This window comes from Mesoplodon bidens, assembly GCF_964165515.1.
Source record: "Mesoplodon bidens genome assembly, chromosome: 4".
Lineage (NCBI taxonomy): Eukaryota > Metazoa > Chordata > Mammalia > Artiodactyla > Ziphiidae > Mesoplodon > Mesoplodon bidens.
In genome coordinates this window covers 98,985,509-99,129,687 of record NC_138160.1, presented here as the reverse complement: position 1 = coordinate 99,129,687, position 144,179 = coordinate 98,985,509, and positions in this window count along the sequence as shown.

Genomic DNA, 144,179 nt, shown 5'->3' with positions numbered 1-144,179 from the left:
CAATTTACATCAGATTTATATTGGAAAATGTAACGAGTTCATATTGAAAGAAAGGCTTTGCTCAGAAAAACCCTGAATTATGGGGAGAGAAGACCCAGTTTGGGCTGAATTTTGAGGAACTATTTGGGGGAGGGCTGAAGAGTAAGATTAGGAGCGTGGTGCAAGTGCCATGCTGTACTGAGGGCTACCTATTACAAATAGATGGGTGAAGAGGGCTTTATACTCTTGAGTATAATGTAGAGTGATCACTTTGGCATTTTTCAAGAGACTGTATTAGTGATTTAGATTGCCTTTCAGTTTTTGTTTGTTTGTTTGTTTTTGTGGTATGCGGGCCTCTCACTGTTGTGGCCTCTCCTGTTGCAGAGCACAGGCTCCGGACACGCAGGCTCAGCGGCCATGGCTCACAGGCCCAGCCGCTCCGTGGCATGTGGGATCTCCCCAGACCGGGGCACGAACCCGTGTCCCCTGCATCGGCAGGCGGACTCTTAACCACTGCTCCACCAGGGAAGCCCCTGCCTTTCAGTTTTTTATGGATTTCAAATTCAATGTCTTTTTCTGAATGTGATACCATGCTGGACCTGGTTGAGAAGGAACCCATCTTTATTCTGGATTCATCCTCTTTTTCTAAGTATTATTAATAAGAGTGGCTCAACTTTTATGTGAACTGAACTGAAATTTTCATGGTTGGGGAGAAGCAATCAGATATAAAACTATCAGAACTTTGAGTGAGAGATATTTGTAGTTAGCTGGATCTTTCTCTCATACCTATAGCAGAGGCTCCCTGGGAACACCCCTCACCCTACAATATGTCTGAACTTCTTGAGATGGAGAAGAAGATGATAAGGAAGGCATGGGATATTTGACTTTCATTGGAATAAAACACACTATCCCAAACCTAATTAATGAGAACCTCTTTGTAATTAAACCATTCTGTAAATTGTGTTTAAAGTCTGTTTTGTTGTATTCAAAATAGGTTTAGAGGTATTCATTGTGAAAAAGATTTGACAATTCTAAGAATAGACTCCCGAGAAACAGCTTCTCTTAGTAGAATAAACTTACTTAAAATGGAAGGCTCTTGAGGGTAGAGTTAGTTATTTTTAACACAGAGCTTAGTAAAAAAGTCTTACCACCCTGATAAGCTTCAGAAGAGGTACTGCTTGACTGTGTATTTGTCAAGTGGATCAGGGTAAACTTGGTTCTCTTCTGGGGAAAAATTAATCATAAGGATGCTAGATTCTTTGCCCTAGTCTTCCTTTTTGTTTCAGGCATTGGTTTAGGTTGGAGGAAGATTCATTTCTAATCCCAAAGAGAATCCACAAAAACACTTTGGAAGTCAGGAAAGAGAAGGATTAAATTAGAATACATTGGAAGGCAGAGGTGACAGGCTTTCCTCTAATTTTTCAGGGATAGCACAAAAGAATCATGCATTTCGGGGCTTCACTGCTAGTCCAGTGGTTAAGAATCCGCTTTCCAATGCAGGGGACGCAGGTTTGATCCCTGGTCACGGAACTAAGATCCCACATACCATGGGACAACTAAGCCTGTGCGCTTTAGAGCCTTCATGCTGCAGCTACTGAACCCATGCCCTCTGGAGCCCGTGCACCATGCCACAACTAGAGAGAAGCCCACGTGCCGCAAGGAAGAGTCTGGAAGAGCCCGCATGACACAACAAAAGATCCCGCATGACAACGAATATCCTGCATGCCGCAACTAAGACCGGAAGCAGCCAAAAAAAGAAAAAAAAAAAGAATCATGCGTTTCTTTTAACAAATAGATAGAATGTTAAAATCAAAGGCAGTGGGGACATATGTATGTGTATAACTGATTCACTTTGTTATAAAGCAGAAACTGACACACCATTGTAAAGCAATTATACTCTAATAAAGATGTTTAAAAAAATCAAAGACAGTTCCAGAATTTTAGAACTGGAATGGACTTTAGAATTTATCTTGTCTGTTCTTTCATGTTTCTGAGGAGGAGGTTGAAAAGCGCAGAAAAGTGTTAAATTTCCTTGAGGTCACACAGGTTGAATTTTGCCACTGGTCCATTAGATCTTCTACTGTGCTAAGATCTATGTGCTGAGAAGCCATACTGGAATTTAGTGTTGTCTTCTTTATATGAAAGTCAGAGCTGCTGAAACAGGAGTAGAAGAGCCACTCAGAGCAATGCATATGATCTAGAAGATTTCACTTTAAGAAAAGGCCTAAGTATGTTTGCTACCCAAGATTGGGCAGGAGAGACTGACAATGAGGAGAAACAGAGTTAGGGTTGTGCCTCAATATAATACCTCTCTGTAACTTACTGAAGCTTGTGGCCCTGTGTTAATTTATCTCTTATGAAGAGTAGTTTACAAATCAAGATTTTAAAATACAGTGCTTGACTGAATTGTCTGTTTTTAGTTTGGGTCTTGGCTCATCATGTTTAAACTTGAAGATAATGGAATTTCATAATTGTGTTGCCTACAAGGTTTTTGTTGTTTTCCTAATGGGTGAAGTTGGCTGTTGCTTATATATAAGAGGGCTCCTTGTCTAAGATAGTTTACCAACTGGTCCATCACTAGTGTTTGAATGCTGCCACTAGGGAGCCATTCCTCTGACTTAAGCTTTTCTTCATCTGGCTTTTTTTTTTTTTTAATTTATATATCCCTGGAAAAGTGGGTGTGAAGAAACAATTTTCCCTTAATTGACAGTTTGCCCTGAATTCTGATGATTGGAATAATGATTTTCAGGCATTGCAAGACCCTGAATCATTAGTTTTATTCTCTCTACTCCTGTTACTAAAACAGGTTCTAGTTCTTAAATTGGATAGTGGGCTTGTGTATGTCCTTTGTATTATTATGCTTCATGTGTATTCCTTTGTATACATTGAATATTACATAATAAAATATTTAAAAATTAAGTTATTGCATGCAACAGAAACTTGAGAATAGGGGGTCATTTAAAATTTTCATGTATGTCAGTATTTTAAACAAAGCACTTAAAATGTCTTGACCAAGAGTATATCATATTTTGAAAACCAACATCTGAACAGGAAGCATTTTTTAATTCTTTTTATTTTCAACTGATGATTCTTATTAGGGTCTAATCTAGCTAGACACTGCGTTGTATGACTTAGATAAAAGAGTCACATTTGTTCTGAGTACTTATGAAATGCTCCATGCAGATTTCAGACTGGATATATGACTGCTATTGGCTCCACATCCAAACTTAAAGTTGTAGAATTTTCGAAACATGGGAGATCTAATTCAGAGGAGTAAAACTGATCGTTCGTTTTGGAAAAACTTTGGACAACATTCAGTTAGATGTGTAATCCTGGGTTTTAGTGTGGTAGGAAATGGGGAATGGGAGGAGGCCTTTCTTGCTCTGAGTTGTTGAGACTGTGGATACGCAATGCCAGCTAAAGCCAGCTACGTCAGAAGGAATGACGTGCAGTTCTGCTTTTCTTCCATCTATTTTGAACAGATAACCCAGGGGTTGAGTGTTGTCTATTGTATTAGTCAGGGTTCTCCAGAGAAACAACAATCAAAGATACACACACACATGTGTATGTGTGTGCGTGTGTGTGTGTGTGTGTAGATAGATAGAGAGATTTATTATGAGGAGTTGACTCACGTGATTAACGGAGGCTGAGAAGTCCCAGGATCCACCATCCGCAAAGGGGAAACCTATGAGAAAGTTGGTCATGTAATTCAGTCTGAGTTTGAAGGCCTGAGAACCAGAGGAGCCAATGGTGTAAATCTCAGTCCAGCAGAAGGAGAAGATGAGATGAGATGTCCCAGCTTAAGCAGTGAGGCAGGAAAAAAAGAAACAAACTCCTCTTTCTTCTGCCTTTTGTTCTATTGAGGCCCTCAGTGGATTGGATGATGCCCAGTCACACTGGAGAGGGCCATCTACTTTATTGAGTCCACCAAGTCAAAAGCTAGTTTCACCCAGAAACATTCTCATAGACACACCCAGAAATAATATTTAATCTGGGCACCTGGTGGCCAGTGAGGTTGACACATAAAATTAACCATTACACTTGTGTTATGACTACAAACCTTCCCTTGGGTTCTTCTGTACCTGTTATGTGCTTTCCTGTCAAGAAACTGAAATGAACCTGGCATGAGTGCAAGGCAGCATATAAAACGGTCCACTAATATTCTTCTACAGGAGTGAAGCATTTTTACATCCTGATGAAATGTATTGTCATGCTTCATTTTATTGGATCCCCTATCAACCCCAGTAGTTACAGGGCTCAATTTTTCTTATTCTCATTTTATGGGTGATTAAACTGAGGTCTAGAGAGGTGAAGTGACTTGCCCAAGATCACTTGGCTAGTAAGTGGCAGAGCTGGATCTAGATTATGGCTTAAGATTATAGATCAAGTCTTCTGATTTTTAATATTGCTTTCTCTTCTTGATAAGAAAGCATGCTGTTGCCAAGTTGACCACTTCGTGTGTTCAAGTAACTCTGTATTCTGATTTCAACTTCTAAAAGAAAGCAAGGAAAGGAAGAAATGCCACCTGAACCTGATGTTTCTCTGGACTAAGATGTTCCACATTGGTATAGTAAGTGACAATTTAAATTTTTAGAATTTCTATAAGTGCCTAATATAGAACCATGGAGAATTTAGTTTATGGGAGAAGGTAGTCTGCTTGTTCTCTGTGTTACTACTCTGCAGGGCCACTTAAAGTGGGTTTGGGCCCCAGTGGAAAAAATTGGGCATCTCTCAGTAAGGGGGAGACATGTATTGAAATGAAACTAGTCGATCAAGACCACCTTACTGGGTTTTTGGTTCACCCCAAAAGTGTGGGTTTATATTGATATACCACATCAACAAGAAAGTATTATCAACAAGGCCTGATAATTTGTACCTGCTTATTCTCTGCCCTGATATTTTGTTAGGTGGGTTTCTATAATTTGGTCTTCTCTAGGGGCTAGCTTACCTCTTGTTCCAGGGACCGTGGATGCTGGGTGTGTTTGTGTATCCTGAAAGATCCAGACATTACTGTGGGTTCTTCCTGCAGCTCTGCTTTTATTTGAAGCTGTTGTTGGTATTACAGCACTTCCTAGATCCCTGATCCACCCCATGATTTAACCCCAGAACCTCTTGTTCTTTGTGGCTGCCTGTTAGGCTGGACTGGCAGTGCCTTTTGTTTCCAAGTAGACGGCAGCTGTACTGCACTGTAGCCTCATGTTTCCCTGTGTCTGGTCACCAGCTTGTGGTCCCCTATGACAGCTCTCCAAAGAGCAGCTGCTCAGGTCAGATGTTAGCAAGGTCAATAAAAATAATATCAAGGCTTCCCTGGTGGCACAGTGGCTGAGAGTCCGCCTACCGATGCAGGGGACACGGGTTCATGCCCCGGCCCGGGAAGATCCCACATGCCGCGGAGCGGCTAGGCCCGTGAGCCATGGCCGCTGAGCCTGCGCGTCTGGAGCCTGTGCTCCGCAACGGGAGAGACCACAATAGTGAGAGGCCCACGTACCGCAAAAAAAACCCAAGAAAAATGAAACATTTAAAAGGGTCATTGAACTTCCCCAAATGAAACTGTTATGTAATCACAGATTCTTGTTTTATTGCACTCATTGGGCTGGAAATGATAAATGTATGCACATAAAATTAAAACCATAGACAAGCTGGGAACTTTGAATAGAGCCTCTTCCTCCTTCTTCCATTTTTAGGGTGAAAGGCTGCTTCCCCAAGCACCCACTTTGGGAGACTCAGTTTTGAAACTTATGGTTATCTTTATTGTCCTCCCAAAGGTACAAACAAGGTGACCAGAGTCAGATACTGACAGGGGACAGCCGACTACACACACGAGTGGGGTCACCTGGGTGGGGACCCTCTGTGAACTGCAGAATGCTTCCACTCCCAAAGCAGGCAGAGGTTGCTCCATTCCAGAAGATGGCTGTTAGTAATCCAGGCCCTGTGTTGCCATATCTTCTGATTTCAACTCAAATCAGAAATCTGGGTTTTAAATCTTGGTAACTAATTCAAGTTAAAACAACAACATCAATGGCACTGAAGGGCAGGCCAATGAGAACACATCTGTGGGCCAATGTCGCTGGTGTGCTGTCCCTGGATTTTGCTTTTCTTCAGACTGTAGCCCAAGAAATGCCCTTAATAGCTTTCTATTTTTCCTTCTCATGTGGCTACACAATGGTTGTTGATTTAAAGTGCAGCAGGAAAAAAAATTTAATGAAGCGCTAATAATTGAAATAACTATGGGTCAGAAAAAAGAAAAGTGCAGCTGATAATGTACAAGTGCTCTGTACAGCATTCTGGCCCTTTCCAGTTTATGCTTGTCTCTTCCCTGCCTCTGTGTGTATAGGCTACTTTTACATTTTTTGCTCTTTCCTGTTTCACTCCTGCTCTACCCAGATACCTCTCTCTGCAGGGTCACTCCTGAAAGTTCCCAAGCCTCAACCTGGCTGCTGGTTATCTTCGCATTGCCTGAGCGGCTAGAATTTTTCATCTGAGTCAGCTATCCTCCCCCTCTAGAACGCAGTCTCTAACTGTTCCAGAACTCAACACACTTTTCTCTGGTGGTTTTTCGTGCTCACATTTCTTCAGTTCTCCAATGTCTGGGTCTCTCTGCTTTTAATCATTTAATTCTATTTCCTGATCAAAGCTCTCCTGGCTCATGGTCCAAGCATAACAGATGATGGAGCACATTATTATTGTTATGCATCTAACATTAGATATGTGTTTTTTATATGTATTTATAATTTTTACATATGATTAAGAGTTGACAGATTACAAAGTTACAGTATCATCAAACAATATCACAGCATCCCTGCATGTAGATGGGAAAGGGTTATTAATTCCATATAAATAATTTTATTAAATACTGCATGGGTACAAAGGAATACTACAATGTATGTGGAAGATATTAAAAGTAACACCAACACACAGATGTGGGTCCTACTCAGTTTAAGATATGGAATGTTTCCAGTACTTTTGAAGGTCCTTGTGTATCCTTCAAGAGCCTATCCACCTTTTGCTGGCTTTTCAGAGGAAACTAATATGCTTAATTTTGTGCTTGTTATTCTTTTGCTCTGTTTGAATATGTAAAAATTTGTTCAGTGTTGCAGCTTTTGAATTTTACATATAAGAAATTATACTGTATGTGGTCCTATTGACTTACAGTTTTGCTGAGTCTTGTAGTTTTTTTGAGATTTATCTGTGTTGATGGGGCTACCTGTAGTTAATTATTTTCTATTGCTGTATAGTATTTCATTGATTAAAAATTCTACAATTTATCTTCCAATCTACTGGTATGACTAGCAGGACTGTTTCCTTTTTTTTCCCCTATTACAAAATTGTTATTATGAATTACTATACTCATTGTAGCTGGCTAGGAGTGAACTGTATGTAGATACCTAGGATCATAGGATATGCATATATACAATACACATGCGTGGGACAATGCCAAATTGTTTCTCAAAGCAATTGCACAAATTTACATTACACCAGCAATGTCTAAATATCTGTTGCTTTAAATCTTTCCTAACTTCTGTCATTTTTAGACTATTTTACTTTTGCCAGTCTGATGGACCTATAATACTATTTTTTTGTGTGTGGTTCTAATTTGCATTTAATGCAGTTTAGATTGAGAAACTTTTTAAATGCTTGTGTTTCCTCTTCTGTAAAGTAAATGCTCCTGTCTTTCACCACTTTTTCCCGCTTTTGTTTTGTATTTTTCTAGTTGATTTGTACTCCTCTATAGATTCTGAATATGAATCCTTTGTTAGTCCTAAGTGTCACAAATTTTCTTTCAGTTTGTAGCCTTTTTATTTATTTATTTTTTATGGTAGCCTTCTGCCAACAGAAGTTCTGAATTTTAATTTAGTTGAATACATTAATCTTTTCCTTTACAACTTATGGTTGTGTGTGTGTCTTTTTAAAGGAATCCTCTATTCCCAAGATCAGATTTTCCTCTTTATAATACATATTAATATCTGGTGGGGGTGTCCCTCTACGTCTACATTCTTCTTCAGGAGTGTCTTGGCTACGTTTGATTTTTTTAAAATTAAAGTATAGTTGATTTTTTCTCTTTTTAAATTAATTAATTAATTAATTAATTTTTGGCTGCATTTGGTCTTCATTGCTGCACGCAGGCTTTCTCTAGTTGCAGCGAGTGGGGGCTTCTCATTGTGGTGGCTTCTCTTGTTGCGGAGCACGGGCTCTAGGAGCGTGGGCTTCAGTAGTTGTGGCACATGGGCTCAGTAGTTGTGGCTTGCGGGCTCTAGAGCACAGGCTCAGTAGTTGTGGCACACGGGCTTAGTTTCTCCGTGGCATGTGGGATCTTCCCAGACCAGGGCTTGAACCCATGTCCCCTACATTGGCAGGTGGATTCTTAACCACTGCGCCATCAGGGAAGCCCTAAAGTATAGTTGATTTACAATATTTTAATAGTTTCAGGTGCATAGCAAAGTGATTCTTTTATATATATATATATATATATATATATATATATATATATGTATACATATCTATTCTTACTCAGATTCTCTTCCATTATAGGTTATTACAAGATATTGAATATAGTTCCCTGTGCTATACAGTAGGACTTTGTTGTGTATCTATTTTATATATAGTAGTTTGTATCTGTTAATCCCAAACTCCTAATTTATCTGTCCCCCAGCCTTTCCCCTCTGGTAACCATAAGTTTGTTTTCCATGACTATGAGTCTGTTTCTGTGACCTTTTGTTTTTTATATAAATTTAGAAAAACCAGCTTATAAAACTTTGTAAAAAGCCTGGATTTTTATCAGAATTAATTTATCTCAGATCAATTTGAGAAGAATTTACTTTTTTATGTCTTTTAAGTCTTCATATCTATGAACATATTATATTTTTAATTTATTTAGATCTTTAATTTCATTTAATGAAATTTTATCATTTTAAACATATGGTGCTCACATATCTTTTATTACATTTATTTCTAGGTACCTTGGTTTTTTGTTGCTATTGTAAATGGTGTTTTAAAAAAACATTAGTTAAATGGGTCTTTTTTGGTAGCAAGTAAAACAATATAATTATATATATATTGATTTCATCCACCTACTTTGTAAACTAATAATTCATCTGATTCTCTTGGGTTTTGTACAGGGAAAATGAAATTATCTATAACTAATGACAGATTGTTTCTTCTTTTCCACTCCTTATCTATTTATTTTCCTTACCAAAATATGCTGACTGGGACCCCCAGAACATTATGGTAAAGAAAATAATAATGGTCATATGGGCATCCTTCTATTTTTCTTGATTTTAATAGGACTGTTTTCAATTTTGCCATGATGTATGATGTTTTCTGTGAGCTTTTGTAGATTCTTTTTTTTTCTAGCAATTTTAATATAATTTAATTTTTTTTTAATTTTTATTTAATTTTATTTATTTTTTAATACAGCAGGTTCTTATTAGTCATCCATTTTATACACATTAGTGTATGCATGTCAATCCCAATTGCCCAGTTCATCACACCACCAGCCCAACCCCCCACCCCCCACAGCTCTCCCCGCTTGGTGTCCATATGTTTGTTCCCTACATCTGTGTCTCAACTTCTGCCCTGCAAACTGGTTCATCTGTACCATTTTTCTACGTTCCACATACATGTGTTAATATATGATATTTGTTTTTCTCTTTCTGACTCACTTCACTCTGTATGACAGTCTCTAGATATATCCACGTCTCAGCAAATTAGTGCTGCAATGAACATTGGGGTGCATGTGTCTTTTTGAATTATGGTTTTCTCTGGGTATATGCCCAGTAGTGGGTTTGCTGGATCATATGGTAATTCTATTTTTAGTTTTTTAAGGAACCTCCATACTGTTCTCCATAGTGGCTGTATCAATTTACATTCCCACCAACAGTGCAAGAGGGTTCCCTTTTCTCCACACCCTCTCCAGCATTTGTTGTTTGTAGATTTTCTGATGGTGCCCATTCTAACTGGTGTGAGGTGATACCTCATTGTAGTTTTGATTTGCATTTCTCTAATAATTAGTGATGTTGAGCAGCTTTTCATGTGCTTCTTAGCCATCTGTATGTCTTCTTTGGAGAAGTGTCTATTTAGGTCTTCTGCCCATTTTTGGATTGGGTTGTTTGTGTTTTTAATATGGAGCTGCATGAGCTGTTTATATATTTATGAGATTAAGCCTTTGTCCGTTAATTTATTTGCAAATATTTTCTCCCATTCTGAGGGTTGTCTTTTCATCTTGTTTATGGTTTCCTTTGCTATGCAAAAACTTTGAAGTTTCATTAGGTCCCATTTGTTTATTTTTGTTTTTATTTCCATTTCTCTAGGAGGTGGGTCCAAAAGGATCTTGCTGTGATTTATGTCAAAGAGTGTTCTTCCTATGTTTTCCTCTAATAGTTTTATAGTATCTGGTCTTACATTTAGGTCTTGAATCCATTTTGAGTTTATTTTTGTGTGTGGTGTTAGGGAGTGTTCTAATTTCATTCTTTTACATGTAGCTGTCTAATTTTCCCAGCACCACTTATTGAAGAGACTATTTTTCTCCATTGTATATTCTTGCCTCCTTTGTCATAGATTAGTTGACCATAGGTGCATGGGTTTATCTCTGGACTTTCTATCTTGTTCCATTGATCTATATTTCTGTTTTTGTGCCAGTAACATATTGTCTTGATTACTGTAGCTCTGTAGTATAGTCTGAAGTCAGGGAGTCTGATTCTTCCAGCTCCTTTTTTTTCCCTCAAGACTGCTTTGGCTATTCGGGGTCTTTGTGTCTCCATACAAATTTTAAGATTTTTTATTCTAGTTCTGTAAAAAATGCCATTGGTAGTTTGATAGGGATTGAATTGAATCTGTAGATTGCTTTGGGTAGTATAGTCATTTTCACAATATTGATTCTTCCAATCCAAGAACATGGTATATCTCTCCATCTGTTGGTATCATCTTTAATTACTTTCATCAGTGTCTTATAGTTTTCTGCATACAGGTCTTTTGTCTCCTTAGGTAGGTTTATTCCCAGGTGTTTTATTCTTTTCGTTGCAATGGTAAATGGGAGTGTTTTCTTAATTTCTCTTTCATATTTTTCGTCATTAATGTATAGGAATGCAAGAGATTTCTGTGCATTAATTTTGTATCCTGAAACTTTACAAAATCATTGATTAGTTCTAGTAGTTTTCTGGTGGCTTCTTTAGGATTCTCTATGTATAGTATCATGTCATCTGCAAACAGTGACAGTTTTACTTCTTCTTTTCCGATTTGTATTCTTTTTATTTCTTTTTCTTCTCTGATTGCCGTGGCTAGGACTTCCAAAACTATGTTGAATAATAGTGGTGAGAGTGGACATCCTTGTCTTGTTCCTGATCTTAGCGGAAATGCTTTCAGGTTTTCACCATTGAGAATGATGTTTGCTGTGGGTTTGTCATATATGGCCTTTATTATGTTGAGGTAGGTTCCCTCTATGCCCACTTTCTGGAGAGTTTTTATCATAAATGGGTGTTGAATTTTGTCAAATCCTTTTTCTGTATATATTGAGATGATCATACAGTTTTTATTCTTCAGTTTGTTAATATGGTGTATCACATTGATTGATTTGCATATATTGAAGAATCATGCATCCCTGGGATAAATCCCACTTGATCATGGTGTATGATCCTTTTAATGTGTTGTTGGATTCTGTTTTCTAGTATTTTTTTGAGGATTTTTCCATCTATATTCATCAGTGATATTGCCCTGTAGTTTTCTTTCTTGGTGACATCTTTGTCTGGTTTTGGTATCAGGGTGATGATGGCCTCATAGAGTGAGTTTGGGAGTATTCCTTCCTCCGCAATTTTTTGGAAGAGTTTGAGAAGCATAGGTGTTAGCTCCTCTGTAAGTCTTTGATAGAATTCACCTGTGAAGCCATCTGTTCCTGGACTTTTGTTTGTTGGAAGATTTTAAATCACAGTTTCAATTTCATTACTTGTGATTTGTCTGTTCCAATTTTCTATTTCTTCTTGGTTCAATCTTGGAAGGTTATACCTTTCTAGGAATTTATCCATTTCTTCCAGGTTGTCCATTTTATTGGCATACAGATGCTTGTAGTAGTAGAAATACAAGGGATCCCTTAGGATCCCTTGTATTTCTGCGGTGTCTGTTGCAACTTCTTTTTCATTTCTAATTTATTGATTTTAGTCCTCTCCCAATTTTTCTTGATGAGTCTGGTTAATGGTTTATCAATTTTGTTTATCTTCTCAAAGAATCAGCTTTTAGTTTTATTGATCTTTGCTATTGTTTTCTTTGTTTCTATTTCATTTATTTCTGCTCTGATCTTTATGATTTCTTTCCTTCTGCTAACTTTGGGTTTTGTTGGTTCTTCTTTCTCTAGTTCCTTTAGGTGTGAGGTTAGATTGTTTATTTGAGATTTTTCTTGTTTCTTGAGGTAGGCTTGTATAGCTATAAACTTCCCTCTTAGAACTGCTTTTGCTGCATCCCATAGGTTTTGGATCGTCGTGTTTTCATTGTCATTTCTCTCTGGGTATTTTTTAATATCCTCTTTGATTTCTTTAGTGATCTCTTGGCTATTTAGTAATGTATTGTTTAGCCTCCATGTGTTTGTGTTTGTTACATTTTTTTCCCCGTAATTGAATTCTAATCTCATAGTGTTCTGGTCAGAAAAGTTGCTTGATATGATTTCAATTTTCTTAAATTTTCTGAGGCTTGATTTGTGACCCACGATGGGATCTATCCTGGAGAATGTTCCATACACACTTGAGAAGAAAGTGTAATCTGCCGTTTCTGGATGGAATGTCCTATAAATATCAATTAAGTCTATCTGCTCTATTGTGTCATTTAAAGCTTCTCTTTCCTTATTTATTTTCATGTTGGATGATCTGTCCATTGGTGTAAGTGAGGTGTTAAAGTCCCCCACTATTATTGTGTTACTGTCGATTTCCTCTTTTATAGCTGTTAGCAGTTGCCTTATGTATTGATGTGCTCCTATGTTGGGTGCATATATATTTATAATTGTTATACCTTCTTCTTAGATTGATCCCTTGATCATTTTGTAGTGTCCTTCCTTGTTTCTTATAACATTCTTTATTTTAAAGTCTATTTTATCTTATATGAGTATTGCTACTCCAACTTTCTTTTGATTTCCATTTGCATGGAATATCTTTTTCCATACCCTCACTTTCAGTCTTTATGTGTCCCTAGATCTGAAGTGGGTCTCTTGTAGATAGCATAAATATGGGTCTTGTTTTTGTATCCATTCAGCAAGCCTGTGTCTTTTGTTTGGAGCATTTATTCCATTCACGTTTAAGGTAATCATCGATATGTATGTTCCTATGACCATTTTCTTAATTGTTTTGGGTTTGTCTTTGTAGGTCCTTTTCATCTCTTATGTTTCCCACTTAGAGAAGTTCCTTTACCATTTGTTGTAGAGCTGGTTTGGTGGTGCTGAATTCTCTTAGCTTTTGCTTGTCTGTAAAGCTTTTGATTTCTCCATCGAATCTGAATGAGATCCTTGCTGGGTAGTGTAATCTTGGTTGTAGTTTCTTCCCTTTTATCACTTTAAGTATATCATGCCACTGCCTTCTGGCTTGTAGTGTTTCTGCTGAGAAATCAGCTGTTAACCTTATGGAAGTTCCCTTGTATGTTATTTGTCGTTTTTCCCATGCTGCCTTCAATAATTTTTCTTTGTTTTTAATTTTTGCCAATTTGATTACTATGTGTCTTGGCCTGTTTCTCCTTTGGTTTATCCTTATGGGACTTGCTGTGCTTCCTGGACTTGGGTGGCTATTTCCTTTCCCATGTTAAGGAAGTTTTTTACTATAGTCCCTTCAAATATTTTCTTGGGTCCTTTCTCTCTCTCTTCTCCTTCTGGGACCCCTATAATGCGAATGTTTTTGCATTTAATGTTGTCACCGAGGTCTCTTAGGCTGTCTTCATTTCTTTTCATTCTTTTTTCTTTTTTTTTTTTTTTTTTTTTTTTTTTTAAATTTATTTATTTATTTATTTATTTAGGGCTGTGTTGGGTCTTCGTTTCTGTGTGAGGGCTTTCTCTAGTTGTGGCAAGCGGGGGCCACTCTTCATCACGGTGCGCGGGCCTCTCACCATCGCGGCCTCTCTTGTTGCGGAGCACAGGCTCCAGACGCGCAGGCTCAGTAGTTGTGGCTCACGGGCCTACTTGCTCCGCGGCATGTGGGATCTTCCCAGACCAGGGCTCGAACCCGTGTCCCCTGCATTGGCAGGCAGATTCTCAACCACTGCGCCACCAGGGAAGCCCTCATTCTTTTTTCTTTATTCTGTTCAGCAGCAGTGAATTCCACCATTCTGTCTTCCAGGTCACTTATCTGTTCTTCTGCCTCAGTTATTCTGCTATTGATTCCTTCTAGTCTATTTTTCATTTCAGTTATTGTATTGTTCATCTCTGTTTGTTTGTTCTTTAATTCTTCTAGGTCTTTGTTAAACATTTCTTGCATCTTCTCGATCTTCGCCTCCATTCTTTTTCCGAGGTCCTGGATCATCTTCACTATCATTATTCTGAATTCTTTTTCTGGAAGGTTGCCTATCTCCACTTCATTTAGATGTTTTTCTTGGGTTTTATCTTGTTCCTTCATCTGGTACATAGCCCTCTGCCTTTTCATCTTGTCTCTCTTTCTGTGAATGTGGTTTTTGTTCCACAGGCTGCAGGATTGTAGTTCTTCTTGCTTCTGCTGTCTGCCATCTGGTGGATGAGGCTATCTAAGAGGCTTGTGCACGTTTCCTGATGAAGGGACTCAGATTCTTTTTAAAAAAATCATAATAAAGAATTTCCCTCAATTTGCTATGATTAAATGTTCTTGATGACATAGAGATGTAGAACTATATCAAAGGCTCTTTCTTTATTTATTGAGATGTGTTTTAGACAGGGAGACTTGCTGCCAGTGCCACCTTCACGGGGGGGATTTGCTCTCTGGCTAAGGGCATGCTGACAGCAGAGGGCCTCTGTCAGTCAGCTTTTTTTACAGCCTCCTGGCCCAGGCTCATAGCTTTCCTGAGAAGTCTGCTTCCAGGTACTGAGCAAAGTGAGGGTTCCCTCTGATGTGGGATAACTCTGACGGAGCTCCCTGCTGGTTGGCCAAGGTTTTCTTGGGTCTGCATTGCCGTTTGACTTGTCTCTCTACCCAATCCTGTTTTTCCTCCCTTCCTTTTACAGGTGTTGATTCCTAATAAATGTTCAATATCCCAAACTCAGTCTCATTGTTTGCTTTTGGGGGAACCACCTGTGACAGCATGACTTTTTTCCTTTACTCTGCTCATGTAATGAATTATATTAATTGGTTTTTCTGATATTAAACCAATCTTGCATTTCTGTGATAAACTCAAATTTATCATTATCCATTATCTTTTTTATACCTTGATTAATATTTTTAATTATTATTATTTTAGATTTCTATATCTATAATTATGAGTGAAACTGGCCTGACATTTCTTATATGTACAGCCCATTTTTGCTTTTATTATCAAGGTTTTGTTAGACTCATTAAATGAGTTGGGGCTTTTTTCCCTCTTTTTCTTTATTTTGGCAGAGTTTTTGTGAGAATATAATTTTTAAAATAACTTACCAGTAAACTTATCTATCTGGTGTTTTCTTAGGAAAAAATTCTCTTTTTTTTGGCCAAATTATATAGTGTCCTTTATGAAACCTCTTTAAAAGTGATGCGTCCACAACAAGGAGCAATTTGCCCAGTGAATCTCCTTTAACTGAACACAATTAGAGAAAATATTTCAGGAAAATTTCTCTAGTTGATCAATTAAGGGAAGGTTAATGGGCAACTCTTCTGTGTGGTCACCATAGACAGTAGCTGTCTGGGGACTCCAGGTAGGCATCCTTATTTTTTTCCTCTATCCTCTACCTTACTGATGTTATGTTACAGAAAATATTGAGTTTTTTTTGTTTGTTTGTTTGTTTTTGTTTTTCCCCATGAGCATTGTTCAAAGCAGACACTTCTTCCATCTTGAAGTCATGGAGCACGTGCAGTGCACTAACTCAGCACTAGCTTAGGCTCCTGGAGATCTGGGCTCTAGTGTTGGCTCTGCTATATGGTAACTGTTAACCTTAGGCAAGTAGTGAAACCCTTATGTGGGCTTCTTCAGCTATAAATAGAAATATACATTCTGTTTTTTTAATAGGTAGATGAAATATGCATGCTTAGCATTGTCTAAAGTGAATATCTGTACTCTCCTACAGAACAATACGTGAACCTGAAGATACTTTAATTTTGGTTATCTACCATCTGACTTATACTCCTCTGTTAGACTATATTTTAGTTTTTTACTTTAAATTTAGATAATATTGTTGTTTTATATAGTTTGTTTAGATTTGTCCACATATATGCTATATTCTTGTTGTACTACTCTATGTTACATTTCATAGCTTCCTTCTAGTATTGTTTTTTCTTTCTGCCTGTAGTACATCCTTTAGAATTTCCAGTAGAGAGGGTCTATATTGGCAAACTCAGTTTTTGTTTGTCTGAAAATATAATTAACACTTGAACAATGAGGGGGTTAGGGGCACCAACCCCTCATGCAATCAAAAATCCACATATAACTTTTAACTCCTCCAAAACTTAACTACTAATAACCTACTGTTGAGCAGAAGCCTTACTGATAACATAAACAGTCTATTTTTAAATTTTTTAAAAATTTAATTAAAATTTTTACTTTTAATTTTTTAATTTAAATTTTGTTAATGTTATGTGTATTATATACTGTATTCTTACAATAAACTAAGCTAGAGAAAAGAAAATGTTATTAAGGGAATTATAAGGAAGAGAAAATACATTTTCAGTACTGTATTTATCAATACCACTGTAGTTTATGTCATCTGTTTACAATGAATCGTTCATCTGTCAGTACCTATATCAATATTGTATTATATGATACAAAACACTGTAGATGTTATACATATTACTAACTACACATCAAAAATGAAAAGATAATATGAGAAAGGAATTCATATTTATTTACAGAGATAATGATTTATGCATTGATAACAAAGAAGCAGCAATATGATTACTTTATGGTAGCCTAGTGTAATCGATACAATTGTCTCACAGTAGTGTAGCCTATACACTACTGAATGAATTATTATAATGTTTTTATGGTATACAGTATTAAAGTCATATTCATAATACAGTATTGAAAACATTGTTATATTAAAAAAACCCACTTACCTGTGATGATAGCCTGATATGCAGTTTTTTCCAATTATGACAGAGGCATACTCATAATTGTAATGCAGTAACGTAATTCTTTGAAAGGAAAGTTGTAAAATAGTAAAAAGATAACATTATTAATTTTACATTAAACACCACTCACCTTATGTTTATGTAAGAATAGGCTATCCACTTCAATACAAGTCTTGTGTTGAGCACAATGTTCTACACAATGCATACTTCTATGATGATGATGATGATGACATAAAAAATGTCTTATACAGTTCTTGCCATATAGTTATTAGATTTTCACATGAAGACACTCACGCATATACACAACAGATAAGTTCATTAACTCTACTGCATGACTATTATTTGTGTTCATTAAGTGGAAGTGGATCATCATAAAGGTCTTCATTCTCATCGTCTTCACATTGAGGAGGAGGAGGAGAAAGAGGAGGGGTTGGTCTTGCTCTCTCAGTGGTGGCAGAGGTGGAAGACATGGAGGAGGTGGGAGGGGAGGCAGAAGAGGCAGGCACACTCAGTGTGACTTTATGGAAATATTATACATCATAATTTCTGTCTGACTTTTGCTTTTTCATTTTTGTAAAAATGTTTCTATGTGATGCCAATCATTTTTCCACCATTTGCTTTAGTTTCAGTGCACATATCATAGAAGGTCCATGTGGTAAAATAGGTCGAAATCAGTCTTGAATAGTCCAAACCCTTCTGCAAGATTGTCTAATGCCAATTTGTCTTGTGGCACTGCTTCTTCTCCATCTTATTCCTCGTCCTCTGGAACTGGTTCGGAAGCACTCATCTTCATCAAGTTGTCTTCTGTCAATTCCTCTAGTGTGATGTCTTTCAGCTTTTGAATTTCTATAAGATTCATGTCTTCAAACCCTTCACTTCCTACCTTTTTTTTTTTTTGCCATATCCACAATTTCTTTCATGATTTCCTTTATTGGATTTGTTGTAAATCTTGTGAACTCCTGCACCACATCTGGACACAGTTTTCTCCACCAAGTATTTATTGTTTTAGGCTTCATGGTTTCACAGCTTTTTCTATAACAACGATGGCATCTTCAGTGGTGTAATCCTTCCAGACTTTATCAGAGTTCTCTTCAATAGCTTTGACAATCCTTTCCATAGAATACCATGTGTAATGAGCCTTAAAGCTCTTTATGACCCCCTGATCTAGAGGCTGAATTAGAGACGTTGTGTTTGTGGCAATTAGACCACTTCGACATCTTTGATGTTGAACTCATGGGGTTCTGGGTGGCCATAGGCATTGTCCAATCTCAAAAGAACTTTCAAAGGCAGTCCCCTACTAGCGAGGTACTTCCTGAGCTCAGGGACAAAGCATAGATGGAACCAATCCAGAAAAATGGTTCTTGTTGTCCAGGCCCTCTTGTTATACAACCAAAAGACTGGCAGCTGGTGTTTATCTTTTCACTTCAAGGCTTGGGATTTAGAAGTTTTATAGATAAGGACAGTGCTGACTACATTCACACAAAATAGTAGAGTAAGCCTATCTCTTCCTACCTTAAATTCTGGTGCTTGCTTCTCTTCCTTACTGATAAATGTCCTTTGTGACTTTTTTTTTTTCCAGGATAGAGCCTTTTATCTGCATTAAAAACCTGTTCAGGCAGATATTTTTTCTCCTCAATGATTTTCTTAATGGTGTCTGGGAACTCATCTGCTGCCTCTTGGTTGGCAGAAGCTGCTTCTCCTGTTATCTTGATATTTTAAAAACCAAACCTCTTTCTAAAATTATCAAACCATCCTTTGCTGGCGTTAAATTCTCCAGCTTTAGATCCTTCATCTTTCTTTTGCTTTAATTTTCATATAATGGCTTTGTTTTTTCTCTAATCATATTAGAATCTATAGGCATGCCTTTCTTATAGCAATCTTGCACCCAAATAAAAGCTGCATTTTCAATATAAGATAAAAAGATTCTTCACAAAAAGTACAGGATTTTCACAGCTGCTGGCATAGCTGCAGCAACAGCTTCATGAATTTCCTTTTCTTTCTTTTTTTTTTTTTTTTACAGTGGTTCTTACACTAGATTCTTTTATCTTGAAATGGCAACCAACTGCAGCTGCAGACCTCAACCTATGGTACATCTCAAGCAATTCACCTTTTTTTTGGTAATATCGTGGCTTTTCTCTGCTTCTTGGGAGCACTTCCAGCATCACTAGTGGCACTTCATATGAGTCTCATGGTGTTATTCAAGGTTTATGGTATTGCACTAAACAGGATGAAAAATTTGTGAGAACATGAGAGATCACTTTCTACTGCAGATATGCAAATTACTGGAGAGACAACCTGCTCATGTGGAGATGATTAGCATCACATGGTGTTTTTTTTTTTTTTTTTGGTTTAAAATATATTTTTAATTCATTACTCCAGGAAAGAAAGTACAATATAGAGGAAAATACATGGGCTTGGAAATCCAAAAGAGATTATTTTATTTTATTATTTATTTATTTTAATAGATCTTTATTGGAGTATAATTGCTTCACAATACTGTGTTAGTTTCTGTTGTACAACAAAGTGAATCAGCCATATGCATACATATATCCCCATATCCCCTCCCTCTTGAGCCTCCCTCCCATCCTCCCTATCCCATCCCTCTAGGTCATTGCAAAGCACTGAGCTGATTTCCCTGTGCTATGCTGCTGCTTCCCACCAGCCCACTATTTTACATTTGGTAGTGTATATATGTTGATGCGACTCTCACTTCGCCCCAGCTTCCCCCTCCACGACCGTGTCCTCAAGTCTATTCTCTATGTCTACATCTTTATTCCTGCCCTGCCAGGAGGTTCATCAGTACCTTTTTTGTTTTTTTTTTTTTAGAGTCCATACATATGTGTTAGCATACGCTATTTCTTTTTCTCTTTCTGACTTACTTCACTCTGTATGACAGACTCTAGGTCCATCCACCTCACTACAAATAACTCAATTTCATTTCCTTTTATGGCTGGGTAATATTCCATCGTATATATATATACCACATCTTCTTTATCGATTCATCTGTCGATTGACACTTAGGTTTTACCACGTCTTGGCTATTGTAAATAGTGCTGCAATGAATATTGTGGTACATGTCTCTTTTTGAATTATGGTTTTCTCAGGGTCTATGCCCAGTAGTAGGATTGCTGGGTCATATGGTAATTGTATTTTTGTTTTTTTTAAGGAACCTCATACTGTTCTCCATAGTGGTTGTATCAATTTACATTCCCACCACTAGTGTAGGAGGGTTCCTTTTTCTCCACACCCTCTCCAGCATGTATTGTTTGTAGATTTTTTGATAATGACCATTCTAACCGGTGTGAGGTGATACCTCATTGTAGTTTTGATTTGAATTTCTCTAATGATTAGTAATGTTGAGCATCTTTTCTTGTGCCTCTTGCCCATCTGTATGTGTTCCTTGGTGAAATGTCTATTTAGGTCTTCCACCCATTTTCAAATTGGATTGTTTGTTTTTTTGATATTGAGCTCCATGAGCTGTTTGTATATTTTGGAGATTAATCCTTTGTCCATTATTTCATTTGCAAATATTTTCTCCCATTCTGAGGGTTGTCTTTTTGTCTTGTTTTTAGTTTCCTTTGCTGTGCAAAAGCTTTTAAGTTTCATTAGGTCCCATTTGTTTATTTTTGTTTTTATTTTCATTACTGTAGGAGGTGGGTCAAAAAAGATATTGCTGTGATTTATGTTATAGAATGTTCTTCCTATGTTTTCCTCTAAGAGTTGTATAGTGTCTGGCCTTACATTTAGGTCTTTAATCCATTTTGAGTTTATTTTTGTGTATGGTGTTAGAGAGAGTTCTAATTTCATTCCTTTACATGTAGCTGTCTAGTTTTCCCAGCACCACTTATTGAAGAGGCTGTCTTTTCTCCATTGTATGTTCTTGCCTCTTTTGTTGTAAATTAGGTGACCATATGTGTGTGGGTTTATCTCTGTGCTTTCTATCCTGTACCACTGATCTGTATTTCTGTTTTTGTACCAGTACCATACTGTCTTGATTACTGTAGCTTTGTAGTATAGTGTGAAGTCAGGGAGCCTGATTCCTCCAGCTCCATTTTTCTTTGGCTATTTGGGGGTCTTTTGTGTTTGCATATGAATTGTAAATTTTTTTCTTCTAATTAGTGAAGAATGCCATTGGTAGTTTGATAGTGATTGCATTGAATCTGTAGACTGCTTTGGGTAGTATAGTCGTTTTCACACTACTGATTCTTCCAGCCCAAGAACATGGTATATTTCTCCATCTGTGTATGTCATCTCTGATTTCTTTCATCAGTGTTTCATAGTTTTGTGAGTATAAGTCTTTCGCCTCCTTAGGTAGGTTTATTCCTAGGTATTTTATTCTTTTTGTTGAGATGGTAAATGGGATTGCTTCCTTAATCTCTCTTCCTGATTTTTTGTTGTTAAGTGTATAGGAATGCCAGAGATTTCTGTGCATTAATTTTGTATCCTGCAAATTTACCAGAATCACTGATTAGCTCTAGTACTTTTCTGGTGGCATCTTTAGGTTTCTCTATGTATAGTGCCATGTCATCTGCAAGCAGTGACAGTTTTACTGCTTCTTTTCCAATTTGTATTCCTTTTATTTCTTTTTCTTCTCTGATTGCCATGGCTAGGACTTTTAAAACTATGTTGAGTAAGAGCAGTGAGAGTAGACATCCTTGTCTTGTTCCTGATCTTAGAGGAAATGCTTTCAGTTTTTCACCATTGAGAATGATGTTTGCTGTGGGTTTGTCATATATGGCCTTTATTATGTTGAGGTAGGTTCCCTCTATACCCATTTTCTGGAGAGTGTTTACCATAAATGGGTGTTGAATTTTGTCAAAAGATTTCTTTGCATCTACTGAGATTATCATATGGTTTTACTTCTTCAATTTGTTAAGATGGTGTATCACATTGATTGATTTGCATATACTGAAGAATCCTTGCATCCCTGGGATAAATTCCACTTAATCATGGTGTATGATCCTTTTAATATGTTTTTGGATTCTGTTTGCTAGCATTTTGTTGAGGATTTTTGCATCTTTGTTCATCAGTGATATTGGCCTTTAGTTTTTGTGTGTGTGTGTGATATCTTTGTCTGGTTTTGGTATCAGGGTGATTGTGGCTTCATAGAATGAATTTGGAAGTGTTCCTCCCTCTGCAAGTTTTTGGAAGAGTTTGAGAATGATCGGTGTTAGCTCTTCTCTAAATGTTTGTTAGAATTCATCTGTGAAGCCATCTGGTCCTGGACTTTTGTTTGTTGTAAGATTTTTAATTATGGTTTCAATTTCATTACTTGTAACAGGTCTGTTTATATTTTCTAATTCTTCCTGGCTCAGTCTTGGAAAATTGTACCTTTCTAAGAATTTGTCTAGGGCTTCCCTGGTGGCGCAGTGGTTGAGAGTCCACCTGCCGATGCAGGGGACACGGGTTCGTGCCCCGGTCTGGGAGGATCCCACATGCTGCGGAGTGGCTGGGCCCGTGAGCCATGGCCGCCGAACCTGCGCGTCCGGGGCCTGTGCTCCTCAATGGGAGAGGCCACAACAGTGAGAGGCCCGCGTACTGCAAAAATAAATAAATAAATAAATAAAAAGAATTTGTCTATTCTTCGTGGTTGTCCATTTTATTGTCATATACTTTTCTGTAGTAGTCTCTTATAATCTTTTGTATTCCTGCGGTGTCAGTTGTGATTTCTTCTTTTTCATTTCTAATGTTACTGATTTGTGTCTTCTCCCTTTTTTTCTTGATGAGTCTGGCTAAGGATTTATCAATTTTGTTTATCTTCTCAAAGAACCAGCTTTTGGTTTTATTGATCCTTGCTATAATATCTAGAAGAACTAAAGAACAAACAAACAGAGATGAAGAATGCAATAAATGAAATGAAAAATACACTGGAAGGAATCAATAACAATAACTGAGGCAGAAAAATGAGTAAGTGAGCTGGAAGACAAAATGGTGGAAATAACTGCCGAGGAGCAGAATAAAGAGAAAAGAAGGAAAGGAATTGAAGACAATCTCAGAGACCTCTGGGACAACACTATATGCACCAACCTTTGAATTATAGGGGTCCCAGAAGAAGAGAAAAAGAAAGCGTCTGAAAAAATATTTGAAGAAATTATAGTGGAAAACTTCCCTAACATGGGAAGGGAAATAATCACCCAAGTCCAGGAAGCACAGAGAGTCCCATACAGGATAAACCCTAGAAGAAACAAAACAAGATTCATATTAATCAAACTAACAAAAAGTAAATTCAAAGAAAAAGTATTAAAAGCAGCAAGCAAAAAACAAAAAACATACAAAGGTGTCCCCATAAGGTCATCAGCTGAATTTCAGTAGAAACTCTGCAGGCCAGAAGGGATTGGCAGGATATACTTAAAGTGATGCAAGAGAAAAGCTTTCAACCAAGATTACTCTACCCAGCAAGGATCTCATTCAGATTCGATCGAGAAATCAAAAGGTTTTCAGACAAGCAAAAGCTAAGAGAATTCAGCACCACCAAACAAGCTTTACAACAAATGCTAAAGAAACTTCTCTAGGTGGGAAACACAAGGGAAGAAAGAGACCCACAAAAACAACCCCAAAACAATTAAGAAAATGGTAATAGGAGCATACATATTGATAATAACCTTGAATGTAAATGGATTAAATGCCCCAACCAAAAGATGCAGACTGGCTGAATGGATATAAAAACAAGACCCATATATATGCTGTCTATAAGAGACTCACTTAAGACCTAGGGACACATACAGACTGAAAGTGATGGGATGGAAAAGGATATTCCATGCAAATGGAAATCAAAAGAAAGCTGGAGTAGCAATACTCATGTCAGACAAAATAGACATTAAAATAAAGACTATTACAAGAGAGAAAGAAGGACACTACAAAATGATCAAGGGATCAATCCAAGAAGAAGATATAACAATTATAAATGTTTATGCACCCAACATAGGAGCACCTCCATACATAAGGCAAAGGCTAACAACCATGAAAGGGAAAATCAACAGTAACACAGTAATAGTGGAGGACTTTAACACCCCACTCATACCAATGGACAGATTATCCAAACAGAAAATAAATAAGGAAACACAAGCTTTAAATGGCACAATAGACCAGATATATTTAATTGATATTTATAGAACATTCCACAGGAACGTGGCAGAATACACTTTCTTCTCAAGTGCACACAGAACATTCCTCAGGATAGATCATATCTTGGGTCACAAATCAAGCATCAGAAAGTTTAAAAAAACTGAAATTGTATCAAGCATCTTTTCTGACCACAATGCTATGAGATTGGAAATCAATTACAGGAAAAAAACTGTAAAAAACACAAGTACATGGAGGCTAAACAGTGTGCTACTAAATACCCAAGAGATCACTGAAGGAATCAAAGAAGAAATAAAAAAATACATAGAAACAATGACAACGAAAACATGATGACCCAAAACCTATGGGATGCAGCAAAAGCTGTTCTAAGAGGGAAGTTTATAGCAATTCAATCTCATCTCAAGAAACAAGAAAAATCTCAAATAAAGAATCGAACCATACACCTAAAGCAACTAGAGAAAGAAGAACAAAGAAAACCCAAAGTCAGTAGAATGAAAGAAATCATAAAGATCAGAACAGAAATAAATGAGATAGAAATGAAGAGAACAATAGCAAAGAGCACATGGTGTTTTAAGGAGATATTTGCAACACAAGCTCACTGCAATAGGAATAGGAGGGGCTACAAAATTATTGCAGTAGTACAGCATGTACTGCAGTTAATTTTATGTAGTTATGATTTAATACTGCATCTTTACATTATTTCAACTGTGAATAGTGCCATGTATGGTCTTTAAGTATTTGTGCACATAAGTTTTGATAAACTTTAACTTTCTTGATAGATTTGTGCATATTTTTTGGTAGTAGATGATAAAAGAGACTAGTATCTACATATATTTTATACATTCATGACATACTTAACTTTTTCTTATTTTTTTTGATATTTTTAGGCTACATGGTTTGAGTTTTTTCAAATTGTCACAAATGTCAAAAAAGTTTTCCAATATATTTATTGAAAAAAATCCACGTATAGGTGGACCTGTGCAGTTCAAACCTATGTTGTTCAAGGGTCAACTGCATCTGTATTTCACCCTCCATGTTTTCAATGGAGTTTCACTACGTATGCAATCTTAGTTTGATGTTCTATTGTCTTAGAATTCTAAAGATATTATTCCACTGTCTTCTGGCTTCCACTGCTGCTATTGAGGGATCTGCCATCAGTTTGCTACTGGGTTCTTTGTATTTTCTCTCTGACTTGTTTTAATATATTTTTTTCTCTTTACTATCCCGAAATTTCCTTATAATTTGTCTAAATGTGGATTTAAATATATTTATTTATTCTTCTGGGCAGTTACTGCACTTTTTGAACCTGCTTTATAATCTTACGTCAGTTCTGGAAGACTCTCAGCCATTCTCTCTTTGTATATTTCATCTCCTTCTTTCTTTCTTTCCTGCTGGATATTGATTAGATTATGTTAGACTTTTTCACTCTCTCCGCCATGCTTTTTAACATTCTTTGGGTTATTTTTTGTGATCTTTTTGTCTATTTGTGCTGCATCCTGAATGTCTTCAAATTTACCTTTGAGTTTGCAAATTCTCTGTTCAGCTGTGTCTAATTTACCATTTATTTCATGCATATATTTTTAAAATTTCAAGTATTATATTTTCTTAAAGTTTTAGTTTTTCAAAATTTATTTATTTTAGTTACTCTCTTCTTACATTTTACATATTCTTTTTTATATGTTTAAACATGTTAAATACACTTATTTTATAATCTGAGTTTGATAATTTCAGTGGATAAAATCTTTGTAGATCTGATTTCTTCTGGTTCTTGGTTTTGTGTGTGTGTGTGTGTGTTTTATGGTATTATTCTATGGACTCTGAGCTTATATTCCTCAGCAAGTTATTCAATGGGATTTTTATTGTCTGAAAAAAATGTGCATTCCTCCAAATAGGATTTATGTTTGTTTGTTTGTTTGTTTGTTTGTTTGTTTTCTCCTGTTGCGGAGCACAGGCTCCGGACGCGCAGGCTCAGTGGCCATGGCTCACGGGCCCAGCCGCTCTGCGGCATATGGGATCCTCCCGGACCGGGGCACAAACCCGTATCCCCTGCATTGGCAGGCAGACTCTCAACCACTGCGCCACCAGGGAGGCCCTATGTTTGTTTTTGATGGATGTTTGGTGACACTACTGATGTAGGAAATTAAGTAATTAGGTTGATGTTTTTTGGATCACAAAGATAGTGTTAGAACTCAGGCTAGAAGTATATATGGTGACTGGTGGTGGTTATGAAATATCAGAGGAGACCAATGACCAGGTTGAGAAATGTTAAGTTTCTTTTTTGTCCCTTGCTGAAAGAAACATTTATTTCTATTTTACTCTTCCATAGGCCTTTAGAGTCTACTTTATGCAGACATCTCCTATTAGACAGCTCTAGGCAGCTTGAGGCTTGTTTCCTTTCCCCTTTCAGAACTGAGGCTCAAGGTCACTGGGTTAACTTGATGACCTCAGGATGAAAACCTTCTTCGGAGCTCTGTTCACCTTTCTAGATTCCAGTGTTCACTTCTTTTTTTTCCTTCCCTGAAGAGTCCTTATTGCTTGCCATGGCAGTGATGGATTTTAAAAGATTTTAAAAATATGTTATTCAGTATTTTTGGTTATTGTCAGTGGGAGGGCTGCTCACAGTACCTGTTCCACCATACTGTTTGAAATGAAGTCCAGTTACTCCCATATTTAAAGATGAGGAAATTCAAGTTTAGAGAAGCCACATGTCTGCCCCAGGTCACGGGACTTGAAGGTGTCAAGGTGGAGGATAGTAGATCCCATCCCAATTGCCCTTGTTATTTCCTGGCCTTCTGAAGACTTTAATGATCAGTTAAAAGGAGTACACATAATAAACATTCAAATAGAGAAATTGTTTTCTAAAAGATTTTAAAGCATTTTTCCTATTTGGAAAGGTACTCACAAACTATTAAAAAATCTTCTATTAAGAAAACAGAGTAAGGATTAATATCTTTTGATTTAGAGGCTGACATAACAGGAAATCACAACCAGCTAAGGATAGTGCATGAAATTTTTCCAAGTCAGTTTTGGGAAGTTTGAAAGTAGCTTTTAATTTTCAAATAATTGAGACAAAAATCTTAAAAATAGTGCACAATGATCATTATGTAATTTTGATATTCCCACTTGGAAAGCAAGAATCAAATTATGCAGGTATATTTTCAAAACAGCAAACAAATTGGCAGATTTTAAAAATAAAGCTTTGTGACTTTGGGGAGCACTTCATACTGAAAAATGTGTTAGATGACTCCTGTTGTAAATTTCTAGATTTAAGGCAAACTTTTCTTTCCTTAGGTAATTGTATGAACACTAGTCAGAGCATATGAGGTGAGGAAAAAGAGACAGCCAATTCCAAGTCCCTGATGTCTGGGTGCCAGTTGGTATGGTAGCTACTTTTGGTGTAACCCTATAATATGATAGGCAATTATAGGATAATTTGAGATGGAAACAGGTGAAGCTCAAATAATTTCAGGCTGAGAAGAGGTGAGCAAATGGCAGCTATTCCAAGCATCCCTGCCACAGTTACTGTAGTGTTTGGACAGGCATGTCTCCTAATGTGATTTTTGTTATGCTCAGGTTAAAGACTTGGGTTTTAGATTAACAATGTGCAAATTTGATTTATCACCTGTGTTCAAAAAAAAGATGACAGAATTCTAGCAGGAGATCTTCAGTGTTTGCCAAGAGCACCAGGAGAAACATCATTCTGTTTAGGTCTCTCATAGAACAAAAACTCTGACTAGAAATGTGAAATTATTTTTATTAGAGACTAAGGAATGGTTAACATTCCAAGAATACTCTTGAAACAGCTCTCTTCATGTGTATGTGTCTTTCTGTGCTTACATATTTAAAGTATGTTTGCTTTCCATTTGGTGGTTTTAGCCCATCCAGGACTTTGTGATTTTGTAGTAATTGTACTCAAAGCAAATGAATCACAAAGAAGTACTCAATGCTGATCCCACCCAGATGGTTCTGTAATCACTGGCACCACAAAGGATAGGAAACAAATCGTATAGCCCGATTTGTCCTTGTCAGAAGCACAACAGTGCTTAGGACTAAAACCCGAAGTTATACATGACTAAAAAGAGCAATTTGTCAAGCGTTTCGTTGGCACAAATTGAGATGAAATGAGGTCCCGGGCTCTTGAGGTCACTTTGCAACAGGAAGAATTCATTATCTAACTATACACAGAGGAAAATGCCTCATAATTGTATTTGCTTGTAAAGGGTGAGTGCCCACACATAAAGCCAAAGTGGCAGAGGTCACTTACAAGAAATAAATTACATAAAAGCAAAGACTGAAGTGTCCCTTGGCTGATAGCCTCTTGCTTCTTTCTCCCATTCAGGGCTGCTTTGGGGCATATTGCTCAATGTACTGAAGGAAATACTTGGGGAGGTCTTTGTTGTTTATGCAAAAATCACTTGCACAGATCCTGCTAATTTGTCTACTGAAAACACAATATAGTCTTATATGTCTCTCCTCCTTGGGTAGGGGGAGTTTATTCCCCATCCTTCCCCATATTCCATTTTTATTCTGAAATGCACATTTTCTCAAGACATTTTATGGTATTCTCTCCATTATGGGGAGAAGGTGCAGCCTTCTCATTGGGTGGTTACTGATGGGGTATTGATTTCAGTTTAGAAAGTGGAGAGAAAGGAAGTGCCCATTGAACACATCAAATCTGAGGACTGCATTTTTCAACATATTCATAAATAACTTGGAACAGAGGAGTGATTGCTGTATTTTCTGTTGGGCAGAGCGGGGAAGATAACAACAAAAATCAAAGACATTTTAAATGAAAAAGAAAAATAGCATGGCTAAAGAGGATGGATTTAAATAAGGATGGGGCAAGGAAGTGGATGTAGAGATAAATTCCCTTAATCTCGTCCCATACTTCAACCCTCCCCAAACTCAGACCTCAGGAGGGAAGGACTGGAGAGGCTCACATGTCATGTCCAGTGGCCATTTTTCATTCCTGCCCACTTTCTCTCATCCAATCAAGTCTCTTAGTCTTTTAAGTCTCTTTTAAAAGTTATTTTCTAATAACATGACCTCTCATTCATTCTTTTTCTCACTTTTTTAAATGGCTACCACCACTGATAGAGATTGTGTTGAACCTGTAGATCACGTTGGGTAGTATGGACAGCTTAACTATATTATGCCTTCCAATACATGAACATGGATGTTTTTCCATTTGTTTTTGACCTTTTAAAATTTTTTCAGCTGTGTCTTTTCATGGTTCTCAGGTGTTGTTATAGGTAACTGCTGCATGTACATCTTACAATTTTTCTTGAGTGGTGGGTAACTTTGGACATGATGGTGGTGCCCTCCATTGAGATACAGGATACATGAAAAGAAGCAGTATGTAGGGCATGGGGGAAGCCATGAGCCAGTGCTGGCTCTGTTGAGTTTTAAATACTAGTGTGACATCTACAAAATGTATTGATGCTTAGATGCAGAGATTTGGAGCTAGACATCAATGATGGATAAAACTGAAAGAATGGGTAAAGATGCTTAGGGAATGTATATACAGAGAGGGAGAAAAAAATCTGTTCTTTCATCCCCATTCTCCCCAATAATAAACCATCTAAGTGAGACAGTATTCCCAACCTACTTTGTGTGCATGCTACAGCAACCAACAGGAAAGGGGGAAACATTAAAAGGAAAATTCAGACAAATAGAACTAAGTGTCAAGGGAGCAAAAGTGTGGATACCTGATTACTGCTTCCTTTCAGCTGCCTGAAGACTGTATTTAACAAGAATGCTTTATCCAGTAAGATCTCCCTCCAAGGGCTTGTAAGTCATATGATTCTTTTCTCATTTCCCCTGATAGAAATAACTTTGGTCTTGAAAGCTTGGAAAGGAAGAGACTTAGTTCCATTTCTCCTTGTCCAACCATTTTCTCATTATTCTCTCTGGATTCTAGTTCAATTGACAAACCCAAATGATTTCACTATGGCCTTTTTTTCTTGTCTAGTAGAACCCAGTCTCCTTTGGATGCCATGTAAGACATTTAAAAGTGGCATAGATTTTCTCTAGTCTAGAATGATTTAAATGTGATTTGGCATTGAAGGGGACTGGATTGGGTGGACAAACAGTTCTGTCATTCAATCAGAGAAGTGAGACGACAGTAAAGAGAGTGAGTCCCTTCAGCTTCCTCCAACCCCTCCTCCTAAGGAACTGGTAGACTTTCTCAATTCCTAAGTATTTCTTGGTCCAATTTTCAACCCTTTTTCATTATTTTCTTATGATTTAGATGTGATGTAGATGTGAAGGGGATGGAAGAGATATGATTATGGAATATTAAATTTTATGTCTAATTGTTATTAGAATGTAACTTCCATGAGGGCAGGGGCCTTGCCTGTTTTGTCCACAACTTCATCTGCAGTGCTGAGAACAGTGCCTAACATTCAGTAGTCACTCACTAGAGAGTTACTGAAGTAATTTTATGGTCAGACCATGTATTGGATATGTGTTTATTTTTGGTTTGGAAAATATGGTAACTGTGACCATGTGAATTTGCATTAAACACAATTACTAACACATTTTAATAATTTATTTTATAGTTACTTTGATGGCTTTTCCTAATACCTTAGTTTACTATTTGATCTTCGGTTTGCCATTGGATACTGCTATCGGATGTGAAAAGGTAGCAATGTCTTTTTGGCAAGTTTGATTTAGACTTTGCATTAATTGTTACTTGTCTGGTCTACAAAGAGACCTTGATAATTGACAATTGTATTCAAGTCCTGAAAGAACTCAGAGAGCTGGCGATTAGGGGTACCTTCTAGTTGTCACTTTGATTTTGTTGGAATTGTACTTCAATGCTTTGCCTAGGAGCACTAGGAGAGAGAAAGTTTTCCTTTACAGGCTCCCCGTAGAAAAACTTAACGAGAGTGGGAAAAAAAAAAGGCACCTACTGACTTACTTTTCATCTGGAATTAATGCAATCAGCAAAGTCTAAAGAAGGTAGATAAAGTATGTTTTCATTTCAATGAGATCAAGATTTTAAAAGACTTTGAGCTACTAATCCCTCTTCCTTCTTTCTGTTACTTTTTCCTTTTTCTTCAATTCAATGTATGCATCAAAGCTACATCTCAGACATGACCAGAACAATCAGAAGCAAGGTGAAAATGCACTGCATGATGATTGAACACCATTACTTCACAGAACAGCACAGATCTAAGATGGGGTTCGTAGTAGTGCCCCATCCTGATTACAAACACACCAGGAAGTAGAATGAAAGGCATCAGCTTGGATTAACCTGAGGATCCTCAGCAGCCATGGAACTTAGTATACTCTTTAATGAGAGGTAAAAACCATTAAAGAATGTCGGGTGCCAGAAAATGGAGGGGACATGACTGTTCTCTGTGGTCAAGACCAGTTTCCATTTATCCTGTCATGGTTTCTGGAAATGACTTTGCATTGACAACTGAGACTATTGCACCTGGGGGCGGCTGGGGGAGTGGGAAAATGCCCGAGAGTTAGGTGCTCTGACTTGCTAATTAGGTTAAATTTAGACAGTGTGATGTGTTTGTAAGTGAAATGCTGTTACCATAGAAGAGGTAGCTACGAACCCCACAGCAGAAGCAGAAAGAAAACAAAATCAAAACAAGGTATACTGGGGAACTCACAGTTATTTAAATCAACATCAGGCAGTTTTTGCCTTCTATATTGTGGAAATTGGGCTCACTATTTAAATTGAAGATACCAACAGAGTGGAAGAAAATACTAACTTGGAAAATATTTTAGCTTGTGCATTATGGAAAGTGAGCTTTTAGAAATTTAGCTTCTTAGATTGGGTGGACAATCGCTCACCAAATTTTAAAATTGTCAGTTTTAAGCTGGGATATCTAAAGAGGGAGCTTGCTCTGTGGACTTTAGTTTCTCCCCTTCTGGGGTTCAGGGAATCTTAAGTTTTTACTGACTTGGCATGCCACGGAAAATACTTTGAAAAAGGGGATAGATGGAATTAGGGGAGATTCTATTAATATGAGATCTACCCCCAAAGACAGAAGGCCACATGCCTCTCCCTTGTTTAGTTAAAATTCTGTGTGGCAGTTTGGAGGCAAAAATCTTTACCTGAACTGTCTACCTAATGAAAAGTCAGGTCTAGATAAAAGGGTTTGTGTAGATTGTGGTAGGAGTCTTGGGTAATGAAAGCGTAATGGCTCACGGTGGAAGGCAGTGGAGCAGAGCAGTTAGGAACTCAGGCTTGGGACCACTCTGCTTGGATTTGGGTCCCCACTGTGGGTCCTTGGGCCCTGAGCAAGTTACTTAGTGTCCCAGTTTGGATTTTCTAGGGCATAGACTCTGAGATGAGTTTAGCATACAAGTTACTTACTCTGGAGTGTTATTGGTCTAACACCTGAGGAAAGGAGGGGACAGAAGCAGGACCGGACAGAGAGACAAGTCGGGCAGCCATGTCACAGAGCTTTGGAGCCAGTACGGCCCTACAGCATTGTCTCGAGCAGGGCAGAGATATCCTCACAGTGGTCAATCATTGGAGGTGGGTCACCCTGAGCGGGGGAGTGACTTTAGTAGAGGCAGCTCTGCTGCTGAGACATCCTTGAAGGGCTGGGAGTGGAAAGCTGTCTGCCAGCAGCTGGGGCAATGGTCCTTCAGGGAAGGGAGATCTGGGTGGCATCAGTGTCCATGACACGTAGCTTCTCTGGGCCTCTGTTTCCTAAGAATATGTATTTAAGAATTAAATGAGATGACACAAGTGCTTAGAACTTGGCTCATGTGGAGTAAATAATTGATTATTGCTGTGTACCAGGTAGAGGTTAAATAATTAGTCCAGGGTCTCCCAGGTGGTAACGTAAGAAAGACCTCCCTAGCCACAGCTGGCTGGACTCCCCTTCCTCCTTACTGGACAACAGTGTTTCCCCTGTCCTTTTCCTTCCCCTCTCCTTTCCTGCTACAGAGTTCTCTCCTCCCACATGTAGCCCCTTTCTCTGGCTTGCCACTTGTCTCTAGAGATGGGCTAGGGCATCTAGTTGGGGCAGGAGAGCTGGAAGGAAGGAGGAGAGGTAAAAACTCTGGACAGCTCTCTGCCTCTCTCTTCCACATTTCAGTCCCCATTCCCATCCCCCCAGGCTCCATTCTTTGTATTTTGTGCCCCATCCTAGGTCCAGAGTGCAATGCTAGAATGTTCTTTTTGGGGTAAGATGTTAGTGCTTTCATCTGAAACTTAGATGAATCTTTTTTTTTTTTTTTTTTTTTTTTGCGGTACATGGGCCTCTCACTGCTGTGGCCTCTCCCGTTGCGGAGCACAGGCTCCAGATGCGCAGGCTCAGCGGCCATGGCTCACGGGCCCAGCCGCTCCGCGGCATGTGGGATCCTCCCGGACCAGGGCACGAACCCGTGTCCCCTGCATCGGCAGGCGGACTCTCAACCACTGCGCCACCAGGGAAGCCCTTAGATGAATCTTAACTCTAGTTATTTTTGTATTAAAAGATACATATTGTAGACCTTCTATGGGAAAATCTTTTCCTAGTGCCTCAAACTGACATATGAATGAATGATTAATAAGTTGAGCTGCCTATATATTCTTCCTTCTTGAGTTACAAGTTGAATAGCCAATGAGATTTTTTTTCCTTATGATTTCTTCCATCATAAATGCATTGATGCACAGCACTGTAAAGCAACTATACTCCAATAAAAATTAAAAAATAACACTGCAAATGAAAAAATATAAATGCATTGATGGGAAACTTTTGTAGATAAATTACTATATGCATAGTATTCTAGGGAATACAATGAAGTAAAACAACCTGTATTTTCAAAAAACTTACAGGCTAGTTCAGGGTTGTATTACACAATAAAAACTGGGGCTGAATTTTTAGAAGATTCTGTTTATGTGATACTTAATTCCTCTGGGTTTGCAGCACAGACTTAAAAGTGAACATTTTTAATTGTTGATGTTAAATGCAGCATATATACATCATACAGATGAGAGAGAGAAATAGGAATGTAAATAATTTGTAATAACTAAGCACTCAACCCAATGATGAAATCTATCAGCTATTCTCAGTCCTACCAAAGCTTTCTCTTCATGACTTTCAGGTTCTCATTCACCCGAGGGTCATAGCAAGTAGAAGGCCATATTTCTACAGCCTCTTTTCTTCTTCTTCTTTCTTCTTCTACAGCCGCCCTCTCACTTATTTCTCCCCAGGGGAAGAAGAATGACAATTTCATTGGTGACGTTGAAGGAGAAAATGGGCATGGACATTCCATTCTTTCTTTTCTTTTTAGGGGAAGGCATGCTCATAAAATGCCTCAGTTCTCCTACCAGAGGGAATCCTGTCCTGGTGCAGTACTTCCTAGAACTCAGTGAGTAAGTCTAATTATGGAATTCAGGGTTGTGAAGCCCACTGACCCATAAATATAAATTACATTTTACAATATCAGCTTAACTCAATCAGTAAGATGTTGATACTGTGTTTGGACTCCATCTGTCTTATTCTTATCAAATTCCCAGTTTGAACTTGATTGGTTCAAAGCCCAGGTGGGAATTAGGCATGTCATTTATCAATCTCCACTTAATACTAAAGGCCAGGTGTTAGAGTTTCCTAAGGCATTAACCGCAGACTCAGACCACTTCATGCTAGATGAATCAACATTTATTTAATAATGCTGTGTGTGTGTGTGTGTGTCTGTGTGTGTTTCTTCCAAAGAGAAACTCTTGGGAGGCAGGAATTAGGTAGGAACTGCTAACATGAGTAGAACTTCTTCAATTCACCTGAACAAATTGTTATTAAGCTCCTGAGATGGGCTAGATGGTGCATGAAGCCCAGAGGACATAGATGTTAACAGGACATGCCCAAAGAACTTTGGATCCTACAAAAAGTAGTGGCATACCAGAGATAAACCCACGGACCTATGGTCAACTAATCTATGACAAAGGAGTCAAGGATATACAATGGAGAAAAGACAGTCTCTTCAATAAGTGGTGCTGGGAAAACTGGACAGCTACATGTAAAAGAATGAAATTAGAACACCCCCTAATGCCATACACAAAAATAAACTCAAAATGGATTAGAGACTTAATGTAAGACCAGACACTATAAAACTCTTAGAGGAAAACATAGGAAGAGCACTCTTTGACATAAGTCACAGCAAGATCTTTTTTGATCCACCTCCTAGAGTAATGGAAATAAAAACAAAAATAGGGCTTCCCTGGTGGCGCAGTGGTTGAGAGTCCGCCTGCCGATGCAGGGGACACGGGTTCGTGCCCCGGTCTGGGAAGATCCCACATGCCGCGGAGCAGCTGGGCCCGTGAGCCATGGCTGTTGAGCCTGTGCGTCCGGAGCCTGTGCTCCGCAACGGGAGAGGCCACAACAGTGAGAGGCCCATGTAACGCAAAAAAAAAAAAAAAAAAAAAAAAAAAAAAAAAAAAACAAATGGGACCTAAGAAACTTCAAAGCTTTTGCACAGCAAAGGAAACCATAAACAAGACAAAAAGACAACCCTCAGAATGGGAGAAAATATTTGCAAATGAATCAATGGACAAAGGATTAATCTCCTAAATATATAAACAGCTCATGCAGCTCCATATTAAAAACACAAACAACCCAATCCAAAAATGGGCACAAGACCTAAATAGACATTTCTCCAAAGAAGACATACAGATGGCTAAGAAGCACATGAAAAGCTGCTCAGCATCACTAATTATTAGAGAAATGCAAATCAAAACTACAATGAGGTATCACCTCACACCAGTTAGAATGGGCACCATCAGAAAATCTACAAACAACAAATGCTGGAGAGGGTGTGGAGAAAAGGGAACCCTCTTGCACTGTTGGTGGGAATGTAAATTGATACAGCCACTATGGAGAACAGTATGGAGGTTCCTTAACAAACTAAAAATAGAATTACCATATGATCCAGCAAACCCACTACTGGGCATATACCCAGAGAAAACCATAATTCAAAAAGACACATGCACTCCAATGTTCATTGCAGCACTGTTTACAATAGCCAGGTCATGGAAGCAACCTAAATGCCCATCAACAGACAAATGGATAAAGAAGATGTGGTACATGTATACAATGGAATATTACTCAGCCATTAAAAGGAATGAAATTGGGTCATTTGTTGAGATGTGGATGGATCTAGAGACTGGCAGTCATACAGAGTGAAGTAAGTCAGAAAGAGAAAAACAAATATCGTATATTAACGCATATATGTGGAACCTAGAAAAATGGTACAGATGAACCGGTTTGCAGGGCAGAAATAGAGACACAGATGTAGAGAACAAACGTATGGACACCAAGGGGGGAAAGCTGCGGGGGGTGGGGGTGGGGGTGTAATGAATTGGGAGATTGGGATTGACATGTATACACTGATGTGTAAAAAATTGATGACTAACAAGGACCTGCTGTATAAAAAAATAAATAAAATAAAATTCAAAAGTTAAAAAAAAAATAGTGTCATAGAGGAGTAGAGGGAGGGTCAACCAGGGGTCAGGATGGAAGAGTGGTTATTCTTTTTCTCTATTTATAATACTGTTACTGCATAAGCAGCACTTGGATTAGGCTGTGGGTTCAATTGTCACCCTGGTGACAAGAGTAATGAAAAGTAGTCTGATATTCCTCCTCCCATGCCAAGTTTTGCATAGTGGATATAATAATCATATTGCTTACATACAGCAGTATAGATGAGATAAAGTATATGTGCCTTGGCACTTGCCTGACTAGGTTCAACTCCTTGCTTTCTAGCTGTGTGACCATGGGTAAGTTACTTACCTCGTCTGTGTCTCTGATTCCTCACATGAGAAGCAAGGATGATAATAGTAACTGCATCATAGTGTTATGGTGAGGATAAAGTGAACTAATACAAGCAGAGTGCTGAGAACAGTGCCTGTCATAGAGGGGTTCTCATAATAGGTTAGCTCCTGTTGTTATTAGTTGTTATCAAGAATGTGTATGTGTGTTGAGAAGTTAGCTAAACTACTCTGTGATATTGCTGGCCATCCACTAACACTTGGGGCCCCAAAGTTCCAGGGATGATCCCGAAAGATGTGGGGGAAATCCCAGGGTGGCTGTCCACTATTACGTGGGACCTTGTGGTGGCTGTCTTTGATGAATGGGGGCTGCCAAGAGATCTGGAGAACAATGGTCTCTAATGGTTCTGCCATTGTATCAAAGTGAGACTTTCGTAATTGGTTAAGCTAGCTTTCTAGAAGGAATTGGTACTTCTCTTGTGCCTTTGAGATGTAAATGATCTACCTCTGCTCTCTGGAGCTTTAATTTTATGTGATCTCCAAGAGTAAAAGAGAAAAAAAAAGAGCTTTTAGGTAAACTCTATAGAAATAATTATGTTTTGGGAATGTCTATCTAATATAGTCTCTCCAGATTTTGGTAACTTGAAACTAAACTAAAGTTGAAAGAAGAGAATTCATGGGTCGTTTCAAATAGGATAAAATATTGGAACATTAATTGCTGAGTGGGTCTCAGTTTACCTACCTTTGCCTGCTTAGGAGAGGAAGACTAAAGCATTAAGTTTTCCAATCAGGAAATCAGTTACTTGCTTCTTGGTTTTTGCTAGAGATTAAGGTTTTCAAGGGTTAGGATTATAATTGGTTATAATTTCTGTTACCAAGCTTCTTTATCAATTACATTGTGATCAGATGTTTAACTGTGACTTTTTAAGTCTTTTGTCATTTATAGACAGTTATTGTTATACTCTGATGCTTTTGCAAAAGTGCTTCATCTTCAAGAAGATTCATAGGAAGGACATTTTGACCATAACAGGTGTCTGATAAATTTCCGATTATACTGCTGAACTAGGTAAGAACTTAGAGAATCCTATTGGGAGAACTGATGGCTTCATAAAAAGTTAACAAAAGGATTGGTTACTGAGTGAACTGGTGAATATGGTTATAATTTATATGGGTTTTGTCTGGAATGTTACTGGTTTTGATCTGTGTTTTCCAGATAGAGGGAAGCCCTTCCCCTCAATTTAGTTTTGACTTACAGCAATTGGGTAAACCACACCTGTGGGGAGAATTGAAATATTTTTCTTTTCTCTCTGCCTGGTCCCTCCAGAAACTGGACTCTTGGGTTCCAAGCAGCCTTATCAGGCAGATGGGAAAGACTGTCTCCTGGCATGTGCTGGAATCTTGATATTTTGGAGACCTCTAGAAGAGAGAAATACACCAAGGTGAAGCCTTATGACAGGCCTTTGGCATGGCTTTCGGGGCCTTGAGAGGCCCTTTGGGAATTCAGTCTGAGACTCCTGAGGAATTCCCCCTCAGCCAGTTTGCAGGAGTCTATATGGTCAGTTGACTAGTCTTATTTTGCAAACAAATTAGTTTTGATTGGCTGTGTTTGGTGGAGATGAGGGTAATTTTAGAGAGAACAATATTAGGTTTCAGTGGATGTTAAATTCTAGTTCTGTTAATTGTATTTATGAAAGTTCTTGTGTTAGCCATAGTTCTGCTCTGACGTTCTGGATGGAAAGAAAATTATCTAGTGAACTTGTCACAGATATAACTACTCTTGAAGTATGACACTACTTGCTTTAAGTCTGCTGCTAAAAGCACATGTAAAATGCTTGTGTGAAAACTGGGTATAAGTGATAAAATGTATGGCCTATATAGTGTTTCCCAATTAACATACCTCTGAGCCCGTTCATGAGATCTGATTAGTTTTCCCCCACCATGAATGACTGGGTGAATATAAAGGAGGCCAGCAACCAAGGAACATGATCTGAACCTGGGGAAGGAGTCAGCACCCCAGCATCACGGGACAAATATTTTGATCATCAGTGCTTTCTACTGGAAGATTTGCAATCAAAAGGAGAAATGATGGAAAAATTTGCACATATTGAGGTTTGGGGAAGTCATTCTGGCTTATACATGGTTTAACTTAAATTTTACTGACCAGAGCAGCCTGTTTTGTGGCCTTTCAGACATGTATTGTACATCTGCTTTGGCCATTGAGGAAGAGAATGCATTTGAAAGTCAAAATGGAGTAACTGGGCTTCCCTAGTGGTGCAGTGGTTGGGAGTCCGCCTGCCGATGCAGGGGACATGGGCTCGTGCCCCGGTCTGGGAAGATCCCACATGCCACGGAGCGGCTGGGCCTGTGAGCCATGGCCGCTGAGCCTGTGCGTCCGGAGCCTGTGCTCCGCAGCGGGAGAGGCCACAACAGTGAGAGGCCCGCGTACTGCAAAAAAAAAAAAAAAAGGAGTAACTGTGGTTCAGATATCCAAGGTAAAATGAGGTGGCCATTGTATACGTGATTTTGGACACGTTCCTGTATTACTGAAAACTTGAGTTTTCTGAACTGTTTTGCAGACCAGGACAAAACCACAGGCAGGTGTGGCATTATGTCACATGGGGTTACTGCTTGTATTTTGCTTAATGGTTATAATCTTCCCATGTTGTGCCTGTTAGATGTCTTACATTTCGTCTGAGGGAGGAAATCTATTCAAGGACTGAGCCACAACACTGACTTCACTGGGAAATGAGTGTAACTGCTGGGTTTACAGCGAGATGCCATTTTCCTCCTCTGGACTTCCATGAAAACTTGATCCAGCTACTGTGGCTATGTGGGGACTACTGACTGTGGGGGAGACTTCACCACCTTCCCGTTCCTCATGCCAACACATCAGAAGGAGCCCTGTTGGTGAAAGTTGCTGTACAACTGACTGCTCATGGCCCCCCTGGGCTATGCTATGTGCGCAGAGTGGAATAGGCTGGCTTCTGGATACACAAGTCCAACTATTGGGATTAACTCTTTTTTGTTTGGGAAGATGTAATGGGTCCATCCCTAATGGGACCCAACATAACATGGGTTGGCAGACATAAATTTTGACTGCTGACTCCTGGATAGGCCACCAGAATGTTTCTTTTAAAACCAAGCCTTCCCCTCCCCATGGGGGTGGCTATGGGTTTGTGAAAACTAGGGGTGGCCTTACCTTCCTTGTAACTGGACAGGACACTGCTGCTATTGACTCCCTTTCCATTGACCCGGTAAATGCTTGGCTCCAAAATGTGCCCACATCCTGGAAAAATGACTGTCCTGAGTATACTAGGTATCTTACTCTTGATGCTCTCTGGCTGCTGCTGTCTGTATTGTATTGTGGCATCTGGTTGCAGTGACCTTAGGGAATTGCGGAAGAGGGGCGGACCAAGATGGTAAGGGTCATGCAGGGTATGGAGGGGTAGAGTGTATGGTCAGGCCTCTCAAGATGGCTGTTGTCTTGCTCTCTGTACATCCCCCCGCCCTACCAGTGCCTGCTTCACCTATACCCTAAGCACTCTACTGACCTTCCTACCTACTTGTCCCAGGCCCCAGCTGGTGCTTATTCTCATCAAAGGGGCGGTGAGGGGCGTGCCCTTCTACTGGTTTCCCGGGTAACTAATGAGCCCACCTGAAGTCAATTCCCCTATAACTGGTAATCTCCCCTTCCCCGGGAGGGATGACTGCCACCATGTCCTGCCCGCCGTCTGCTACAAGCAGTAAGGTGATGCTCCAGGACCCTGATTCAGACGTGTAAGTTCCCCCATCCATTAAACCACTGATGTCTCTGAAAAAAAAACAACTTGTGGCAGTGAGAGACACAGTAGCTTGCCACAGTGGTTTGCAGTTTAGCCAAATCCCACTTGTTTTAGATGAGTGGTGAAACACAAGGTCAAACCTTAATCTTCTTTATTCAATTGGGAGCTACAGATATTTGTTTCAAATGCTCATTCTGATTGTGTTTGAAAATTTGGACAAACTCCTTATCATTGAATTTAAAAAGCTGTTGATTGAATGCCTAATGGGTACATGGGTCCATTCCAGGAACTTAGTTATTATGTAGTTTAACCTAATAATAACCATTTGAGGTAGATGTGTTACTATCTTGGTTTGATAGATAAGAAAATTAAAGTTTAGAATCTTTCTAAAAAGGCAGTAAGACAGAAGTTGCTAGAATTTGAACTCAGGTCTTCTATAAGAGTTCTTAAAAGATACACAGATTTAATGAGGTCATTCCATGTATTATTAGCACATTGTCTACTACTTTCATGAATTTTAGAAATGCAGATAATCACCAAGAAGAAAATAAAAATCACCCATAATATCACAGCTCAGTAATAGCCACTATTTAAAATTTGGAGTATTTTCATCTGGTTTTACTGCATATGTATATGTTTGTTTTTTCCCACAAAAGTGAACTTCTGCATTCTATGTTATTTTAAAACCCCCCTTTAAATAATATGTTATGAAGGTTTTTTTCCATATTAACAAATAGTTTTCTAAAACTTGATTTTAAATAGTCACATTTCATCAGTGGATGAAGAAAGCCCTTATTATTCAAATGTATGTTTCCCATTTTGCTTTATTTTAAACAATGATGCCATAAACATCTTTGTATATAATTCTTGTGCATATCTCTATTCCCTTAGAGTAGACTTTAGGAGAATAATTGCTATATAAGAGGTTATTCCAGTTATCTATTGCTGTGTAACAAACCAACCCCAAACTTAGCCGCATTAAATAACCACCATTTTATTATGCCCATGGATGCTTGTCAGTTAGGAATTCAGAGAGGACACAGCAGGGGTGGTTGTTTTCTGCTGTATGATGTCTGAGATCTCGGCCAGGAGACTCAAATGCTGGGCTCAGCTAGGACTGTTGACTGTTGTTCTACATGTGGTCTCTCCAGCCTGGTGATCTCAGTGTAGTGCTTCTATGACTCGGCTCAGGGCTCCAAGAGTTATGTCAGTGGAACACGGCAGATGTATATGGGCTTTATGAACTAGGCTTGAAGGTCACTTGATGTCATTTTTGCTGTACTCCTTTGGTTGAAGCAGTCACAATCCTGCCCCAATTCAGGGAGGAGAGGATATAGATCCCTACTCCTTCCACTCAATGGAAGGAGTGTCAAAGAATTTACAGTCATGTTTCAAAACTACCAGAGAAGATATAAACCACTTGCAAGATTTTGACATATATTATCAGGTTGCCCCCCAGAAATGTTATATAAACCAACACTTTTTCCCATAGTGTCTGATAGTATACTCTTACCCACTCTGTATATTACAATTTTAAGAGATATTTGTCAATTTGATAGGCAAAAGCTAGTATATCATGTTGCTGTAATTTTCAAATATCTGAATACTAGTGAGATTTGTATGTATTTTTTTCAGTCACTTGTCAAAATTTTATGTAAATTTTCTATTTTTTGCTTTATTTTTCTGTTGGAGTAGTCATCTTTTTTCTCATTAGTTTGGTAGGTGTTGTTTACATATTGAGACTAAATCAAGGTGTTCTGATTCTAAATTGAGTTCTTTTGCCACCACTCCTTAGCAACTCTAATGAATAAACATTTTTAGTACTATGTGTAAGGCACTGTTTACTTGTAATCCAGACTCTGCCTCTTCCAGCTATGTGACTTGAACAATTAAATTACACCTCCTGGACCTTGGCTTTGTCTCCTGTAATACTGGGATATTAATATTCCTATCTCATTGGTTATTGTGAAGCTTCAGTAATGTAAATGCTTAGAAGAAGGCTTATTACATGCTAAGTGTCCAATAAGTGGTTATTCTTAGTATTATTACTGTCACCATAATGGTTGAATATGAGACAGATATTTGTGAGTATTCTAGCTATTATTTCTTTTTTTTTTTTTTTTTTTTTTTGCCGTACGCGGGCCTCTCAGTTCTGTGGCCTCTCCCGCCGTGGAGCACAGGCTCCGGACGCACAGGCTCAGCGGCCATGGCTCACGGGCCCAGCTGCTCCGCGGCATGTGGGATCCTCCCGGACCGGGACACAAACCCATGTCTCCTGCATCGGCAGGCGGACTCTCAACCACTGCGCCACCAGGGAAGCCCCATCTAGCGATTATTTCTATTGTCCGATTTGTAACTGTGTAACTGAGGATCTGTAGTCATGTCAAAGGCATTTGGCTTTTGAATTCAAAAGAGTCATGGTTACTCTGAGAAAGATTTCATTTTTGCTTATTATTTTTTAATTTTTTTTATTGGAGTGTAATTGCTTTACAATGGTGTTAGTTTCTGCTTTACAACAAAGTGCATCAGCTATACGTATACATATATCCCCATATCTCCTCCCTCTTGCGTCTCCCTCCCACCCTCCCCATCCCACCCCTCTAGATGGTCACAAAGCACGAGCTGCTCTCCCTGTGCTATGCGACTGCTTCCCACTATTTGCTTATTATTTTAAACTTGGTTCTCAAGTTTCCCAAAGGAGGAAAGTCACTAACAATGCAGGATGGGCTCTGGAGCAGGGTTGTAGGGGCATCTTAGTTAATGGGTGAGACACTTGGAAATAATCACTGTTCTTGATTGCCATGCCAATGTAATTAGAAAAGTAGGCGGGGCACTCATTTGTTTATGAAACTCCTGAGACAAAAACTAAATTTGATGGCATTTCCTCTGCTTCTTTCATTTGTCTCTCAATTCCATCAGACTGATTGAGCACAGAAATGAGCATTGTGGAGTGCATTGTAGGGCAGCACTGATGAAAGAAAAATAAAACCGTTTCTTTAGAAGGATAAGTCCCAAAGGACACTCATTGTTTCGAATCAGGAGAGGCTCTGGAAACAAAAGGCCAGGGCCTGGGTCTGAAGTGACCGAAGGCAGGGCTCAGTCCTCAGGCTCTGGTTACCTCCAAGTGGGTACCTTCCTCCCCCACCCAGCACATCCTTCTTGTGCTCTTTCCTTTCAGAGCCTCAAGGGGGTGTTGGAGCGCCATGCTTTGGTGGATGGGAGATGGGGGATGGGGAGGAGGTACCACCCCAGGGCACTGAACATTTGTTGTCTCCAAAGAGGGCTTCTCTGGCTTCAGCCCAGCTGTCCCTGTGTGATAACCACCATGGCTAATACTACAGTGATGAGCCACTTTGTGTCTCCGCCTCACCGCCTCTGATCACTGTGAAATATGAGTTAGGGGAGTTTTCTGTAACAAATGCCCGCTTGACTGAGCCCCTATTCAGGCATCCGGTGTCAGCACTTGTCCCAGACAGCCGCTTCAGCTGCTCCAGCCAGACAGTGACAGATTCAGCCTCCTGCTTAGACTGTCAGGGGAGTCCCCCGCTCAGGCTTGGGCTTGTTACAGGGCTCTGGGCCACACCTGTGCTTCCAAATGTCAGTGAGCATGAGAGCCAGCCGCTTTCCACCACCCCTCTTGTCAAGGTCAGCTGGCATGATGGGGGAGGGGACCTCCTGAATTGAGACAGACCTGCGTCTTTTGTCCTTTGCCCCTGCCTCATCAGGCAGGCCTTTTAATACCAACGGCCCAGGACTTGTCAAAGAAAGCATTTGAGGGGATCTTGGGTAAAAACCAAAAACCAAAAAAACTTGCCTGGAGATAATTAGTCCAGGCAAGTTTACTTCTTTGAAGTATCCTTTTCAAGTTCTCTTTAATATTATCTGGTTAGTCTTGGTTGATACGAAGGGAAGGAGAGCAAAGCTAGTTATACGTGGTAAGAAAGAAAGGGTTCACGTTAGTGAGCTTTTGAGATTATGCCAGGGTTGGCCATATGGTGATCATAATGATGATTTATAAATCAGAAGTTGCAATCTGATGGCTCATGGATTGAATTTGGCACAAAGGATTTTTATTTGGCCTCTATTGTTTGTTCATTTTTAATAGAACTTGATGCTAATATTTAGAATTCAGAATATTTCACATACAAATGTGATTTCTGGCTTCTTTTTAAAAAACTAAGCTCTGGCAACACTGGGCTTGCATTCTTGCCTAGGGACAATTGGAGTAAACCATGTTGTTGTCCCTGCTGACGTTAGAGAGGGCACAAACTCTTTAGTTTGCCACAGTCCTCACCTCTCCCTATTGTTACACCCAACCTGCTTCTCTTATTTCTATCCTATGGATGATCCCTATACATATTTGAGCTGGTGATCCCTGGTATGAAGGCTGCACTTCAATTCTATACTTAATGTTTAATGAACTCTATCTAGTAAGTGCCCCCCAACCCTGCCCCGACTGAGATGATATGTGATGGGGCATTTCTTGGACTGTCATGATTTAAATGCAATGAATAATAGGAAGGAAAAAAAATGGTGGTTTTATTGATATGTGAGGACTGTAGTTCACCATTGCTGGGCCTTAGCTCTGGACTTTAGATGTATGTCCCATAAGTGATAAACTTTGGGACAAGTTTGGTGTTTCTACTGAAAGGGGAAGAGAAATATAGTAATTGAAAACTATTATGTTATCTCATTTTTAATCCTTACAAAAGTCCTTCCAAGTTAGTGATATGGTCTCCTTTCCATGAGTGAGGAAATGGAGCTCAGTGTTAAGAACCCTTCTCAATGCTTAAAAGCTGGAAATTAAGGGAACCTGGACTTACATTTATGTAAAAGTCCTTGCTCTCCTCTACAACAAATTGCCCGACCCAATGGAATCCTGTGGCATCTATTTAGGCTAAAAGTCAGGTATAGCTGAAGAGATAATGTATACTAGCGTCATCAAATAGGCTGCATTTGGACTTTAGAAGCCTGTGTCTAAGAGCCTCTGATAATTTTTTAAAAATGAAAATGCCTTATTCATGATGAGGATTTTTTTCCTTAAAATAATTTTTTTAACCTACATGATATGCAGATCAAAATGGTGCTTTACTGAATTTGACAATGAAAATAATAAGAGCAAACATTACAGAGCACTTACTATGTGTTTATATAGATTACCTTATTTAACCCTCTCAACACCCATACAAGATAGGTAAAATATTATCCCTATTTTATGGATGAGGAGACTGAGGCACAGAGAGATAATGCTGAGAGACTGGAGTAAACTACTTGATAAACCATTGGGTATGTTGGGATCAGAATCAACTCAGCTTAGCCTTCTACCTTTCTGACCACTGATGAATACTAGCCAAGATATTGGACATGCTGTAACCACTGTCTTTCTATCATCTACATAGCTGTGCACATCAGCTCTCTCCTGTTCTCCAAGCGTAATACTGAAAAAAACCCTTGAGTGTTTGTTTGCCCAAATAGAAATCTCGAAAGTGCTTCCACAAATGATGGCTTAGAAGGTCATTAGCAGTTCTGATAGCTTTAAATAAATTGTTTTGAAATGATTGCTAGGGATGGATCTCTTATGGTTAAGTGTTATGTTGTGGGAATTGTCTGAATTTTCAAATATAATGAGTTTTATCGATCATAAGAAAAAAGTGTTTTGGATGATAATAACTCTACTGTGCTAAGTTTGCTGTTTGAAGTCTGCATAGATTGAGTTAGTTTAAATGTTTGAAGTATTTGAATAGAATGCATTTGAGGTATAGGAAGGTGATTAAGTTCTCTCTATCCCTGTCACTGAGGGACGTTACAGGGCTATGCTGCGCAGCATGAAGTAGAGAAGTTACATGGAATATGTTTGAAAGTCTAGTCCCTGATGCCTATCGTTGAAGAATTTCTTGCGGCCATTTGCTCTTAAGGCAGTTGGAGGCTGGTCTGTGTCTTTTGGGGCCCAGAGCTCAGTGACCACTCTGACACTTTGCTGTCACAGAGAACACATGAGCAACAGTTATGTTAGCCTGCTTTTCCTATTATTCCTCCCCATCCCTGGGCTAAGTTGGGATCTAAGAGGTGTCTATAAAGCTTGTGTGCATGCAGCCACACAACTGGCTACTGTGCATTCCCTTGTTGTGACCAAAGTCATTTTGTTTGGGGGAGTAATTAGGTAGAAAATGACCTGAGCAGCTCATGGTAAAGGCATTATGAAACCTCTCAGTACAGATTTAAATGGTAGCCATATGACATAATCTCCTACCCTCTCTAGAGACAGAATGGATTTGAATAATCAGAAAAGCTATGCTTGCCCTAGGTTTTATCTCTGCTGGTTCAGTAGAAACTGGGCTGAACTCAGTATTTTTTGTGCTATTACACGCTGTGTTTCCTTGTGGGCTACTTTCCCCTGACAGTATCCTACATCTCAATATTCCCATAGTTAATCTCAGGCCTTTTCTCATTGCTTCCCTTCTATATGCTCCTGGATGATTTTGTTTAAAAACCACCTATGTTGGGGCTTCCCTGGTGGCACAGTGGTTGAGAGTCCACCTGCAGATGCAGGGGACACGGGTTCGTGCCCCAGTCCGGGAAGATCCCATATGCCGCCGAGCGGCTGGGCCTGTGAGCCATGGCTGCTGAGCCTGCGCGTCCGGAGCCTGTGCTCCGCAACGGGAGAGGTCACAACAGTGAGAGGCCCCATTTCAAACAAAGAAACAAAAAAAAAACAAAAAAAACCCACCTATGTCTTTAGCTTGAACATTAAAAGCTGTTGACTCCTAAAGAAAACAACTTCAGACCTTTTCTTTCCCCTGAGCTGGAGTCCTGTATTACCTATCCCTGTAGATATTCCATTGGCTTCTCAAAAGCATTAGGCTTTAAACTAAGCTCATTACCTTCCTTACTATCTCACCTGCTCCTCTTTTCTGCATTTCTTACTTGTGTGACGTATGTATCAAACTTCATTATACATAAATTTTGACTCATTAAGTGTAGGATGGCGTGAGGAATCAACATTGTTTGCAAACACCTCTAGTGGTTCTGATGTTTGTGGTCCACATACAACACTGAGAAAAGCAGCTTAATGAATGTGCCCCTTTCCACCTCATCATATGAACTAGAAATCTTGGAATCATCCTAGACTCATCCTTCTGCTCAACTCACGTCCACTTCCCCAGTGTGTTTTAAATCAACCCCTTTCTCTCTACTGCCGGTACTGCCCCCTTTATTCTATCCTAGATCATCCCAACCAAATCTTCTTTCTCCATGGCTCGCTCTTGTCCCCTTTAATCCACTTTCTACCATGCCACGAGGGTGATCGTTCCAAAATGCAAATATCATATTGCTACTTCCCTTCTCAAAAGTTTTCAGTGCCTTTCTATTCTGAAGGATAAAGGTAAACTTTTTAGCATGGTATATTAATTCTTTCATGATCAGACCCTGGCATACACATCCAGCTTCATCTTTCTGTCAGTCTCTTATTTCAACCCACATTCCAAATACATCAAGCCATTTGCAAGGCTGAACATTTTTTAGTTTCTGTATCCTCTGTGCTACTATGCCGGATAATCTTTGTGCTTCAAATACCCTTCCTTTTTTTTGGCTGGCCAAATTTTACTGTCATCCAGTGAATCAAGTCAAGCATTTCCAACTTGGGGAAGACTTCCGTGACCTTGGGTGACTGACTTAAATATGTCTCTCGTTAAATTTCTTTAGAAGTCTGTGTCTATAGATAGCAGAGCAGTTATTAGAGTGTGATATGTATTGGTTGACTTCTTTAAAACTAGAATGTGACTTTCTTGAGAGCCTTGATTGTATCTTCAATTTCTCTGTGTCCAGTACCTATCACAGTGCCTGGCATTTAGTAGGCATACAAAAGATACTTGAGAATGAATGAATGGCCAAATATTTTTAAACACTTTGGTAAGATTGTAGCCACATTGATATTCAGAATGCGAAGAAATGTCCTTTCAACATGGCCCTTGCAACATAGGTGACTCTCTTGCCTTAGCAATGGAAAGTTTCCATCAGTTTCATTTTGGTTCCTCCCAGGATGGGGAAGTATATGTGAAGATCAGCTTATTACTTTGTTACCCTTCCCAAAGTTGTTTTTGCCAGGTCCAAGTTCTTAGAGTATATAAAGGAAGCTGTTTTCCACTGCTAAAATCAAAATCCAACCAGAGCATTCAAGGTGATTTTAACATGTGGATTTCAAGCCTAATTTGTACCAAATCAAATGGAAATTTCAGGGACTCTGCTTTCAGTTCAGTATAAGCCATTGGATTTTCCAGAACAAGAGGGTGGGCTCCAAGTAGCAAAATCACTTCTCCTCACTGGAACTCATACAGAAGCCAGGCTGTTGTAAAAGTGATTCCTCCTTTTGGGTGGGAGTCTGAGGTCAATGGCAACTTGCTTATTTAAACATTGTTTTATTCAAACATTGTGCTCTCTTGTTTCTTATTAAGTATAGTAATTCAATCCACATTCAACTGTGTTTATTGAACAACTATGAAGACTCTGTAATTGTGTCACAGGCTTTGTGTTCAAAGAGGAACGGGTCACTGTCGCTGTCATAGAGGAGACAGCATCTAAACAAACAACCTAGCCTTAGAAGTCCCTTGCTGACAATTTCTCAAAGTCCTCCTCCACATCAAACAAATAAGAACAGAGTTGGAAGTCAGGATGAAAGAAACTTCTGTTTTCTGTTGTGAGAAAAAAATTTCCTTAAGGAATGCTGACATCTGCAGTGTTTTAAGTGAGAATGTACCAGTGGTCTGCAGACACCTCATTTTGTTTTCTTAGAAAAGAACATTTCAGAGGATAAGTATGTTTGTTTGATATAATAAAGGTGACCCTAGAAAAATTCATGTTCTCAGAACAAGAAAACCAGTGTGGCTTCTGTCTAACTGAGGCTTCTGGGTGGAGGGCAGGCTAGAAGAAACTGCCTCAGGCAGAGCTACACTGCAAAGGGCTGGGGAGTGGGCTCAGTGTCTTTGAGAGCAGCCCCAGAAGAAAGATGTGATCAAGTGAAGTGGTAAGTAGGATCTACTAGGATATATCTTTGGTTAATTGAGAATTGTGTCATCTGAATCCTACTTTAGATTTTAAAAGTATGCCATTCTTCTAGTTTAAAAATCATTTTTCAAAAGAAGTTAGTTAAGGAAACTTGCACAAGCCTCTTAGATAGCCTCATCCACCAGAGGGCGGACAGCAGAAGCAAGAAGAACTACAATCCTGCAGCCTGTGGAACAAAAACCACATTCACAGAAAGAGAGACAAGATGAAAAGGCAGAGGGCTATGTACCAGATGAAGGAACAAGATAAAACCCCAGAGAAACAACAAAATGAAGTGGAGATAGGCAACCTTCCAGAAAAAGAATTCACAATAATGATAGTGAAGATGATCCAGGACCTTGGAAAAAGAATGGAGGCAAAGATTGAGCACATGCAAGTAATGTTTAACAAAGACCTAGAAGAATTAAAGAACAAACAAACAGAGATGAACAATACAATAATTGAAATGAAAAATACACTAGAAGGAATGAATAGCAGAATAACTGAGGCAGAAGAACGGATAAGTGACCTGGAAGACAGAATGGTGGAATTCACTGATGCGGAATAGAATAAAGAAAAAAGAATGAAAAGAAATGAAGACAACCTAAGAGACCTCTGGGACAACATTAAATGCAGCAACATTCACATTATAGGGGTCCCAGAGGAGAAGAGAGAGAGAAGGGACCTGAGAAAATATTTGAAGAGATTATACTTGAAAACTTCTCAAATAAACAATCTAACCTTACATCTAAGGGAACTAGAGAAAGAAGAATCAACAAAGCCCAAAGTTATCAGAAGGAAAGAAATCATAAAGATCAGAACAGAAGGGCTTCCCTGGTGGCGCAGTGGTTGAGAGTCCGCCTGCCGATGCAGGGGATGCGGGTTTGTGGGCCGGTCTGGGAAGATCCCACATGCCACGGAGTGGCTGGGCCCATGAGCCATGGCTGCTGAGCCTGTGCGTCTGGAGCCTGTGCTCCACAACGGGAGAGGCCACAGCAGTGAGAGGCCCGCGTACCACAAAAAAAAAAAAAAAAAAAAAAAAAAAAAAAAAAGATCAGAACAGAAATAAATGAAATATAAACAAAGAAAACAATAGCAAAGTTCAATAAAACTAAAAGCTGGTTCTTTCAGAAGATAAAATTGATAAACCTTTAGCTAAACTCATCAAGAAAAAGAGGGAGAGGACTCAAATCAATAAAATTAGAAATGAAAAAGGAGAAGTTACAACAGTCACCGCAGAAATACACAGCATCCTAAGAGGCTACTACAAGCAACTCTTTGCCAATAAAATGGACAACCTGGAAGAAATGGACAAATTCTTAGAAAGGTATACCTTCCAAGACTGAACCATGAAAAAATATAAAATATGAACAGACCAATCACAAGTAATGAAATTGAAATTGTGATTAAAAATCGTCCAACAAACAAAAGTCCAGGACCAGATGGCTTCACAGGTGAATTCTATCAAACATTTAGAGAAGATCTAACACCCATCCTTCTCAAACTCTTCCAAAACATTTCAGAGGAAGGAACACTCCCAAACTCATTCTATGAGGCCACCATCAACCTGATACCAAAACCAGACAAAAATACTACAAAAAAAGAAAAATATAGACCAATATCACTGATGACTATAGATGCAAAAATCCTCAACAAAATACTAGCAAACAGAATCCAACAACACATTAAAAGGATCATGCACCATGATCAAGTGGGATTTATCCCAGTGATGCAAGGATTCTTCAATATATGCAAATCAATTAATGTCATAAACCATATTAACAAATTGAAGAATAAAAACCATATGATTATCTCAATAGATGCAGAAAAAGCTTTTGACAAAATTCAACACCGATTTATTATAAAAACTCTCCAGAAAGTGGGCATAGAGGGAACCTACCTCAACATAATAAAGGCCATATATGACAAACCCACAGCAAACATCATTCTCAGTGGTGAAAACCTGAAAACATTTCCTCTAAGATCAGGAACATGACAAGGATGTCCACTCCATCACATTATTCAATATAGTTTTGGAAGTCCTAGCCACGGCAATCAGAGAAGAAAAAGAAATAAAAGGAATACAAATTGGAAAAGAAGAAGTAAAACTGTCACTGTTTGCAGATGACATGATACTATACATAGGGAATCCTAAAGATTCCACCAGAAAACTACTAGAGCTAATCAAGGAATTTGGTAAACTTGCAGGATACAAAATTAATGCAAAGAAATCTCTTGCATTCCTATACACTAATGATGAAAAGTCTGAAAGAGAAATTAAGGAAACACTCCCATTTACCACTGCAACAAAAAGAATAAAATACCTCTGAAAAACCTACCTAAGGAGACAAAAGACCTCTATGCAGAAAACTATAAGACACTGATGAAAGAAATTAAAGATGATACCAACAGATGGAGAGATATACCATGTTCTTGGATTGGAAGAATCAATATTGTGAAAATGACTATAGTACTCAAAGCAATCTACAGATTCAATGCAATCCCTATCAAATTACCAAAGGCATTTTTTATGGAACTAGAAAAAGAAACCTTAAAATGTGTATAGAGACACAAAAGCCCCAAATAGCCAAAGCAGTCCTGAGGGAAAAAAACGAATCTGGAGGAATCAGACTCCCTGACTTCACACTATACTACAAAGTTACAGTAATCAAGACAATATGGTACTGGCACAAAAACAGAAACATAGATCAATGGAACAAGATAGAAAGCCCAGAGATCAACCCATGCACCTATGGTCAACTAATCTATGACAAAGGAGGCAAAAATATACAATGGAGAAAAGACAGCATCTTCAATAAGTGGTGCTGGGAAAACTGGACAGCTACGTGTAAAAGAATGAAATTAGAACACTCCCTAACACTATACAGAAAAATAAACTCAAAACGGATTAGAGACCTAAATGTAAGACTGGACACTGTAAAACTCAGAGGAAAACACAGGAAGAACACTCTTTGACATTATTTAGAGCAAGATTTTTTTGATCCACCTCCTAGAGTAATGGAAATAAAAACAAAAATAAACAAATGGGACCTAATGAAACTTAAAGCTTTTTCACAGCATAGGAAGTCATAAACAAGACGAAAAGACAACCCTCAGAACAGGAGAAAATATTTGCAAATGAATCAATGGTCAAAGAATTAATCTCCAAAATATATAAACAGCTCATGCAGCTCAATACTAAAAAAAGCAAACAACCCAATCCAAAATGAGGTGAAGACCTAAATAGACATTTCTGCAAAGAAGACATACAGATGGCTAAGAAGCACATGAAAAGCTGCTCAACATCACTATTTATTAGAGAAATTCAAATCAAAACTACAGTGAGATATCACCTCACACCAGTTAGAATGGGCATCATTGGAAAGTCTACAGACAACAAATGCTGGAGAGGGTGTGGAGAAAAGGGAACCCTCTTGCACTGTTGGTGGCAATGTAAATTGATACAGCCAGTATGGAGAACAGTGTGGAGGTTCCTTAAAAAACTAAAAATAGAATTACCATATGACCCAGAAATCCCACTACTGGGCATATACCCAGAGAAAACCATAATTCAAAAAGACACATGCACCCCAATGTTTATTGCAGCACTATTTACAGTAACCAGGTCATGGAAGCAATCTAAATGTCCATTGACAGATGAATGGATAAAGAAGATGTGGTACATATATACAATGGAATATTATTCTGCTATAAAAAATGAAATTGAGTTATTTGTAGTGAAGTGGATTGACCTAGAGACTGTCATACAGAATGAAGTAAGTCAGAAAGAGAAAAACAAATATCGTATATTAATACATATATGTGGAACCTAGAAAAATTGTACAGATGAACTGGTTTCCAGGGCAGAAATTGAGACAGAGATGTAGAGAACAAACATATGGACACAAAGGGGAGAAAGCGGCAGGGGGGTGGGGGTGGGGGTGCGATGAATTGGGCGATTGGGATTGACATGTATACACTGATGTGTACAAAATTGATGACTAATAAGAACCTGCTCTATAAAAAAAAAAAGAAGTTAGTTAAGCTTACTCTATGAAATGATGTGAAATGGTAACTTTAAATAAAGAGGAAGAAAATAGTACAATTGGTTATGTTTCTTAGCCTCATATCAAACTTATTTGTTTATGATTTTCCCCCCAGAGAGCAATAATTCTATTCTTTTCTCCATAAAATACATTTATGTCACTGATGAGTTGTCTTCAGATTCTTTCTCTAAATAGGGTATTCCTTGAATATGATATTACCCATTCAAACATCTGATGTTTTCAGGATATTTCTGGAGGCAGAGTTGCTCTGTTTCTTCATACGCTGGGGAGCAGGACATATGTAAGAGTTTCCAGCATTGCTGTCTCCTGGGGGAAGCTGTCTTTTGAGCAACCGTGGGTGACTAGATGATGGAAGGCAAAGAATTTTGCTTGCCTGGAACTAGGCCCAGAGGAATGGATTGTGTGGCTGCCCCCCACCCAGGAACCAGCAGAGCCTCTATCAGGGAGTAGAACTTTTAGAACATAGGAAAAGTCTCAGAAAGATTATTTTGAACAGGGGAACTTACATTTTTTCAAAATTTATGAAAATTTTAACTCTTGTTTTTGTCAATACCCAGGGCAGGAGTTGGGTTCAGTAGGATCCTTGGTAACTTTATTAAGGTCAATCACTCAGGACTTCCTACTGAACTAAAAGTGTAGCATAACATCATTCATTCTTAGAGGGACCCCTCAACCAGCTGGTGCTGAACAATCAGGGACTCCAGATTATTCCTCGTCTGTCCAGTACCAGCGGCCAACTTACTTCCTTCTGCTCACATGTCACTGTAGCATGGAAAGAAGCTGGGAGTTGAATTCAGCTTCCAGATAGAATATTTGTAAAATTCAGTCTACTCAGTTTCACCAAATGCAGCAATTTGGATTATAGTATACTGTTAAAATAAATCTCCATAGGAAGCAAATGTGATACTATGACTTTATGTCAGTTATTGTCCTACAGATTATAGTATTATCATATATCAACTTGTCATAAATTACTCAATAAATCACCTATAGAACTTAGAGGGGCGAACCCAAGATTTGTCTTGTTGCTCTTTATTATGATAAATCATAAAGGCGTTCTGAGGGTACTATGATGGCATAGTTAGACTGGTTATCCATGCCCATCCTTTCAACACAGAATAAGAAGACTTTGAAAAAACAGTGTGAAATCCTTAGAGTGCGTCTCTACATAATATGATAAACCCTGCAGAATAGGTTAAAGATGGGGTTTCCTTTGGAGAGAACACTACAGTTGTACTACTGAATTTTGGTTTGATTTGAGGCTAGAGTCTTAAGGATCCTACCCCCCAAAGAAGCAATTATCCCCTTTACGGTGGATTCTTGGTTTTTGGGGTTTATGAGCTTCTGTGGGGGCACTTAGGGATCTAGGTATTATTCAGGCTGGGATTCTGATTGTCAACCAGGAAACCACTTAGGTTCTGTGGGTGCCATTCCCTTATCTTTAAAGGAGAGAAGGTTGAATTGGATGCTTTATTAGATATCTTCTTGATGCAAAGTTCACCTTAGTTATAGGGAAGTCGTTTATTCACTGTGATACAGATTCACTTTCCTGTCATTCACTCATTCAATAGATATTTATAGACTATGTACTTAAGTTTTAAGTACTATGTTAGGTTACGGGATATGCCTATATTGGTGAATAGCAGAGTCTTGCTTCCAAGGAGCCCAGTGTATAATAATATATATGTGGAGAGTGGGGGTGACAACTGATACAGATGAATCAATAACAAGTATACAGTGTAATGTATGATAATGAAGTGTCCGGTGCCTTGGAAATGCAAAGGAGGGATATCTCACTTAGTCTTTGGAGGTGGGAATAGATATAGATGGCTTCCAGGAGGAAATGACATTTATTTATTTAATGTTAAAATAATAATAAACATTTATTATTATTTTTATATGTTAACATTAAAATTTTTTTTTAAACATCTTTATTGGAGTATAATTGTTTTACAGTAGTGTGTTGGTTTCTGCTTTATAAAAAAGTGAATCAGCTACACATATACATATATCCCCATATCTCCTCCCTCTTGTGTCTCCCTCCCACCCTCCCTATCCCACCCCTCTAGGTGGTCACAAAGCACCGAGCTGATCTCCCTGTGCTATGCAGCTGGTTCCCACTAGCTATCTATTTTACATTTGGTAGTGTATATATGTCCATGCCACTCTCTCACTTTGTCACAGCTTATCCTTCCGCCTCCCCACATCCTCAAGTCCATTCTCTAGTAGGTCTGTGTCTTTATTCCTATCGACTCCTAGGTTCTTCATGACCTTTTTTTTTTCTTCTTAGATTCCATATATATGTGTTAGCATATGGTATCTGTTTTTCTCTTTCTGACTTACTTCACTCTGTATGACAGACTCTAGGTCCATCCACCTCACTACAAATAACTCAATTTCGTTTCTTTTTATGGCTGAGTAATATTCCATTGTATATATGTGCCACATCTTCTTTATCCATTCATCCGATGATGGACACTTAGGTTGCTTCCGTCTCCTGGCTATTGTAAATAGAGCTTCAATGAACATTTTGGTAAATGACTCTTTTTGAATTATGGTTTTCTCAGAGTATATGCCCAGTAGTGGGATTGCTGGGTCGTATGGTAGTTCTATTTTTAGTTTTTTAAGGAACCTCCATACTGTTCTCCATAGTGACTGTATCAATTAACATTCCCACCAACAGTGCAAGAGGGTTCCCTTTTCTCCACACCCTCTCCAGCATTTATTGTTTGTAGATTTTTTGATGATGGCAATTCTGAGTGGTATGAAGTGATACCTCATTGTAGTTTTGATTTGCAGTTTGCTAATGAGTAGTGATGTTGAGCATTCTTTCATGTGTTTGTTGGCAATCTGTATATCTTCTTTGGAGAAATGTCTATTTAGGCCTTCTGCCCATTTTTGGATTGGGTTCTTTGTTTTTTTGATATTGAGTTGCATGAGATGTTTGTGAATTTTGGAGATTCATCCTTTGTCAGTTGCTTCGTTTGCAAATATTTTCTGCCATTCTGAGGATGGTCTTTTCATCTTGTTTAGGTTTTCTTTTGATGTGCAAAAGCTTTTACGTTTCATTAGGTCCCATTTGTTTATTTTTATTTCCATTTCTCTAGGAGGTGGGTCAAAAAGGATCTTGCTGTGATTTATGTCATAGAATGTTCTGCCTGTGTTTTCGTCTAAGAGTTTTATAGTGTCTGGCCTAACATTTAGGTCTTTAATCCATTTTGAGTTTATTTTTGTGTATGGTGTCAGGGAGTGTTCTAATTTCATTCTTTTATATGTAGCTGTCCAGTTTCCCCAGCACCACTTATTGAAGAGGCTGTCTTTTTTCCATTGTATATTCTTGCCTCCTTTATCAAAAATAAGGTGACCACGTGTTCATGGGTTTGTCTTTGGACTTTCTATCCTGTTCCATTGATCTATATTTCTGTTTTTGTTCCAGTACCATACTGTCTTGATTACTGTAGCTTTGTAGTACAGTCTGAAGTCAGGTAGTCTGATTCCTCCAGCTCTGTTTTTCTTTCTCAGGATTGCTTTGGCTATTCGGGGTCTTTTGTGTTTTCATACAAATTGTGAAATTTTTTTGTTGTAGTTCTGTGAAAAATGCCAGTGGTAGTTTGATAGGGATTGCATTGAATCTATAGATTGCTTTGGCAGTATAGTCATTTTCACAATGCTGATTCTTCTAATCTGAGAACATGCTATATCTCTCCATCTGTTTGTATCATCTTTAATTTCTTTCATCAGTGTCTTATAGTTTTCTGCATACAGTTCTTTTGTCTCCTTAGGTAGATTTATTCCTAGGTATTTTATTCTTTTTGTTGCAGTGGTAAATGGGAGTGTTTCCTTAATTTCTTTCAGATTTTTCATCATTAGTGTATAGGAATGCAAGAGATTTCTGTGCATTAATTTTGTATCCTGCTACTTTACCAAATTCCTTGATTAACTCTAGTAGTTTTCTGGTAGTGTCTTTAGGATTCTCTATGTATAGTGTTATGTCATCTGCAAACAGTGACAGTTTTACTTCTTATTTTCTGATTTGTATTCCTTTTATTTCTTTTTCTTCTCTGATTGCTGTGGCTATAACTTCCAAAACTATGTTGAATAATGGTGGTGAGATTGGGCAACCTTGTCTTGTTCCTGATCTTAGAGGAAATGCTTTCAGTTTTTCACCATTGAGAATGATGTTGGCTGTGGGTTTTTCATATATGGCCTTTATTGTGTTGAGGTAAGTTCCCTCTATGCCTACTTTCTGGAGAGTTTTTCTCATAAATGGGTGTTGAATTTTTTCAGAAGCTTTTTCTGCATCTGTTGAGATGATCATATGGTTTTTATCCTTCTTTTTGTGAATATGGTATATCACATTGATTGCTTTGCATATATTGAAGAATCCTTGCATTCCTGGGATAAACCTCCCTTGATCATGGTGTATGATCCTTTTAATATGCTGCTGGATTCTTTTGCTAGTATTTTGTTGAGGATTTTGCATCTATGTTCATCAATGATATTGGCCTGCAGTTTTCTGGAAATGACATTTAAATTCAGCCCTGAAAGAGTTCTGCTGAGCAATAGGATGAGGGATTAGAGCTGCACAGTGGGTCATATTCAGAGGAAAGGGTTTGCGCAAGGATTGAGAGAGCAAGAAGGAAAAAGAGAGAGAGAGACAGAGGGAGAATGAAAAATGTTCTTATGGGACTGGAGGGAAGTCAGCACAAATGCTACAGTGTAGAGTGAAGGGGGGAAATGGAACTCCTGGAAAGTGGTATGAGCGCAGGTCATGAAGTGCATTATACTTCGAACCAGGGAGTTTGCATGTTATTCTGAAGATTGACAGAGAGTTGGGGAACTTTTAAAGCAGCAGAGTAAAGCCATTGGCACTTTGCTTTAGAAGGATCTTTGACTGCTGTGTGTAGAAGGCATCGTGGGGTTGGGAGAGGGGGTGTAGCTGGGGATCACTGGACTGGAGGGGGAAACCAGTCAAGATGCTTCTATTTCTTGACAGGGTCACCAGCTGTGTAATTGGAGGAGTTTTCCAGGCTGGTGGATGTGGATCTTGAGGCTGCTGAGCTAGGAGTGAATGATGAGAGGGCACCAGATGCTGCTCTCTAAAGTTGGCCCCCCTCTGTGAGGGTCTCATCAGGCCAGAGAGGAGCTGCTTACCGCCTCTTCTAACTTAGGTACTAACTGAGGCATGTCTCCTGTCCAGATTGGAGCTGGCAGTTGCAACCTCACCAGGAGTGGAGAGAAAGAGCCAACTCCCTTGAAGACTGATAGAAAGGAACTGAGGCTCCATGGGACACCATCAGTGAGGATTTGCTCATTGCCTGGCTGAGTTGTCCAAACAAGGCCATATGCCCCACAGTTTCTTTCCATACCCTTGAATGACCTTGTCACTCTCAGCTTTTACTTTGTTGACTCACATGATACCTGGACTTGCCAAAGAATGTGCAAATCCCTCCTGTGTTGGAAGCAGACATCTTGGTCATGCTTGCAAGGGGCTGCAGGGCCCTGGACAAGGGACCTATCAGACACCCAGACAGATGCAGGGCTACAAAGAAAAAGAGGTATGCACGATGAGAATATTTACATCATGGAAATCAGCAAATGCTACAAGTCAGAGTTTGATTTATTATTTTGTTACTTGTCTAAACTTAAGAAAGTAATTGAGAAAAATGTAAAAAATGTGGATTAAACCAGAAGTGTAGTGTGTCTGTGGCCATCACATTATGAATAGCACAGAACATTAAGGAAATATTCTTCCAGTATTTGAAAACTATTATGCAGTTCAGCACAATAGTCACTCACTTCATTGCCAGACGGTGAGGTTCTGAAATATGTAGTGCTAAAATTGAAAGAAATTTCAATTTAATGAGTATAGTTTATATCAGGATAAAAATAGTTTAATAGTAGATCACATTTCAGACTTAATGACAATAAATTTATTGGGAAGGAGTGAATTGGAATGGAACTCCATTTGTCAAATCATGGTTGAACTGCAATCATAGGTTGCATACAGATATGAGAGTTCAGCAACAATCAACCAAAGCACCCTGTAATATTCAATTGGCTATAAAGAACTTATGACACAGTACTGAATACTGTATTATTATTTGTAAATTATGTGTCTTTAATATTACTAAAATTAATAATAAATGTATGTGCTTATATGTAAAAAAAAATAAAAACAGACATGGCTATGTGTCTCAGGGCCCTTCTGAGATCAGGTAGACAGACGAAGTGCACATATATGAGAACACAAATATTTGGCAGCTGTACCATATCCCATTCACACTTGGAGAGCAGTATGGACTTCCTAGTCCAGTACCGTGGGCTGGGGGTGGGGGATGAGGGTTGCCAATCTGTCTACTCATAGAAATCAGTACTTGTGCCTCTTCTTTGCTGTGCTTTACTTCTGGGCCTCAGGCATAACCACTGGTATCAGTGCTTGATGAGCCTGTGTGAGGCCCATGGAAGGCCTGTGCTTTCTGAAGGGGTGCTTTGACTGTGTTATCTTGGATTTCATTTTGTCTGTCACCATCACATATGACTGTATGTTTAACTCCCTCAGTTGGCTGTGATTCCTTGAGAGAAGCAAATACACTTATCCATCCTGGTTTTCCTGGACGCTAAGCAGGGTGGGTACCTTGCACCCAGTACATGCCCAATAAATGCTTCTTGGAATAGAAGGGACTGTGTGCTATGGGCTTAGGTTTTGTCACTCAACTTTTAAGAGTTTAAGACGGAAGGGAGGTCCTGTAGTCAGGGTATGCTGCCATCAGTCATGTACTTTAAATTATTGGATTCTAAATTTTGGTGGTTTCAGGGTAGATGAGATCCTATACACAGAACAATTTCTGGGGGGCTCACAACCCACAGCCACTGGTGGATCTATGGAAAGCACAGTTTCACATATTCACAATGGCCTTGAAGACCATTCATTGATCATTAGTCATCATCTCACAACCTGTTCCCCACGTGCCAGGCCCTGTGCTCAGTGCTTTACATACAACATTAATTCTCACCACAACCTGTGAAATTCTATTTTTAAGATGTGAACACCTAGGCCCACAGAGATAACGGCCTTTATTATTATTATTATTATTATTATTATTTTTTGCGGTACGCAGGCCTCTCACTGTTGTGGCCTCTCCCGTTGCAGAGCACAGGCTCCAGACGCGCAGGCTCAGCGGCCATGGCTCACGGGCCAGCCGCTCCGCGGCACGTGGGATCTTCCCGGACTGGGGCACGAACCCGTGTCCCCTACATCGGCAGGTGGACTCTCAACCATTGCACCACCAGGGAAGCCCCGATAATGGCCTTTATTCAAGTTTAAGTCCTGTTAGAGCTGACACTCAGACCTAGATCTGCCTGACTCCAAAGCTCTTCTCCTTTCACTGCACGGCTCACTGGTTGTGTTGGTGGGAATGGATAGGTTGACCAGCTTCACTGGCCCTGGAAGACTGAGGACAGGTATGTATGTGCAGGGATTTGCTTCCTGGAAGTTGCCATGGAGAACTACCACAAACTCCAAATTCCTTTCTCCTAGCCCAGTGATAATGACAGATGGTCGCCATAACTTCTGGGTATGTCCAGGTATGATTTTTTAAAAAAATAAATTTAGAGCCCGGAGGAAGATGGCGGAAGAATAAGACGCGGAGATCACCTTCCTCCCCACAGATACATCAGAAATTCATCTACACGTGGAACAACTCCTACAGAACACCTACTGAACGCTGACAGAAGACCTCAGACCCCCCAAAAGGCAAGAAACTCCCCACATACCTGGGTAGGGCAAAAGAAAAAAAGAATAAACAGAGACAATAGGATAGGGACGGGACCTGCACCAGTGGGAGGGAGCCGTGAAGGAGGGAAGGTTTCTACACACTACAAGCCCCTTCGCGGGCGGAGACTGCAGGTGGCGGAGGGGGAAAGCTTCGGAGTAGCGGAGGAGAGCACAGCAACAGGGGTGCGGAGGGCAAAGCGGAGAGATTCTGGCACAGAGGACCGGTGCCCTCAGGCACACACCAGCCCGAGAGGCTTGTCTGCTCGGCCGCCGGGGCGGGCGGGGCTGGGAGCTGAGGCTCGGGTATCGGCTTTCAGTCGGAGCGCAGGGAGAGGACTGGGGCTGGCGGCAGGAAGAGAGCCTGAAGGGGTTAGTGCACCACGGCTAGCCCTGAGGGAGTCCGGGGAAAGGGTGTGGAGCTGCTGAAGAGGCAAGAGACTTTTTTCCCTTTTGTTTCCTGGTGCGCGAGGAGAGGGCATTAAGAGGGCTGCTTGGGGAAGCGCCGGAGACAGGCGCGAGCCGCGGGTAAGGCGCGGACCACGGAGACGGGCGTGGGCCGCCGCCGCCGCCCGCCGCCGCCGCCGCCGCCGCCGCCGCCGCCGCCGCCGCCACCACCGCCGCCGCGGGGCCTGTGTGCGAGCGCGGGTCACTGTCCGCCCCTCCTTCCGGGGGGCCTGTGCACCCCGCCACTGCCGGGGTCCCGAGACCCGGGGACGGCTTTCCCGGGAAAGCGCACGGAGCGCCACGGGCTGCTGCAACGTCACGCCGGCCTCTGCCGCCGCAGGCCCGCCCCACACTGCGCGCCCCTCCCTCCCCTCTGCCTGAGTGAGCCAGAGCCCCCGAATCAGCGGCTCCTTTAAACCCGTCCTGTCTGAGCGAAGAACGGACGCCCTCCGGCGACCTACGCGCAGAGGCGGGGCCAGGTCCAAGGCTGAGACCCGGGAGCTGTGAGAGCAGAGACAGGGAAATCTCTCTGTGCAGCCTCGGAGGCAGCGGATTAAAGCTCCACGGTCCATTTGATGTGCCCTGCGTCTGTGGAGTGCATGAATGGACAGCGAATCATCCCAAATTGAGGAAGTGGACTTTGAGGACAAGATTTAAGACTTTCCCCCCTTTTCCTCTTTTTACAACGAATTATCCCAAATTAAGGAGGTGGACTTAGAGAGCAAGATTTCAGACTTCTCGCCCTTTTCCTCTTTTTACAACGAATTATCCCAAATTGAGGAGGTGGACTTGGAGAGCAAGATTTTTGATTTTTCCCCCTGCTCTCTTTTTGTGAATGTGTATGTGTAATCTTCTGTGTAAGATTCTCTCTGTATAGCTTTGCTTCCACCATATGTCCCAGGGTTCTATCGGTCCGTTTTTTTTTTCAATAATTACTTTCTAATTTTAATAACGCTACTATATTTCATACTTGATTCTATTTTACTTTACCTGCTCTTTCTTTTTTTCCTACCTTCCCTTCCTCCCTCCCTCCCTCCGCTCCTCCTTTCCTTCTTTCTTTTTCTTTCCTCCCTCCCTCCCTCCCACCCTTCTTCTTTCCACTTTCTATTTCTTTCCTTCCTCCCTCCCTCCCTCCTGTCTTTCTTTCTTTCTTTCCTTCCTCCCTCCCTCCTTTCTTTCCTTCTCTCTTTCCATCCTTCCTCCCTCCCTCCCTCCTTTCTTTCTTCCTTCCTTCCTTCCTTCCTTTCTTCCCTTCTTCCTTTCTTTCCCTCTCTCTTTCTTTCTTCTACTAATTCTTTCTTTCTACTTTTTCTCCCTGTTACTCTGAGCCGGGTGGATGAAAGGCTCTTGGTGCTGCAGCCAGGAGCCAGTGCTGTGCCTCTGAAGTGGGAGAGCCAACTTCAGGACACGGGTCCACAAGAGACCTCCCAGCTCCACATAATATCAAGCAGCGAAAATCTCCCAGAGATCTCCATCCCAACACCAGCACCCAGCTTCAGTCAACGACCAGCAAGCTACAGCGCTGGTCACCCTATGCCAAGCAACTAGCAAGGCAGGAACACAACCCCACCCATTAGCAGAGAGCCTACCTAAGAACATAATAAGGCCATAGGCACCCCAAAACACACCACCAGACGTGGACCTGTCCACCAGAAAGACAAGATCGAGCCTCAACCACAAGAGCACAGGCATTAGTCCCCCCCACCAGGAAGCCTACACAACCTACTGAAACAACCTTAGCCACTGGGGTCAGACACCAAAAACAACAGGAACTACGAATCTGCAGCCTGCAAAAAGGAGACCCCAAACACAGTAACATAAGCAAAATGAGAAGACAGAAAAACACACAGCAGGTGAAGGAGCAAGATAAACACCTACCAGACCTAACAAATGAAGAGGTAATAGGCAGTCTACCTGAAAAAGAATTCAGAATAATGATAGTAAAGCTGATCCAAGATTCTATTTCCAAGATCCATAATCTTGGAAATAGAATAGACAAAATGCAAGAAACAGTTAACAAGGACCTAGAAGAACTAAAGATGAATCAAGCATCGATTAAAAACACAATACATGAAATAAAAAATACTCTAGATGGGATCAATAGCAGAATAACTGAGGCAGAAGAACGGATAAGTGAGGTGGAAGATAAAATAGTGGAAATAACTGATGCAGAGCAAAATAAAGAAAAAAGAATGAAAAGAACAGAGGACAGTCTCAGAGACCTCTGGGACAACATTAAACGCACCAACATTCGAATTATAGGGGTTCCAGAAGAAGAAGAGAAAAAGAAAGGGACTGAGAAAATATTTGAAGAGATTATAGTTGAAAACTTCCCCAATATGGGAAAGGAAATAGTTAATCAAGTCCAGGAGGCACAGAGAGTCCCATACAGAATAAATCCAAGGAGAAATACACCAAGACACATATTAATCAAACTGTCAAAAATTAAACACAAAGAAATCATATTAAAAGCAGCAAGGGAAAAACAACAAATAACACACAAGGGAATCCCCATCAGGTTAACAGCTGATCTCTCAGCAGAAACTCTATAAGCCAGAAGGGAGTGGCAGGACATAATTAAAGTGATGAAGGAGAGAAACCTGCAACCAAGATTACTCTACCCAGCAAGGATCTCATTCAGATTTGATGGAGAAATTAAAACCTTTACAGACAAGCAAAAGCTGAGAGACTTCAGCACCACCAAACCAGCTTTACAACAAATGCTAAAGGAACTTCTCTAGGCAAGAAACACAACAGAAGGAATATACCTACAATAACGAACCCAAAGCAATTAAGGAAATGAGAATAGGAACATACATATCAATAATTACCTTAAATGTAAATGGACTAAATGCTCCCACCAAAAGACACAGAGTGGCTGAATGGATACAAAAACAAGACCCATATATATGCTGTCTACAAGAGACCCACTTCAGACCTAGAGACACATACAGATAGAAAGTAAGGGGATGGAAAAAGATATGCCATGCAAATGGAAATCAAAAGAAAGCTGGACTAGCAATTCTTATATCAGACAAAATAGACTTTAAAACAAAGACTACTAGAAGAGACAAAGAAGGACACTACATAATGATCAAGGGATCGATCCAAGAAGAAGATATAACAATTGTAAATATTTATGCACCCAACATAGGAGCACCTCAATACATAAGGCAAATACTAACAGCCATAAAAGGGGAAATCGACAGTAACACATTCATAGTAGGGGACTTTAACACCCCACTTTCACCAATGGACAGATCATCCAAAATGAAAATAAATAAGGAAACACAAGCTTTAAATGATATATTAAACAAGATGGACTTAGTTGATATTTATAGGACATTCCATCCAAAAACAACAGAATACACATTTTTCTCAAGTGCTCATGGAACATTCTCCAGGATAGATCCTATCTTGGGTCACAAATCAAGCCTTGGTAAATTTAAGAAAATTGAAATTGTATCAAGTATCTTTTCCGACCACGATGCTATGAGACTAGACATCAATTACAGGAAAAGATCTGTAAAAAATACAAACACATGGAGGCTAAACAATACACTACTCAGTAACGAAGTGATCACTGAAGAAATCAAAGAGGAAATTAAAAAATACCTAGAAACAAATGACAATGGAGACACGACGACCGAAAACCTATGGGACGCAGCAAAAGCAGTTCTAAGGGGGAAGTTTATAGCAATACAGTCCCACCTTAAGAAACAGGAAACATTTTGAGTAAACAACCTGACCCTGCACCTAAAGCAATTAGAGAAATAAGAACAAAAAACCCCCAAAGCTAGCAGAAGGAAAGAAATCATAAAGATCAGATCAGAAATAAATGAAAAAGAAATGAAGGAAAGGATAGCAAAGATCAACCAAACTAAAAGCTGGTTCTTTGAGAAGATAAACAAAATTGACAAACCATTAGCCAGACTCATCAAGAAAAGAAGGGAGAAGACTCAAATCAATAGAATTAGAAATGAAAAAGGAGAAGTAACAACTGACACTGCAGAAATACAAAAGATCATGAGAGATTACTATAAGCAACTCTATGCCAATAAAATGGACAACCTGGAAGAAATGGACAAATTCTTAGAAAGGCACAACCTGCCAAGACTGACTCAGGAAGAAATAGAAAATATGAACAGACCAATCACAAGCACTGAAATTGAAACTGTGATTAAAAATCTTCCATCAAACAAAAGCTCAGGACCAGATGGCTTCACAGGCGAATTCTATCAAACATTTAGAGAAGAGCTAACACCCATCCTTCTCAAACTCTTCCAAACAATATCAGAGGAAGGAACACTCCCAAACTCATTCTACGAGGCCACCATCACCTTGATACCAAAACCAGGCAAGGATGTCACAAAGAAAGAAAACTACAGGCCAATATCACTGATGAACATAGATGCAAAAATCCTCAACAAAATACCAGCAAACAGAATCCAACAGCACATTAAAAGGATCATACACCATGTTCAAGTGGGGTTTATTCCAGGAATGCAAGGATTCTTCAATATACGCAAATCAATCAATGTGATACACCATATTAACAAGTTGAAGGAGAAAAACCATATGATCATCTCAATAGATGCAGAGAAAGCTTTCGACAAAATTCAACACCCATTTATGATAAAAACCCTGCAGAAAGTAGGCATAGAGGGATCTTTCCTCAACATAATAAAGGCCATATATGACAAACCCACAGCCAACATTGTCCTCAATGGTGAAAAACTGAAACCATTTCCACTAAGATCAGGAACAAGACAAGGCTGCCCAATCTCACCACTCTTATTCAACATAGTTTTGGAAGTTTTAGCTACAGCAATCAGAGAAGAAAAGGAAATAAAAGGAATCCAAATTGGAAAAGAAGAAGTAAAGCTGTCACTGTTTGTAGATGACATGATACTATACATAGAGAATCCTAAAGATGCTACCGAAAAACTACTAGAGCTAATCAATGAATTTGGTAAAGTAGCAGGATGCAAAATTAATGTACAGAAATCTCTAGCATTCCTGTACACTAATGATGAAAAATCTGAAAATGAAATCAAGAAAACACTCCCATTTACCATCGCAACAAAAAGAATAAAATATCTAGGAATAAACCTACCTAAGGAGACAAAAGACCTGTATGCAGAAAATTATAAGACACTGATGAAAGAAATTAAAGATGATACAAAGAGATGGAGAGATATACCATGATCCTGGATTGGAAGAATCAATATTGTGAAAATGACTCTACTACCCAAAGCAATCTACAGATTCAATGCAATCCCTATCAAACTACCACTGGCATTTTTCACAGAACTAGAACAAAAAAGTTCAAAATTTGTTTGGAAAAACAAAAGGCCCCGAATAGCCAAAGCAATCTTGAGAACGAAAAACGGAGCTGGAGGAATCAGGCTCCCTGACTTCAGACTATACTACAAAGCTACAGTAATTAAGACAGTGTGGTACTGGCATAAAAACAGGAAGATATATCAATGGATCAGGATAGAAAGCCCAGAGATAAACCCACGCACATATGGCCAACTTATCTTTGATAAAGGAGGCAGGAATGTACAGTGGAGAAAGGACAGCCTCTTCAATAAGTGGTGCTGGGAAAACTGGACAGGGACATGTAAAAGTCTGAGATTAGATCATTCCCTAACACCTTACACAAAAATAAGCTCAAAATGGATTAAAGACTTAAATGTAAGGCCAGAAACTATCAAACTCTTAGAGGAAAACATAGGTAGAACACTCTATGACATAAATCACAGCAAGATCCTTTTGGACCCACCTCCTAGAGAAATGGAAATAAAAACAAAGATAAACAAATGGGACCTAATGAAACTTAAAAGCTTTTGCACAGCAAAGGAAACCATAAACAAGACCAAAAGACAACCCTCAGAATGGGAGAAAATATTTGCAAATGAAGCAACTGACAAAGGATTAATCTCCAAAATTTATAAACAGCTCATGCAGCTCAATAGCAAAAAAACAAACAACCCAATCCAAAAATGGGCAGAAGACTTAAATAGGCATTTCTCCAAAGAAGATATACAGACTGCCAACAAACACATGAAAGAATGCTCAACATCATTAATCATTAGAGAAATGCAAATCAAAACTACAATGAGATATCATCTCACACCAGTCAGAATGGCCATCATCAAGAAATCTAGAAACAATAAGTGCTTGAGAGGGTGTGGAGAAAAGGGAACCCTCTTGCACTGCTGGTGGGAATGTGAATTGGTACAGCCACTATGGAGAACAGTATGGAGGTTCCTTAACAAACTAAAAATAGAACTACCATATGACCCAGCAATCCCACTACTAGGCATATACCCTGAGAAAACCATAATTCAAAAAGAGACATGTACCAAAATGTTCATTGCAGCTCTATTCACAATAGCCCAGAGCTGGAAACAACCTAAGTGCCCATCATCGGATGAATGGATAAAGAAGATGTGGCACATATATACAATGGAACATTACTCAGCCATAAAAAGAAACGAAACTGAGCTATTTGTAATGAGGTGGATAGACCTAGAGTCTGTCATACAGAGTGAAGTAAGTCAGAAAGAGAAAGACAAATACCGTATGCTAACACATATATACGGAATTAAAAAAAAAAAAAATGTCATGAAGAACCTAGGGGTAAAACGGGAATAAAGACACAGACCTACTAGAGAATGGACTTGAGGATATGAGGAGGGGGAAGGGTAAGCTGTGACAAAGCGAAAGAGAGGCATGGACATATATACACTACCAAACGTAAGGTAGATAGATAGTGGGAAGCAGCCGCAGCGCACAGGGAGATCAGCTCGGTGCTTTGTGACCGCCTGGAGGGGTGGGATGGGGAGGATGGGAGGGAGGGAGATGCATGAGGGAAGGGATGTGGGAACAGATGTATATGTATGACTGATTCACTTTGTTATAAAGCAGAAACTAATAAAATAAAAAAAATTTTTTAAAAAATAAGAAAAAAAAATAAAAAATAAATTTATTTATTTATTTATTATTTATTTTTGGCTGCATTGGGGTCTTCGTTGCTGCACCTGGCTTTCTCTAGTTGCGGCGAGTGGGGGCTACTCTTTGTTGTGGTGCCCGGGCTTCTCTTGTTTCGGAGCTCGGGCTCTAGGTGCACAGGATTCAGTAGGCGTGGCTCGTGGGCTCTAGAGCGCAGGCTCAGTAGTTGTGGCACACGGGCTTAGTTGCTCCGTGGCGTGTGGGATTTTTCCAGACCAGGACTCAAACCCATGTCCCGTGCATTGGCAGGCGATTCTTAACCACTGAGCCACCAGGGAAGCCCATGTCCAGGTATGATCTTGAACAAAAGGAAGAGGGATGTGATTCTGGCAGGGGGCCATTTCTGGGTAGGACAATGGTGTGTGTGTTTTGGGGCAGGGAGTTGCTGACTGCAGGTCTCTTGGCTCTCTAGCTGACAGCTGTAGAGGCATAAACAGCAGCCTTGCAGCTTGGTGATTCTGTTTAGGCTCTGTGTAAGGTGACCTGAGCAGGTGGTACCTAGTCTCTACCAAATAGTCACACTTACACTACAAACTCATGTGAGGGCCGGCAAACTTGTTTAGGGGAGCAGAGAAGCTGTTTCCCTGCATGGTTTACCCAGATTGAGGGGTTGGTGGGGAGAAGCAGCAGGTGTAGAAGACAGGAAGTCTAGAAACAGCAAGGGATAAAGCAATCAAAGCCCGACTAATTACTAACATTGTTGAAATAGCCTGTGCTTCTGTTTCTGAGTTTTTACAGCAGGTAGAATCATTCCTTCCTCTTGGTGTCTTGGGTGCATGGAGAAGACAGTGTTCTCAAGTGTGCTCGGGGTTGGTCAGAGCTGTAGGAACTGAAGGTGTTATTACTACAGTGTAGCAATTTTTACTTGGGCAAACACCCTGATCTTTTCTTGGGAACACAGTGAAGAAGTGGAGACACAATATCCAAAATCCTGAAGTTTTTGTTGGGAAAGTAAAAGATGCTCTTTAATGTCACATTCATAATACTGGGGAAAGTTCCCCTTCCTCCCCTGTGGACTGCGTTTTGGAAGATGAGGGTAGAATTATAGAACTGAGCATGTAGCTTTGATTTATCTGTTTCCATTATTTTTTCTTGGTGGGAGGGAGATGACATTTTTGTTTAAAAAGGGTCTGGAAAAAAACCCCTATTTTAATTAAGGGCATTTTCCTAGTGATGTTAGACATAGTTTCTTAGAAACCTTTGCCATTGGCAGAAGAAATGGTTGGAATTTTTTTAAGGTAATCTATCAACAGCACTGAATTGTCTGTTTTACTTGCATAGTGAGTGTACAGTAATCCCTTTCATCCTGGCAGATTTAATTCATTCAGTGAGGCTGTGAGTGGTCACTTTTAGGTATGGCTCTTACATGATCAAGGCCTGCTGTGACAGGGAGAAAACAAAAAGATAAATTGTGGTCATGCAGCAGAACAAATGATTCTAGCCCTACCTGGCTTCACTACTATTCCCCCTAACAAAACAAGTGCAATGAGAATTGATCTGTTTACAGAGAAACGAGTTTAGAGCACAGTGACCCATTCCTGGCTCACCACGTACTCTAGACTCATTAAATCCATTTCAGTCTTCTGTCCTTTGTTGAAAAAGCTTTCAATAGCACTACTGACTGAAACAACTCCAATTAGTAACTTGGCTTTTGAGAATCTTGTGTAGTTTGGTTGGTATGTGCACAACTCATTTAACTGAGTTAAATCAAAGAAAATTGCACAGGCATTAACCTTACCAAACAAAGAAATGTGCAACAAACTTTTTGATTGAATTTTGGCTGCATTTTTCAAATGGTATCTCTTATCTTGAAGTCCTTTCAGTCTGAATAAAACCCATAATTATGAATGGCAGTAGTTATAGCAACCAGAGCTTATTTGAATCAACTCTTATGGGTAAATGTCCATCTATGGCCTGGGTGTGAAATGTTCAATTTGTCCACTTTTTCTATACAGTCCAGTAATCAACAGACTTCAGACATAGGTTTTAGGGGGAGAAAAACTGTGATCCTGAGATGTGAAATAACTTGACATAAAGTTTTGCTCCAAGATCACTATGGGGTGTTTCTTTACCATTCTCTTGCAGTCATTAAAATGATTCTTAGCTAAGAAGTGGACACATAGGAATGAATATAAATGTGAACTTCTGGCTTTATGCTGTAATAAGTTCGGTGAGAGCCTGGGGCGAAGAATGCTTCCATGACATCATCAGAATAAAACAATTTTGTGCTTCAAAGGACACCACCAAGAAAGTGAAAGGACAACCCACAGAATAGGAGAAAAGTTTAGAAAATCATATATCTGATACAGTATATCTAAAATATATAAAGAATTATTATAACTCAATAATAAAAAGAACCCAATTAAAAAATGGATAAAGGGTCTGAATAGACATTTCTCCAAAGAGGATATATAAATGACCAACAAGCATTTGAAAAGATGTTCAACATCATTAGCCATCAAGGAAATGCATTTCAAAACTACAGTGAGGGGTTTCCCTGGTGGCGCAGTGGTTGAGAATCTGCCTGCTAATGCAGGGGACACAGGTTCGAGCCCTGGTCTGGGAGGATCCCACATGCTGCGGAGCAACTGGGCCCGTGAGCCACAACTACTGAGCCTGAGTGTCTGGAGCCTGTGCTCCACAACAAGAGAGGCCGTGATAGTGAGAGGCCCGCGCACCGCGATGAAGAGTGGCTCCCGCTTGCCACAACTAGAGAAAGCCCATGCACAGAAATGAAGACCCAAGGCAGCCAAAAATAAATAAATTAATAAACTCCTACCCCCAACATCTTCTTAAAAAAAAAAAAACTACAGTGAGTTACTACTTAATACTCATGAGGATGGCTATAGTCAAAAAGAAATAATAGGAAAAAACTATAATTTGAAAAGATACATGTACCCCAATGTTCACTGCAGCACTATTTACAACAGCCAAGACATGGAAGCAAGCTAAGTGTCCATCAACAGAGGAATAGATAAGACGAAGACGTGGTATGTATGTGTGTGTATATATATATATTACTCAGCCATGAAAAAGAATGAAATTATGACATTTGTAGCAACATGGATGGACCTTATGGAGCTTATCATGCTAAGTGAAGTAAGCCAGACAGAGAAAGACAACTATCTTGTGATATTGCTTATATGTGGAATCTAAAATTATAACACAAAGAAACTTATTTACAAAACAGAAATAGACTCGCAGACATAAAAAGCAAACTTATGGTTACCAAAGGGGAAAGCGGGGGAGGGATAAATTGGGAATTTGGGATTAACTGTTACACACTACTATATATAAAATAGATAACCATCAAGGACCTACTTACTGTATAGCACAGGGAACTATATTCCATATCTTGTAGTAACCTATAATGGAAAAGAATCTAAAAAAGAATATATATATATGTATATGTATAACTGACTTTGCTGTACACCTGAAACTAACACAACATTGTAAATCAACTATACTTCAATAAATTTTTTTTTAAAGACATAATAACAAGTATTAGTGAGGAGTTGGAGAAATCAGAACCTTCATATATTCCTGGTGGAAATGTAAAATGATGCAACTGCTTTGGCAAACCGTCTGTCAGGCCTTCAAATGGTTAAACAGATTTTTAAAAATCCATTGGAAATCTTTAAGGGAGAAAAATACAAGATTATATGAGAACCCTACAAACTCCTGGTTTGACCAAGCACAGCTAAATCCCAGGATTGGGTGTGATGACACAGAGGAATTATCTTTCAATGTTTTCTGCTTTTGTAAACAGGAACACATTTGTAGGAAACACGATAGTTTATAAGTAATTCCAGTAATGGCCAAAGCAGGTAGGGCACAGACTTGGAACTAAAAAGGAGAGAAAAACAGAGAGGAAAAGACCCATTTCTAAAGTGCAAGAAGCCTTTGAATCTGATGTTTTTGTTCCAGCTGATTCAAGGGCTGGCGGTGACTTTCTGCGGGCCTGTTTGTCTGTTGTTGGGAGATAAAGAATCAAAGCTCTGCCCACGGCTACTTTCCTTAAAACTACAGCTTACTGAAGGTTTTGTGTGTCAGCTGCCTGTGTAGTGTGCATGGGATAGACATTGTTAAAAAGAAAGTATAACAGAGTCTGCAGGCTGAGGCAACGTTGGAAATTCTCCAGCCATCCTGCAGAGCATGCACAAAAGAGATGTTTAAAGCAAGGCTTTATTTTGAAAGGAAATCCTTAAGGGAACACATTTTAAAATTCTTTAAAAGTCTTTGGCACATGAAAGTGAAACTACCAGAGGGAAGACGAAGAAGTTAGACGCAGTCGAAGTTCAGACTTCAGGGCAGTTACCTGTTTTCCATCCTTCCTCATTGGATCAGCTCTCCTGTTTTCATTCACTACCTTACTGAATGATGAAGGAGAAAAAGGAACTTCAGAAGAAAAGGACATAAAGTTCCTACCAATGAATTAGATTTAAATAGCACCCAGGTGTCTGACAAAACAAAAACCAACCAAATAAAAAGACCCCACAACAATAGTACCATTAATCAGAAACCTGCTCTCATGTAGAAGCATATTTATGCTATGGCTTCATCAAAGGATTTAGGGTTATAGGAAATTTTGCCTTTCCACTCACCTTCTTTTTTGGTACAAGTGTGTGTTTGAAGAGCTTAATTAAAAAATATAAAATAAAATAAAAAGAACTAGGAGAGACTGAAACAGAAGTCCTTCAGAGCTAGAGCTCAAAGATTTTTGTCATATGCTTTCCTAATGTGGCTTACCTATGCTGTGTGATTGTTGGCATATTGTTTTACTAATTGGTGCTGGCTTTTCTGCATGCTAATCAGTGGATACAGGCAGATATTGATGTTAATTAGTGTTCCATTAAGAAAACCAAAACCCTTATATGTGAGGCACTCTTTGGTATGTGCATTTATAGTTAAATTGGCCCCCCCTTGGGCTGACCACTTATGATATTAATAGACAATTTAGTTTAGTATAACACCTTTTATGCTGTAGATATTTCTACAAAGGAATTAACACCAGGACTGTAAAAGAGCCAAGTAGCCTATAAATATTTTCTATTCATGTTGAAATAGCTGTCCACAGGTTGTGCTTTTGGTCTTTGGGAACAGACATCAGGGATAGCTTCACTCTCTCTCATTTCAGCGAGAACTCAGAGAAAAAGGTGGACACCTGTACTCCAAGATCACATTGTCATATCCACCTTAGGTCTCTGATGTACTTAGCTCTTGCTGATGATAAATTGTTTCTGGAGTACTATTGAGAGAACTTGGATTCCAGACATTGGCACTTTGATCTTGGATGAGTTCCTTAATCTCTTTTGAACTCTGTTTTCCCTTTTTCAAGTAAGAAGATTGGACCAGATGAACTCTCTCATCCTTTCTACCTCTCAGATTCCATTATTTTGTAATTTATATAATGCTGCCTCAGGACTTCCATTCTTAGAACAGTTCTATCATAAATTAAAATGTAGAACAGGTAAAGCCTATAGGACAGGGACATTACACTTATCTTTATTTTCCTTATTAAGAAAGGAAAACATGTCTGCATATAGAGAGACACATAAACACACATATACACAACACATTAAAAGAATAATCTTTTTTATTAGTAATTGAATTGAACTTTGCAGGTAAATTTTCATTCCATTATCCCAATTACTTATGACCCTGTTATAAATTTCACCAGCCTGCAAAACCACTAGCCCACCAAAGCCAATTGCTATCAATTCCTTTCTCAATTAACAAGGAATTATTTTGCATCCAATGTGTTCACACTGTGCTAGGACTTCTAGGACAATCAAAGGAATTTAAAACTTAGTCCAATTAAGAATAAACCAAAGCTACATTCTTTGGTGTTAATTGTGTATATAATAGGGATTTAAGGAGGAGGATAAACATAGAAAGTGGTTCTAGTTAGAGAAAGCTTTATTGGCTTTGTGACACATGAGTAGGACTCTGGAGGTTGGGCAAGATATGGGCATTCCAGTAAGAGGATGGAACAAATTATCAAAAGCAAATAAATGGAGATGGTACCAATAATGCCATGAGCAGGGGAAAGAGAGTGGAGGGGGTTTACTGACACAAACAAACCACGTTGCTATGGGACACTATCATGAAGGTGTTTTGACCTGAGGTCATGGCAACATGGACAAGGTATTTTGAAGAAATCACCAGGGAGGGATAAATCCTCATGCCCCCAGATTACCTCCTCTATGGAACATTCCATATGTTCTCAGATGGAATTGAAGTATACATTGCATGCTCTTCTTCCATTTATTTTATGTGTTTGGTTGCAGTTAAGATGGTGTTTGTTAAGGAAATCTGAAATATTTGAAAACTACCTTGGCCCAGCCTACTTCCTCTTGAGGTCTTCAAGGGGGATGTAATGCACAGAGTGATCTTTTAAAAACGTAAAGCATACAGCATCACTCCTGTGCTTAAAATCTTCTAATGGACTTCCAGCTTCACTCTGACGTGTAAAAGTCTTGAAAGTCATCACTTTCATCCTTACATAAAGGAAAAGCTAGTCACACTGAAAACTAATGAGTTTTTTTTGACCCATCAGAGAACTGGGGTCTCAGGACAGATCACTACCATGAAATTTGGAGAGACAGGTGCATCTGGAGCGCTATAACCAAGATCTGTTTACCTTGAGCAGAAGCTGCTGGAGCCATAGACTGGAAGGAACACTTAAGTGGTAATTTTGATTAATTGCTAAAGGCTAAGTGTGGACCAATTTGAGAGTGAGAAACACCTGGGGGACCACATTTTAGGAGCTTTATGTCCAGGAACCCCACCAGGTTCTCATGGTAAAGATCTGACAGAGAAGGGAAGAGTAATTATTGTGAAATATTCACAGAGCTTCCTCCATAGCCAAGGGACACTCTCTAGGGGAAAAGGCTTACCATATCCCAGCTGGGGAAAAGGCATTCCTTTCACTCCAGCTCCCTCTAGCCTCCTTGTCTTGCCTGAAGTTAGGGTGGGGGTGGGGGTCAGGGCAGACATAGTTGACAGGGTCAGGAAGGAAAAGAAACTATCTGTGGAGAAACACTGTGAAACTCACAGCTTGAATATGCAAATCAACCAGAAGATTAGTGAGGTTTAATTGGAAGATTATAAGACACTCCGCCTCTCCTACACTTTACTGACATCAATAAAGATCTAGTATGATAAGCCAATTATAGTCGAAAGAGCTGCAAGACACAGACTCTTTTCAGGGAGGAGAATACTTAGTGAAGTGAAAGTCAAGGGGAGAGATAAAAACAAGGACACAGGAAGAATTTGAAGCTTCTGGTACTGATAACTACAGCAAATATTAAAAATAGCACAACACATAGCCAGATTAACATAAACACTCACACTGAAGGCCTATATACCTCAGTTCCTATTACCTGATACATGTGAAACTTTAAACAAAAATTACAAGGCATGCCAAAAGGCAAGAAAAAACAGTCTAAAGAGACAAAGCCATCATCAGAACCAGACTCAGATATGACACAGGTGTTGGAATTATCAAACAGGGGATTTAAAATAGCTCTGATTGATGTGTTAAGGACTCTAATGGAAACAGTAGACAACATGCAAAAACAAATGGGTAACATAACAGAGATGGAAACTCTAAGAAAGTATCAAAAGGAAATGCTAGACATCAAAACAGAAATGAAAAATTCCTTTGATGGACTCATCAGTGGACTCAACATGGCCAATGAAAGAATCAGTGACATTAAAGATAGGACAATAGAGACTTCCCAAAGTGAAATGTAAAAGGAAAAATGAAAAAAATTAGAACATTAAAGAACTGTGAGACAATTTCAAAAGCATAACATATACAATTAGACTAACAAAGGAGAAGAAAGTAGCAGAAGAAATATTTGAAGGAATGATTATTGCGACCTTCCCAAATTAATGACCTATATCAAATTACAGATCCAGGAGCTCAGAGAACACTAAGCAGGATAATACCAAAAACAAACAAACAAACCAAAAACCAAAAAAAAACTCAAACAAAAAACAAACCCTGACCTTGGCATATTATATTTGAATTACAGAAAATCCAGAACAAAGAGAAGGTTTTTAACAAGAGTTAAAAAACAAAAAAACAAAATTTACCTTACCTATGGAAAAACAAGGATAAGAAACCATGAAAATAAGAAGAGAACAAAATGCAATATTTAAAGTGTTGAAAGAGAAACTCTCACCAACCTAGAATTCTATATCCAACCAAAATACCCTTCAAAATTGAAAAACATATAGACTTTCTCAAACAAAAACCAAGGGAATTCATTGCCAGTAGAACTGCCTTACAAAAAATGATAAAAGATAGTTCTTCAGGGAGAAGAAAAATGATATGGGACAGAAATTTGGATCTACATAAAGAAAGGAAGCATATTGGAGAAGGAATAAATGAAGGTAAAATAAAATATTTTATTTAAAAGATAACTGTTTTTCAATTGAAGTATAGTTGATTTACAATGTTGTGTTACTTTCAGGTGTACAGCAAAGTGATTCAGTTATATATCTCTCTATATATCTACTCTTTTTCAGATTCTTTTTCATTAGAGGTTATTACAAGATACTGAATATAATTTCCTGTGGTATACAGTAGGTCCTTGTTGTTTACCTATTTTATGTATAGTAGTTTGTATTTGCTAATCACAAATTCCTAATTTATCCTTTCCCCCACCCCCTTTCCCCTTTGGTAACCATAAGTTTGTTTTCTATGTCTGTGAATCTGTTTCTGTTTCATAAATAAGCTCATTTGTGTCATATTTTAGATTCCATATATAAGTGATATCATATGGTATTTGTCTTTGTCTGATGTACTTCACTTAGTATGATAATCTCTAGGTCCATCCACGTTGCTGCAAATGGCACTATTTCATTTTTTTTATGGCTGAGTAATATCCCATTATATATATATATATAGATAGATAGATAGATATAGATATAGATATATTTACACACATACACAATATCTTCTTTATCCATTCATCTGTGGATAGACATTTAGGTTGCTTCCATGTCTTGGCTATTGTAAATAGTGCTGCAGTGAACATTGGAGTGCATGTGTCTTTTCGAATTATAGTTTTCTCTGGATATATGCCTAGGAGTGGGCTCCCAGGATCATATGGTAACTATTATTTTTTTGAATTTTATTTTTTTATTTTTATTTTTATTTTTTTAAATTTTTTTGTGGTACTCGGGCCTCTCACTGTTGTGGCCTCTCCCGTTGCGGAGCACAGGCTCCGGACGCACAGGCTCAGCGGCCATGGCTCACGGGCCCAGCCGCCCCACGGCATGTGGGATCCTCCCGGACCAGGGCATGAACCCATGTCCCCCGCACCGGCAGGCGGACTGTCAACCACTGCGCCACCAGGGAAGCCCCCCAAATTTTACTTTTTTATACAGCAGGTTCTTATTAGTTATCCATTTTATATATCTCAGTGTATACATTGTCAATCCCAATCTCCCATTTCATCCCACCCCCCCACCCCCCCACCACTTGGTGTGCATACGTTTGTTCTCTACATCTGTCTCAATTTCTCTATTTTTATTTTTAAAATTATTTTTACAACTTTATTGGAATATAATTGCTTCACAATTATTTTCTGCTTTATAACAAAGTGAATCAGTTATACATATATATCTGTTCCCATATCCCTTCCCTCTTGTGTCTACCTCCCTCCCACCCTCCCTATCCCACCCCTCCAGTCGGTCACAAAGCACCAATCTGATCTCCCTGTGCTATGCGGCTGCTTCCCACTAGCTATCTACCTTACGTTTGGTAGTGTATATATGTCCATGCCTCTCTCTTGCTTTGTCACAGCTTACCCTTCCCCCTCCCCATATCCTCAAGTCCATTCTCAAGTAGGTCTGTGTCTTTATTCTTGTTTTACCCCTAGGTTCTTCATGACATTTTTTTCCCTTAAATTCCATATATATGTGTTAGCATACAGTATTTGTCTTTCTCTTTCTGACTTACTTCACTCTGTATGACAGACTCTAGGTCTATCCACCTCATTACAAATAGCTCAATTTCATTTCTTTTTATGGCTGAGTAATATTCCATTGTATATATGTGCCACATCTTCTTTATCCATTCATCCGATGATGGACACTTAGGTTGTTTCCATCTCCGGGCTATTGTGAATAGAGCTGCAATGAACATTTTGGTACATGTCTCTTTTTGAATTATGGTTTTCTCAGGGTATATGCCCAGTAGTGGGATTGCTGGGTATATGGTAGTTTTTTAAGGAACCTCCATACTGTTCTCCATAGTGGTTGTACCAATTCACATTCCCACCAGCAGTGCAAGAGTGTTGCTTTTCTCCACACCCTCTCCAGCATTTATTGTTTCTAGATTTTTTGATGATGGCCATTCTGACTGGTGTGAGATGATATCTCATTGTAGTTTTGATTTGCATTTCTCTAATGACTAATGATGTTGAGCATTCTTTCATGTGTTTGTTGGCAGTCTGTATATCTTCTTTGGAGAAATGTCTATTTAGGTCTTCTGCCCATTTTTGGATTGGGTTGTTTGTTTTTTTGCTTTGGCTATTTGGGGTCTTCTGCCCATTTTTGGATTGGGTTGTTTGTTTTTTTGCTATTGAGCTGCATGAGCTGCTTATAAATTTTGGAAATTAATCCTTTGTCAGTTGCTTCATTTGCAAATATTTTCTCCCACTCTGAGGGTTGTCTTTTGGTCTTGTTTATGGTTTCCTTTGCTGTGCAAAAGCTTTTAAGTTTCATTAGGTCCCATTTGTTTATTTTTGTTTTTATTTCCATCTCTCTAGGAGGTGGGTCAAAAAGGATCTTGCTGTGATTTATGTCCTAGAGTGTTCTGCCTATGTTTTCCTCTAAGAGTTTGATAGTTTCTGGTCTTACATTTAGGTCTTTAATCCATTTTGAGCTTATTTTTGTGTATGGTGTTAGGGAGTGATCTAATCTCAAACTTTTACGTGTACCTGTCCAGTTCTCCCAGCACCACTTATTGAAGAGGCTGTCCTTTCTCCACTGTACATTCCTGCCTCCTTTATCAAAGATAAGGTGACATATGTGCGTGGGTTTATCTCTGGGCTTTCTATCCTGTTCCATTGATCTGTCTTTCTGTTTTTGGGCCATTACCATACTGTCTTGATTACTGTAGCTTTGTAGTATAGTCTGAAGTCAGGGAGCCTGATTCCTCCAGCTCTGTTTCTCATTCTCAAGATTGCTTTGGCTATTTGGGGTCTTTTGTGTTTCCATACAAATTTTGAAATTCTTTGTTCTAGTTCTGTGAAAAATGCCAGTGGTAGTTTGATAGGGATTGCATTGAATCTGTAGATTGCTTTGGGTAGTAGAGTCATTTTCACAATGTTGATTCTTTCAGTCCAGGAACATGGTATATCTCTCCATCTATTTGTATCATCTTTAATTTCTTTCATCAGTGTCTTATAATTTTCTGCATACAGGTCTTTTGTCTCCTTAGGTAGGTTTATTCCTAGATATTTTATTCTTTTTGTTGCAATGGTAAATGGGAGTGTTTTCTTGATTTCACTTTCAGATTTTTCATCATTAGTGTACAGGAATGCAAGAGATTTCTGTACATTAATTTTGTATCCTGCTACTTTACCATATTCATTGATTAGCTCTAGTAGTTTTCTGGTAGCATCTTTAGGATTCTCTATGTATAGTATCATGTCATCTGCAAACAGTGACAGCTTTACTTCTTCTTTTCCAATTTGGATTCCTTTTATTTCCTTTTATTCTGATTGCTGTGGCTAAAACTTCCAAAACTATGTTGAATAAGAGTGGTGAGAGTGGGCAACCTTGTCTTATTCCTGATCTTAGAGGAAATGCTTTCAGTTTTTCACCATTGAGGACGATGTTGGCTGTGGGTTTGTCATATATGGCCTTTATTATGTTGAGGAAAGTTCCCTCTATGCCTACTTTCTGCAGGGTTTTTATCATAAATGGGTGTTGAATTTTGTCAAAAGCTTTCTCTGCATCTATTGAGATGATCATATGGTTTTTCTCCTTCAATTTGTTAATATGGTGTATCACGTTGATTGGTTTGCGTATATTGAAGAATACTTGCATTCCTGGAATAAACCCCACTGGATCATGGTATATGATCCTTTTATTGTGCTGTTGGATTCTGTTTGCTAGTATTTTGTTGAGGATTTTTGCATCTATGTTCATCAGTGATATTGGCCTGTAGTTTTCCTTCTTTGTGACATCCTTGTCTGGTTTTGGTACCAAAGTGATGGTGGCCTCGTAGAATGTGTTTGGGAGTGTTCCTCCCTCTGCTATATTTTGGAAGAGTTTGAGAAGGATAGGTGTTAGTTCTCTAAATGTTTGATAGAATTCGCCTGTGAAGCCATCTGGTCCTGGGCTTTTGTTTGTTGAAAGATTTTTAATCACAATTTCAATTTCAGTGCTTGTGATTGGTCTGTTCATATTTTCTATTTCTTCCTGAGTCAGTCTTGGCAGGTTGTACATTTCTAAGAATTTGTCCATTTCTTCCAGGTTGTCCATTTTATTGGCATAGAGTTTCTTGTAGTACTCTCTCATGATCTTTTGTATTTCTGCAGTGTCAGTTGTTACTTCTCCTTTTTCATTTCTAATTCTATTGATTTGAGTCTTCTCCTTTCTTTTCTTGATGAGTCTGGCTAATGGTTTATCAATTTTGTTTATCTTCTCAAAGAACCAGCTTTTAGTTTTATTTATCTTTGCTATCGTTTCCTTCATTTCTTTTTCATTTATTTCTGATCTGATTTTTATTATTTCTTTCCTTCTGCTAACTTTGGGGGGTTTTTGTTCTTCTTTCTCTAATTGCTTTAGGTGCAAGGTCAGGTTGTTTACTCGAGATGTTTGCTGTTTCTTAAGGTGGGATTGTATTGCTATAAACTTCCCTCTTAGATCTGCTTTTGCTGCATCCCATAGGTTTTAGGTTGTCGTCTTTACATTGTCATTTGTTTGTAGGTATTTTTTGATTTCTGCTTTGATTCCTTCAGTGATCTCTTGGTTATTAAGTAGTGTATTGTTTAGCATCCATGTGTTCGTATTCTTTACAGATTTTTTCTGTAACTGATATCCAGTCTCATAGCATTGTGGTTGGAAAAGATACTTGATACAATTTCAATTTTCTTAAATTTACCAAGGCTTGATTTGTGACCCAAGATATGATCTGTCCTGGAGAATGTTCCATGAGCACTTGAGAAAAAATGTATTTTGTTGTTTCTGGATGGAATGTCCTATAAATATCAATTAGGTCCATCTTGTTTAATGTATCATTTAAAGCTTGTGTTTCCTTATTTATTTTCATCTTGGATCATCTGTCCATTGGTGAAAGTGGGGTGTTAAAGTTCCCTATTATGTGTTACTGTTGATTTCCCCTGTTATGGCCGTTAGTATTTGCCTTATGTATTGAGGTGCTCCTATGTTGGGTGCATAAATATTTACAATTGTTATATCTTCTTCTTGGATCAATCCCTTTATCATTATGTAGTGTCCTTCTTTGTCTCTTCTAATGGTCTTTATTTTAAAGTCTATTTTGTCTGATATGAGAATTGCTATTCCAGCTTTCTTTTGATTTCCATTTGCATGGAATATCTTTTTCCTTCCCCTTACTTTCAGTCTGTATGTGTCTCTAGGTCTGAAGTGGATGTCTTGTAGACAGCATATATATGGGTCTTGTTTTTGTATCCATTCAGGCAATCTGTGTCTTTTGGTGGGAGCATTTAGTCCAGTTACATTTAAGGTAATTATCGGTATGTATGTTCCTATTCCCATTTTCTGAATTGCTTTGGGTTCGTTATTGTAGGTCTTTTCCTTTCTTGTGTTTCTTGCCTAGAGAAGTTCCGTTAGCATTTGTTGTAAAGCTGGTTTGGTGGTGCTGAAGTCTCTCAGCTTTTGCTTGTCTGTAAAGTTTTAATTTCTCCATGAAATCTGAATGAGATCCTTGCTGGGTAGAGTAATCTTGGTTGTAGGTTTTTCTCCTTCATCACTTTAAATATGTCCTGCCAGTCCCTTCTGGCTTGCAGAGTTTCTGCTGAAAGCTCAGCTGTTAACCTGATGGGGATTCCCTTGTGTGTTATTTGTTGTTTTTGCCTTGCTGCTTTTAATATGTTTTCTTTGTATTTAATTTTTGACAATTTGATTAATATGTGTTTTGGCGTATTTCTCCTTGGATTTATTCTGTATGGGACTCTCTGTGCCTCCTGGACTTGATTAACTATTTCCTTTCCCATATTAGGGAAGTTTTCAACTATCATCTCTTCCAATATTTTCTCAGTCCCTTTCTTTTTCTCTTCTTCTTCTGGAACCCCTATAATTCGAATGTTGGTGCATTTAATGTTGTCCCAGAGGTCTCTGAGACTGTCCTCTGTTCTTTTCATTCTTTTTTCTTTATTCTGCTCTGAAGCAGTTTTTTCCACTATTTTATCTTCCACCTCACTTATCCGTTCTTCTGCCTCAGTTATTCTGCTATTGATCCCATCTAGAGTATTTTTCATTTCATTTATTCTGTTTTTAATTGTTGCTTGATTCATCTTTAGTTCTTCTAGGTCCTTGTTAAGTGTTTCTTGCATTTTGTCTATTTTATTTCCAAGATTTTGGATCATCTTTACTATCATTCTTCTGAATTCTTTTTTAGGTAGACTACCTATTACCTCTTCATTTGTTAGGTCTGGTGGGTTTTTATCTTGCTCCTTCATGTGCTGTGTGTTTTTCTGTCTTCTCATTTTCCTTATCTTCCTGTGTTTGGGGTCTCCTTTTGGCAGGTTGCAGGTTCGCAGTTCCCGTTGTTTTTCGTGTCTGTCCCCAGTGGCTAAGGTTGGTTCAGTGGGTTGTGTAGGCTTCCTGGTGGAGGGGACTATTGCCTGTGTTCTGGTGGATGAGGCTGGATCTTGTCTTTCTGGTGGGCAGGTCCACGTCTGGTGGTGTGTTTTGGGCTGTCTGTGGACTTATTATGATTTTAGGCAGCCTCTCTGCTAATGGGTGGGGTTGTGTTCCTGTCTTGCTAGTTGTTTGGCATAGGGTGTCCAGCACTGTAGCTTGCTGGTCGTTGAGTGAAGCTGGGTGCTGGTGTTGAGATGGAGATCTCTGGGAGATTTTCACCATTCGATATTATGTGGAGCTGGGAGGTCTCCTGTGGACTAGTATCCTGAAGTTGGCTCTCCCACCTTGGAGGCACAGCACTGACTCCTGCCTGCAGCACCAAGAGCCTTTCATCCACATGGCTCAGAATAAAAGGGAGAAAACGTAGAAAGAAAGAATTAGAAGAAGAAAGAAAGAAAGAAAGAAAGGAAGGAAGGAGGAAGGATGGAAGGTAGGAAAAAGGAGAGAAGATAAAGTAAAATAGAATTAAGTATGATAAAATATAATAACATTTTAAAAATAAAAAATAATTATTAAGAAAAAAATTAAAAAAAAAGAAAAAAAAAAGGATGGATACAACCCTAGGACAAATGGTGGAAGCAAAGCTCTACAGACAAAATCTCACACAGAAGCATACACATACACACTCACAAAAAGAGGAAAAGGGGAAAAAATCATAAATCTTGCTGTCAAAGTCCATCTCCTCAATTTGGGATGATTTGTTGTCTAAAGGAGGGAAGAAAGGAAAGAAAGAAAAAAAGAAAGAAGATAAAGTAAAATAAAGTAAGATAAAATAAAATAAAGTTATTAAAATAAAAATTATTAAGAAAAAAAGTTTAAAAAAAACGAAAAAAAAAAAAAAAAAAAAAAAAACCCGGACGGATAGAACCCTAGGACAAATGGTGGAAGCAAAGCTCTACAGACAAAATCTCACACAGAAGCATACACATACACACTCACAAAAAGAGGAAAAGGGGAAAAAATCATAAATTTTGCTCTCAATGTCCACATCCTCCATTTGGGATGATTCGTTGTCTATTCATGTATTCCACAGATGCAGGGAACATCAAGTTGATTGTGGAGCTTTAATCCGCTGCTTCTGAGGCTGCTAGGAGAGATTTCCCTTCCTCTTCTTTGTTCTCACAGCTCCCGGGTCTCAGTTTTGGATTTGGCCCCGCTTCTGCGTGTAGATCACCGGAGGGCGTCTGTTCTTTGCTCAGACAGGACGGGGTTAAAGGAGCAGCCGCTTTGGGAATTCTGGCTCACTCAGGCCGGGGGGAGGGAGGGGTACGGGGTGCGTGGCGAGCCTGCGGCGGCAGATGCCTGCGTGACGTTGCATCCGGCCCGAGGCGCGCCGTGTGTTCTCCCGGGGAAGCCGTCCCTGGATCCCGGGACCCCGGCAGTGACGGGCTGCACAGGCTTCCCGGAAAGGGGGCGTGGACAGTGACCTGCGCTCGCACACAGGCATCTTGGCGGCGGCAGCAGCAGCCCCAGCGTCCCACTCCCGTCTCTGGGGTCCGCGCTTTTAGCCGCGGCTCGCGCCCGTCTCTGGAGCTCCTTTAAGCAGCGTTCTTAATCCCCTCTCCTCACGCACCAGGAAACAAAGAGGGAAGAAAAAGTCTGTTGCCTCTTCGGCAGGTCCAGACTTTTTCCCGGACTCCCTCCCGGCCAGACGTGGTGTACTAACCCCTTCAGGCTGTGTTCACGCTGCCAGTCCTCTCCCTGCGCTCCAACCGAAGCCTGAGCCTCAGCTCCCAGCCCCGCCCGCCCGCCCGGCGGCCGAGCAGACAAGCCTCTCGGCCTGGTGAGTGTTGGTCGGCACCGATCCTCTGTGCAGGAATCTCTCCGCTTTGCCCTCCGCACCCCTGTTGTTGGCTCTCCTCCGCGGCTCCGAAGCTTCCCCCCTCCGCCACCCGCAGTCTCCGCCCGTGAAGAAGCTTCTAGTGTGTGGAAACCTTTCCTCCTTCACAGCTCCCTCCCACTGGTGCATGTCCCGTCCCTATCCTTTTGTCTCTGTTTATTCTTTTTTCTTTTGTCCTTCCCAGGTACGTGGGGAGTTTCTTGCCTTTTGGGAGGTCTGAGGTCTTCTGCCAGCGTTCAGTAGGTGTTCTGTAGGAGTTGTTCCACGTGTAGATGAATATCTGGTGTATCTGTGGGAAGGAAGGTGATCTCCGCGTCTTACTCTTCCGCCATCTTCCCCTCCCTCCTCAATTTCTCTATTTTTAAAGGAACCTCCATATTGTTCTCCATAATGAAGAAGCCTACTTTAAATATAAAGACTCAGATAGGTTAAAACCTTCCAGTGGCTTTTTGTGGCACTTAGAATAAAATCCACGTTTCTTATTAAGGGCTAGAAGGACCCGTGGTCTGGCCTCTGTTACCTCTCTGACTGCATGGTCTTACTGCTCTTCCCTCTGATCATTTTGCTCCCAAATGGAATTCTCCAGGTACACTACTACCTTGTGACATTTGTATATGCTGCTCTCTGTTCTTTTTTAAAAAATCAATCAATCAATCAATAATTCATTTATTTATTTATTTTGGCTGCTTTGGGTCTTCGTTGCTGCGTGTGGGCTTTCTCCAGTTGTGGCGAGCGGGGGCTACTCTTCATTGCAGTTCACGGGCTTCTCATTGTGGTGGCTTGTCTGTTGCAGAGCACGGGCTCTAGGCATGTGGGCTTCAGTAGTTGTGGCACATGGGCTCAGTAGTTGTGGCTCGTGGGCTCTAGAGCACGGGCTCAGTAGTTGTGGCACCCGGGCTTAGTTGCTCCGTGGCATGTGGGACCTTCCCAGACCAGGGCTCAATTTTGTGTCCCCTGCATTGGCAGGCGGATTCTTAACCACAGTGCCACCAGGGAACCCTGTTCCCCGTTGCTGAGGTGCTCTTTCCTCACATGTCTTCAGGGCTTGCTCCCTTACTACTTTTATGTCATTATTCAAATGTTACCTCTTCAGAAGGTCTTCCATGATCCTGTGTTTAAAAATCTTGACCTTCCCTCCATACTCCCTATGGCTTTTCTCTGTTTCATTTTCTCCATAGCTATAAACCCTCTGATGTTCTTACATCTTACATGTGTGTTTATAAACTCTTTATCCACTGGAATGAAACTCCATGAAGTAAAATTTTAAAAAATTATTTTTTTAATACTACATATATCCCCAGAGCTTAGGTAGTGCTTGGTACAGAGCAGGTTTTGAAAAATATGTATTGCATGTTTGAAGGAAAAATGGATATGTTGTTAAATGCTGTGTCCTTAGTGTCCAGAACAATGCCTAGAAGAATGGGAGCTGAATAAAATACTTGTTGAATGAGTGAAAGTGTCACCTTATTGTTAGCTGAATTTTAAACTTAAACTCCAGTAAACTCTAGTGAGCTAGGCTACTCCCTGTGGAGGGTTCCTTTTTCTCAAGCAGGTTGGGCCTCAGATGGGCTCAGATCAAGCAGGCCTTGATCTCTGCTCTGTCTTTTCCTCAGTGCTCTACCTGTGATTTTTCTGTGATATACTGAGGCCGGTTTGTACCAGTTTCTGAGAGACCATTGTTAAATTTTCAGGAAATTTGGAAGTGAGCTCTTAAGCTTGAACTCGGTCAGGGTGGGAGTATTTATACCAGAGACAGAGGTAGACTCTACAAATCAGTGCTCCCCATCCTACCATGCTCCTCCCTCCCTCCTAGGCTTGTGTGTCCATCTTTTACTAGCACACCAGTGGGGGACAGGAAGGAGATGGGAGAGATATTATTCTTCCCTCGGTAGTTTTAAAATGGGAACATACATTTTGATTTACCTGGGGAACTTAAAATACACACACATACATGAATATCCAATACCTGGATTCCATTCCAGACCCTACTGGGTTAGAGCAGTGATATATTCGTTCCCTATTGTTGCCATAACAAATTACCACAAACTTAATGGCTTAAAAACAACAAAATCTTTTTCTTTTACATTTATGAAATCTAAAATCAAGGTGTCAGTAAGGCTGCATTCCCTCTGTAGGATTCAGGAGACAATCTGTTTCCATGCCTTTTCCAGTTTTTACAGGCCACCTCTGTTCCTTGGCTCATGGCCCCTCCTTGTAGCAGTCTAACCTCTTTCTTCCATCATTACCTCTCTTACTACTGACTGACTCACAGGTTTTGGGAATTATGACATGGATATCTTTGGACAATTATTCAGGCTCACAAGTGGTTTTCAACCTTGGCTACACATTAGAATCACATAGGGAGCTTAAAAATTCTTATGCTCAGGCTACATCCCAGAACAATTAATAGAGAATTTCTGGGCTGGGGCCCAGGCAGTCTTATATTAAAGATTCTTCAGGTGATTCCACAGTGCATGCAGTGAAGATTAAAAAAGAATGGGTTAGAAGTTCCATGATGGGATCAGGGTGTATGCTTAACAACATCTCCAGAGATGAAGTCTAAAGAGCACCCTGATTTAGAACTCCTGCGCATAAAGGTAAGATGATTTATTAATTTATGTTCTGCTTATGTGTTGATTTTTCACCCTAGAGAGACTGTGAGTTCCTCAGGTTCAGGGCCATGTTTTGCTTATCTTTGTCAGCACAGGATAGTGTGTGATAAATATTTGCTTAGTGCATTAATAAATATTTTTTTAAAAAAACACTCATGCAAATGTTTGCAACACTGTCTACTACAAGATGCTTGCAATCTTTCTAATGTTTGTGGACCGTACAGACTTGTTAGGGGTGTCTGGAAGGGGTAGAGAAGAGCTGAGTCATTTCAATGGGAGAGGAAAATCGCTTTGCCCCTCATCTCTCTTGCCTGGTGGCTCACCCATTTTCTTTACGCGTTTTCCACTCAGGCTCTGCCTTCTCCTAGTGCAAACTATGGGCCAAATACTCTGCTCATTCAGAGGAAGGATATTTCATACTCCCCAGATATGTGAGTGTTGTAAGTTTAAGAAAATAGCCCACATCTGGAGGAGGTGATGCAAAGTAGTCTGCGTCAAGATTTTTTTTCTTAACTTGGAGCAACTACTTTTTTAAATGTATGAGAACTCCCTATACACAGATGTATATTGTGAGGGTTTAAAGAGATGTGATTCTGCTTTGAGTCTGAGACACTGAGTTCATCAGCAAGTAGAGATGGGCAGGTGATATTCAAGGGAGGGGAGTCATTGATCCCTCCTCTTCCCCTCACCCACACTGCTCTGGCCACACTGGCCACCACATTGTTTGTTGAATGTTCCAGGCAAGGCCTACCCTTCTGCCTGAGAGCCTTTGGTTGAGCTGGCTGTTTTTCCTTCTTGGATGTTCTTCCCCAAGAAATCTACTTAGCTAACTCCCTTGTCAAATTCAAGTCTTCCTGCATGAAGTTACCTCCATCACACTCTTGTTCTTTTTGCCCTGATCTACTTTTTCTTTTTCTAAGGTATTAACCATAACCTAGTGACAGTTAAGTAGGATGCTCATTTTAAAATTTCTTTGTCTCTATCTCCTGGAATGTAAGCCCCTCAAAGGCAGGGATCTTAATATGTTTTGTTCACTGATGTACCTCAAGCCCCCAGAACAGTTCCTGGCACATAGCTGGTGCTCAATAAACAGTTGTTGAATGAATGAATGGGAGAAAAGGATTCCAACAGCAAACAGAGAAACTAGAGAAACACAGAGTTTGGAGGAAAAAGCTGGGAACTGTTCAGTAAGAGGCTGGTGTGGAGAAAATAGGATGAAGTGTCCAGAATCTGTGGAGAGAGAGAAAACTTATGTCCAGGCCAGTGAGAGAGGAGCTATAGAGAAGTCAGCTGTGAGGAATGAGGTTGGGATGTCAATTGCAGTTTTGATTAAAGTTAAAAGGGGGAGGAATTATAGTCCAATGGAAGAGACCTATTACTCCTGAGAAATCCAGAAAAGACTAAAGATAGTAATTTAACTTGGGAATTGGAAGTGGAAGTGTGTAGGTACTAATCATTTATAAGCTAAAAGTTCAGGGCTTTAGAATGAGGCTACAGAAGACAAAAGGGCATTTAAGGAGAGTGCTGACAAGCAGTGCCTGGAAAGAATTATGCTTAATATATCTACACCTGAGCTGTCACCAAAAATGGTAATGGTGCGATGGAGTGCTTTAATTAAATCTGAGCTGTGCTGACCGTACAATGTGAAAGTGTAAGCACTGTGGTACTTCAGTGGAATATGACTTGTGTGAAATCCCTTCACTCTCTGGCTGCGCATCTGACTTGTGTGTGCTGAACTCCTCTGAATAATCAGTGGTTGTGGCTGCGTGATATTAGAGGAAGGAACCTAGAAGGAATGCCCTAGGGATATTAGAAACAGGGGAGCAGGCCTAAACCAAGGGTATAGGGTAGCACACCACTCCCCTATAATGCCCAGTCAGGGCCAGCAGGGACCATATGTTATACTATTCCTGTTAGCTTCGTGGATCTTAGCAGAGTGATAAGTAAGCACTTGGAATTGATTAGCATTGCTATCTGGGGGTAGATGGTGGTACAGGGAACATTTTTTTTTTTTGCAAAGGGTTCAAAGAGGGTGGGATTTGAAATGTAGTTTCTATAGTTCCCTACCCTATCCTATCCTGTACTGGAAATGAGAAGGCAAGCCAACCCCAGGACTATTAGGTAATACCACCTGATTGATCATATAAACCTGCTTAGACATCATGCTTTATGTCTCACCAAGGGAAGGAATTTCTTTAAAATCTGCACCACGATTGATTGGATACTCAGTAAACATGAGCAGCAGTTGTCTTTTCTCTTTCCTGGTCTGGGCAAATGAGGTATTTTTGGTAAGCTAGACAATTCCACCTGCCTCATGGGTTCTGTGATTTGGGAAGGGTGAAGGGTGGAGGGCGGATGGATTGAAGGATCAAGGTGGAGTGGCACTGGCTTATGGCTATGACATCCTCCTTCAGTTTATTCTTCCCATGATTCCTTCTGAAATGGCTCTTAAAAATAAGCAAGTGGCTGCTAACACTATCACACAAAGGTTTTTGAAGTTATAGCACCCTTTTCTCCTTGTCTCTGAATCTACTGATGAGTTTTGATCCCTGGCATCTTCCCAATCTTGTTTGGCTTTGATTACTGACATAATGGATATGTTGTGATTTTCTGTAAACTCTACAAATAGGTCTTAAATAACCTAATTAGTGTTGAGGTTAATTAATAGGGAGGAAATTGGCCTCATAAGAAAAGGGCAGATTTGTATACAATGTCATTACACACTGAAGTCTGGAAACAGAAAGAGGGAAATATAGAATGCTGTTTTTTAGGATAATAAGACTAGGCTCCGTTTACGTACTTACTGAAAAGTGGAATACTTACCCTGATGTATCGCACTGTAAAGAACATTCTGGAAACAGCTGAGAGCCTCTTCATTAGTAAGATGCTGTGGTAAACTTTTCCCTTCTAAGTTATTGACTCTTCAGTGCTTTAGGGAAACAGAAATTTAAAACCTGGAAAATAGAAAATCATGCTCTCCCTGGCCCAAAGACATATACAAAATGATTAAAAATGCCAAACTAGGTAATGTCAGTGGATTAACCATCAAGCTCATTAGCCCTTTGAATATATACTGTATCAAAAAACAGCAAAAGAACTGTCTGCTTTATTGAAACATAAATACATAGAATTTATAGTATTAGTCATTTCTATCAGTTGCCAAATGAAAATCACTATGTATTTTTCTGCTCTTTAAATAAAAATTATGAAAGAAAAATGACTCAGTGTTCTGGGTGTCATAATGCTGATTCTAAACAAAGAACACAGATCAGCCTACTAAAGGACTGGTTAGTAAGCCTGTGATTTCATTCTTGACCTGACAAGGGACCAAAAGGACAAATATTCTCCCATCCTCTATCCCACCAGGCTTTGGGTGGGAAAACTTAGTGTAAACAGTGGATAATTTTACTAGATTTATTGAGTTCCATAAGAGGTTCCCATTAATGAGTATTTTAAGTAGTCTGTGTACAAAAAACATGATGATGGAGGAAGTTGAAGGGCAAAGACTAAAAGATGTCCCCATATCTGTGGTATTAGGTATAGATTTTGAGTGTAAGAGGTTCAGGAAAATGGAAGCAGGAAGAACAGCAAAGAAAGGAAGCCGTGGGAATTTCAGAGGAATTGTTCCATGTTTCGGGCAATTTTATTTTCAGTAGACACAAAAAGGTAGATGAAAATGGTAGCTATGGAAGTGGTCCCAGAATATCTAAGGGGAAGGTAGCCCAGGAAGATGGCTGGAGGGAAGATGCAGAGTCTGTGGGAAGAGAGCCCAGGAGCTAAAAATAGATTTGATTTTCTGTTTTGCCCAGTTTCTAGGTAAAACTTCCTTTTGTGCTGGGAAGAGATGAAAATACATTTCTTATTGCCAGGCTGAATGTTTGGCCAGAATACAATTCACCCTTTGGCTGCTAACAACCTGTACACCTTTAGCAAACCCAGGTCTTGATAGTACAGTGCGTTGGGAACAGCTGGCTGCCTAGTGTCTCATCTTGAAGCTTGGAATAGTGAAGTTAAAACCACTGACTTTCTGAAAGAACAGTTTGCGGAAGGCAAGAAATGGTATCTGCTTGTGTTAACAACCTGCTAAGTTTTGAGTTGTTCTCAAGGGCAGTTTTTGAGGCTTCCTACCATCTCTAATGACAACTATAAATATATTTGCAGCTTTATTAAATTTTCTTGCTTTTTTTTTCCTTTTGGCTACTCTTTCAGTTCAGGACATTTATCAGGGCCCATTACCTGCTCTTTACTTTGGTTTGTTACTTAAGCCTTCTTGGAACTTGAAAATGTGAAGTCTTGAGAGGAAACGAATCATATATTTTTTAAGGTTGGAAAGAGACCATGAAGGTCAACATTTATCATTTTTATTTACCGTAAGGTTCTTAAGACATTTTACAAAGATCATTGTGCCTGAGCTAGAGAAAGAAGCAGGGCTAAAAATAAATAATCTAGCAACTGTGAAGACTGAATTAGCTCTAAAGACTGTAATCCCTATTTGGGGTTTCCATTGTTTAGAATTATTAACAGAGTCTGATAACCTGGGCTAACAGGGAGTAACAGCTTTCATGGAGACAGTGGGCCTTTTAGGGACAAGCATGGTGACATGCCAAGCTGTTATTCGAGGGGGTTGCTCTCCTTCAGGCAGTAACTGGGCTGTGCAATGTGATGGGGAAACAATGAGATGCTGAAACATAGGGGAGACCACATAGCTGTGGCTGGTCTCGTAACAGGTGGCTGGCCCTCCCTACACACTTAAAATAGACATGCATAATTTCCTAGGGAGATTGGGGGTCAGTTTATTACCAGTGAAAAAGGAAGATATTTCTTTACCTTTCAGCAGGAAAAAAGAAAGCTAAAATATACTTGTACTAGGCCAAGATCTGAAACTGAAATTTGGCATATGATAGCTTTAGAAGGCCGAGCAGAAAGGCTGGATTTTATTGAGTCCTCTAAATATCTTGCTCAGAATTGTATTCTATTGTAGACCACCTCAACAAAGGACTCTAGAACCTTTCTAAACTAATGATGATCTGTAGCTGGGAGGCAGGATAGTTCTTGAATAAGGACTTGTGTACCTGTCCATGCACTATCAGTTGAATGGAATAAGAGTTTCTTTGGTCCTGTTATGTGACAGACATTGTGTTAGACCCTGGAGATGGAAAGACAGGAAGACTTAGTTCCTGCCTAGAAGGGGAAAGCAAAAGACAGGTCTAAATGGATGTTCTGCTGACAATGTAACTTGTGATCTGTTGGTGAAGGGCTGAAATATGACTTTGTTACCCTGGGGAGAGTATATTGTTTTTTAGGCATGGAAGGTAGCTCCCTTTTCCCAAAGGTGGCCATAGTCCCACTCTCCCTGCCCCAATTTAACTTCCCATACTAAGGAGGCAAGTAGGGTTGATACACTTTGGTAGGGCAGCAGGATAAAGAATATGATCAGAAGTCTATGGGGATGCCTCTCCTGCATGACCATCTGAGAGGATGGTGTGTAGCTTGACTATCTGCTAAAGGAGACGTACTGAGACATTTTGCTTTTCAGAGGATGAAAAGGAAAATTGTTTTTAATCTAGGGGATGGGAGTCTCCTAAGAGTATAGAAGAGTGGAGACTGGGTGTGTAAGGGCAGACATTGAATCATCTCTGACACAGCATTCCTCACTTGGCTGATGCCCAGGATGTGGTGGATATGGGGTTCTCAAAGCCTTGGGAATCCAAGCCTGGGTCATTCTTGGCTGAGGTTAATTTCCAGGAATGGACTCATTCTCTTTTGAAATTCCACAGATGGCCTGTGGAGAGACTTGGAACTCTGCCCCCACCCTCCACAGAGGACATCCCAGGTCAGTTAGGAGCCTTAGCTGAGCACCTCCTCAGGCCCTCACTGGGGCACTTGCAGATCCCACTTCCTCAGCTCCTCTCCTCCTTTCCCCTTTTGTATTAGGAGGTGTGCTTTCTCCTGGCACAGGTCAGGGCTTCCTATCCTCAGAACATTCCATAATTATCCCCTTTCAAGCTTACATGTTTAGCTGTGATTGCTCAGCTCTGGTCTTCTCATCCAGATTTAAGCATTAAAATTTTTTTTGAGAACAAAATCTCCTTCACCTCAAATCCTTTGCTGCAGGTGTCTCATCGCCTTCGAGACCTAACTTTTTAAATTTGTGTATGTACATGGTTGTCATTTCCTCACCTTCCATTTTCCTCATTTTGGCTTCTGCCTCATCATGCCACCAAACCAGCTCTCATTAAAGTCACCTGTGACTTCTCTGTCACTAAAGCCAGTGACAGTTTTCAGTCCGCCTTTTATCTAATTACTCATGGCATGCCCTCCGTCTTGAAACATTCTCCCTCTTGGCTCTGATGAAGCAACTCCCTCCTGGTTTCCCTGTATTTTGCTGACCACAGCCTTTTGCCTCTTCCTTTCTCTAGCCATTGAATGTTGGAATTCCCCAAGCTTTGGACCTAACCTCTTCTCTCTTTTCACTGAGCACTCTCATCTTTAGTGGAACTCTGCTGATTTTACTGATCCAATGTCTCTTACTCCTTCTTTTGGTGCCAACTCACCCCTATTTTTTTTTTTTTTGGTGGGGAGGAAGCACCTCCCCACAGCCATTGTGTGTGGTCTTAATGGGACCACCGGTAAAAGTTCCCTGCTCTTTCTTGAACAGCAAATTAGAATTTCACTTCTGGGAATATTTATCTCAAATGCCAGAGGATGGAAAAAATTAGGGGCTGAATTATTCCTATGGTGTGAACTCTGAAGTTACTGTTCATTGATATCCACTGCCTCAGTCCTCAGAGCTGGCCTGGTACTTCCCTTCTTAAGCGTAAACCTTTTCTTGAGAGCTATACCATATTTCCTTGTACTAAATTATTTTATTTATTATCACATTTTTTGTTTGTTTAAGCTAGCCAAGGAGGATTTCTAATTCTTGTAACCAAAAAATTGTGACTGATACAGATCCATGGCCTCAAGTGTCATCTCTGTACAGATGATTTTCCAACTTGTATCTCCAGACCAAAACTGTCCTCTGAGCTCGATTATTATTTCCATTTACCTACTTGACATTTCCAAAGCACCTTAAATTCAATGTGTCTAAGACTGAACCCATGGTCTATATTTCAAGCCTTTCTCTTTTCTCTGCATTGTACCATCATCCATCAGTTAAACGAGTCAGAAGCCCAGGAGTCGATACTTTTCACACCTCCCTTGCTGCATATCCAGTGTATCAAGAAGCCTTTTTGATTTTACTACCAAACTTCTCCCAAATCTGCCTACTTCTCTTTCTCCTGTTATCTCCCTCATCCAAGTTACCCACATCCTTCTGGATGAATGTAGAAGCCTCCTAACTTGATGACCAGTATCCACTATTCCCCTCTTCCATTCCTTTCTCAACACTGTGACCAGAATAATATTTTCAAAATGCAAGCCTGTTGGTATTACCCCTGTTTAAAACCTTTCAATGGCTTTCCATTGCTTTTAGAATAATGACACAAATTCTTAACTTGGCTTACAGGACCCTGCATTGTCTAGACTGTTCACGTCACTCCACATCTCAACTCTCTCCCTCTTTCAGATTCTTACAGACATTAGGTTTCCTTCTGCCACAGGTTCTTTGCTTGTATTGTGCTCTCTTCCTAGAAGGCTCTTTCCTACTGGAGTCTAGAGCACAGATTTGAGGATTGGCAAAATGTGGATTTGAACTCAGCTTAGGTTATTTTCACTTTATTTATTATATGTATCTTTCATTTGTTTGTTTGGTGATCTAGCAAATATAGATCAAAATTACACGATAGTATGAATGATCTGGTCCTTCTCTTGTGCAGGAGGGAAACCCAGAGAGTTGGATGACCTGCCTCTTTCAGGTTGGATGCAAGGGAGGGCAGCAAACATCAGAATTCAAGGGCCTACATTATAATCGTAAAAGGAATTCCTGGTTGTACTAGTTGTGTTTCTGGGTTTATTCAAGTTGCAGTTAGACTGAATATGGCCTACTACATTCCTTCATCATGATACCTTCTCATCACTAGATGTTAATTTAACCATCACTTTTCCAGAGAAGTCTTCTCTAATCCCCACCCTTCCCCCCATTCTTGTGTAGTTTAAATAGGGGGTTATGTTCCACATCTCTAGGACTATAAATTCTCATAATAGACTTAGATGTGAATGGTCATTTGGAATTAGGTGGAGAAACTGCCTTTGGCTTAAATAATGAGGCCAAATTATTATCTTATATAAGGGGTATGTGAGGGTATCCTGGTGGCAGGAGGAGGGGAGACTCGAAGATTGCTTAATTCTCCTCAATGATGGCATCATCTGTTTTCTACCATCTTCATTGTGTCATTTTAGCTTTCCTCATGCTTCCATGTTGTCTGCCATAGGATACAGTGAAAGAAGAGGGTCTGGTTCTTGGTACATATCTCTGTATAAAGGCAAGAGAGTATTTCACAGATTTGACCCCAGTAGTCTTTTTTTTTGGTTAAATCTCTAACTTTATTTTATTTTTTTTAACCATCTTGGTTGGAGTATAATTGCTTTACATTGTGTTAGTTGCTGCCATATAACAAAGTGAATCAGCTATATGTATACATATAACCCCATATCCCCTCCCTCTTGCGTCTTCCTCCCACCCTCCCTATCCCACCCCTCTAGGTGGTCACAAAGCACCAAGCTGATCTCCCTGTGCTATGCAGCTGCTTCCCACTAGCTATCTATTTTACATTTGGTAGTGTATATATGTCCATGCCACTATCTCACTTCGTCTCGGCTTACCCTTCCCCCTCCCCATGTCCTCAAGTCCATTCTCTACGTCTACGTCTTTATTCCTGTCCTGACCCTAGGTTCATCAGAAACATTTTTTTTTTTACATTCCATATATATGTGTTCACGTGTGGTATTTGTTTTTCTCTTTCTGACTTACTTCACTCTGTATGACAGACTCTAGGTCCATCCACCTCACTACAAATAACTCAATTTCATTTCTTTTTTATGGCTGAGTAATATTCCATTGTATATATGTACCACATCTTCTTTATCCATTCATCTGTCAGTGGACACTTAGGGTGCTTCCATGTCCTGGCTATTATAGATAGAGCTGCAATGAACATTGTGGTACATGACTCTTTTTGAATTACGGTTTTCTCAGAGTATAGGCCCAGTAGTGAGATTGCTGGGTCATATGGTAGTTCTATTTTTAGTTTTGTAAGACACCTCTATACTGTTCTCCATAGTGACTGTATCAATTTACATTCCCATCAAAAGTGCAAGGGGGTTCCCTTTTCTCCACACCCTCTCCAGCATTTATTGTTTGTAGAATTTTTGATGATGACCTTTCTGACTGGTGTGAGGTGATACCTCATGGTAGTTTTGATTTGCATTTCTTTAATGATTAGTGATGTTGAGCATCCTTTCATGTGTTTGTTGGCAATCTGTATATCTTCTTTGGAGAAATGTCTATTTAGGTCTTCTGCCCATGTTTGGATTGGGTTGTTTGTTTTTTTGATATTGAGCTGCATGAGCTGCTTGTAAATTTTGGAGATTAATCCTTTGTCAGTTGCTTCATTTGCAAATATTTTCTCCCATTCTGAAGGTTGTCTTTTTGTCTTGTTTATGGTTTCCTTTGCTGTGCAAAAGCTTTTAAGTTTCATTAGGTCCCATTTGTTTATTTTTGTTTTTATTTCCATTTCTCTAGGAGGTGTGTCAAAAAGGATCTTGCTGTGATTTATATCATAGAGTGTTCTGCGTATGTTTTCCTATAAGAGTTTTATAGTGTCCAGCCTTACATTTAGGTCTTTAATCCATTTTGAGTTTATTTTTGTGTATGGTGTTAAGGAGTTTTCTGATTTCATTCTTTTATATGTAGCTGTCCAGTTTTCTTTGTTTGGTTTTGGTATCAGGGTGATGGTGCCTCATAGAATGAGTTTGGGAGTGTTCCTCCCTGTGCTATATTTTGGAAGAGTTTGAGAAGGATAGGTGTTAGCTCTTTAAATGTTTGATAGAATTTGCCTGTGAAGCCGTCTGGTCCTGGGCTTTTGTTTGTTGGAAGATTTTAAATCACAGTTTCAATTCAGTGCTTGTGATTAGTCTGTTTATATTTTCTATTTCTTCCTGATTCAGTCTCGGAAGGTTGTGCTTTTCTAAGAATGTGTCCATTTCTTCCAGGTTGTCCATTTTATTGGCATATAGTTGCTTGTCGTAATCTCTCATGATCCTTTGTATTTCTGCAGTGTCAGTTGTTACTTTTCCTGTTTCATTTCTAATTCTGTTGATTTGAGTCTTCTCCCTTTTTTCTTGATGAGTCTGGCTAATGGTTTATAAATTTTGTTTATCTTCTCAAAGAACCAGCTTTTAGCTTTATTGATCTTTGCTATCGTTTCCTTCTTTTCTTTTTCATTTATTTCTGATCTGATCTTTATTAATCCTTTCCTTCTGCTAACTTTGGGTTTTTTTGTTCTTCTTTCTCTAATTGCTTTAGGTGTAAGGTTAGGTTGTTTATTTGAGATTTTTCTTGTATTGCTATAAACTTCCCTCTTAGAACTGCTTTTGCTGCATCCCATAGGTTTTGGGTTGTCATGTTTTCCATGTCATTTGCTTCTAGGTATTTTTAATTTCCTCTGTGGTTTCTTCAGTGATCTTTTGGTTATTAAATAGTGTATTGTTTAGCCTCCATGTGTTTGTGTTTTTTACAGATTTTTTCCTGTAATTGTTATCTAGTCATATAGCACTGTGGTCAGAAAAGATACTTGATACGATTTCCATTTTCTTAAATTTACCAATGCTTGATTTGTGACCCAAGATATGATCTAGCCTGGAGAATGTTCCATGAGCACTTGAGAAGAAAGTGTATTCTGTTGTTTTTGGATGGAATGTCCTATAAATATCAATTAAGTCCATCTTGTTTAATGTATCATTTAAAGCTTGTGTTTCCTTATTTATTTTCATTTTGGTTAATCTGTCCATTGGTGCTAGTGGGATGTTAAAGTCCCCTACTCTGATTGTGTTACTGTCAATTTCCCCTTTCATGGCTGTTATCATTTGCCTTATGTATTGAGGTGCTCCCATGTTGGGTGCATAAATATTTACAATTGTTATATCTTCTTGGATTGATCCCTTGATCATTATGTAGTGGCCTTCTTTGTCTCTTGTAATAGTCTTTATTTTAAAGTCTATTTTGTCTGATATGAGAATTGCTACTCCAGCTTTCTTTTGATTTCCATTTGCATGGAATATCTTTTTCCATCCCCTCACTTTCAGTCTGTATGTGTCCCTAGGTCTGAAGTGGGTCTCTTGTAGACAGCTTATATATGGGACTTGTTGTTGTATCCGTTCAACCTGTCTGTTTCTTCTGGTTGGAGCATTTAATCCGTTTACATTTAAGGTAACTATCTATATGTATGTTCTTATTACCATTTTCTTACTTGTTTTGTGTTTGTTATTGTAGGTCTTTTCCTTCTCTTGTGTTTCCTGCCTAGAGAAGTTCCTTTAGCATTTGTTGTACAGGTGGCTTGGTGGTGCTGAATTTTCTTAGCTTTTGCTTGTCTGTAAAGGTTCTAATCTGTGTGGAATCTGAATGAGATCCTTTCTGGATAGAGTCGTCTTGGTTGTAAGTTTTTCCTTTTCATCACTTTAAATAAGTTCTGTGACTCACTTCTGGCTTGCAGAGTTTCTGCTGAAAGATCAGCTGTTAACCTTATGGGGATTCCCTTGTATGTTATTTGTTGCTTTTCCCTGCTGCTTTTAATATTTTAAAATATTTTTTCTTTGTATTTAATTTTTGATAGTTTGATTAATATGTGTCTTGGTGTGTTTCTCCTTGGATTTATCGTGTATGGGACTCTCTGTGCTTCCTATACTTGATTGACTATTTCTTTCCCATATTAAGGAAGTTTTCAACTATAATCTCTTCAAATATTTTCTCAGTCTCCTTCTTTTTCTCTTCTTCTTCTAGGACCCCTATAATTCAAATGTTGGTGTGTTTAATGTTGTCCCAGAAGTATCTGAGACTGTCCTCCATTCTTTTCATTCTTTTTTCTTTATTCTGCTCTGTGGTAGTTATTTCCACTATTTTATCTTCCAGGTCACTTATCCGTTCTTCCGCCTCAGTTATTCTGCTACTGATTCCTTCTAGAGAATTCTAATTTCATTTATTGTGTTGTTCATCATTGTTTGTTTGCTCTTTAGTTCTTCTAGGTCCTTGTTAAAACCTTCTATTTTCTCCATTTTATTTCCAACATTTTTGGATCATCTTTACTATTATTACTCTGAATTCTTTTTTACGTAGATTGCCTGCCTATTTTCTTTTCGTTTGTTTGGTGGGTTTTTACCTTGCTCTTTCAACTGCTGAGTATTTCTTTGTCTTCTCATTTTACTTAAATTACTGTGTCTGGGGTCTCCTTTTCACAAGTTGTATGTTTCTAGTTCCCGTTGTTTTTGGTGTCTGACCCCAGTGGGTAAGTTTGGTTCAGTGAGTTGTGTAGGCTTCCTTGTGGAGGGGACTGGTGCCTGTGTTCTGGTGGATGAGGCTGGATCTTGTCTTTCTGGTGGTCAGGACCGTGTCTGGTGGTGTGTCTGTGAACTTATTACTATCTTAGGCAGCCTCTCTGCTAATGGGTGTCATTGTGTTCCTGTCTTGCTAGTTGTTTGGCATGGGGTGTCCAGCACTGGAGCTTGCTAGTCATTGAGTGGAGCTGGGTCTTAGCTTTGAGACAGACATCTCTGAGAGACCTCTTGCCGATTGATATTACATGGGGCCAGGATGTCTCTGCTGGTCCAACGTCCTGATCCTGGCTCTCTCACCTCAGAGGCTCAGGCCTGACACCCGGCCGGAGCACCAAGACCCTGTCACCCACATGGCTCAGAGGAAAGGGAGGAAAAAAAGAAAGAAAAATAAAACTTTTGGGAAGTCTGAGGTCTTCTGCCAGCATTCAGTAGATGTTCTGTAGGAGTTGTTCCACATGTAAATGTGTTTTTTATGTATTTGTTGGGAGGAAAGTGATCTCCATGTCTTACTCTCCACCATCTTGAAGGTCCTTCTGACCCCAGTAGTCTTATCTTCATGTCTCTTGCCCTACATGAATATATGCATATTGCATATTTACAGTAAGTGCTAGAAGGAGAACCATACTTGTTGACATGAACCATTAAGGACTTGCATTGAGCTCACTCTAGGATCCCCCTCCTGATTCTCATGGAAGGGCACACACAGAATGACAACTCTACCAGCTAGGAAGAGAGAGTAGAAGCTGTTGTGCAGGCCACCCACTGTGTCTGTGACATCCCCAGTCACAGGGTACTTTGTAAAAGCTCCTGTAGAACCATGTTTCTTTTCTCCAGAACATTTCTCTCAGTTTGTCATTACATATTTACTAATGTTATTGTTAAAGTCTGTCTGCTCCATTCGTCTAAGTCTTTCACCAGAACAAACTCTGACTCTCAGTCACTGGTACTTAGCACAGTCTGGCTCATAACAGGCACTTAGTAAATACATGTAGACTGTATAAGCCAATGAGTCAAGGCTCTGTTCCTTTTGGGTATGGAAGCAGGACTGACTTCCCTTTCTGGACTCCATACATCCCTAGGATCTTGGGCCATGGTGGGGTGAATCCCCAGGAAGGAGATCCAGGACTCCCAGTTGCATTCAGTCCTCATTATTTGCAGATTCTATATTTGTGACTTTGCCTACTATTTAAATTTATTGTAACCCCCAAATTAATACTCGCAGCAGTTTTGCAAGTCATTTGCAAACATACACAGAGTGACAAAAATGTGAATTGCCCAACCTACATGCTCCCTGCTGAAATAGAGCAAGATGACACCCTGCCTCATTGTTTCAGCTCTCATACTGTAAATGTGTCTTTTTTGTGGTCTATTTAGTGCCATGTTTTTTACATTTTTGTGAAACGTAAGGGCTGTCTACTGCCTCTAAATACAAAAAGGCTATAATGTACTAAACAGACAAGATACGTGTGTTAGATAAGCTTCATTCAGGCATGAGTTATAGTGCTGTTGGCTGTGAGTTCAATGTTACTGAACCACCAATATATATTTTAAAAGGGGTCTTTAAACAGAAACACACATAAAGCAAGGTTATTTATTCACTGGTTGATGAAAATATTGTGACCAGAGGCTTACAGGAACCTAACCCTGTTTTTCCCCTAAGAGCAATGGTTTAGTATTCACTAACTCAGAGTTCCAAGCAGCTTTATGGAACATAACTACTATGAATAATGAGAATCCACTGTGCTTTGATTTTTCTTTTTATTTCAGTGAAGAGTAAATGAGATAAGACTATATCAGCTCTTGCACACTGTAGAAATATTCATAAGGTTAAATGGTTAACACTAAAGCTTTGTAGACAGAAATTACATAGGCCTGCTTTTAACATTTTTAGACAAGAGTACAGATGGTTCTCCCAATCCCATTCTCTTCCCATTTCTGGCTTTATCCTATGCCAGGAAGAACCTTGCATGCCTGTGTGAACACTTCAAACTCCATGTCCAAGCTCCATTCATAATTTACCTGCCTCCAAATTCTTGGAGCCCTTTCTCCAGATATCTGCCCCTTGGTGATACCTATAGCCAACGGGTGAGTATACCGGTGTCATGGTCTACACTTGGGAGTTAGGCTAGGGAATAGGCCTTTGTAAGCCCTGGAAGAGGGCTCAGAACCATTGGGCAGGAAATAATAGGATCCCAGCTATTGGGTTTAGAAGGTGGGGAGACATAGACTTTGGGTGCTCAAGTCCTTGTACTTTTCCCCTGATACCTTGCCCCATGGAGAAGGTCACAGTCAGATGGATGAAAGACAGAGTAGGACCTTATAGAGTACTGGGCTTAGCATAGGAGCCCTAGTTTGCAAAGTCTAAGGTAAGTACTGTGTATGGAGTGTGTTGTGGTACAAAAGTGGTTAATTCTATTTCCAAGTTAGGTAGAAGATGTGGGGGAGAGAGGAAGCAGGACATTCTCTATAGGAAAATGACATATGAACTCAGTTTTTAGAAATGACTAGGAACTTTCTAGGTGTGCTGAGATAAGGATGGGGTTGGGAGGAGAAAATATGTCAGGCAGAAGCTGGAGTGTGAACAAAATTAAGGAATCAAATAATATGCTAGTGTTTTCAATGAGCTGTGAGTAATTCAGTAGGGCTACAGCATAGTATGAAAGGTGTGGAGGCTCAGAGTGTCTGGGCCTTGCCTGTCATGTTAAAGGGTTTCTCCTTTATCTTGCTGGTGTTGGGGAATTATCTACTGACAACATCCAACTTCTGTTTTAGTTATAGCAATATGCATGTTGGATTGGAGAAGTGTAGGGTTGGAAGGAGGACTTTGGAAGTAGCTATGAGTATATTGTGATGTTTCCAGGTGAAAGGTGAAGAGAGCTGAACCTCAGTCACAGCACTATGGGATAATGAAAAAGAGTGTGAGTAGGAATGATGAAAACTTATATTTATTATGTAAGAAGCACTGTCCCAAGTGTTTTACAGGTATGATTTAATCCTTATATCAATCCTGAGCAATAGGTGCTATTATTTATCCCTATTTTATAGATGAAGAAGCTCAGGCAAAGAAAGGTTAAATAAACCACTTACTATGGACTGAATATCTGTGTTCCCTCAAAATTCATATGTTGAAGCCCTAATTGCTAATCTGATGGTATTTGTAGTTGGTGTCTTTGGGAGATAATTAAGTGTAGAAAGGTTATAGGATAGATCCCCCGTGATGGGGGGATCTATAAGAGGAAGAGGAAAACAGAGCTTCACCATGTGTGGATACAGCAAGAGGACAGCCAGATGTAAAGCAGGAAATGGGCTCTCACCAAGATCCTAACCATGCCGGCCCCCTGATCTCAGACTTCCAGCTTCCTGAACTGTCAGAAATAAATTTTTGTCGTTTAAGCCATACTATCTATGGTATTTTAGTTGTAGCAGCCTGCGCTAAGACATTGTTCAAGGTCATATTTCTAGTAGCTATTGCTCTAGAGCCTATGTTCTTAACCACTAAGATGAACTGAGAGGAGAGATGAGGCAGAATTTGAGGGATCGTAGGGAGGTGTCATCTTCAGGACCTGATGACAGATTAGATTTGGAGGATGAGAAAGAAAAGATGGTTCTAGGATTGACTCCAGATGTGACTCGAGAAGATTCTGGTGCCAATTAGAAATGGAAAATACAAAAAGAGGAGTGATTCTGGGAGGAAGAGGCTGTGTTCCCCTTGGGGCATTCTGAGCTGGAGGTGATGATGACACATTCAAGTAGAGACACCCAGCAGGCAGGTTCTGGAGCTCAGAGGACAGGTCAGTCAGAAGGGTGGCATCCAGTGCAAAGTAAAGGCTTCTCATCTTTGGTGAGCATCGTTTAGCTAACAGAGGACTAGTAGAAAAGCCTGGAAGTGACTCATTTGCCCAAAATGTAGCATAAGGTAGACAATAAAAGTATAAACTATAGAGCTTTATCATTTACCAGCAGTACAACCACAGTGAGTTATTTAACCTTTCCAGCCCTCCTTTTTTGAATCTGTAAAATTGAAATGATAAAAAAAAGTCTCCCTCATGGTATGATTATGAGGATTAAATGGACTAAATACCTGAAAGTATTTAGAACAGTGCTTGGCACGTAATAAGGGATAGGTAATTCTTTTACTTATGGCAGGTTTTTCTATAAAGAAAGTTTAATTCCAATGCAGAGTCAGTCTCTTCCTGTTTCTGTCTGTCTTTCTCTCTCTAAAACAATATTACAATCTTTTGAGGAAATTCCTTCATACAGCAGGTCTCTGTAAAGCAAATCCCCTTTTGCCATAGGAGATTTTACTGAAGTGAAGTAATAACAGGTACACACTACATTCAGATACACACACAAAAATGTTGCTTATTAATTTTTTCTGTAAATTTCTTCATCTCCTTGGGCTCCTGCTGAATACTAAACAAATCAAACATAATCCAACACAAAAAATTTAATCCTCTTCAAGAACTTAAGACAATAGTGACAATCTCAGGTAGATGCTAACATCTTACAGATTGTCTTCTCCTTCCAGACTTTTCTCCAAGATGGAGCCTGGGTGTATGGTGTTGGGGTTGTGAATTGGATATTCTTGAAGTCGCAGCAGAGGATGGCCTGAGACCCACTGTGGGGCTTTATCTTTTCCCCTGGGCCTTTGATTTCTGAGGTCATCATTGTTGGCCTGGTGTTGGCATTTAGTTCTCATGTCTATGGCTGGTGAATTCATGATGGATTCTGTCAGCCTGATCAAGCCCCAGCCTTGTCCTTGCTGGCTCTTGCCCCACACCTGAGGTCTCGTGTGCCTCCTTTCAGCTCCAGGCTGCGTGACCTGCTGTATAGCCCAGAACCCGGGGTCATTTCACCCCATCACGACAAACCCTCAGATAAGGTCCTGAGGTAGACCATCTTTGACTTCCACTCTGCAACCCCATGGACTGGGATACGATCCAGGCCCTTCCATCTCCCACGGGAGCCCAGGATGGCCGGGGAGCCCTAGCTCAGGTGATTTCCCTTCCTCAAATAGATTGTGCCATTACTCCCAGTCTGAAGCAGCAGGTTGGGGTGGGTGTGTAAGTATGCATGCTCTCTTAGTCACAAACCAGGATGTGGCCACAGCTCCTCTCTGCTTTGAGTTTTCTGTTCAAACTAATTATCATAATTTCTTCTCCGTGACTTGAGGCACTGGAGTATGCTGTCAGAAACGCCAAATCCAAACGAGTGGGACAGAACAGGCTTTTCATCTCCCCTTTTGTTTTGTGGGATAGTCTCCATGGTATAGTCACTTCCTTAATGAGGTGATCTTTCTTTTTCTCCTTTCCTGGAGCTAAGGGGGAAATGAAAATACATTGATTGTTCCAGTGATACTAATGCCGGGAGCTTTGGTTTCTGGTCAAAGGCTTGGCCATTGATATAAGCCACCAAAACCCTCAAAGGAAAGATAAGACAGCTATAAAACTCCACAAAAACTTATATAATAAAGCTGTTTTAAATCTTATAAAATCATTTTAATGCACTTTTTACCTTGACATATGTAAAGAATTCCACAGTATTGTGTGTTAATTGAGTATAGAAAATTAAACTCAGTTGTGTTATAAATTGGACTTCTTTAAAACCAGTATACTAATATAATAAGCATTCATTAAATATTTAATTAGCTAAAATTTAGCCTGCTTTTTAGAATGTGGTTAAGTCTCCTATGGGCAGGATAGTAATTAATCTATACTCTTACTAGCAATGTGTTCCAAAAAATGTTACTTAACTCTCTGTACCTAAGATGCCCAGTTTGTAAAATGGGAACATTAATAATATCTACATTATAGGGTTATTGTGAGGATTAGATTAGAACAGTGCTTGGCACATGGTGGGTACTATTTTTACATTTGTTACATTCATTATGATTTGGGAAGGTTGAGTCTTAGTGTATTAACCAATGCTTTTCTTTCACTGCTACAAACATGGGTTTTAAAATTTATCCCGTTGATTGTTATTCTTTTTATTATTTTATATTATATGTCATTGCAGCAGCCAAACATTTGAGGTCACGTGATATCTGTAATTGTGACAGTTTGGAAAACAAAAATTCATCTTCATTCATTCATTGTTTTTCAGAGGGCTAAGGTCTTGTTCACGCAGATATGCCATGATATTCTTTTTGCCCCTCTCTTTCTCTCTCTCAAAATTCTTTGAGCACTAAATAATTTAGAGATTACCATGATTTTAGTCACTTTTGAATCTATTTATAAACAGAATTCTTTCAATGGCAGAAGATACAGTGTCATAGCATTTGCTAATCATAGCTACACCCTCAAAGCTTGTATCAAAGATGAGGAAAGATAGCAGAGATGAATGTTAGATATTAGAGGAAGGAAGGAGCTTTAAACCATCTTCTAATTTAAATTTGTATTTCTGGGATTACTAGTGAGGTAGTCCCCTCCTCCCATTTGTTTGTTCACTAGTTGATTATTTTCTTTTCTAAATTGCCTGTTCCTGTCCTTTGTCCATTTACCTGTTGGGGTTCTTACTGGTTTGCACCTTGATTAGCATGAGCTCCTCAAAATTCTTAAAACCTGTTTGTCATATTTGCAGCAAATATTTGTTTTTACCAATTGTCTTTTGATTTCAGATATGAAAAAGTTCTGCAGTTTTACCTAATCAAATCTGTTGTTTTGAGACTTCGTGTGTTGCTTTTAAGGTTGGAGAATTTTCCTCTCTGTAGACATTTGATGGCCACTTAGGTTGTGCCAGAGTTTGTAAATTTTGTTAAAGCATTTAACTTGAATTTTACTTATTTTATATTTGTCCAAGTAAAATACAAAGTATCTCCTCTGAGAGGTTCCAAGGGGGACAGTGTAAGTCCTTAGTGAGGGGAGAGGTACTGGGAGAGGGTGTCATGCTTTACCCCCCAACACACTGCAGTCCTTGCCACCCCCTATTCCTCTGAGCTCCCACAGCCCTTGCCTGTATCATCAACATTGATATTTATTAAATACGGTCTGAGTATGATAAAAAAGTTGTCTAGATTTCCTCCATTTGCCAATTTTTTGTTACTATCATGAGTCTCAAATAATGTGCTATTAAAGAAAATTTCATCAAAAAAATGCATTTAACTCTTTATCTCCTTAGAGCATATACTGCTCATTGCTTGAGATATGTATATATAAACTAATTTTTTTGAACAAAAGGAGAGACTGTTTTAACACCATTTATTGAATTCATGGTACTCCTTTGATCACATATTATTTTGCTCTGTACCTGCGCAGTAGCCTGTGGCTGTGTGTGACTATTGAGCAACTCAGTATATGGTTGGGCCAAACTGAGATGTGCTGTAAGTGTCAAATACATACTGGATTTTAAACACTGAGAAGAACAACAACAAAAGAATGAAAACATCTCAATAATGTTTTGATATTTATGACATGTGGAAATGATAATATTTGGGTGTAATAAAAGATATGATATATAATAAGATATATAGTATATTAATGATATATAAATATATAAATATTATTAAAGTTAATTTCACTTTTTACCTTTTAAAGTGTGGGTATTAGAAAATTTGTAAATTGTATATGTGACTCATATTACATTTCTGTTGGACAACTGCTCTATACATTAGGGTTTCTTTCTATACTGTTGAGTTTTTTTCTCAGTGCTGTCTGCAGATTTAATGATTGTAGTTTTATGATATGTTTTTGGGTCTGGTTGAACTAATTTCTTTCATTTCTATTCTTTACCATTTTTTCTTATTTATTTTTGCCTGTTTATTCTTGTAGATAATTTAAACTTTTTTTTTTTGCTAAGTTCCAAGAAAATAAAATCCCTCTGGGACATTGATTTAAGTCATATAAAATTTATAAATTGATTTTGAAAGAAGTGCCATCTTCGTAAGACTAAATCCTTTTTTCCCCCAAGGAAATGATATTTCATTTCACTTTTTTATCTTTTTTTTTTACATTTCTTAGCAAACCTTGTTTTTTCTTCACATAAACTATATATTTTTATTTGGATTATTGTTAGGTATCATGTTTTTATTTTATTGTAAATGTCATTATTATTCCAATACATTTTCTAAATGGTTTATGTTGGTTTACGAGAAGTGACCTTTAAAAATATACCTTGCAACCATTTTTACTGAGCTTTTAAAAAATTAATTCTAATAGTTTTTCAGCTGATTCTCTTGAGTTATTCTCCTTCTCAAATTAAAATGCCATATCATATTAAGTTCAAATGAGCTTCTATAATTCTCTCTAAAATTCTAGCTGTAGAAATCAAATCTTTGAAAAAAGTAGAATGTTTAGGTATAAAGTCCTGTTGTTTATTTCAGATGGAATTTTATTAGAACTTGCCTATAATATTGGAGATCACAGAGGTAGAGTGTTTTTTTTTTGAGTCTTTTTTTGTTTCCAAGGACTTGATGAAAAGATTAGAGAAACTGGTATATGATTCATGCATCACAGCTTAAATATACTTGGGACAGTGTATGCATGTGTGAGCATGTGTGTGTAAGATTAGTTGTAAGAAAAATTGTTGACTTCTGATAGTTGCCTCTTGCTGGGTATTTGAGGTTGCACTCATCACCTCAGATGGTTAGAGCTAGCTGGATATCTTTTCAATTGGAACTTCACCTTGAAACTCTCAGCCTTTTTCTTTAATCTCTGAGAGCCTGGGGCTTAAGTTTCATTCATGCTACATGATTATAGGAATTCAATTTTTATTTGGTCTTAAACATTTTTCCTTTTTTGCTTTCTGCCCATATCCTTTTACTAATGCATTTAAAAAGCTCTCTTTTTTTTTTCTGGTAGAATGAATAATACTTTTTTTGCATTAAAAAATAGTAGTTTATTTTTAACAAAATTCTTTAAGCACAAAATCACTCAGGTATTACAGTGATTTTAGTCATTTCTGAATCTATTTATATGCAGAGTTATTTCTCATTGCATTCTCTTACAGTAGCTGCAGCAATACAAGGCAAGGTAAGAAAGAGAAGAGCCTGGGGAAGGGACATGCCCTCATTAGTAGGAGTGTTGTTAATCAACACTATCAGAGATCAAATCCAATTAATATAAATCTTCCAAAAGGTAACCTCGTATTTGTAGGTTAACTTCAACCCTTGTCTTAAGAAGGTAAAAGAATTTTCTCTATTGATGTATTTAAACAAAGTTAACTGACTACCCACCACAAAATGTTTCCTCTCTTGGTAATTTATGGGGCAAGAGACAGGCTCCAGACTTCTGTTGTGCTCCTGTGGGCATGCACCGAACCCCCAACCCACCACCAGAATTCCATCAGGGTGCTGCCACATGGATGGCAGAAAACATGAATCGCCATTTGGAAACATGAAATTGCCGTTATGTTATACATAGTGTGTGTTAAGTACACACACACACACACACATACACTTAATATGGAGTGAAGTCTTTACTGAAAAATGTTACATTGATATGGTGCAGGTGTATGTGTGTGTGTTTGTATGATGGTGAAGCTGTGTCATTCCAACCTACTGGGACTTTACGTAAAGGGAGATTATTGTGCTTGGTATGTGGAATATGACTATCTTGCCAAGTAGTCTAGTTGTTTATCTTATTTCCTGGGTAATATATTCAGAAAAGCAAAAACCATAGAATTTAAGGTGTTAACACATCTCTTCAGCCCCGAGTGAGAAATCACTTTAAATGAAACAAGAATATGTTCATTTGTATTCCAAGCAGAGATGGAAAAATATCTTAAAAATTTTTAATCCACCGAGTGGCACGTATTGTCCTGGGTCAGGCTGCATTTCATACCTCCATTTGGAAGGGAAACTGCTGTGATGCAGAGGATAGAGCCACTCCTTCCTCCACCCCCAACCCCAACAAATACCAAAATGATGAATTTTAATGAAGGGGTAAAATGATGGGAGTGTATTCTTCTCTACATCCTATTCACTGAAGCAACATGGAGTTCTCTTTCCCCTCAGACCAACACGGAACTCAAACCGTATTTTAAACTGGAAGAAAAAATACTCATAGGAACGAAAGAAATACATATATATTTTAAAATACAGTATATTTTAAAACAGAACATATTATATTACCATAACAGTAAGATGCATTACATTGGCTAACTCTAAAGTATAAAAAATGAAAGTATTGTTTATAATTATTTATCAATTATTAATCCTAAATTATTAATATTTTTATTAAGATTAAGCATAATCTTAATAAATTACATCACATTTTAAAATGATGAATTATTATTGTACAACTCAATCTTTACTAATTAAATCCAAATGTTTACAGTGTAAACTGTCAAAGTTACTAAAAAGATATATAATATCAAATAGATGATTAATTTTCTACTGCCCACTTATTTATGGCCAGAAGTAGGAGATCAAAACATCTTAGGAAATCTTATAGGTGAGTATGAATATATCTTTCAACCAAAAAGCAAAAGTGAGGTTATAAGGTTTTAGGATTGTTTTTGACTAGGATTGTTTATATATTTTGGGTATGGAGTTTATGTATTTCAGGTAGAGTTTATCTGTTTCAGGTTTAGAGTGTTTAGCCAACGGACATGTGTCTGCACTTAATAGTACAGTAAAAGTAAGACACTCTGAATAACTGAGTGGCCAAAATTCTCTTAAACTCTGTCATATACCAAATTCTCCACTGTAATTTAGTGTAATTTAGGGCACAACATAGTACTAGTACTATACTTAGTTATTCAGTTATTGTCGAGGACTCGGGATATTTTCAGAGTATGGATGAGGGTTTCTCTCGGCACATAACTGAAGTGGGCACCAGGATGAATATTTCCTGCCTGAAATATCTTGTTGAGTGATCCTGCCCCTGAAGTTCATGGGGTGAACTCAGATAATGGCAGCTGTTAGAAAAACATGCTTTTGGTATAACGTAGTTTTATTCAAAAGAGCATTGTAATAAGCATAGGATTTGGTGGTAAAACTAAATAGGCAGTAAAATATTTTAAAATGGTACTGACTAAAGTTCAGTGGGCATCATAGGTTATGACATTCTCTCTGAGCGAGAAGGTCAGAATTTCAGTCGTGTCAGAAATTAAGGCCTACTGATGTGTTAGGTCATGGGAGCGGCCTGGTCCACAGTAGGAAAGGGAACCCCCTGATGCCCAAGAGGACCTTTGATGTTTGCCCTCGGCAGGCTCTGACTCACCTCTATTTCTGATCTTGGACTGAACAACCACCTAACTAACCTAATTGGTGGTCCAGCACATTCCTCCTGCTGTTTGGCCCCAACTCAAATGACAACAGCTAGATAATTAAGCTCTTTCTTAGTTGCCTCAAGCCTGACCTTTGTGACAGCTTTGGCCAGCAGGCTGGCTGACCCTGCAGAGCCCTTTTGCCATCATCCCCTTAGTTTGCTGGAATGGATTTTTAGCATCCCTCCACTCAGGTCTCCTCATTGGGTGCTTGTACTAGTCCTTTCCTTGTGTCAGGCAAACAGCTCTCTTAACACTGGACATGCCCAAATTATTAAAGCACCATAAATTACATCCCACAGTGGCCTTTCACTTGACTGCCTCCACCCCTTATCTTGTTCACCCCCTTTGACTCTGCTGAGTAGCCGTTCTTCACACGACACTCTTAACAAGGTTGTTTACTCTGCATGTCCAATGAGGCTGTGCCTTATGTAGTTAAGTTCTCAGCTTTGAGCTATGCCTGAGAGGGCAGACTTTTCAGTTGCTAAAAGAATTAACCTTTTAGCTGAGGATGGCCCTTACTCCTAGAGGTGCTTTCATAGCCCACGTTTGTGACCATTTAAGAATATTGCTATATTTATGGAGATTTTTACACCTACATATAGATCAGTTTCGCAAGTCATAGTAACCCAGGGTGAGTAACCATCTATGCCAGCTATGTAGTTAAGAATGCCAACTTGTTCTGAAAATGGCTCTGTACAGTCAACGCGATTATTTATGAAAATAGGAGAAAGAAATGGTAGTGATACTCAAGTCCACTTGTAATTTCAGACCTCTTTTGGATGAGTTGTTCAACCCACTCTCTGCCTGCTCGAGGGAAGAAGTGGCAAAGGGGTCACAGGGTGGACACGTTAGATTCTCAGAAGATTAGGATTCTTCGGTGTGAGAGAAAATGCTCCTTAGTTTTACAAATGTTCATTGAGTTGTTTAGACTGATTTGATAAGTGCATCTAGAACTCTCACAAAGTAGGTGTTTGACAAATTCTAATTCCCCTCCCTCTTAGTAGTTCCTGGCTTATTTGTATGTGGATACTGGGTGCATTTATTCACATCGATTGCACCTGCATCCCAAATACTCCGTGCTGCCAACCTTCTCTCTCTCCTTCCTGCCCCCTCTCCCTCTCTGTCCCGCTCTGTCACACACCACACCCTCCACTTTATTTATTTATTTATTTATTTATAACATTTTTATTGGAGTATAATTGCTTTACAATGTTGTGTTAGTTTCTGCCGTATAACAAAGTGACTCAGCTGTACGTATACTTATATCCCCATATCTCCTGCCTCTTGTGTCTCCCTCCCACCCTCCCTCTCCCACCCCTCTAGGTGGTCACAAAGCACCAAGCTGATCTCCCTGTGCTATGCAGCTGCTTCCCACTAGCTATCTATTTTACATTTGGTAGTATATATAAGTCCATGCCAGTCTCTTACTTTGTCCTAGCTTACCCTTGCCCCTCCCTGTGTCCTCAAGTCCATTCTCTACAGCTGCGTCTTTATTCCTGTCCTGACCCTAGGTTCATCAGAACCATTTTTTCCTCTTAGATTCCATATATATGTGTTAGCATACGGTATTTGTTTTTCTCTTTCTGACTTACTTCACTCTGTATGACAGACTCTAGGTCCATCCACCTCACTACAAATAACCCAATTTCATTTCCTTTTATGGCTGAGTAATATTCCATTGTATATATGTGCCACATCTTCTTTATCCATTCATCTGTGGATGGACACTTAGGTTGTTTCCATGGCCTGGCTATTGTAAATAGTGCTGCAATGAACATTGTGATACATGTCTCTTTTTGAATTATGGTTATCTCAGGGTATATCCCCAGTAGTGGGATTGCTGGGTCATATGGTAGTTCCATTTTTAGTTTTTAAGGAACCTCCATACTGTTCTCCATAGTGGCTGTATCAGTTTACATTCCCACCAACAGTGCAAGAGGGTTCCCTTTTCTCCACACCCTCTCCAGCATTTATTGTCTGTAGATTTTTTGATGATGTCCATTCTGACTGGTGTGAGGTGATACCTCATCACACACTCCACTTTAGGTGCCCTGCACAAAGGGGCACTCTCACAGTCTTAAACACCACCCTTCTATTCTCTTCTTCCCCTTTTGTCCCAGTGTCTTTTCACTTTCTTATTTCTTGTTCTTCCCTGCTTGTCACAGAGTTAGAGGACTTGATCCCAGTGAAGGGGTTGAGAAAGGAGGATGAGAGATGGCAGCAAGGAGTAGGATAAAGGCCTTTAAACTTGGTACAGCTGGAGAATTTTTCTATTCAAAGGGTACCTCTTGAATGTGGATCAAGTGTTAGTTATACGTTGTCCTACTTTTGATGGCACTTGAGGATACAGCCATGATTGTAGGGTGAAGGGGGAGCAGAAAGATTGAACAGAGCAGATTCAGAATTATCTCAAACACAAAGTAGGAAAAACAGAGTGATTTCACAAACATACTCCCTGAAAAACACTGAACATGAAACTCTAGGATGCTGGATGGAGCCCTCACTTAAAATGGAATAGGACACAGAGCCTTGAGCTTTCTAGGCTTTTATGTGCCTCTGTACAGTGAAGCAGGGCTGTAGAATGGAAGGTTTTGAGAGGAGGGAAGCCTGGGCTGGGTGGAAGGAAGTAATATCCTCTGCTCATTGTAGCTATAGGGAAGGAACTGTATCAGGGCTGTCTGCAGGTTCCCTGGGATTCATGTGAAATTCTCCCACTTATTCTTGTGAATAAGAGGGTTCTCACTGAAAAATAAAACAACCATGTTTTCCCTAATTTCTATTGAAACATAAGTTAATGGATAGAATTTAAGTTGTCAAATCTTTGGCTTCTGCTGCTTATCAACAGTACAGTCTGAAACAAGATGATCTATAATTTAACCCCAAATGACAACATTTTAATTTCGACCGATTGCCATAGCTCAGTGCTCTCAGAGACCTCCCTGCCATCGTGCGTCCTGCCATCTTGCAAAGCAAGATGTAGTTGTAAGAGCACAAATCTTGAAGTTAAAGTCCTGCCTTCCTACTTAGCCTCTTCCACTTCCTAGCTTGCTTATCCCCGGGGAAGCCCCTTCACCTCTCTGGATCTCAGATTTCACTGAGATTCTGCAAATTGAGACACTAACAACCAAAGCACAGAGTTGTTATGATGATTAATTGCAAATATGTGTGTTTGAAGTGCTCAGCCCTTACCACAGTGTATGACACATACATGCGCATGATATGTTTTCCCTCTTTCTTTCTTTATTTTTCCTGAACAAGCAGGGAAACCACAAATAGAGGAAACACAGTTTTTTTTTTTGTTTGTTTTGTTTTTTTTTTGTGGTACGCAGGCCTCTCACTGCTGTGGCCTCTCCCGTTGCAGAGCATAGGCTCCGGACGCACAGGCTCAGCGGCCATGGCTCACGGGCCTAGCCGCTCCGCGGCATGTGGGATCTTCCCGGACCGGGGCACGAACCCATGTCCCCTGCATCGGCAGGCGGACTCTCAACCGCTGCGCCACCAGGGAAGCCCGGAAACACAGTTTTTAAGACAATATGCTTTCTCTCAAAGTAACCTAGACCAGTGTTTTCAGACTTTCATGAAATTTTACCTAAAAACTCTCTATAAAACAGATCATATGGAGCTTGGGTAAGGGCCTGGGGTTTCCATGCTTCAGTTCCCCAAGCAGCATTTACATTGTGCTGTGTGTGAACAGCACCCCAAAGTCCACGTAAAGAGTGACTTTTGGAGTTGTGCACTGAGATGTATTCTTTTTTTTTTTTTGCGGTATGCGGGCCTCTCACTGTTGTGGCCTCTCCCGTTGCAGAGCACAGGCTCTGAAAGCGCAGGCTCAGCGGCCATGGCCCACGGGCCCAGCTGCTCCGCGGCATGTGGGATCCTCCTGGACTGGGGCACGAACCTGCGTCCCCTGCATCGGCAGGCGGACTCTCAACCACTGCGCCACCAGGGAAGCCCGAGATATATTCTTTGGTGTCTCCATGAGCTACATCAACTCTGTGCCATTGGTAATTTACTAGAATTACTAATTTGCTTATTTATCTGAGATATTTTAATGGCATCATGCTGGATTCACAGAGAATATATCAGAATTCTACACCACCTTTTCTCTCTGAAACTAGAAGGAGAGAAGAACATGCTTAGGGGACTCTGAAGCACCAAGGGTTTGGACCTGAGATACACATACAATTCCCTTGAGGCATTTCATTGTGAGAAAGGACATTCCATTTTTAAGCAACCTGAGCCAGCTATCAGCACACTTCTCAAGGGTTATTGCTTGTCCTTGGGTTTACTCTGATGCCTGAGGTCAAGATGAGCTAGAATACTTACTCAAATCCCTGGCACATTGTGCATTTCCTGTTGATCATGTGTAAACAATAGATTTTAATAGAAAGTTAAGGAAAATGTTTCTTGAATAACTGAACTCCCTTATATCTGCTTATTGATGCTTAACTCGCTGGAACATCAGCACCCAGAATATTGAATCCTTTTTACACAATTAGGTTGTGTGCTTAAGCATACTAACAAGGTGTGAGTGTGGGATGTTTATCTTCTTCCTGAGGATTATAAATTCCTTTGGCAGATACTGTCTCTTTCTATTCCACTGTGTAATATGTGCCTAGAGGCAACTGTTCTTTGCCAGAGTGCATCCTCCAAACAACAGAAATCGATGGTTAAAGGATGGCCTGAAATATGTATCTCAAAGATGTTACATTTTCCCCCACTAATACATGCACCAACCACTTGGTGCTGTCCTGCTGCATCTGTTGTATTTATTATGTTGATTTTTCAAAGTAGATCTTTATTTTGTTATCCTTTGAAGAAGAGGAATAAAAATTGATAAAGTATAAATGCCATTCTTTGTTTTTGATTTGGGACAAATGACTTAAATCACTAAGGCAAGAATTAGATTTTAATCCTAAACTGCAGTTGGCAATATTTTGAGATTTGGAAAATGTCTTATGTTCTCATTGTATTTGAGTTTTGTTTGTTTGTTTTGCTTTTTTTCCAATCTTGTTGTATCTAAGAACTGAAGTAAAAGTCTTGATCAGCTGTTCTTCTGATGTTTCTAACCCAGTCTCCATCAGGCCATTGAATGAGAGGTCATACTTTTGGAGTCTGATTGCTGGGTCAGAGAGGATTGAAGCTGTTCTTATTCTCAGGAGGGGAGCTGTCACAAAGAGTTACAAAGAGACTACAAAGAGACAAGGAGCAAGAGAAAGAAGGAGAAGAAAAAATTACTATGTCTCTGGATTTTCTTAACCCAGTGGTCCATATGACTATACTAACTATTTGTGAGTGATCAGAGTTACATTGCAGATATTTAAGTTGACATCCACTAGGGTAGTTCTAGCAGGTATTTTCTTTTCATCCATTATGACCAGATTTGAAAGCAATGGTACGCCTTACCATCTCATGACTTAGTAACAGGTGCTTCATAATTGTCTGCTCGGCATCCAAGGTTGGGCTCACACAGATGTGGCAGGGGCTGTGTGCTTACTCCTTGCAGTACATCAGTTTGATATATTGGTTATCTGCTTCCTCCACTCTGCTAACCACAGTGGATCTCAGTCCTTATATGTGGAACCAAGAGAAGTGATTCAAAATGAAAATGAGTATTAATAATCTGTCACATAGATGGCCGCTGGCTGTAATTCATTGTGAGTAATGCTGGTAAAGACTATGAACACATGCTTGAGAGTCTTCAGACATATGACTGATTCTATCACATGGAAGCAGCTGTGTGCAACTATACCCCTGCAAGCTTCAATGTGTGTATGTGTGTCTACATCTTCTATAGGAACGTAATTATCTTGTATCTGATATCACCCAAAATAAACATCCCATTAGTTGGGGCTGGATCATAGTTCTGTCATAGAGATAGTTTTTTGTGTGTGGTGGTATTACACCTCTAACACGGATGGCAATATGTTTTCAGTAAAGACCTGATGATTCTTGATATTATCCTCATTTTGTAGATGAGTCAGTTGGAAGTTGTGTGTAAATGCTACATATCATTGTTTTATATATATTTTATATGTATATCAAACTTGCCAGTTTGGAAAAAAAATACAAGCTTCTTTTTCTGCGTCTGCATCCAGAGGTCAGGAAAGAAAAGCAGAAACTTGCTCAGCTTATTAGCAAAGAAATAGATTCAATGGCAATTGGGCTTTAATTAAGGAAGAGGATTCTAGGCTGAGTTGGGAAAGTCAGTGGTCAGAAGATTTGAATGTGTTATGGGCAGGGAGAGGACTGTCTGCACAGTGTCTCATGGCCCCAGGGAAGTCATATACCTTCCTGTCTCTTTTGTACAGAGTTGGCAGTTCTTTTTTCTTCAAGCCTAGAGGGAAATGTGTGGAACAGAAAAATGGTGCGAGGGAGGTACAAGCAACAGGGAGAAGTCTGAAGGTAAATCTTTGCAGGTTGTTAAAGGCCCAAGAAAATCCTGCTGAAGTGCTGGTGCTGAGTTTGTGTTGGACAGCTTGGGGCCCTAAGGAAATTCCAATCCTCTGCAATAGAGCAAGTAACAACAATAATAACAATGGCAGAGATAGCAGCAGCCACAATGATCCTCCGGACAGCTGACATTTACGGAGTGATCTCTAGGTGTAGGTTTCTGTGGTAAGCATAGGACATGCATAATCTCATTTAATACAGTAGTCACAGAAAAATGAGATTATCACACCCATTTTACAAATGAGGAAATTGAAGTATGGGGAAGTTAAATCACTTGCTTAAGGTCACATAACTAGTGTTAATGATAAGTTAAATTTAAGCAAAAAGAACCATATTGCTCTTAGGTGTTTGTAGCTCTGTAGCTTTTTTCTGGAAGAGTAAAGCAATGTTTCTCACTCCTGGCTGTGCTTTAGAATCACTTGGGGAGCTTTAAAAACTGGTGCCTGATCCTACCTCCCGGACATTCTTTCATTGATCTGGGGTGTGACTTGGGAGTTTTGGTATGCAGGTCTCTCACTGTTGTGGCCTCTCCCGTTGTGGAGCACAGGCTCTGGATGCGCAGGCTCAGCGGCCATGGCTCACGGGCCCAGCCGCTCCGCGGCATGTGGATTCTTCCTGGACCGGGGCACGAACCCGTGTCCCCTGTATCAGCAGGTGGACTCTCAACCACTGCACCACCAGGGAAGCCCAGACTTGGGAGTTTTAAAAGCTCCTCAGGAGATTCTAATGTGGTGTCCTGCTCTAAAGTAACTTCTCTTCTGTTTTCTCTAGACTTTCATTTGATTTCATCATTTAATTTAACCATAATTTGTGAGCATCTTATTTACTATCTGATACCTTGTTTTGTCTGTCCCTTATAGCAGAATATAGCTCTGTGAAGGCACAAACCATGTTGGTCTTACCCACCCCTATATCTTCAGTCTGTGTTGCATAAATGAAAATGAGTATCATCTCTCTGTAAAATTAGTTGATCACCTATCAGAAAGTATCCATGCTTCAGTTTTTAAAGCCAGTGTTTAACACTTTTATTGAAATAGTCATTTACTTAAGGTGTGAGGGCTGCTGACAATTTCTTCTTATAAGCAACCACATAAGACAATCAGGTGGAGGAGGAACGGAAAACAACAGGAGCTCAGTGGGCTCAGTGGTGTGGAGCTGTGCTCCTGAGGGGAACATTCTTTATATGAGGATTTTTCAGGAGAAGTGGGCTTTCTGGTTTAAAATGGTGTTTTAAACTTCAATCTAATTTTTGATAGAAACCTTTAAAATCAATGTAAATGTGGAAGCTTGATGGATGCTGTAGGATTGATGAAGATGACCTGGACTGGGAACCTTTGGTTTACCCAGTGCTGCAGGGGAACAATCTGCTTTCACAGCATGCATGCTGGCGTGGGCTGGGCTGTGCTGTGCACGGGCTTGTCACAAGCAAGGCTCCCTTGTGTCTAGCTTAGTTCTGGGCTAGGTGATTAATACAATCAAAAGGCATCTTTCAACCTGGAGAATAATTCAGGCCCCAACAGCTCATCAATCTGCTATTGCTTTGCAGAGCAAAAATTTAATATATAATAAAAAATTTTTTCACTGCCTCAGAAGGAATGAAAATTTCTTTGTAAAAATATTTCTCATTTTAAGGTGAACCATCATCACACCATTAATGCTTGATCATACACTTAATTTGAAATCCAAATACTGAAGATTTAAACTGAAATTTTACTCATAAAATGAAATGATTAACTTGGTAAGTTGTGATCTCTGCATGTGGTTCCAATACTTACAAAGATAGGATGTGGAGGAGAAGTTGGAAGTAAAGCTGAGTGGGAACACACTGAGTCGGGGTATGTGTTTATATAATTAGTGTCATGGACTATTTTAAATTTTATTTAACAGACATTTTAATAAGACTAATATATACCAGGCACTGTTATGAGCACATTACAAATATTAACTCATTAAATCATTATATAAACTCTGTGAATTAGGTATACTATTGTTATCTCTATAGCAGACAAGGCACTAAGACACAGAGAGGTTAAGTGACTTGTTTGATCATACAACACATAAGTGATAAGCCAGGATAAACACCCCTCAGTAGGAAGGGGAAATGTATCTGGCAGGTTTCTGTCACAGGCTGTAAGTACTAGTGATGACAGAGCAGGTGGATGCTGAAGAGATTTGGGAGAAAGGAGCACCCACAGTTTAGGATATGTTACATCTGCAATGCCCATTGGGCATCTGCAGTAGCAGAAGAACCAAGATTCATGATCTTAATGCCAGGTGGCATTGCTGCTTGATGCACATATACTTGTTGGGACTCCAAACCTTGGAGAGGCCTTATTTTGACAACTTTCCAGCAGGAAATGTCCATAGGAGGTAGCCTATCCCAGCTGACAGACATTTTTGCACTATACACATGTCTTTAAGTCTAATAGAAGAATTAGGTGTCATCAAGTAAAATATATATATATGGTTAGGCATTTTTTAAAGCTGTGGTTGATCAGATCATGACAGAGTTATATGAATAAATTAAAACCCTTATTAATGTTTCTAATACTAAGCATTTACAGGTAAAATCAATATTTTTCTTAAAGTAATGACTCTAGATACTGGATTATACCATTTAAGCATAAAATTTTCTGTGATAAATATGCATTGGGGAATGATCTCACATCTAACTTTTCTCTTAGGAAAAGTTAAAAGGTTGGAACAAAACCACGTATAACGATTTATTATTTTATCTAGAAATAACTTTTTTCAATAATAAATATGCATTTAAAACATTACAAAAGTATGAATTCTGAAGTACTGTATGAATTCTAAGAAGCAAGAAAAATGACTGTTAATCAGCTATTAGATTAATGTTTATTCTAACTAGTAATTTGTATTTATTATAACTAGTAATTATGATAGAGATGTACATTTTATATGCTATAGTACTTTGGGGCTTCTCATATAAGTCATATATCAGCATTAATAGGAACATCCTTTTAATATGAAGCTTAACAATTTTATTGTTCTTTCCATTCTTTATTTCCTTAAGAAGGTCTAAAGTATAAGTTCTCTCTGCCTTCAAAGAAAGAGGAACTTGGAAAGTTAGTTTAGTGAAAGAGTAAAGAATGTAAGCTCTAGAGACAGACTTGTATAAGTTCAAATTCCAGCTCCAGCACTTATTAGCTGCATGGCCTTGGGCAAATTATTTAATTTTTGTATGCCACAGTTTCCTAATCTATAAAAGGGGGATAAAAATTATGCCAACCTCTAGTAGATGTGGGAATTAACTGAGTTAATATATATAGCAATTAGGACAATGCATACATATAGTAAATGTTCAGTTAACATCAGATATTATTATTAGTCAAAAGCTACTGACTAATAATAACTTTGGCCCAATAATTATATCTCAAGATCTTTGACTCAAGCTCATGGAATAATGTGCTCTCCAAGCCTATTATGAAAGACTAAAGAGAGAGAATAATAGTAGTTCATGCTTGTTGAGTGCTTACTGTGTGTCAGACTCTTTTCCATGCACTTTGCATGTACACTTTTAGTATGTCAAGAAGAAAGAAGAAAAAGGAAGTAATAGAGAAAATGTCTTTGTTTACATGATGAAGAACTTTCCTTATATCTAAAAGATCCCCTAAGTTGGCATGAGAGACCTCTGGTCCTGGTAGAAGGGCCTTTGGTCTGGCTTTCTAGAAGCTCAGCCCTGAGTGAAGTGGCTGATTGGTGCTTCTGGTCCCATGAAACCATAGGCACTTTTGTAAAAGATTTCTGATGGAAAGATTTCCATCAGGGAAGTATCAAAGGACCCTCAAAGTAGGGTCGTTTTTCCGACTTGAGTCTTACCCTGAAGATTGGACAGCTGTCACTAGAGGGTGCGCTGCTCATGTTTGCGCATAAGGACTAGGCTAGGTCTCCTTTCCATGGACATCTCCGGAAGATTTCACTTAGAAATCTAGAGCAGTCCTTTCACAGGGGGAGCTACCTCCCCAGTATAGAGACTGACCTACTCCGTGTGTACATCTGTCCTCTTCTCACAGCACTCCGGCATGTCAGTAAGACCAGAAAGGGTGATGGGGCCCTGATCAGTCAGAGGTGTGAGTGGACATTACTGTGGAGCTGAACTGAAGCATCTTAAAACTTCCTGAGCTATGACAGTGATTAATGATCCTTACATTGCATTAATATTTGGTATATATTTGTGTTTATTTCAGAGACTATGTCCTATAGCAAGATAGAAGAGGTATATTCTATACCTATTTCCGTAAATCTGTGTGAATTTAGGCAAGTCATTTACTATGTTACCCATTTTCATCATCTGGAGACTTAAGCAACTGGATTATAAGATGATGTAAAAAATTTCTAACAGTTATCACTTTGAACTCAGTTTGATGATTTTGAATGCTTATAGAAGATCTGGCTTATGGAATGTTTATAGAAGATCTTTGAAGCAAGATGATAATATAGGGGTGTGGTTTGCAGATTGCCAGGAAAGAGGGCTGATGAAAGAACAGAAGCTCTTGGAGCAGACTTTAGGTACTGGAGTAATAAGTTTTCCAAGGAAGGAAAAATAGGCTGGAGAATAGAAAACAAGATGATGACTGCTGGAGAAAGTAATTAAGGTCCTTGCCCTCTGGTGATATCAGGCAGCAGTTTGGAGATATTTGTGTTTTTGGTAGATTTGCAGGATTTTTTATGGACTAAGCTCAATAATTTACAGATTATTTTTAATTTCCTTAGGTGATTTGATCTTCTTAACCCTGAGAAGTTGAAGAATAGAAAGCTGTGCATTAGGTACCTGGACAGAAGGGAAAAGATAGAAGAATTGCAGCAATAGTTTTTTAGCTTCTTGGTCCCCAGTCCTTGGCTGCAGGATATAATCTTCCACAAATCCAGGCATACTTTCTTTAGAGAGAAATGTGGCATAGAGTGAAGAGATATTAATCACTCCTTGTGGACCACGGTTATAGCTGTATGAGTGACGCATATAACTGTGACCTTGAAGAGAACCAAGGAATAGAAATGGGTCTCAGGGGATAGATACATGTCAGCTGTAGCAGTTGTGACTCCCAGCTCCTGTGCAGCAGAATTGAACCATCTTCTCATTGGTTTCTCTTTGTTAAAGCATCAAAAGTGGGTATTTATCTGTCATTGGTTTATTTCTTCCTCATAAAATGGAGAATGTATATAATAACTTTCTCTTACATAGAGATAAATTTAAAAAGTACTTTTTGGGGGGTTACTTTCAATGTGTCAGCAGAGAGTTATCTTTCAATATGCTATTCTCACTTTTCAGATTTTTCACATTGTCATAGAATTTTCTTTTTCTTTTTTGGTAACAAAAGGGGGAGATAGAAATTCTGTAGAGGGCTGTTTCCTTGCCTAAGCTGAAATCTCTTATATTTTCTTACTCTAAACTTCTAAGGCAGAAGTTCTCAAACTTCCTCAGATCATGATGCCCTTAGTAGTCCAGCACATTTTTTATAGTACACTTTGGCCAAAGAAATACCTAATTGTTCTGTTTATTAATTAGTTAGGTTCAAACAACTTAGGTATTTATACCCAACAACTTAATAGCCATTTGAAAATTAAAAAATATATATGTTCTTAAATAACCACAATTACTTATTAATGGGATGTGTGTATCTGTTTGGCACTTCCCAGTTTCTCAGATTTTGGAATCAGATTGTACCTCCCTCACTTCCTGTTCCATATTGATTTTCTGAAATACTTGCTTTATATCACAGCAATTGCCCAAAGCTTAGCTTTGTGGAGATGTGACCATCATCGGAAGGAATATAGTGTGATCTAATGTTGAAACTAAGAACTATCTCAACCTAGGAGTTTGTGCTATGTGTGAAAGATGTCAAATATTATAATTTTTTTCTCAAAAATTTAAAACAATTGAGATCACTGTGGTGTCCCAGGGTGTGCTCATGCACAGTTTGGCACCAGCTGTGACTCTGAGGTTAGATAATGGAACTTAAAGTGTGGAGTTTGAAGAAATTCCACTGTAATAGAGGGTTGAGCAACTAAAAACTTCTCCATTGCCTGTCACTATCTAGATAGTGGGAAGTTGAGAAATTACAGTTTGAGCAACCAGGAAGACAGGTGTGGTTCTAGCAACAAGAAAGGAGGATGGCTTTCTTGGGAAGAAGATGAGAGAACAATCTTGGCTTATTCTGACTCAAGGAATACCGTGAAGGTCCTAGGAAGACAGAGCCAAGTTCACAACAAGGTGTCCAGCCTTCACTTTCTTGTGAAGTGCATAGGTTTTATACATGTAAAAGGCCCAGATAATCTCAGTGTCTGTAGAGCTTTACCGTGTAATGTTTGATATGTATCATATAAAATTGTATGCTACTTAAACTCACTGGAGTTTGTGAGTTTGATTCTCTTCCTGCATTTCATAAAAACTCATGTGCAAAGAGACAATATGCTGTCAGCATTCTTTATGGAGTTCAGGTGTTTTATTTATTACTACTTGCTGTTATAACATTTCCTAAAATGTGTTCCATGGGAATTAATTGGTGCTACTTGAAAATAATATTCTGTAGTTAGATATGGGTTGTTTTTTTGTTTTACTTTGTTTTAATTTATTTTATTGAAGTATAGTTGAGTTACAGTGTTGCGTTAATTTCTACTGTACAGCAAAGTAATGCAGCTATACATATATGAAAATTCTTTTTCATATTCTTTTCCATTATGATTTATCACAGGGTATTGAATAGATTTCCCTGTGCATTCTAGTAGGACCTTGTTGTTATCCATTCTGTATATAATAGTTTGCATCTGCTAATCCCAAACTCCCAGTCCATCCCTGCCCCCCACCCCCATCCCAGCAACCACACATCTGTTCTCTATGTCTGTGAGTCTGTTCTCTATGTCTGTGAATCTGTTTCTGTTTTGTGGATATGTTCATTTGTGTCATATTTTAGACTCCATATATAAGTGATATCATATGGTATTTGTCTTTCTCTTTCTGACTTACTTCACTTAGTATGATGAACTCTAGGTCCATCCATGTTGCTGTAAATGGCATTATTTCATTCTTTTTTATGGCTGAGTAGTATTCCATTGTATATATGTATCACATGTAGTTAGATATCTTTGATGAATACTGGATTAAAGCAAATTAAGCAAGGATTCATAAAGCCTTTAATATGGTAGTGGACATTACCAAGCTTCAAGAGGAGAAATAATAGCAGTGTACATTCCCCAAGATTTGTTGAGCAAGGAAAGTTTTTATATTTAAAGAAACATAAGACTCATGTTTCATAGAATACCCTTGGGAAAAATATAGCGCCAATGGATCTATTTAACCTGCATTTTACAAAAACTAATAGTTTAATAGATATTTGTGGATCAGGTCTCTGATCAATCTGATACTGTCTTCTAGGCAAGCTTACAACTTCCAGCTCTAACATTATATTTATGGGAGAGTGCAATCTGTTCTAAGGTCGTTCTTTTGCATACTGGTAGTCTATAATGCACTATGGTTAAAGTATGGATCATCTGTGCAGTATTATTGGGTTTTCAATACACTAATGCTGAGTTATGTTTATAGCACAATCCAGAATTTATTGACAGTCTCCTTGAAGGTGAACGCATCTAGTCATTAGAATAAAACAATGCATATTTATTTCCAGGCATCTGTAAAGTCTCCAAGTCTATTAATGCATGCATATTTTTCCTTTAAAGTCCTAATCATATGTTGTGCCACATAAATTTGGGTCCCACATTAAAAACAAAACAAACCCTCTTCCTTTTCTATGTTTTAGACAAGTTGGGGAAAAAATGAAAACGGAAAATATGAAGACCAAAATATCACAGAACATAAGCTAAATGTTCAGGTTAATACTGAACATCAAAATTAGGCAGACTTAGCCATTCAGTTCAAGTTAGCATTAGAGTGGGGCAGGCTTCTCTCTGCAGGGTTAGACTCTGCACAATTTGTGCCATGGGGGAGTAGAGGGAAATGTGTGCTTGCCTCAGATGAAGCCAGTTCTATAAAAGGAGAATGAGGCTGAGCCTAGCATACCTATTTTGCTCCCCACATTTACCGGTCTGAGGAGGGGTGTGAGTTTGGGATCAGGGATTACACTGATTCACACCCTTCAGAGGAGGGAAAGGTCAGGAGGAGGGAAGAAGGATTTCCAATAACATCTGAGAGTTAGTGGGAAAGGCTCAGGGAGCCCCTGTTTGGTGCTGAGATCATCATGTCACTGTTCAGAGACTTCCAATTCATGACTCAATGTATTTTTTTTTTTTTTTTTTTTTTTTTGCGTTACATGGGCCTCTCACTGTTGTGGCCTCTCCCGTTGCGGAGCACAGGCTCCGGACGCACAGGCTCAACAGCCATGGCTCACGGGCCCAGCTGCTCCGCGGCATGTGGGATCTTCCCAGACCGGGGCACGAACCCGTGTCCCCTGCATCGGCAGGCGGACTCTCAACCACTGCGCCACCAGGGAAGCCCTTCAATGTATTTTTATGTGTTACATTTTGGAAAGCTTGCTTAGTTCCAGACTAAGCTTGCTTCTTAGTTCCAGACTCTAATAGAAAGCAGTTGTATATCTACTCTTTGGTTTATGGTAGAGAATAAGGACCTACTCAGTCTAAATCAGAAAAAGAACAAGCTCTTGCTATAAATAACTGAGATGAAAAGAAATGAAATAATTGCCTTGTGCTTATAAAAATGGCTATCATGAGATTTCATGTTAATGACTGTCAGGTCGTACTATTTGGCTTCTGTGTTTCTCTTTCCATAGAAAGCATGTCCAACCTAGTGTTGTTAGGAAAGTTAATGAAGAACATGGTATTATGCTAACCCAGGGTTAGAATCAGCATTTGTTTCTAGCTGCTAAGACTTCATAACAAGACTAAAAGTAGTCCAGATATATGTATTTCTTTATATCTTGTTTTAATTGAATGTCTTAAAAAATATGTAGTGACTAAGAATACTGTTCAAAATACATTTTAGTTGGATTAATATCAAAGCTTTTATTATCATTATTATTATTATTATTATTATGTTTAGGTATAAAGGATTATTGAATAGCAAAAGTATCCCTTCTTCTCTCATTTCTTTTTTATTCAGTTCACCATACTTAAGGCTGCACTGAATATACAAATTTTGATGCTATTTCCATTCACTCTTCCTCTTCTGATGGCTGCATATTCAAATAATAGACAAAATATCTAAGAAAAAATAGATATCTTCTTGAATGTGGAGTTTTCTGTCTCAAACATGTATAATGAAAATATACGTGTACATAGAGGGAGTAAGGGTTTATAGAAGCTGAAATATCAGATACATAGACATTGTTTCTGGATATATCTACAGTAAATAAATTGATTTCATTAAAGAAATGTGGAAAAATTTAAAAGGGATTTCTTCAAGTAACTATTTTATTTAAAAAGTCTTATTCAAGATAATAGAGCCCAGTAGTTAGGATTTGGGAGATCCATTTCTGTGGAAGTGAATTCTCAAGAGTGCTGTAAGAAGGAAGAACTGTAATTTTTGCTCCCTAGATTTGAATATGGCAGTCGTTAATTTTAGAGAGTGAGGGGCATTGTTTGAAGCAGAGCTTGACCCATCGAGAGGGAACTGGGAAAAAGCGGGGAGGAACAGAAGTTGCCCCCAGCACAGCTGAAAGAACTTCAGTTCTCCGACACGCTGGTCAGTGACACACAAAATCCAGCATGCAAACAGAAAAAGGGGTTTTGAAGCTGAGGCAGTCCAAGACACCCACGATTACTTTGAAAACCTTTTCAGCATTCACCTCAGGAAATGACCCTTCACATTTCTTGTGCACATTCTGACTGGCAGCCTACAATCTGGAGATCAAGGAAAATGAGTATAAAATCCAGAACTTGCTTACGTAAGGCCAGATTCATCTGCAAGTTCGAGTGGTTCAGTGGTGTGGTGGAGGGTGGTGATGGGGAGGGCGGGAAGGAGACTTGTCATGATGGTGATTTGTTTTGGGTTTAAGAGTGCTTAGAAAATACAAAATGTTAAAGAATTTATTTTGACTGAAAACAATTGTAAAATGCTTCAACTTTGATCTATTTATGACACAGTTGGGAGTAAGAGGGATGGAAATGTTAAATCTGTGGGTGTCAGGTTCTCAAGTAGACCTCTGAGTCACAGAAAATTAACTTGGGATATACTCTACTCACCATTCGGTCCAACTTCTGTACTTTGTAACTGTGGAAATCATATCTTAGAGAAGTTCAATTTACAAAAACCTTACCATGGCTCTGTAGAACAACCAAGACTAGCCTCTGGTGCTGTCTTTGTTCTCAAAGGCCTAAAACAATGGTACTATAACACTGCGTTACAGGCTTAGATAGGGAAGCTACAACAGAGGCCAAAGAAATTGATCTCTTGCTTGAATTCAAATGAATTTGATTACCATGTTCCCAAGTCCCTGTGGATCTAAAGGTAGTACTTTAAGTAATAGCATTTCTTTGGTTAAAATTTTTTAAAGAGTTTAATTGAAACCACTTTTCCCAAAGTTAAGTAGGAAATATTTTTATCAGTGGGTCAGACATGCTGGAATAGTGATGTCTTATTGAAGGAGACAGCATTTCTGCCTAACCTAATTAGTTTACCTTGAGCCCTAACTGTCTTTGGCTGAAAGTAATAACTAAAAGCATTTCTGTGAGCTTCTCATCAGCTTATGGGGGTGTTCACTGTGCACATCCCTGCATCTGTCAGTAAATGTGTCTTAAATCATAGCTTTGGGTATGGCTGGACAGCCTGAACAGCGCCGGCTTTCATGTGGGGCCAGGATATAGATTCTGTGCAAATGGGAAGCACTCTCACTCTTGGCTCGTACCGTGGACTCATAATCCTTTCCTTCCAGGAATCTCACCAAACAACCAAATTGCAGGTTTCCTTTAAGTGAACTTCCAGCCTATCCTTATTAACTTCTGGTACTTTTTACTCAACTCTAAGACTTTTGGTTTTAGTGCCTGTGAATTGCAAGACTGTGCTTATTAGTGACTAGTATAAGAAGAGGGAACTTGGGGCTGGCGTAGAAAAGAATGTTGAAGTTTCTATTAAAGTCAACTAAAGACTTGTGGCAATGAAGCCTTGGGAGAGATAGCTGAGGGAAAGTGGAGGAGGAAAAGGAAAAGGAAATGGAGTGGTTTGTGGGGAGAGTAGGAAGGGAGGAGAAATGAATAGAATAGAAAGAGATTGTTGTAGTAACTACAGTCCTGTTCATTAAGTATCTGTTGTAGTAACTACAGTCCTGTAGTAACTACAGTCCTTTAATAGCTACAGGACTGTTCATTAAGTATTTCTAGCTCTCCTTCCCTGTGCAAATGGACAATTATACTCTCCCCCTTCAGACGTTAGTCATGGCCGTGTGGCTTATTTGGCTAATACAACATGAACAGACATGATAATGTGCCATTCCAGGCAGAAACAGAAAGAATGTGGTTCTCCACATTTCCTTCTTTCTGCTGTAATCTTAGAAGTGCCCTGTCAGCTTGATCCCTGAGTGGCAGTGTTGAGTAGCATCCTCTGCCAGCTTGCACTGGACAGGTTGTGTGAGCCAGGAAATAAACCTTTGTTAAGGCATTGAGATTTTGTTCTTGTAACATAACCTAATTTATCCCATCTAATACAGAAACTAGAACCTAGAAGGTGGGAGCTGGTATAACAAAACTATAAGTAGGTGGATCTGGCCTAGCTGCTAAGTAGCAAAGAAACTTGTCAGAGGCTGGAAACACCATGATCCACTGGGGCCTATGCAAGGAGCATTCTCCACCCCTGGGGTGGGGAACCCTGCCGTGCCTGCCCAGAGGGATTTCAGAATTTTTGCAGACCAGTGACCTCTGTAGGTCTTCTATTCTTTTTCTCTTTGTATATTGGCAGGAGTTGGGCCTACAACTTAACATCTTTTTGGTTCCTAGGTTTCTAGATCAAGAGGAGTTACATCTATACCTTTTACAGAGACTCATGTATTGCACAGAAATCCTAATCATGCTTCAACATGGTGAAAATCTAAACTAAACAAAAGATCTAAGACCAATGAAGGAAAAATGATTGCAACACATGACAGAAGAGGGCAAAGTCATTGTTATATTAGGAACACTTATAAAACAGTAAAGAAGAATCCAACAGAACAATAGATGATGTGCAAAGGATATAAACAGTTATTGTGTTAGTCTGGGGCCTCTGAGAGGTGGCTGCCAAGACAGGATGAAATGTGCAAGAGGACGTGCATGTGAGAGGAAATGAGGAAGGAGCTACAAGAGGCTGAGATGGCTCTCAGACCAAAATGCGAGTCTGATGCTGAGGGAGAGAGGGATGGAAGTTTGAGTAAAAGGGTCCTAAGGAAGCTTAGGGCCATGCAGTCTAAGGAAACTTCTGCAAGGTTGTTGGCGACTCCTTGAGCCAAAGTTGCTGTCTGAGAATTCCCGAGAATGGGCTGGTTGGGGTGCCCCTGCCATCCTCAGTGGATGGCTGGGAGCAGAGGACAGCAGCTGGGACCCTTGATCAGCTGCACACCCTGTAGCTGGAGGTCTGCAAAACACGTTCTTCTCATCACCACTGTCCACTTAAAGATGTGGAACACGTGCTGAGATGAGCAACATCCAATGGATTTCAAAATAACACAATGACAAGAAATTCCTTTTTCATCCCTCAATAGGTAAAACATTAAACTACTTGATGGTATAATATGTTGACAGAGATGGGAGAAGGAGCTCGCTCATCCTTCAGTTATGAGAGTGTAAACTTGTATAACCTTCCCAGAGATAATTTTCTATATCTCTCAGAATCACAGATGCATATGCCTCTGGCCCAGCAAGCAATTCTATCTTTCTAATGTATCCCATAGATACATTCACACATGCACAGAGTAGTATGTTCCAAGATATTTATCTGAGCAATGATCGTAATGGCAAAAGATTGGAGACAACTTAAATGCCCATCAATAAGGAACCAATTATATAAAATATTTCTATCCATTAAATTAAATATATGCCTTTAAAACAATGAGGCATGTAACGATAAGGCACACTATCCAAGATACAAGCTTAAGTTAAAAAAAGAAGATGCAGGGACTTCCCTGGTGGTCCACTGGTTGAGACTTTGCCTTCCCGTGCAGGGGGTGCGGGTTCGATCCCTGGTCAGAGAGCTAAGATCCCACGTGCCTCACGGCTTAAAAACAAACAAAGAAAAAACCCCCCACCAAAACATAAAACAGAAGCAATATTGTAACAAATTCAATAAAGACTTTAAAAATGGTCCACATAAAAAAAAATCTTAAAAAAAAAAAGATGTAAAGCAATGGTAAAATATGCTAACATTTGTGTTTTAGAAGAGGAGTCCTATATATACATATCATTTGTATCTCTGGAAGGCCATATAAGAAACTAATGACAGTGACTGCCCCTGGGGACATATCCAGTGGATATTTGGGACCAGAAGTGGTAAGGAGACTTAACTTTTCACTGTGTTTCTTTTTTTAAATTCAAGTATGGTTGATTTATAATATCACTTTAGTGTCAGGTGTACAGCACAGCCATTCAGTTATATATATATATAACTTCATATATATATAATAATGTTATTTCAGGTACCCTGGAATCTTGTGCTAAGACAATTTTTTTTCCTCAAATGGCTGTTGAATTTATTTGCTTGATCAATAATGGGCTAGGACAATTTTTGCTGTATTAGGAAGATTTGCCTTTTACCAGAATCTGCCCTATAATGAACAATGCTACAACACTCTAGAGAGAAACCAGAATATAGTGTTACAATCAAGTTTGGGGACGTGATTTTAAGATTCCATTTATCACTTTGCAAAAGTTATTTTTGAAAACAAACCCAAACTCCACGTTTTTCTCGAAGGTCACACATTAGTATGACACAGGGGAAGCTATTAATGAAGAACGCAATATGAATACTTCCACTGTTTTCAAGGAGAATCAGAATAAGAGACATTATTTTTTTAAAAAGGGATGACCGTTTTTTTGCATCTGTGTCTTTGAACGTATGTTCTAGGCTCCCATCTGCATCTCTGAAATATGGTATTCCAGAATCATAAAACTGAAGGGATCTTAGAGATCATCTGTGTTTTTTTTCTCCTCTTATTTTATAGATGAAAAAACTGGAGCCCAGAGTAATTAAATTAAATTTCCCAAGGTCACATCCAACTAGAAGAAAAGTCAAATTTTCCTACTTCCATCGTCAGAACACTTAAGGTTAGCATGGCCCTGTCTTTACAAATGTAGTGTCTCTGACCACTTCTGATCACACTACCCAGAGGCTCAGGAAATCCTTTAGGTGGGCTTCTTATGTATGCTTTCTTTCCTACCACTTGCTTAGGTCTTTGCAGAAAGATTCCCTGTTGCTATGCATTTCCTGGTGAGCCAAATAGCAAGGCTGGCATGAAGAAATGAGATTGCTCATTTTTCTCCATCTTAAAATTTATCCTGAGCCTTTTTTTCTTCTCACAATTACCGTATGAGTATTGATTTTAATGAATTCTGCCTATTAAGATTCCCCTTAGGTTCTGAAGCCAGCCTGGTAATTAACTGTTACTCTTTCCTCTTGCTGGCAGTATTGTTAGGTGAGTTACTGCCACTCTCGGTCACAAAGTGAGATCAATGTTCCTCTAAGGCTCTGCCCTTAAGGGTCCAGACACAGATGGAGTTCCTGTCTCAGGTGGTTTTCTCTATCTTGTTACAGACATGAGAGTAGGAAAACAAGGCTCTCAGATTGAATGACGCTTTCCCTATTCAGTAAGGCAGATCCACTTGTATCAGATCCTTCAAATGGTATGTATGGTGTTAGCAAGTATTTTGGTCATGTCCGGATGGATTTTTTGATGCTTGCCTGATGTTGAAAACTGCTGATGGCGTAGTATCAGACTGCATCCCTTCGTATTTCCTGGTACTTTCGTTGGGTGGAATAGGGCTTGAAACAAAATTTATAGTCAGTATTGTCTTCTGCTTTCATTTCATCCTGAACTCTGGGAATGGTAAAGAATTCTTCTCAGTAATTTATTGGATATATGAAATCTAATCTCCCAGAAAATGAATGTGATGTTTAAAGTTTTAGAAGAAAATTTTTGAGACTCAACTCTCAATGTGTATATTTTGTACTTAGGCAGATTTTACTGACCAAATTTGTATTTGGATTTGTAGTTACGATGTAATAGGTATTTGGGATAATGATGGTAATTCTGGGCTTTGTTTATAGATAACCAATTAGTAATTGGGTGAGAGCCATGACAACAATGCTTTTAGATTAAATCAAAACCCCTGCCATTTTCTGGGCCTGTTATTGAGTGCAATCCATTATTTTTAGTGAAACAGCTAAACGGTTTAATGTACTCTCTGTGATGTTCAGAATCTCTGGGTTTACTGACGAGACTACAAAGCTCTCTGCATTCTCTTGAACGAATAGTGAAGGTGGAGAGTGTCCAGGCCCATCTGTTCCTCATGTGCCAAGCGCCCTTCCTTTATGATTGCCTTTTCCTCCTAGGGTGTCCCGTCTGCCTCACAGACTCTCTCTTGGGTACCTTGAAACCTTTGCAGTCAGAGTTTCTTTTCTCAGGTTGATAGTCAAGACTGTCAGTCAATGCTGAGGATTTCATTCCCTTGTGATTTTGTGTTCTTGCCTGGTCAATCTGGGAGAGTCTGACTTGAATGGAAGTTGAACTCACATCTTGAAGGCCAAAGCTGGAATAACTGGGTCGGAGAACTCAGAGTAGTCATTATAAAAAATTATGCAATCAGATGACTGTCTTCTCTCCTTTGCTACTCGGTAATATACTTAAGCAACTATCACATGGCAGGCTGAAATGAGGCATTTTGTGCCCCTTGTCTTATGTTTAGCAAAACATCACTGGACAAGAAAAATATAGGGATGCCTTGAAGCATAACACTGATTTGCAGGATTGTCATGGACTTTTAGAAAGAAATGACAGGTTATTGACCCATTGTTGGTATAGTTAAACAATTCACTCATTCAGTCATTTGTTATTGAGCACATAGTATTTACATATCACCATCATGAGTTACATGAAGTAAACTATATGTTTCCTGCCCTCAAGGAGAATATATCTAGGAATGATTGAGTCTGATCAAAGACAGTGCTGTCTGTGAAGCAAATGAACTGAAGTGGGAACAATGACAGTGCCTGTGAGCAGCTGTCACACAAATGAGCCAGAGGAGAGGGTATTCATGTATTCAGCTCAGAAAAGACTTTGGTCACATGTAACTACATGTAGGAACACGACTCACAGCTGGATTTTAAGGGCAGTTATGCAACTAGGACAATACTAAGCAAGACTGATTTCCCTTTAGACTCGAGTCCTGCGAAATAGGAATGTGTTCTCTATCTTCTTTCACAGCAATGCTTAATGGTGTGCCTGTGCGACAACAGAACCATCCTTTAAGGGAGAAAGTGAGTGACAGTTATTGACAAAATTTGCTGGGAATTAATTTTCTGTAGTTCCCTAGTGAGCACATGCATTTTCTATTTCAAGATCATTGTTGCCCATGACAGAAATGTAAGACAAAATGGGGCTATGTTTGATACATGTCAAACATAATACAGTATACTTCCAGGGGAAAAATGTTCAAATTTGTTCCAAAGAAGGTTACATAGAGGCTAAAGTTTCTGGTAACGAAACACTCAGTGTTTGAATACTAACTCACCTTGAGTTTGTTTAATAGTGTTACATTCTGAGGCCTGATTGCTTCAGGTGTCTGATGTATGGTTATTTCCAATGTTCCTCTTCTAGAAGATGGTGCTCCTGGGAAGAATAAACAGGACATTTTTTTTTTAAAGCAGTTTCTTTAAAGTTACTCACAGCTTATCCTCTGAAAGGATTACTTTAGAGGAATAAACAGGATGCCAAATACGATCTAAATGCAAGTTTGGTATTACTGAATGACCCCAAAATAGGATGGTAGATAAAAGCATACCTCTGGAATCAGACTGCTGGATTGGCTTTGAATCTTAGCTCTGACACTTACTAGCTGTATGACCTTGACCAAGTTACTTAACCTCTCTGTGCCTTGAAAGGTCTACCACATAAAGTTGTTGTGAGAATTAAATAAGTCAAAAAGAAAAGTCAAAAGAATTAAATAATTCAGTAGTAACTCAAGTTGTATATCCAGTACGTAACCTATTGGAAATAGTATTTTTTAGAGCAAGTGCTCAAAAAGTACTTGTGGTTGTGATTGTCATTATCTCAAACCCTAGACATTCTATTTACTGATATATGGGCCACGAAGTTTCATGTCTGTCAGTGGCTGCTTGACTTTGTAACCCAGAAACATTTTTAGTGTCCGTGGAATGACTATGATTCCTTACATGAAGGCCTAGGCTAGTTCCCAAGACCACTGCTTCTTTCCCAAATGCTACACATTGGATAACTTTCCCTTTATTTACTTTGTATATAATTTATTCCCTATTTCCAAGAAGGATTCAAAGTGTTGATTAGAGGTCTAAGTCCTCCAGCTGCCTTGGCATTTCCTGGGGGGGTCATTTCACAGTTGTGTACAGAGATCCTGGGGGGTCATTTCACAGTTGTGTACAGAGACCTCATTGTTCTCTGTTACCACTTGGCTGAACAAATGTGACACAGTCCCTTGTTGGAGACAAATCTGGGCAGGTTTGCTGAGTGTGGAACTTCCGTTGAAAAATCTAATGCAGGGTCTAAATGATCCTCTTTGGCTCCACGCTGAGCATAATTGAACTGATGTCAGAGTGTTCTTATACAAGAACATCCACCCATCCCACCAGGACTGTCAATATTTCCATAGCACCTGCAACGTGCAAGGGAGAAAATATTCGTTTACCTTCAGAATATTTATTTCTAAATCAGAAAGCTTTGTGTGTCAAATTTTCCCAGTGTCCGTGGAATGGATATATATATGTATGTATGGATGGATGGATATATGTATGTATGTATGTATGGATATATGTATGTATGTATGGATATCTGTATGTATGTATGTATGGATATATGTGTGTATGGATGTATATATGTATGTATGGATGTATATATGTATGTATGGATATGTATATATGTATGTGTGTATGGATGTATATATGTGTGTATGGATATATATATGTATATATGTATGTATGATATGTATATATGTATGGATATGTATATATGTGTTTATGGATATGTATATATGTGTGTATGGATGTATGTATGTGTGTATGGATGTATATATGTATGGATGGATGTATATATGTATGTATACATATATTTTTACTTCATGTATATAGTAAGTGTGTGTGTATATATATATATATATTTGTACGTAAAACACAGCTTATCCATTATCCTACTGATGGACCATTTAAATGTTTCTAGTAAGAAATATTTAAAGTGATGTGCAGATGAAATAAAAGTACATGAACATGTGCATGTTAGAGCAAATCATCATCAAAATACGGAAAGAGGAAAGAAATGGAGAACTGTATCTTTATTTTTAAAGAAAAGCTTTATAAATTACTGCATTGTGTAAGTGTTAAAAAAGCTTTGTAAATTACTGCATTGTGTAAGTGTTAGTTATCTTGACAAAGGAAAATAAATGTTTCCTAACAGTGTGTGGGGACATGCACTTGGTCCATGTCTCAGTGCTTAGCCTCTTTAGAAGCCACGAAGCCAGGGCTCCTGGTTATGTTCTGCAACAGCTCTTCCCCCTGATCAAGATGAGATTTTCTCATCATCAGACCCTCTCAAGTTCAGCCTCTTGGCCTTCAACTGCTGTGAGGCCCAATGTCAAGGACCTTCTAGCTTCCACTGCTTTGGCAAGGAATCCAAGGGAACTGTCTATCACACCATGTAATTTAAAAGCAGAACCATCCTAAGGAATCCAGGTCACAGAAAGTAGGATATATTGGAAAGTCCCTTACTAGGTTACTGCCAGCCACCCAGATGGGGTGGGGAGGAAGGGCACTTGACCTGTGTCTTCTCAGCATGGGGTCCTCTCCTGATAGTGCTTCACTCGCTGTGCATTGAACGTTCCACATAGCATGATTTACTGGTGCTAAAAGCCTCTTTGCTGACTTGTTCATTTTGCTCTGACAGTTGGCTTGTGATATGGGTATTATTTTATACAAGTACATTACCTTTTGTTGTTTAGAGCTAATAGATCTACTCATTTAATTGAAAACTGTGTTTAGTCTTCTAATTAAATGGAGAGGGGGCAGAATGCAAACATGAAACAACAAAGATGTATGTGAGCAGGATGGAGGGAGAAATAATGGAAAGAGCGCTGGACTAGGCATCCCTGGGTTTGAGTCCTGCTCTCCAGGTTCCCGTCTACGGGGGCTGGTCCAAGGATATCTGAAGCTCTGTCTAATGCTTGATTCACTCTGTGAAATCTCCGTGTCTTTTCTCATTTTTCATGGCAGGCCACATGGTGTCCCTCTCCCTTTGATTCCTTATAATTTTTCCAGGCCAGGGGCAGGGTCAAATCTGTCTATCTATCTATCTTCCTCCCTCCCTCCCTCCCTTCCCCTCTCCCTCTCCCTGTCTCTCTTTCTCTCTCTATCTTCCTTCTCTTCTCTTTCCCTTTCTTGCTCCCTTCCTCCCTTCCTTCCTTTCTCCCTCTCTTCCTTCCTTCCTTTCCTCTCCTTTTTGTCCCCTCCCTCCCTCCTTTCCTTCCATCCTTTTTGTACTTATTATCCTTTCTCAAGGCTCCCAAACAGGAGATGGGGAAGTGAACCATATTTTGTTGAGGGTCTTCTATTTGCCAGGAATTTGACCTATATTATGTCACTGAATCCTTGGAACAATGCTGAGCAATGGGACTGATTTTTTTCATTATTTTTCATATTTTTTAGAATAAATTTATTTATTTATCTTTTTATTTTTGGCTGTGTTGGGTCTTTGTTGCTGCACACGGGCTTTCTCCACTTGTGGCGAGCGGGGGCTACTCTTTGTTGCAGTGGCTTCTCTTGTTGCGGAGCATGGGCTCTAGGCACACTGGCTTCATTAGTTGTGGCCCGTGGGCTCAGTAGTTGTGGCTCGCAGGCTCTAGAGCTCAGGCTCAGTAGTTGTGATGCATGGGCTTAGTTGCTCCGTGGCATGTGGGATCTTCCTGGACCAGGGCTCGAACCCATGTCCCCTGCATTGGCAGGCAGATTCTTAACCACTGTGACACCAGGGAAGTCCCTTTTTTCATATTTTTATTATTTCATTTTAAGGAGGAGGAAACTAAACATCAGAGATGTGAAATACCTTGGCCAAAATCACATGGTTCACATTGGCAAACCTACATCTATCTAAGTTCAACACTCTATGATCTTCCTTTTACAGAGCATCACCCCCTCTTGAGAGTGAACCATTGCTTTGAAGAGCTGACCGTGTTCCTGCTTTGATGAGTAGGATCTTGGTGGCTCACACAGGGCCTTCTCTCTTCACTGTTCCTAACTGCACACTAAGCTAGACAGTTCCAACTTTCTTTTAGCTTCTTCAAAGTAAGTGTGGGGTTCCTTCATCTGTAGAATTCAGGATTCTTAAACTTTTACAGATCATAAAGATAGAAAATCTGATGTAAGTTATCCTTATGAATTTCAAGACACACACACACACACACTTCACACTTTTGTATAATAATTGCAGGGGATTCAGAGGCCCCCTGAGGCCTAACTCTGGACCCCTGTTAAAAGTTAGTCAATTAGGAAGATTACTTTTCACTAGTCAGGGTCTGGGAAGGTGTCCAATCTTCTCTATCCTGGGCACACAAATTCTTTTCTCAGCACCCTGTGAGGGCATAGTGTCCATGCCTTATCCCAGGTGAAGTTTTTTCTAGATAACTGTTTGCATGTGTGTACCTGGCTTGCTTGGACTGGTGAGCTCAGTGGGGCAAATAACTAGAGATGATCAATTTGGTTGGGGTCTGTACTGTGCCTCACTCTCTCCACCTGTAATATTGGCATGATTCCTGTTTTCTCTGCTTCTTAGAGCAAAGGTAAAAGGAGATAAAGTGTGAGAGCACTTCGAAAGTGAATCTACATACCCATGTGTCCCTGAGGAGAGTCCTCTGGGCTTGGCCATTTTTCACATAGCCTATCATTCCAAGTCTTTTTCTTGAATCATATTGCTTCAAAACAGCTGTAGCTGACAGTTCTCAGACTTTCTGAAGGAAGGGAAAATTTGGTATTCCACCTAAGGCTTAGCTAGAGACCAGCCGCCTGCTGGTGTCCTTCCCAGCTGCTCAGGCCTTTCATTTTATTTATTTATCTTTTTAAGATTTATTATTATTTTTTTAATATGGACCATTTTTTTAAAAAAAGTCTTTATTGAATTTGTTACAATACTGCTTCTGTTTTATGTTTTGGCCCTTTGGCCATGAGGCATGTGGGACCCTAGCTCCTCGACCAGGGATCAAACCTGCACCCCCTGCACTGGAAGGCGAAGTCTTAACCACTGGACTGCCAGGGAAGTCCCAGGGCTTTCATTTTAAATGCACTCTGGAGCTTAGATTGGACAGACCCTTCCATTCTTCATTTTTCTCTGAGTGCTGCCCAGTGCTGCTGGCAAATTTCTAGCTGGCTGGTTTTGTTAATTAGAAAAAAATCTGATGCTTGAAGATTATGGAAGTCATCAAGTACTGTAAGCACTTATCAGGTTTCACCATCAATGCAGGGAAACACGACACCTGTCCTTAAATGCTTGGCACAATCATTTTATGCTGTGGATTTGAAGTTTGGGATGTGTCATCGTAGTCTCCCTGCTGTTCATTTAGGTAAAGACTCAGTGGTACTCAAGCCGTAATGCAGTCTTATTATAGGCATGGCTCTGGTGTCATTCACAGAGTGAGCAATTCTGCTTCATTTTCTCATTGCGATGCAAAAGATGCTTGCAACTTTAATGCTGTCTTTGCCGCCTTTTGGAGCCCTTTTTAGGACTAATCATTTGACTTTGCACTAATGAGATTATACCCAGCAGGGGCAGATATTTTCCTTTTTAATTTTCATTCCTATTATTTAATTGGCATTACACACACATAATGAGACCAGAAAAAAGCACCCTGTAGCAATCTGTTCAATACAAATAACTCAGGCAGATGCAGCCAGATGTATCCATGGTGACCTCCCTGATTCTTGCACTACCCACACATTAGGGAAGATGGCCCAGAAAACTTGACTCCCTGTTTGCCAAATGTGTCAGAGATGTGCTCTCTCCCTCCCTCCTCCCACAAGAAAGGGCATTTACCCAAATCCATGTGTCTCTCCATACTGAGAGTTGTCTGCTCTGTACCTGTGTGAGTGACGTAGTCTAGAGTTCTGAGTAGGTACTGGTCCCTGGTGTTAGTACTAGCTGACTGCCCTGTGACCCCAGTGTTGTAGACAAAGATGTTCTCCATCTGTCTCCAGGGCCTTTTTTACAATATTCTTAGTGGAAGAGAAATATTGAACTTAATGGAAAGCTATCAGAATGGGTAACACACCTGAAAACTTCCTTCTTGTGTACCAGGTTTCTGTATTAAAACCAGCCTTTTCTTCTGAAAAAAGATATTATCTTTTAGGGTCATTGGGAGTTTAAGGGGTTCTTCTCTGATCAGTCACAGTGGTTTTAATCTTTCAAAACCTTTCCCTGAGTTCAGGATCCCAGAATCCACTGGTGTGCAACAGCACTGTCACATGGTAACAACCATGGGGCTCCCTTTAATACACTGTATGTACCTCCTTTCTTCCAAAACAGGTTAGGTGACCATCATTCCAAATTCCACATCCCATGGAGCAGATTGGGTGATTCTGCAGTGTGTCCTAGAACTTTCCTTTGTTTGTGCAGCATGTGGAACCTGAAAGTTTCCATTCCTAAAATATACAGGACATGAACATGATATTGTCCATTTTGCCATTGAAAGAAAGGTGCAAAGGAAGTGTCACTCTACCTCATTTATGCTGTGTCTGCTCTTGTGCTTTTCTCCACCCCAAAGCTTGTTCTTTTCCAGTGTTTCCCATTACAGTGAAATGCACCAGCATCCTGGTAATACAGAAACATAGGAGACATCTTTCAAACTCCCTCCCTCTTGTCAATGCATTTACTTGTATTCATTTCCACCTCTTCCACCATGACCAAGCACCTATCTGTAATACAGGATCAGGATAATCACCATCCAACCATCCTCCCTTTTCAGGAAAGCAACTAGATTGCTGTTGTAGAAATACCTGTACAAGTCAGATCATTTTGCTCTTATATTTACAACCTTTCAATAACTTCCCCTTGCACTTCAGCAAAACAAAATGTCAAACCAAACCAAAACCAAAACCAAAACCAAAACCAAAATCCATGAAATCCTTGCTATGGGGTCTGTGTGTCCTGGGATCTGGCCATTGCCTATTAAGATGTCAACATCTCTTGTTTGGATTATTAGATTATTATAGCCACCTCTTTATTTGGCTTCGTTTCATTCTTAGATGAAAACAAAGTTTTTAGCACACCCCCCTCACTCCCCCCCCACCCAACTCTGGCTCTGCATTGTGTGTCCTTTGGCTCTCCAGCCATATCTTGCTTTACTCTTCCCTTTGTTCCCTCTGGTGAGCCACAGCATGTTTTCAGTACCTAGCCCTGGGGATTCTGTACCTGCTTGTGACTTGATCTGGAAAATCCTTCCTCCTCTTACTCCCCCTTTACCTTGACAGCTTGAGAGCAGCTTATACAGTGTTTCTCCAGAGCAGTCTTCCTGGTTCTCAAGGTCACATCATGTGCTCTGTTATCCAAGCTTCTACGACTGTGGCCCTTTCCTATGTACCACTTGCTGTAAACATCCATTTATAAAGTGACTCTGATTTTCTATTTTCTCAGTGAGAAGATCGAAAATTTTGTCTCAAACATGAATCAGTAAACTTTAAGAGATATAGATGAAAGAGTCAAGAGTTGTTATATTTAATTGCAGTGCACTACATGTTTAAAATCACATTATATAAAATAATGTGAATTTAAAGATATGCTTTTTTCTACTTTCATTTTCTCTATGCTCTTCACGTTCATTTTTAACATCGTGTCTTCATCATCACTAAAGCCACTTTCTGAATTCTCTAATGCAGTTTTGTGAGTCTTGTCACCTTCAGTCCTATCTACGTTGTTTGAGTTATAGCACTTTTTGAATCATGCATGATGCTGCCACTGGAAATTTACCCCAAGCCACTAGAACCCATGTGTGTAACATTAGGACAGGTTTTGTTTTTGTTTTTTTGTCCCGTGAGTATGTATTTATGGTGGCCACACTCTAACCACTCACTGTATTCCTGTAAAAGTGATCTTTAAAAGGCTTGTTCACAATGACATTCAACATTTGCAATTGTTAGGCCATCCCCCAGGAAGAATGACTAAATCTTCGTTAAATTCCATTTCTTCTTTATTACCAGTTATATCTGTTCTAGGTTAGTTTGCTAAAAGACAATTCAGTGAACAACCAATTTGCTGAATTTACCTGTTTCTTTTCACTATTTAATGTTAGTCAAAAGACTTTTATTTTGTCTTCCTAACAGCATTTAATGAATGTTAAACTGGTCTCTGCCTTAGTTCCCTGCTACTTGAACTGGACACTGTTTGCCCACTCAGAATCACCCTCCCCTGCCCCACACCATGTCTTTCTTAATAGAACCTCCCTTTTCTTTAGGTATCCGCTCTCCTCACAGCCATGGCACCTGAGAAAGCTGACCCTGTCTCTGTTTTAACGTATTTCCTTGGGTGAGGTAAGGTGAGGCCAGTTGCCTCATAAAAGAGATAATAAAAGAGAAAGGAGAGTTTTACAGTTTTGTTAGATTTGCAGTTCACTGGAGAAAACACAGCACACCACACAGGGACACTCAGGGGGAACATCAAGGTCCTCTTGAGTCAGAGAAAGGGAGCAGAGCTCTGGTTTCCATAGGAAGTAATGGGAAAGACAGGGGAGGCAGTCTCAGGATCGGCCACCTAAGTTTGAAAGCAGCCCCCATGAAATTCATGTTCACTGTGATTGTTAGAGTATATTATTTGGAAGTATCTAAAGTTTCCACATGTTTTTGGGGGGAGCCAAGGTTTATTTGGGAGCAACTAATAGCCATCTTATAGGTGTTAAAACATTGATTTACAGAAATTTAAAAATTGGTTAAAACAATCCCCACTTCAAGTGTAAGTCCCTGATGAGCCTAGGCCGTATACAGTGTTCCCCTGGTGATGGATGACACAAGTTTGTTCAATTCTACCTTAGATTGAGAAGGACTCAGAGATCATGACCTTGCCAACTGAGGCCATGGCAGGATTGCACACTTCACCCTGGAGGCGTGGAATATTGAGACCCAGATGAGGTGAATTCCATCTCAGCAGAGGCCAATGTGGGCAGAGAATTTTTATGGACAAGATGTCCCATTCCTCCTGATGCCAACAGACCACACATGGACCATAGATCACCCCCAGGGAGAAAGGAAAGAGAAAGAGGAGTGAGAGGGGATATGGATGGAATGTTTACCCAAATGAATCTGAGTGCGGGGGAGGGAGGAATAACCTCCTAGGACTGGCCCAGTGTACTTGAATTAACATGCTCAGATTTCCACCACGGGGGTCTTCGAACTAAGCTGAGATGTTCAGAAATAAAGGAAGTGAGGCTGTCAGATTT